This window comes from Vicugna pacos, unplaced genomic scaffold (assembly GCF_048564905.1).
Source record: "Vicugna pacos unplaced genomic scaffold, VicPac4 scaffold_111, whole genome shotgun sequence".
In the NCBI taxonomy this organism is placed as follows: domain Eukaryota; kingdom Metazoa; phylum Chordata; class Mammalia; order Artiodactyla; family Camelidae; genus Vicugna; species Vicugna pacos.
Genome location: NW_027328791.1, coordinates 492,671 through 636,849, shown reverse-complemented (window position 1 = coordinate 636,849; position 144,179 = coordinate 492,671). Strand labels below are relative to the sequence as shown.

The following is a 144,179-nucleotide window of genomic DNA, read 5'->3' as shown; positions in this document are numbered from 1 at the left end:
AATTAGTATATGTAAAACAGACAAACGACAAGGATTCACTGTAGAACAGAGGGAAAAATATTCAGTATCTTGCAACCTATAATGGAAAAGAACCTGAAAAAGAATAGACTATGTATATGTACAACTGAATCACTATGCTGTATACCTGAAACTAACAAAACAGCTGTATATCTGAAACTAACAAAACATTGTAAATCAACCACATTTCAATTTAAAAAAATTGATAAGCTCTAAATACCTTTATTCAAAGAAAATCTTGAAGTCTTCCCTCTTACAAAACTTAAAATGTGTAGCTTGAGCAGGACCAAATTATACTGGATGGGCAGTTACATTACACCAGCACGTCGCCCATGCTACACACACATCGTTTTCCTACAGGTAAGAACAGCCCTGAGTGCACAGGGAGCGAGTCCTTCTGGGACAAGATCTGTGGCAGTGGCCTCCTTGTCATCGCTCCATCTCACCAGGAGGCCAGGATTTTCAGAGGTGAGGGGACATAGAGTTCATACACTTCAAATTGATTTCCCGAAAAAACTATGGAAAAACCAAATTCACCTGCAGTGTGGGAAATATGAGCAAGGCCCCTAAGCAGACTGACAAGCCCAAAGTAAGATGGCCCGATGTTCAGATCGTAACCAGAACAACGACCATCTGGCCCCAGTTAAAAGACCACCACCTCACCTGCAATGAACTGCTCGTACTCAATGGCAGGGATGTTTCTGTTGAGACTTGGGAGGTCAAAGGAGTCGGACCAGGGAATCCAGACCTGGTTGATGTTGGGGCTCTGCCAGTGGTAGAGGTGGCCCCAGTACCGGCTCCTCCATCTTCAGCAGGGTCTTCAGGAGGAAGGCAATGTGGATGCAGATGTTCCTACGGAGGCTGAAGCCCTCTGGAAGGTTGAAGTCAAACAGAAGGTACCTGGCAGGGAGCAAAGGAGAGCGGGTCTTCAGGGCCAGGCCTCTTCACAGGAATCCCGGCTTAGATAGAACAGATACAATGGGAATCCCTGCACAGCCCATGGCCTAGACTCCAGACACATTCAGCAGCTTCTGGTTTGTAAAGTGGAGGCACTGCCCGCCCATATCCATGTGGCCAATTACTTCAAGTCCAGGAGCAGTTGCGGAAGACATCTTGGCGCCCGTCTAACACCACTAAGCACCTGACTATCACCTGAACACCCGTTCTCCAGGGGCTCACAAACTTCTTGTTCTACAGAACCCTATACACTCTTAACAATTACTGAGAACCCCAAAAGGCTGCTATTTATGTGAGTTAAATCTATCAATATTTCCTGTGTTAGAAGTTGAATAAGAAGTTAGAAAAAGTGCATCAATTCACTTAAAAATATTAACAATCTGCTGTATGTTACCATTAATACTCTTAAACAAAATATAATTCTATTTTTCAAAACAAAAATCATTAGTGAGAAAAATAGCAGTGATTTTAATTTCTGCAAATCTCTTTTGGACTGGTGAGAGCTGAATTCTCCTATCTGCCTCTGCATTCCCTGTTTTTTGATATCACAGGCCAAGTTTTCCCTGGAAAACCCCACAGGGACTCGGGAGAGTAAGAGTGTGCAAAAGGCAGGTGACATCCCGGCGTTTCTATAAAAATGGTCCTGCACCTCAGGGGCCTTGGATACACTTTGATAACTGCTGCCCTATCCTAGGTGAGACTCTTCTACACTAGAGCCAGGCAAGGGTCCTGGATTCTGTAATGAGTTACCGCCACCACACCCCTCCCTTCTCTGTGTGCTTCTCACAATCTCCATTACTGCACATGAGGATGTAATCCTCAGCCAGGGCCTCTAATCCCATAAGACTGCTAACTTCAAGAGAGAGGGTCCCATCTACCATCCCTACACCCCGCATAGTTTATTTTGAGTTAAGCCCTAGATAACTGCTTATCGGCACTGACCCTTATGTCTTATTCCTGAAGTTGACTGAAGGAACCAACATCTGGAATGAACTGAAATTTCCCTGCAGATAAACAAGGCTGATAAACCACCCCATTCCAACATCTGATTCTGGGGCTCTTCAAAACCCGGGTAAGGCCCCGCTTCATCTAAGATGGGTTCTCCGCCTGCCCTTCCCGGGGGGTTCTGGGAGGACGCAGCCACCAAGGGAGACCCAGACTCGCGGCCCCAGCCCCAGGGCCTAAGGGGGAGGAAAGCTTGAGGCTGTGCCCAAGCCCTGCCCCACCCCGCCCCAAAACGCTCCCCGGCACCATAGCCCTCCCCGGCCACCACCCCAACCCCGATCCCACCACGGTTCATGTCCACCGGACCCGCCGACGGCGCGGACGTACGTTTACCTTCTGTGGGACGCAGCCCCAGACAGGATGTCGGCCGCCTACTGACCAGGTCAGAACTAGTCGCCCGGCCAAGCAAGCCGCCAACCCCAGCAGCAAGCACCGCCATGGTCCCTGGCAGCTACACACTTCCGGAGCCCGCTCCCCGCCCCAGAAGCTCACTGTGGCCCGTGCGGAGCGCGGCGCCTGTAACCATGGCAACGCCGCGGGGCCCTCCCCTAGCGCTTGCGTCGTGCGTCCTCCCGAGTCTAGATGTGCGAGGGCAGACCTTGTGGAGCCAATGGGAGCCAGGGCACGGCCAGCACGGGGGTGGGGGGAGGCTTATGGGACAGCTGGGCGGGGCCGGGGTGGGCGGGGCCGCGCGGACATCCTCACCTGCAGGTGGCGCCGGCCGGAGGCTGGGGCGGTGCAGCCACCAGTGGGCGGGGCAAGGGGCAGCGGGGCAGCGGGGCAGCCGGGCAGCCGGGCAGCTGGGCAGCGGGGCGGGGGCACCCTCACCTGTCTGTGTGTGGGGATTAGCCTGGGCTCCGCGGCCTCCCCTTGCACCGGACATGGACCTAGGCTGCCGGTGGGCAAGATAGAGGACTGAGCCCAAGCACGCACGGCTGGCCAGGTAGGGCACCTGAAATGCAGATCCGCCAGGCCCGCTGCCGGCCTTGAATACGCTCTGCTAGGCAGTTTCCATGAAGACGGGATCTGTCATAAGAGGGGAGGTAGGGCTGGGGTGCCAGATGCCGGGTTGGGTGCAGTCTCAGAGGAGAGACACGGTGAGAGAGCGCAGAGCGGCCCCTGTGTTGGCTGGGCTAAGAGTTTGGGGTATAGGTTGGGGGTGGTGTGTGCCTTGCTCTGTGGTCTCCCCAAGAACCCTCACTCCAGAGCAAGGGGCTCTGCTCCCCCCACACGTCACTGCGCTCCCTGCCTTCCCCAGCACCACCTGGGGTGTGGTCATATCAGGGCAGGGAAGGCCCAGGGAAGGGGCTCAATCAGGGGGAGGGGCCACTCTGTAGGGATGCTGGACCTGACAGCGATGTGGTGCTTTGGAACTCCCCTGGGATGGGTTTCTAACCAGTGGAATGGAAGGGCCTCTCCTTCCTGGGGTGCAGTTGGGGAAGCTAGATCCATCATGTATGTCAGTCCTGAAAATGGAGGCTGCACTACATCCATTCCTGGAACGAAAAATCAGGCCCCTCCGGCCAAGGTGACTCAGAAAGTCATTCAGCAATGTTCGGGGTCCCCAATTTAGGCTTTGAATTAGAGCTGAGCGGCTCAGGAGGCCAGAACCCTGTCCGTGGCTCCAGGAGTAGGCTTTCTGCTGGGGGACAGGATCCGCAAAAACACCTGTGTCTTTGTGGGTCACTCCCCTCTGACAAGCTTGGAGGCAGGGTGCAGTTGTGGGAAATCGTGTTTCCATGAGGAGAGGGCCACCAAGTGGTGGGGGCACAGGAGACAGTGAGAAAGAGTCCCACAGCCTTTCTGGAATCAAAAACCTAGCAAATGTGGAAAAGTGCATAATTTGTTTTATTGAACAGGCTGCTTATGTACGTTTGGAGGGCCAGGTTCAAGGACTCTGCATCCCTCCAGGACAATAGCCTCAAGAGTAGAACAGACAGAGTATGAGGAGATGTGGGGTTTCTCCCAGGAATGAGGCATAACAGGGATTTCTGCAGATTTGCAAGGAGACCCCGACCACTGAGCATGGGGTTACAACCCCACGTGACCCTTGTCGTGTTTGGGCTCTGGGTCTGGCCTGATCATGTATTATTCCAGGTGAGTTCCAGAAACTCAGAGCGTAGAGCTAGAGGGGCTGAGCTTGGAACCCGATGTGGAGACGGAGGGTCCATTATCCTGAGTCCCCTCAGCCAAATCACTGTAGCTGAGTTCCAACACCACCCAGGCCCCCAGGGTGGCCGTGGAGGAAGAGCAAGCCTGGCAGGTGATCCAGGGGTCCCACTGCTCTTCCCCTCCCTTCTCTTTGTTCCCTTTCTCCCCGGAAGTTGTGATTGTCTCATGTCATGGTGACAAGCCATCTCTCTTCTCTGTCAGGTGGGGTCCCCACCCCCGCTCAGCCTTCTCTCTGCATGGATGCTGAAGGACCAGGCTCACTTGAAGTTCTGAGCTTGAGCAGTAAGTTGGAAACAAAGAAACCAATGGAAACAAAGAAACAAGTCATTGTGGAAAATCTCCCCACCACAGAGAAGCTGCCCTGAGTGGAAGGGAGGGTGTGGGCATGCCCATTTGTTTCCTGTCTCCCAGTGCTCTTCATTTTCTTATTGCAGACCTGCATGGTTACAACAAAATGATCTGCAAAACTGAAAATATTTACTCTCTGAGTTTTACAGAATAGGCTGACCAGCCTCTGCTTCCCATACCGGTCAAGTGATTGGAGTACCTTTCCTGTTTGCAAACATCTGGGCAGACCCAGGTTTACAAAATTCTTTAAGAGTAGTTACGGAGTTTTGCTGCTAAACATTTTTTACTGCTGTATACTTCTGAGCTGAGGTTGTGCTGTGTAATTCTTAGCCGGGATTTTCTTAAACTGTTTCTCATTTCTTATACAAAGACACCTCTAAATTCCAAGGGGAATGGGATGTTAAGGAAGCCATGGAGTTTAGGAAAAAGTTACAGATTTAATTTCCACATAAGCATTGATGTATCTCCATCCTAGGCAGTATCGGTTCTGCGGTATTGATAGGGGAACTAAATAGCAACCAAATTTATAGAAAATAGTGGGTCATTGGGTACACATGTTCTTCTTTTCAACATTTTTGTAATGTTTACAGTTTAAGATGACCATTCCTGAGAAACAGGCAGCCTCTTAGAATGAAATAGCATTTTCCCTGAACCATATTCAATTTTTATTTTGTAGACAGCAGGAAGGGCAATCACACATCCAACACTTGGGGACCTCAAAGATAAAATGTAACTTTCTGAGAGCACACTCCCCCCCGTCTCCCCCTGCTCTTTTCACTGTCCCATTGTCCCTGAAGGCTCTTTCGTAACTCATGCTCCGGACTCTAGTAGCTCTTCCTCCTCGTTCCTCAGCTGGTAAGTTTACTTTTCTACTTTGACCAAGCAAACTGAAGCCAACAGAAGAGAACTTTCACCAGCAACTCCCAGCACATCCTCTCGCCTTCTGATGTCTGTGACCTCACTCTCGCTGCCCCACCTCTTATTACAGGTGACATCAAAAGCCAGATCATCCAAAAGTCGCCATGGGGGCCATCCGTCCAATCTTCTCCAGGCTGTCACTCCCACATCCATCCTCTCTGTCACTACCTCATCTATTTTGTTCTCCTGCTAGTTGTCTCCTATCAGTATATAAAAGTCCATCCTCTTAAAAGAAAGGAACAGCACTCCTTGACCCTAATTCGCCCCCACCAATTGCCACACCATGTCTTTGCAGCAAATCTTTAATGAGTAGTTTAAACTCAATGTCTGCATATTCTCTTGAGCCATCCCATTTTGCACCCACTCTGGCTGTTCCCCTGATCCCTTGCTCTATGGAAACTGCTCTGTCAAGGCCATCAGTGACCCCACGTTGCTAAATATAGTGGTCAGTTTTTAGTCTTCATCATGCGTGGCCCTTTGGCAGCATTTGACCCAGCTCTTCCATCATCCTCCCCCGTGTTCCTGCTTGACTTGGCCTCCAGCCCATCGCTCTGCTTTCGATCCACTGGCTGGTCTTTTGCCAAAGTCTCCTCTTTTTTCCAAACATTTAATGCGAATGTGTCCCGGAGTTGGGTCCTGCGATACCTTTGGTGGAAGCAACCAGAATTGGAAATTGACATGCCCTCAATGTCTCGATATGTCCAAATCTCCCTGATTGGCCTTTTCCATTTGGAACTCTCTCCCTGATACTCATATTCTTTTTCTTTCATTCATCTTGCTTTCACATTCATACATGTGTTCTACTGTGTAAATTACTTTTCCAAATTTTGAATCAGTCCATACATATCATGTAAAATGCTCAGATCTCTATTATTTCCACTAAGATGCTCATTCTACCTTAGAACCTTTCTGCATTTCTGTATTTATATTAATAAAGTGAATAGTATTTCTACAAGCCCCATAGTTAAACAGTGTGTTTGTTTGGGGCTATTATGTAACATGAAATAATGATACATCAACATAGTCCTTTTTCATTTTATTTTATGTAGCACCAAGATGAGGTTTTTGCATTGAAAACTGTTTTTATTGAAATTTTACCTATGTTATGGACAGTCAGTTTATGTGAAAGCCCTCATTTCTCCCCTTTTCTGATATATTTTCCATTTGGCTATTATAACATATAACTTGGCATGAAATAAAATTCCAAATTCATTCACATAATAAAATTAATACATTTAAATTATATTTTTTAATGGTAAAAAGAAAGAAAAAAAAAACCCAGACTCCTCTACCTATTAGGAATTTTGGTAGCAATATCTTATAGGCTCCTTAACCATGACATTGAAGAACTGAGCTGATTCTAGCCCCTTTCCACCTGCTCAACCCCATCTTGTCCTATCCCCTGTGGATGGAGAGGACATCCATCCCATTTTCCAGGTCCAGATGTTGGAACCATGTTCTTTCTCTCTCTTTCTCTTAAACACACACACACAGCAAATCCATCTTGTTAGAAAATTCTGGCTATTCTGTCTTCATTAACCACCTACTCCCTGTTCCCCACCCTCCTAGGAGCCACCTTCAGCCACTTCTTGGACACCAAATAGCCTCCTTCTTCCATCTTTGCTTTTCTACAATCTCATCCACACAGAGTCAGAGGGAGCCTATAAAAGCATACATTGAGGGGGTGGGTGTAGCTCAGTGATAGAGCCCATGCTTAGCATGAATGAGATCCTGGGTTCAAACCACAGCACCTTCACGAAAATAAATAAATTACCCCCCCAAAAAAACCAAAACAAAAGCATAAATTGGACATCTCCCATCCCATCAAAACTCACTACAAGGGTCACCATTTCATTAGGATCCAAAGTAGTCCCAAAGTCTTCCAGGACCCGGCGTGCTCTGCCTCTCCGCTCACACTTCCCCCCTCAGTCTGGGGGCCTCTGGCTCCGGCTCTTCCTTCTTCCTCCGGATCTATGCTGCTTCAAGTTCATTACTCCGTGAGATCTGCCAGGATTGCCTTGTTCCCTCCTGTCTGCCTCGCACCCCACCGCCATCACCTGAGTTTGCTCATATCACTCGTATTTTTCCCCAAGCTCTTGCTACCCCCAACATGCTGCCTGTTTCCTCTGCTAAAACTCTGAGCCCCCAGTGATGGGGAGTCGTGTCTATTTTGTTGAATAATAAAGCCCAAGAGCCTTGGGAACGGGTCTAGTTACTAGATTCCCATATGTAGTAGGAGCTTACACAGATTTGCTGAATGAATGCAGAGGTCCTGGTCCAATCCGATGGAGCACTTCTGTATCCTGCTCAAAGAATAACTCTCCTTTCCCCCTGAGAGGGGGTGACCACTTCCTTGGTGATCAAAGGCAAGGTCTATTTTCTTTATGCTGTTAACCTTAGGCGGGGAGACTGGGGGATCTTCATTTATATTTTAAAATTTGATTCACTCTGTACTTTGTCTTCTGTCTGTGTATTCTTTTGAGAAACCATTTATGAGTGATCATTCTTCCATCAGATTGAACAGGATCCAGGGGGAATTACCAAGCCTGTTCCATCGGACATCCTATGTGTCATGTCCTGTGACCCAGTGGATGCTCAGCACATAAGTGAACCGACAGGAGTGAGTGAAGAGATGGGAGCATCTCATTATTGTGTTGGCTGCACTCTGTCCGATGCCTTGAGATTTGGGGGTTTACAAGTGCGGAGCGTAGAGGTCAGGTCCTCTGTGATCTTCCTGAGTGCCCTGGCCTTACCCATTCCCCCAGCCCCCTCTGGGCAGCCAAGGCCAGGAGCTGGGTTACCGGCGATTGTGCTGATCATTAATCTACCTCACCCAAAGTCCGGGGGTAGGAGCGGCCAGCACAACTGGTTATAGACCCTGGAGTCAGGTCCTTGGAGGAATTCCTCACTGAATGATGTTTTGGACCTTTTATTTTTCTCTATAGCCTTCAGCTGAAGAAACAGATTGCCTTAGATACATGAAAGTTGAGGACACCTACTATCCCCATCGAGCCCTGGTGGGGCTGGGAGTGTGCTGTTTGTACAGCCAGTGGGCTCGTGTTGCTTTGGGCATCCCTGTGCCTGAATTCCTGCAGTACACTCGGTGGTAAGGATGGGGGTGCCTGGCAGGGAGGGAAGCGGGTCGGGAGACTGCACAGCTGGGGTGATGTTAACCTGGGGTGAGCGGGAACCTGCTGATGCATGGCATCTCGGTGTAGGGAACTCTCCACACTCAGAGGGGTTCCCACTCACGCCGGGGCCCTTTGATCAGGGTGCTGGGCTGTCAGCACAGCAGGGTCCCTGTGAGGATCATGGTGCCTTCAGGCAGTGGGAAGTGAGGGGTCAGTGGCACCTAATGTGTCTCCTAATCTGCAAAACTGGAATGATGTTAACCATCCCGCAGGTTCGTTGATGGGCTGGGACACACTAGACAACCAGGAGCTAGAATTCCTCTGTCCGGATTGTTTTCCTTCCTTCCCACTATTTGCTCTCACAAGCTCAATCTCCCTGTCTCTCTCTCTGTCACTTGTAACTTTCTCTCCTGCTCTGGTATCATTTGATTACCACCCTCCTCCCAATCCCCAGATGAGTGAAATTAATTTCTGTGTGTCAGTTCCAAATTCCCGGGAAAGATGCTCTGTCCCATCTGGATTTGTTGTCCAACCCATCAGTTGCAGCCAGAGGAGAGAGTCCCTCTGTGACCAGTGCAGGGGCTCTGCCCAGCCACCCAGCCACCACTGTGGGAGCACATAGCTCTCCGAGGAGGAGGTACTGGCTGTGACTTGGTGTCACTAAGTGTGAATTTATGTCTCCACTTGCCCCACCTTCATCCTCCTAAACAAAGATGAAAATTAAACATTCCCGAGATTTGTGTCATGGAATACACAGGGTGGGGGCTAAGAGGGCTGGATTCCCTGCTGAGGGTAAGGGGCTGCAGTGACTCCCCAACGGGAGCTTGTGAAGGGAACAGCACCAGCCCCACCGGACACTTAGGGCGCTGAGTCTGCGTGACATTGGGTCAGGCTTCTGACCACAGCTCAGGGGTCTGTTCCGACTGGTTAGTCTCTGAAACCAACCAGCTTTGGATTCCTCAATCCCTCCATGAGGTTTTACCTGAAGCACCAACTTCTGTATCTCTGAAGACAGATGATGAGGACCCTTCACGTAAGGCATTTGCACAGCCCTGTGCGGGAATTTGTGCTGCACGGTCTGCCCGGTGAGCTGACCGAAGTTGGTATTTTACTGATCTTAGAAATAGTCTGGTTTCCTGATGCACTGTTTCACTTAACAAGCAACAGAAGCAACCTCTGTCTGATAAAAGCAAAAAGGGACTTAATGAAAAGATACTGGGAGGTTGCATGGAGTTGCCCAGACCAGAGCCGACCCGGGGGCCGTAGGAGATGTTGGGGAGCCCTAGGCACCAGGCTGGGCAGGGTGTCACCGGGCCCCCTGCTGCCCCAACAGGGACCCCCCTCCTCCTGACCCTCCACCTCAATGCAGGTTCGTGTCCCGGCAGGGCCAGGTCACACTGAAGCCACCAGCACACACCTCAGTAGGGGAGTTGGCCCCGTCTCAGCTAAGGGCGTGCCTGGTGTGGGGAGAGGCCCAGTTAGAGGAAGGCGGTTCCCCTACTGTTCCGAGTTAAGGTGCAAGTCAGTGCCGGTCACTCAGGGGAGCCAGGGTGGTCTGACCTCATTATGGTGACTATGACGTCTGAGTTCACTTATTACTTTTTAGGTTGGAAGGCCCAAGAGGGAGAAAAATTGGAGGTTCTAGTACTTATTTTATATTTCCCATGTACCAGGTATAGTAAGCAAGCCACTTGGGACAAGGCCCAGAGCAACCACGTTAATAGGCCACGGAGCAAGTCGTGCAGTCAGGCCCCTGCAGCCCCGAAACCCATGTCCTCACCAGCTCCATAGTTACCAGTGGATGTTGTAGGGATTTATGGGACTGTGTGCTCCTGCAGGGGCTGGGATGTGTGTGTTTAAATCCACATCTTCAGAAATTCGGCTAGAACCACAGCCACTGATTGTGTGCATGGAGGCAGAGGAGGGGAGGCTTGCAGACTCTAGTCCAGCTTGTGAGGAGCTCAGAAGTTGCTCCTTCTCTCCTTAAAATACCAGAGCTGAGGGAGCTGAAAACCCACTGCTCTTCTTAGATCCACAGGAAAACTGAGGGGGAAAGCTGCTCCCAACCCAGAGAGGCAGCCGGGCAGGCTTAGAAAGTCACAGCTCCCAGGGCAGAACCGTATTTTGTAAGAACCCCGGGGACAGGCAGATTTAACAGGTCCCTGAGGCCAGCGGGAGGCTCAGCGTGGGGAAATCTGAGTGTGACAACTCCAGGGGGCCAGTCAGATGGGCCCCCTGCTCTTTTCCATGCATTTTACCTCCAAGAACGTGTCCTGTTCTCAGAATGAAGGTCAGAGGAAAATTCCTCATGCTTCCTGCCTGGAAAGGAGAAAATAACTCTATTGAAATACACCCAGAACATTCTGTTTCATTGGGTGTAGTTGTTTTTTGTTTGTTTTTTTAATGAAAAATTATTTTACCAGAGCCTAACCAACCTGGGAGAAGGGAAATCCCTTCTGTCTCACCCAAATTGGGGTGGGGGGAAAGAGACACACTTGTGGAGGTCACAGCTCAGGGCACAGGCTCAATGAGAACTAATCACAGGACTGCAGATGCCCTGCTCTGTCCCACTCCCCCAACACCTTACCTCCATGACAGTAGGGCCCCTGTGTAATAACAGGAATAAAACTAAAAGAAGTAAATGTCTCAGGAGTGTCTAGGGAAAGCCCAAAGACAGCGGGGAGATGAAAACAAGGACACGCAGGCTGTTTTAGCCTCTCACACCAATAGCTGTAGCAAACTACACACAGCCCAGCCCCGGTAGATAAACAGACAACCTCACAGAAGAAATTATTTATTTTGGTTCTCTTACCCAGTGCATTCCATGGTGCATTCTCACCTAGAATTGAGTGGAAGCAAGTCCATCTCAGAAGGGACATAACTGAAGAGGGATGGCTTCCCAGACTCTGATGGGCAGAGAGAGCACCAGCCTGGGTGAGCGCAAGGTGAGGGGTGGGGTAGGGGGTGGGCTGCCTTTTTCCCCAAATAAGGAACCTTCCTGAGCCAGCACAGTAGGCGGGAGGGCCATGGGGTGGAAGCAGACAGACTTCTTCCTGAGAACTGATGGGATGCCTCAAAGGGACCATTCAGGTGCCCAAACTGGGCCCTGAGGGTGGGAGCCAGTCGGTCTGACTCAGAGCCCAGGACTGAGGTGGGCGCACAGCAGGCCGGTCTTACTTGGCCGGATCCATTTCACTTCTCCGAAGCCCTGTGTAAAACATGAAATGTGGACGGCCTGATGAGCACAGCTCTGCCCTCAAGAACTGTTTCAACTCCTCTCTTCCCGGAAAACAGCACCTCTAAGCCCGTCCTTGGTGACCTCACAGAGATCACCCAAGTGGCCCAGGCTAGTGACCGGGAACATGTACCTTCCTGCAGGCAACCCCTGACGTCCACTGATGCATCATATACTGGCAAAGAGTGAGTCCCTGTGCATTGGTCTAACAGCTGCTAAAGGCCCAAGAGGTGGTGTGTGGGACATGCAGGGGTGCAGGAGTGTAGGCAGTGCAAAAGTAACTGATGACAGGCGTGCAGGGGCTGTGGAGGGTGCAGGCAGTTTAGGGGTTGCGGGAGTGGAGGGATGCAGAATTGCAGAGAGTAGCAGGGGTGCAAATGTGCAGGGAATGTAGGGATGCAGGGAGGTGCTCAGGAACGTGGCCAGGATTAGAAGGCAAGTGCACATCCTTGCAGTCAGCCTGACCCCGGGAGGCTAGTACAATGCTTTTGGGCGGCGGCGGCGGCGGTGGCGGTTGGGAGGCTGCCCGGGCAAGCCGGTAGATTTCTTCTCTTCCCTGCAGCCTGGCCTGGGGTGGGGCTTGGCCACCAGAGATTCGCCAGATTTTGGGCTCCAGGTAAGCTTGCTCCTGGGAGGTGGGGCGGTCAGGTTAGGGGCGGCGGCAGCGACAGAGGGGCGGAGCGGGGCTGCCCCTGGCGAACTGGTGGAATAGCTGCCTTGTCCCGGCTGCCGGGCCTGGGAGCGGCCTCTGCTTCCCCAGGTCGCCGGACACGCCTGCCCCCTCAGCTTGCTGAGTGGGGAGCGGAGGCGGTGTCGTTAAGCTGCGGGGCCCACGGGGGGAGGGGGGCTGCCGCGGGGGAGCCGGTCAATTCGCTCCGCTCTCCCCGGCGGCGGAGACAGGGGCGGCTTCTTCTGCCCTAGAGGCGGGACGCGGGTCTCCAGGTGAGCTTGCTCCTGGGAGGCGGGGGCGGCGGCCGCAGGGGGAGGGGATGTGTTCCAGGGAGCTGCTCCATTTCTTCTCTCCTCCGCGGCCTGGCCTGGGGGCGACCTCTGCCGCCGGAGATTTGCCTGAGATCCGACTCCAGGTGAGCTTGCTACTGGGAGATGGGTGCGGTGCGGTCAGGGGGCCGGTAAGGTGGTGGCTGAGGGCATAGGGAGGCTGCCCTGGAGGAGTTTGTGGATTAGCTCCATGTCTGCACCGCGTGGCCTGAAGGCGGCCTCTGCTGCTCCAGGTCCCGGGACACCCCTGTCCCACTTTGCCTGCTGGGGGCGGGAGGCAGGGTAGTCAGGGCGCAGGGGTGGCGGTGGTCGGCGGCCTGCAGCGGGGGAGCGGCCCATTTGCTCCCATCTTCCCCGCGGCTTGTCCTGGGGGCGGTCGCTGTTGCCCTGGGTTACGAGACACGTGTATCCTAGTCGGCCTGACCCCGGGAGTTGGACTTGGTACGTTGGGGGTGGTGGCAGCAGCGGCAGGTTTTCCCATGGAGCTTGTCCATTTGCTCCCACTTCCCCCCATGGTTTGCCCTGGGGTCAGTCCCTGTTGTCCCAAGTTCGCCGGACGTCCATCTCCAGGTCAGCCTGCTCCCTAGAGGAGGCCACTTTGAAGTCAGGGGCAAGAGTGGTGGCTGCTGCGGGGGTAGGGGCTGCCTTGGGGAGCTGGTGGATTGGCTCCCGTCTCCCTGATGGCCTGGTGTGGGAGTGGCCTCTCCTGCCCCAGATCACCAGACACACCTGTCCCACTCAGCCTGCTGGGGGAGGGGCGCCCTGGGCGGTGCGTTTAAGGTGCGTGGGTGGCGACTTCGGGGGTAGAAGACATGCAGCGCGGAGCCTATCAATTTGCTCTCCTCTTCCCCGCGGCCAATCCTGGGGGCGTCCTCTGCTGCCCAAGAAGCCGGATGCCCGTCTCCAGGTCAACTTGCTCCTGGGAGACGGGCTCGATGCGGTCGAGGGGCAGAGGCAGCTGTGACGTCCGGCTGCCCCGCCTAATGGGGCCACTTCTCCTCTACCCTGACCTGGCCTGGGGACGGCCTCTCCAGCGCAAGATTCGCCTGACACCCCACACCCGTTCTGGTTGCTCCTGGGAGGTGGGCGCGGTGAGATCAGGGGGTGGAGAGGACAGGAGGCTGCCCCTGGCGTGCTGGAGGATAAGCTCCCATCTCTCTGGAGGCCTGACGTGGGGGCGGCCTCTGCTACCCCCATTCCCAGGTCACACTTCTCCGGGTCATATTTCCCCGGGGTTGCAGTAGGGTGCGGGGGCGTCGGTGTGTTGGCGGTGGTATGGAGCCTGCCGCTTGGGAGCTGGTGGTTTAGCTCCCATCTCTTCCGCAGCTTGGCCTGAGGGCAGCCTCTGTTGCCCCAGGTCGCAAAGCAGTTTCCCTGACAGCTTAGCCACTGGAGGTGGGCAGGATGGGCTGATGGGGTTGAGGCAGCCCCCAAGGCAGCGACGGAGGGGGCTGTTCCTGGCCAGCTGGTCAATTTGTTCCCATCTCAAACTTTGCTACCCCAGTTTCACAGAACTCCCTTCTCCAGTTTATTCTTCTCCTGGGAGGTGGGCGCAGTGCATGCAGCCCAAGGTCTGGGCTTTCCCCTGGGGAGGGGCAGAACTCTCTTTTTCTCCTTTGTCTTTATTCTTCAGCGAAGTGGTTACTGGATGCAATTCTTAATTCTGAGAATGTGTAGCCTGTGTTACGGAAGAGCTGCTGGACAGTGAGTTTTCTGGGTGGATTTTCACATCTGCTGATGCCCCAGGCAGGCAGGAAAGCTATTACTCAGAGCTTCTTAGTGTGGAGTTGGGGGATGGCCCTGCTGTCCTCACCATACTTTTTAAAAATATGTTACTTCCCTCTTTTTCCTAGGTGACATTTTTGGTTATTGGGTCACAGATTGCTGGCACACCCATCCCTGTTCTCAAACATCTTTTAAACTTGGGTGAAGTGATAAGTAGGGGAAGAAGATGATTTACTGAAAGGTAAGAATACGTAAATTTGCATTAAAGCTACATTCTGTCAATCTTTCTCAGATGATTTTTGTCGGATTCAAAATCAACGACCTAGTGAATGTTGTACTCTTGTTTAAATCATTGATCTTTACATCACATTTGTTGAGTGGTCAACGAGATTTGTTTAGTAGATTATTCCTGAAAGGAAAAGCTCAGGCTTTTGATAATTCCTTGTCTGATGTTACCCAGGCAGTCACAGTAGAAGACACAGCTGATATAAAAATCCCTCACCTGCCTGAACTGCAAAGCTTCTGGGGTTACCGATCCCTGAAATGCAGGTGACTCTTGATGATAATCTGGGGGATGGTTTATATGATCAGATTCTTCCAGTCCTGTAAATGGGTTCCGTGGCCCCAGCCCCGGGAGAACTGTTCATAAGGGCCATATTGTGAGGGGTGGGATGGGAAGGCAAGGTGTAAGTGCTGGAATCACTGAGATTCAACACTCGCTAAACACAGACTCCAGAGCCTAATTGTTGTCAGGTTCTGTTCTGGATTTGAGAGTGTGTTCAGACATGATTCTTGCCCTTCAGGAGTCACTGCCTGGGTGGAAGTAACCTTTACATAAATCTGAGGAGGATGGAAATTAAGTTGATGGGCTGTTACGGTTCTCAGTGTGCCTAGGCTCACTCTTCCAGGCACTCATTGGACTAACGAGAGTCATGTTATTCACTCATTCACTGATTTATTACCCTTGAACTGAATCATTTGTCCCACAGTAAGTGAAACATGGGATCAGGAACCTGAGCTTTGTCGCCTGTCCTATCACTGATTGTATCTGTCAGTCGGGCGCCCTGCGTATGCATTGTGAAATGGTGGTATTTCTTGCCCAATTGGGCTGCACTGTCAGTTCTGAGAATCAGGGGAGACACGTGGGTAGGAAAGCACCCTGACACACATGGCCCCCCCACCCCGTGAGACAGCATTGTCGATGCTCTGGTGACCCCATGTAGACCGCGGTGCTAAACCTGAGCATGGTTAGTGATCTTGGTGGCTATGAAAATACAGACTACCGGTCCCTAACTCTGGAGACTCTGAGGGTGTGTACCCCAGAATTCTGCATTTTAAGAAGGACTTTAGCTAATTCTGGTGAAGATGATCTGAGTGTCCCACTGAGAAACACTGGTGTTCGAGGCACCAATATTGAGGATTCTCAGGGAGCGATGCCTTTTCAGGATGGTCCTAGGGCCCTCACTTGAGACTTTTGCCTTGGTTTAATTGTATGTGTTCAGAAGTGATGTCTCTCACTTCCAGTGCTTGTAAGCGTGCTCTGTGCAGGGATTTGCACTCAGTAGATGGCAAAAACTATAATTCTTCAGGTCACCGAGCTAGAGTGTGAGCGATCTTTTATTTTGGTGTTCTTTATAGCAATGCAGAGTCTCCCGAGAAGAGATTCAGACTGAAAAGCTTTGTGTCAGACTTTGGAAGACCGCTGGTGCCCAAGGTGTTCTCTGGCAGGGCAATGACGAATCTAGGCCCCTCTTTCACTGCTACATCAATGAAGTGGACCACTTGGACAAGGCCAAAGCTGGTATCTCAACCATTGCCCTTGACAGTGATATTCGGCTCCAGGAAGCCTTCAGATGCAGCAGGTGGCCAGAGGAGGAGCTGAACAGGCTCATGAAATGTGACATCCCCAACTTCATCAATACGGACCAGAACTCTTCCTTTAGGGAAGATGATCTCCTGATTTTGGAACCACCGATTGTTCTAGAAAATAAGCCATTTGCTCAGACCTCACACAAGGACTTGAATTGAGAAACGTGCTTTGTCAAGTGTCTTTCTGAAGATGTGAAGTCTGTCTTTGTATGGCAGGAATTGCCCTTTCACAAAATTGTATGTGTTTGTGTCTGAGAGAGGGAAATGGAGACAGACAGAAAGACGGAGACAGAAGAGAGCCCCCTCAGAAGAGAGCTAGTTAAGGTGAGTTTTTGTGCCTTTAAAAAAAATTTGTGGTTTTTGGGGAACAAAGTATTTACACTGTCTCATTCTCCTACTTGGAAACCTGGCCCCATCCTCAGTGTCAGTGGCCTTGAATGGGGTTGGCACGGTGCGTTTCATCTGGCGCTGTCACTACCACGCTGTGCCTTTAGCACGTTGCTTTGCCTGTCAGGGCTGCCACCCTTTTAACCTTAAGGCTAGGAGTGTGGGGTAGATGATCCATCTCAGCTCTGCTGTTTTGAAAATTCCTGATGGCAGCATAAACCAGGCCCTACCTCCTGTCTCTTGCTGGGGCACCCCTCAGGTCTGTGCCTTCTACTCAACCATTTACTGAGCCCAGTTTTATCAGGAGCCCAAGTGCTTACCGGGATGGAAGGAGACTTGTCTCTCGTGGTCACGGTGGACGACATTTCCATTGGTTGTGCTGAAACAGCTCTTCTGAGATCCCCCGGCCACCCTTGCTCAAACCTGAGGACAACACTGTCGTTTCTTTCCTAGGAGGAGGATCAATGCATGGTGCATTTTATGACAATCCTGTCCCCAGGAATGCACGGAAGTTTTTCAGCTGAGTGAGGGGAGGTGCCTTTGTGTCCCTGTGTCCCTGTATATCTGTCTGCTCACACTACCCTGCCACCGGCTACTGAGCAAGAAAAGTGCTATTCACCATGCTGTGTGTTTTGCAGATGTGTAGGTGTTGGTCGTCTGGCTCGTGTGTGTGGGCTTGGAGCTGGGATGTTGAAAGGCTTATAAATACCTCATCAACATGTATTCAAGGTGGCCTGGTGCCACACAGACTTGGTTCATGAAGGCAGCAAGCCTGCACACTGGTTTGGAAACAACTTGGTTTTGATCAGTCACACTGCATGCATGACTCGCTGCTAATCTCTGGGTGGTTTTTTCATTTTAGATTTATTCACCCAGTGTCTTGCTTAAGCTGAAAAATACTTTTATTTCACCATAATATTCTCTGATTCTTTGTTTTCACACATCCAGTTTTTTAATTCCTTTAAAAATTGTTCTGTGTTTATAATGCCTCCTGATTTCTATCATTTCTAGTTTCTCTGTGGCCTGAGCCATGCACCAGATTTTATGTAGGAACTGTTCCACCAAAAGGAATTCCCTCGCTATAATATCTTTTCAGGAAAATATTATTCTTTAAGACCCTAACACTAAATCGTAGAACAAAGCATGGAACATTTCTTGTAGTTAATACATGTTCATGCAAAAAGAAACTTGATATTTTCATTGAAGAATGTTGATTTTAATAACTTTTACTAATGTGAATATTATTATTCATAATTTAAGTAACCAAATAAAACCACAGTTATTTATTATTAAGATTGAAAACTATTTACATGGTCTCTCAATTAGAAGACTGAAGTGTATTTAAAAGATGGAAAAATACCCATGATGACACCATCTTTTTTATTAACTAAATATCAAGAACTGTGCAGGGTTAAGATTTGACCACCTGCAAGCTGCCAAGTTAGCATGAGGTAGTTTGTGGATGCTGCCAGAAGACAGGAGACTCCCCCAGGTTCAGAGACAAAGAACTTCCTGCCAGCACAGCAGACAGCCAGTGGTTCATGTTGGTTCCTGAGTTCCTTTCCTATTGCTGTTGTAACAAAGGACCACAGACTCAGTGGTTTAAAGCAATACACATTCATCTTCTCACTGTTCTAGGGTGCAGAAGTGCAAAGTCAATGTCAGTGGGCTAAAACCAACGTGTGGCCAAGGCTATGTTCCACACCGAGGCTCTTGGGAGGGATTCATCTTCCTACCTTTCCCAGCTTGCATAGGTGCTCATACTCCTTGGCCCAGGGCCCTGTGTCACTGTGACTTCTGCTGCCACTTCACATCTCTGTCTCTGACCAATCTGCCTCTCTCCTCTAAGGACCTCCGTGATGACGTTTGCTTTCCCACAGTGATCTGCCATCCCAAGGTCCTTGACAGTCACACCTGCAGAGTCCCTTTTGCCATGCACAGTGACATATTCCCAGGTTCTAGGGATCAGACCGTGGACATATTGGGGGCCATTATTCTACAAAGTTCTTCCCTTTGGCTCCACTGGTTCTTGTCCATCCCACATGCAAAATGCATCCACCTCATCCCAACACCCTCCAGAGTCTCATTTACTACACCATCAACTCAAAGTCCAACATGCAGTCTAAGTATTATCAGCTCAAAAGCCTAAATATTTTCTTCCTCATCGCCTAAGTCAGGCATGAGTGAGACCCTGGGTGTGATCTTCTCTGCTCAAAATCCTGCAATGGCTTCTCATTTCACACAGTGAAGAAGCGAGAGTCCTTATGGTGACCTTACAGGTTTCCTCCCCCTCCCCAAGCTGAGCTCATCTCCGGTTTTCTCCCTGGCTCACTCTGCTCCAGCAACACTGGCCTCCCTGCTGGCCCTTGGGGACATCAGACTTGCACCCACAGGCCTGTTGCCCTGGCCGGTCTCTGTCAAACTCATATGCTGAAGTCCTAACCTCCAGGACTACAGAACATGACCCCATTTGGTAATAGGGTTGTTGCAGAGGTCATTGGTTAAGAAGAGGTCATTAGGGTGGGCCTTAATCCAGTATGACTTGTGTCCTGATAAAAAGGGGGCAATGTGGACACAGAGACACGTGTACATGGGAGATGACATGATGAAATGTGGAGAGAAGTCGGTCGTCTCCAAGCCAAGGAGAGAGACCTGGACCAGCCTCTCCCTCCCAGCCCTCAGGAGGAGCCAGCCCTGCTGACACCCTGCCTGCAGACTCCCCGCCCCCAGGGCTGTGAGACAGTGAGCCTCTGTAGTTCCCGTCACCCAGTGTGCGGTGCTGTGTTAGAGGAAGCTCAGCAACTAGCACCCCCTTCTCAAGGTCCTCAGTGAGGCCAGCTCTGGCCATCTCATTTTAAACTGGAAACTGCCTTCCCCTTGTCTCTGCCCCAGAAACCCCCTCTCCCTGATCATATTATTTCTATCACCTTCTAGAATACCATATGTTTCACATGACTGTCACGACTGTAATTTATGTTCTGCTCCTCCTCAGTCCTATAGGGACAAGGATCCTTATTTGTTCACTGATGGACCTCAGGTGGCTTGACCAGTACCCGTGGCACAGCAGTCAATACAAATTGGCCTGATGGAAGGAGGGATCGTTCCTTACATTCACAGGTGAGTGAACGAAGATTCCGGGGGATTGAGTGTTTCGCTCAGAGCTGGTAAGTGTCAGGCCAAGGTGGGTTTCAGGTACCTATGAACCCGAGGGGGGCTTGAGTGATTCCCTTTCCATTGATTAGTATTTCTCAGGTGTCTCATTTTCTGGCTCTAACTTTTGACTTCTTTCTGTTATTCTTCTAAGCTTTCAACCAGTTTTAAGTTTTAATTCTGCTTTGTCTCAGGTAAACAAATGAAATTTGTAAATCTTTTAACTAATTATTTCATCTAAATACAGTGTGATTAGTGATGATGTTGTATTTCTGGCATCTTGTTTTGTGATATCTATTTGCTTTGCTCTGCTTTTCTCCTGCCTGTTATACACCTTGCAGTCATGGTTAAGGGCATGGTGTCTAGAGACAGCATATCCAGGCTTGGTTCCCTCCCTTGCTAACCATGTAACCAGGATATGTAAACCCTTTGAGACTCACTTTCTTCATATACAAAAAGTAGTACTATCCACCTCAAAGACTGTGAGCATTAAGTGATAAAATGGATGGAGAACTTAGAATAGTGACCGGCCTATTATGCATTCTTCATTTTGGCTTCTTTATTTTTATTCTCTTTTTAAACAATTATTTTAGAGATTACTCTTGAATTTTAATGAACACCCTAGATATTGAAGATTAAAATGTTACTTAACCCATACATTGAATTTTATATACTAAATGATATCTGTATTTTGTTTCCATAAGTTCTGTTTAGTTCTATAAAAAAATTGATCTGCTTTGTTTTACATGATGTCCTGATTGTTCATTATGTTACATAAGATCCATTTTATCTTTTAATGATTCAGTCATACTTATTTTATGCTCTCTCTTAGATTGTTTCATAATTTTAGGCTCTGGAATATTAATCATCCTGTGTTTTACGGTGAGCTCTTTCTTCCCTGTGGCATTTATTTCCTTCTGTTTATAGTTGTGTGTCTGTGTGTGTGTAGAGTTGTGGGAGTTTCTCTATAGTGAGTACAATTTTTTTCCTATGATTGTCCCTTACATCCTGGTTTATAAAATTTCCCTAGAGAACAATTTTGTGTTGCTTATCCTAACGCTCCAGGTGATATGATCAACCTTGAATTATATTTTTCAGTTTGGGAATTCCGGAATCTTAAGTGGAGTATCAATTTGGATTCCACATTCATATAAAGCAGGGGCGTGGAGATTAGATTTTTTTAAGGGAGATTTTTTTTTCCCTAGACAACCGGCTGTTTCACCCCTTTCCTGCATGCACAGGTGGAGAACATTGAGTCTTCCTTTCAGTGAAGAGGCAAGTCATCCAATACGTTTTATGCAGAGGTTTCTATAAAGGAAGACTCTTCTACGTCTGATATGGACACTTTTTCCTAAATGGACATTGTATCCCTATTTATGTGCAGATGTAAACCCCTTCCCTCCAGGGTGCTGTGGCATCAGCTCACAAGATTACCATTTTGGCGTTAAGTGTCCTCTTTTTATTGCCACCTGGGATCTTCTCTCTCCATAGTTATCTCTGTGTTACTTTTGTTGTTGTATTTTATCCGGCATTACTGAAAGGTTTACTTAAAAGGGATCCTAATTAGCTCTGTTTACCTGTTTCCAGAGCTGAAAGCTTCAGTTCTAGAGTATCTGTTTGATTTTTCTTAAAAATACATTCCAGTATATTTCTCTGGTGAAAGTCTTGACCCTTTTATCTGTTCTCCCATCATTTCCTTATTTTCTTGAATATATTAAAAGTGTTTTATAGCCTTTATTGGTAACTCTGATGCCTACATCACCTGGGGGTTTGCATCCTTTGTCTAATATTTCTTATTCTCATTTTATCCATCATATAGTCTTGACATGTTGCATGTCTAGAAATTCTTTATTACATGGCAGACATTGCAAATGAAAAATCCATATCTTATCTTCCGTAAGAGGTTTTTTACCTTCCCGTTAGGCAGACAGGGTGAGGGACTGATCATCTCACTCCAATAAGGCCCTGAGTTGCGTCGACAAAAGTGCCTTTTTTCTTAAGACAGCTTTGAGGTATACTTGGCAAAATAATTTTCACACGTTTAAAGTGTACAACTTAATGCGTTTTGACATAAGTATATCCCCAAGGAACCATGACCACATTCAAGACAGTGAACATACCCATCACCCACAAAACTCTTCTCCTGCATTTTGTTGTCCCTCCCTCCCTCCCCGTCTATTCCCCTGGAAACCATTGATCTGCTTTCTATCACAACATACTGGTTTGCATTTTCAAGACCGTTGTGTGAATGGATTCATGCAGTATCTACTCTATGTTGTCTAACTTCTTTCATTCAGTGTAATTATTTTGAGAATCATCTGTGTTTCTGTATTAATAGCTTATTTTTCTCATAGCAGAGTATTGCTTAATGCTGAGTTTTTCCTGAATAGTTTATTGTGAACAGTGTTTGGTTAGACCATCCTTTGTTTCTCCATTTACTTCTTGATGGATGCGTGGGTTATTTCCAACTTGAACTATTATAAACAATATTGCAGTGGATATTTGGTTACAAGTCTTTTTATGGACATACACTTTTATTTTCTAAAGCATCAGATGAGAAATATCTGGGTTATATGGTAGATAGGTGTTTACCTTTTTAAAAGAAACTGTTAAACAGTTTTCCAAAATGGTTGTGTTATTGTAAATTCCTCGTGGTGTGTATCAGTTCTGGTTGCTCTACTTCCTTGCCAGCACTTTGTAAGGTCGGTCTTTCTAATCGTATACATTCTAGTATATATGTGAACTAGTATCTCACTGTGTTTTTAAAAGCATTTCTATAATGACTAATGGCATCTTTAATCAGCATCTTTTCATATGCTTATTATCCATCTGTATATCTTTACTGAAGTGTGTTTTCTGGCCTCATTCATTCATTCAGGTGTTTGCATTATTATTGTGTTTTGAAATGTTTTTATTCTGGATCAGACACAAAGAGAGACCTTTACCAGATATATGATCTGCAAATAGCTTCTGTCTATGGCTTGTCTTTTCATTTGCTTAGCAGTGTTTAGAAGAGCTTTGAAGAGTCTTCATTTTTGTAAAGTTCACTCTATCAGTTACTTTTTAAAATAGATGATACTTTTGGTGTCATAGCAAAGAAATATTTGCCAAACCCAAGGCCATAAAGCTTAAGCCTATGCTTTTTCTCCTAGCTGTTTTATAGTTTTAGATTTCCTATTAAGATCTATGATCCAGTTTGAGTTAATTTTTGTATATTTTGTGAGGTGTGGATCAAAGTTCTTTTTTTTTTTTTTGCGTATCACTGTCTAACAATTCCAGCACTACTTGTTGAAAAGATCCTTTTCTCCACTGCATCCTTTTTGAGAATCAATTGTCTATATAAGTATTGGTTTAGTTCTGAACTTTCTATTCTGTTCCATTATTCTATTTTCCTGTTTTACACCAACAGCATACTTTCTGATTACTGTAGCTTTATAAAAAAATTCTGAAAATTAGATAGTGTAAGTCTTCCAACTTTGTTTTTCTTGTTCAAAGTTGTTTTGGATATTTGGGATCTTTTGCATTTTTATATGAATTTTACAATCAGTTTCTAAATTCCTTACATCCTGTTCTACCAAAATTCCACCCATGTCTTTGGCCATCTCCAAAGCCGCATTTTCAGAAGAAGTCTCTCTAGATCCCAGGTGAAAGGAATTTCTCTTTCTTCTGTGCTCCATTCACATTTCATATTATTTGATTACATTTATTCATATTTGGCTGTATGTACTTGTCTGATCTTTCCAGCCAAATGGTAAACCTCTCAAAATTAGGAATCTTGACTTGGTTCCCTATATCTGCTGAGAAAACTAGTTCTATGCTTTGCAGCAGTGAGCCCTGCAGTAAGAGGTATCTGCAGCACACATCTAGCTCATTGCTTGCATATTGTCAAGAAATCCTGCAGATTTAGAATTGTTTATTGATTGTTGTCTCCAAGACGTCTCAGTCTTTTTTATTTCTATTGCTACTGCTGCAGTTTCAAAGAACAATGGCTAATTATTTTCCAAATATCAAAACATACTGTAATTGAGTTGTGATGTAAATTATGTGCTGCTGTGTCTTAAAAACCTGCTTAGTGTTCACAGGCTCCTTCACTCATGGAAATTTTGGGAGAATGACATATCCTTAGAGATAGCACTGCTGACTTTGGCAACCTGAGCAGCAGTATCTGAACTCACTCCTGCTGTTTTTCTAGTGTCCCATCTAGCCCTCCTCCAGCCCTCCATGGGGGGACATGCAGTTCTGCCCTTGAAAAGCCTGTTGCTTCTCAAGAAGACTTCCCTATGAAGCATAATCATGTCCTTCTTGTGGGGACATTCAGTCCAGTGACCTGACAGCAGGGGAAAGTGTTTAGTCTGCTCTTGGTAGAGCCTAAACTCTTCCATACGTATTAGAAGCAAATCCAATGAGGAAATTGTGTTGGCATCTAACAAATCAGCATAAATGTCTGATGAGGAAGATCAGCTTCCCCATCCCACTCAGGTGTCATGTTGATGTGACACTCACCTTGGCTAACATTTTCTCCTGTGTGCAACGTAAGTTTCAAGACATTATGAATGGCTTTTTGTTTTTCTTCCCTGGTCTTTCCACATTCACTATGTCTGGTGAGATTATATGAATCCTGCTTATTTTCAGCCCAGCAATTACCCTTTTTAAAGGATCACGTGTTTAAAAGTCTAGTGGACAATTTGTTAGAAGATAGAATTCCTTAGATTTTGGTCCTGGAGTTGAATCTTGGTTAGGGGTGAATGAAAATTCCCATTAAATTTTTAAATTCAGTGTTACAAAGTTTTAAAAATAGTTAAATATTAGTCAATTTCATTAAACACTTTAGCAGTTATTTACTTTTAAGCCTGTTTCTGGGGCAATTTTTTAATGATTCCCTCTCTTTATTGATTCCCTCTTTATCAGAATCTTTGAGAGGCCCTTGTCATCACTGTCAGTATCATCATCATCATCATCATGGAACTGATTCCTCTGGACGATTCTAGGAAAATAAAGAGATCAGTGGAGTTATGTGTAGGTCAGTGTGTGCATATACAATAAGAACAGTTATCAGACATTAGATGCAAGATATCCACTTTATTTAGAGAAGAATGTGGTCATGAAATCCTGATGTGGTGAATGAAGGTAGCAATGGGAACAGAATAGTCAGTGGAAAGGAGGAGGAAGTGAGCCAAACAGGGAGCATAGATCCTTGGTTAGCCGATCATCAAATTGGTGAGAATGAGGGGAGTGTGTTGGCAGAATCATGTCCCTCCCCCGCCACAGGTTAGCCAACTGTGACATGTTTCTGTACATGGTAAAAGGGATGACAGATTATATTAGGAGAAAAATCTTAGAGGATTTCTGTCTTCTAAATTGTCTATTAGCCTTTTAAACCCATGATACATTATTAAAGATTAGTGGAGGGCCACAAATTAAAAGGATTCATATAATCTCACCACACATACTGAATGTAGAAAGACTAAGGAAGAAAAACAAAAAGTCATTCATAAGTGCCTTGAACCTTAAATTGCTCATGAGAGGAAATGTCACACAAGGTGAATGTCACAGCCACATACATAATGCCTGAATGGGAGGGGAGAAGGGGATCCTGAGATGAGACAATAGGATGAGTAGCCTGGATTGTCCAGGTGGGCCCAATGTAATCACAGGGGTCCTTAAAATGGAGGACATAGCCCAGCTGAGTTTAAACTCAGAGGGAGGTGTAGCCATGGAGCAGTGTTCAGAAAGGCTGCTGGCCATGAAAATGGAGGAAGTCGTGGGGCACAAGCTAAGGAAGTTGGGTGACCTCTGGAAGCTAGAAAAAAAACCAAAAACAAGGAAACATTCTCTTCTAGATCCTCTAGAAGGAAGGAACCCTGCTGTTAAGTTGAATTTAGCTCAATGAGAACTGTGTTGGATCTCTGACCTCCACAGCCATAAGGTGATAAATCTGTGCTGGTTTAAGTTGTTTAGCTTATGGAAATTTGTTACAGTGGTAATAGAAAAATAAGATAGTGGGCGGTAATGTAAGGGATTAAAGGTCTAGGCTGGGGTGTGGAGAGGATTCTGACATTTATACTGAAAAACAACCAGGTGCAGTGGGAAGGTGTCTTAAGGAAGACCTACCTGGCAGGGCTGTTAAGACGACTATTTGGAGTGAGGAGAGCATTGGATTAGAGGAATCAATTAAATCTCTACCAGAAAAATAAGGAATAAAATAACAGGGCTTCAGTGTTAGTGGTTGCAGGAATGGAAATGTGCAGAGGGATATAAACATTACTTTGATATTAGCTACAGGTTTGATGACTGCATGTTGGGGAGAGTTAGCCGATGTGAGGGCTGAATGTTTGCATCCCCTCAAAATCCATATGTCGAAACCCCATCTCCCAGGGTGATGGTATGGGAGGCGGGGCCTTTGGGAGGTGATTACTAGGATAAAGTGAAGTCATGAGAGTAGAGCCCTCATGAATGGGATTAGTGCCGTTATAAAGGGTCCCAGATTGCTTGCTTCTCTCTGCTCTCTGGCCCATGAAGATAGAGGGAAGACAGCCATTTTCGAGCCATGAAGGCTATTCTCTCCCAGATACATTGACCTCAGCCTCCAAAACTTAAGGAAGATGCTGGTTGTTTAAGCCACCCGACCCACGGTAATTTGTTACAGCATCCCAGACTGACGAAGACAGAGGAGAATGCCTCTGAGATTGACTCTGATTGCCTGCAGAATGCTGAAACCCAGGGAAGTGGGCAGCACAGACGTTTACTCATTTAATCCTGGCAACGCGGTAAGAGATAGAGTCTACATATTTCTCGCTATTTAAAAGGGAAGGAAAAAGAGGCACAAATAACAATAACAACAACAACAACAACAACAATAATTTTTCCAAGATTCACACAGAACCCCCTGGAGGCAGAGTGAGAATTTATGCTCAGGCAGGCTGACCCCAGAGCCCCTGCTCATAACTACTAAGTCAGATCACCTTGCTTATGTGGATCAATTTTTTTCAAGTGTGATATGAGGGTACTGTGTCCAGTAACTTATAATTTCAAAATACCTCACTGTAAGGGAATCATTAGTCACAGGCTTTGCAAACCACAGAAAGCTAGACATACAAAAATAACTCGTTAGGGCAAGATAACCAATAATGTTTTTAAATATTATACTTGCTGAACTTTTGCAATAAAATGTGTATTTATAATTCTGTCTGGCTACAGAATAACTTCATAATCCTGAATGTGGCTGGTGGCTCCCATGGTGGGCAGCACGGGCCTAGAGAATTTAAGTGACTTGTGCAGCCTCGCCCAGGAAGCTTGTGGTGGGATCAGAGCTATAGGCTGGGACTTTTCCTTCCTATCCAACAAGTCCCTTATGGAGGCTTAGAAGCTTCTCCTTTGGTGCTCAGCTGTCTATCCGTACATATGACATCTTGTCAGGTGTCCCAGCCTGCTCCTGAACATCAGCCAGAACCCACTTCTGCTCTTTTCTGGCCAGGTAATACATTCTAGCAACTTCCATTGACTTCTTGGCATCAGTTCTTACCTGGAAGGGTAGTGGCTAGAGATGTAAATGTGTCCACATGGCAGGGTTTTCATACACATAGCAGGAGTTGTCAAGAGAATAAAACGTCAGGAAGACGAGTGGAAGCAGGTCATTTAAAATACCAAATGGGTACTTTCAATGTATGTTTGTCTTTCCAAGTCCATACTTGTTCTGCTTGTGCATTACAGGCCAGTAAATCGGGAGAGCAGGTTTTGCGGCAAGAAATAGCAACTTTAATTTGGAAAGCCAGATGAGAAGATGGAAGTCAAATGTCCTGGAAAACCATCTCCCAAAGTCAGAATTCAGGATCTTTTTATATTAAAAAGGGGAAGCAGGAATGCTTGGTTGTTGCAAACTTCTTTTATGAATTCTTTGTTGTTAGAATCTTTTGTTCTTGCAGCTCTTCACCTGGGTCAGATCCGTGTAAACCTCCAACAAACAAATGTTATTTCTATTTTGTAACTTGTTATCTTTATACGAATGGAAAAGTGTTAATTTCCTTTAAAGTCAGAGCCTTGAGGATAGGGTCTCCTGTATATTTCAGGCTTTAGGCAACATTGTTTTACAAAAGGTGCAGAACGAACAAGACTAAACCTAGGAAAAAGGGCACAGGTTTAAAGTCAAACGAACAGATCTAATATGGAGTAAGATTTGTTCTTTTCTATTTCAGTAGTGCCATGGAGAAGGCACTTTGGGCAGCTTTTTGTAGGGTCCTGGAGGCTTTCTCTCTCAGCCTCTGGGCTCCTCTATGGTAAACCCTTCACAGCTGTCTGGCCTGCTGGAAAACCACTCTGACTGTTTTGCCCGGAAGATGTGTTCGGTTTATAACTCAAATCTACTCCTTGGAAAACAACACAAGAAAAACTCAGTTGGTTTTCCACCAGCCCTTGGCAAGGTTGAGGGATAGCATGTTATTATTTTATAAAATAAATTAAAAATAAAAATAAAAATAATAATAATAAAAGAAGTCTTAAAAAAGCACTGGGCACATAGGAGAGAGTCAATAAATGTTTCCTGGCTTAAATTAACAGTGATGGCTCAGTGAATCCATGGCTGCTGTATTTGCTGTGCTAGTTACTCCTTTGCTCCATTTCAATTTTTTTTAACTGAAAACGAAATACATGCATATGGTTAAAAAAATTCAAACAGAGCACAAAAATACACAAGTGAAAGAAGTTTTCCCTCATCCTCTGTTCTTTCAACCCTCCCTGGAGATGCCACTGTTTACTATTCTTTTTGTGCTTTTCCAGATATGCTTTGCATATTCCCACCTATGTATGCAAATTCCTTTAAACGTTTACTTATTTTTAACTTATAGGGGTTTAAATCCTTAAGTGCCTTCTGCCCGGGTAATAGAAAAGAACAAATCTGACTCCATACTAGAACTTTTCCTTTGACTTTAACCCTGTACTCTGTCTCCTAGGCTTCATCTTGCTTGTGAAACAATGTTGCCTAGAGCCTGAAATATACAGGAGAGCCTATTCTGAAGGCTCTGACCTTTAAGGATATTTAACACTTTTTCATTCATAAAAAGATAACAAGTTGCAGAATAGAAAATAACGTTTGTTTTGCTGGAGGTTTACAGAGATTTGACTCAGGCGGATAGCTGCAAGAACAAAGGATTTTAAAAAAAAGAATTCCTACACCAAGAATTTGCTGCAACCAAGCACGTAGGAAAGAAGCCTGAATTCTGACTTGGGGAGATGGTTTTCCAGGACATTACTTTGCCATCAAGGTCTACAGAAACTTGGTATTCCATGCCCCAACACCTGGTCTCCCAACTTACTGGCCTGTCCTGCACTGAGGAGAATGAATTTGGACTCAGTAACACTCCTATCTACCCAGCAAGCTGGGCACTGGAAATGAGGACAGCTCTCCCACACCCAGGGACCTACTGTGAGCCCTTGATGGTTCCCCTAGGGTGGGGTGTGGTTTAATCAGGCGGGATGGGGACTATGCACCAACACTCAGGCAGTATGCTCCCTCTGGGGCTCTGATTTTATACCTCCCGCTCCCCGCCAGCTCAAAACCTGGGATAGTAGAGCTAAGGCAGAGATCTTGCCTGCCTGTTTCCCAGCGTGTAAAAGGGGAATATGTACTCTTCCCAGGGTAGTTCTGAGCGACAACACCCTCGGGTGCTTGGTTCCCAGAGCAACAGGAAACACTTCTCCGCGTGGGGGCAACGGACGTGATCCCATAGGGGTTCTGCAGAGGCCTCGACTGAAGGGCTGGACCAGGGAGATAAAATTTGAGCTGCGGGCCTTGAAGTGTTAGAGAAGGGTGCAGAGGCAGGACTGCTGCCTGTTTCGGGGTGCCGCCGGAGGTAAAGCTTATTCTCTCCATCTCTGCTACTCCCCTCCACTCTCCAGATCCCTCCGTTCTCTCTGCACCTCCTGTCCATCTACCTCCCTCCACTTTTCCCCTCCTCCCTTCCTCCTCCCATTTTCTCCCTCCCTCACTTCCCCAGCTTCTCTCGCAGAAACCAGAGGGTCGCTGGCACGACTGCGCATGCGTAGTCGGTGCCAGCTGGACCGCGGGTTGGAAGCTCCAGCTCAGAGCCGGATCGGCCCCAAAGGCTTCTCAGTTCTGTCGCCCGTTAGGCCTTTGGCTTCTGCCCGGGGCCGGGACCTCCGGCAGTGGAAGTGCAAGGTAGGGGCTCCCGGGAAATGTTCAGGCTGCTGGGGGAGGGTGGTCCCCGTGTCAGAGCCCGCGAGGGCGCGAATCAACGTGTGTTCAGCTGAATTGCTCGGGCCAGGCCCCTCTGCCCCAGCGCCTCGGTCACACCTGTCCAGGGCCAGGTGTGCACCTGCCGCCTCTCGCCCCAGCCGGGCTCCCCTCAGTCCGCGGCTGGCGTCCCCTTCCCCTCTCCCGCCTGCGAGAACTCTCCTCCCGGGCTTCCTCTCCTCGGCCGCCGACCCGTCCCCACACCTGTGCGGGCTGTGTCCCGCGCGGGCGGGGTCTGCGGACCCGGACGGGGGCGGGCGGCTGGGGCTGGCCTCCGAGCGGGGCTGCCGCACGCGTCCCCCACCCAGCTCTCCCTGCCCCACGACCCCGGGGCTGCCCTCCTCTCCCTTTCCCGCTCCCTGCGGACCAGGTCAGTGGCGTGGGCGCTGCTCCCTGGGCTGAGAGCCTCAGGTTGTAAATAACAGCCTCTCCTGGTGGAGTTGGCAAAAGGGAGCGTCAGTGCTAAGGGAGCTTCCGTCTCCTCCCTCAGTGTTTCTGCCCCAGGTAATTTCCTTGAACAATTTCAGGTGTTATGATGGCGGTGCTTGATGATGTCACGTGTTTTTATAGTGCGAGGGATTATAGTGGTGAAAGCAGGGCTTGGTTCAGCTAAAAATGAGCTGAAGGCATGAGGCTGTGACATCCTCCTTCCTTCCCTCTCCCAGGGTGAAACGTGTGACCGTAGATTTTAGAAAGATAGTTACAGTCCCTAACTAGCCCAGCCCAGCTAGTGTGTGTTAACAGGAACAGCACCACCAGAGGCCTTGGAGACCCAGGGACATTGCAGTCCTAAAGAGCTCCTGGCACAGTTTGGTTTGTTTTGGCTTTTTGTTTTTCTTAAATTGTTTGGCACACTAGTTGTATAGAGGGGAAAATAATTGTCAAGAAATATTTTTTTTCATATAACAGCTTTATTGTGATTTTGTTCACACACCATGAAGTCCATCCATTTAAATGGTACAATTCAGCAGCTTTCAGCATATTCACAGTGCTGCAACCATTATTATTCCAGAACGTTTTTTATCACTTCAGAAAGAACAGTTGAAATCAATGACCTATCCACCCTTCCCCAGTGGTGTTTCTAAAGAAGTTTCTTGGCTGTTCCTGACCATAAATTAACTCGTTACATTCCATGAAAAATCTGGTAGGAATTCTAATAAGAATTACATTGAATCTGTCTATAAAAACAGGAATAATTAATGTCTTTATGGCATAAACTTCTTCTACCGATGAATATATCTGAGACCCTAAATTTTCATCTGTCCAGAGCCTGGCCCATGGGAAGTCCTCACAAATTGTTGGGCTTGTGAATGATGAGATTCTATACATTCTTAGTTGCAACTGTAGCTTTTCACAGAAGAGAAAAGTAACCTCAGTGAAGCCAAGTGACACTCTGTTGGTCAGAAAGGGTGACAGTCAGTGCTGGAGTGATCCAGTGGACTTGGTGCTTGCCACCAGAATTCTCCACCACCTACAGCTAAGGGGATTACAGTGTTCTTTTATTTTTTTAATGACTTGCTTTTATTTTTCTAATTATTTTTTATTGAAGTGTAGTTAACTTACAATGTTAGTTTCAGGTGTACAGGAGAGATTCAGTTATAAACAGATGCATATGTATATACATAAGTTTTAGATTGTTTTTAGTACAACTCATTACAAGAACTTGAATATAGTTCCCTGTGCTATATAGCAGGTCCTTGTCATTTATTTTATATTTATTAATGTGTATCTGTTAATCCCCCCTTTCCTGCCTGCTAAACACAGTTTGTTTCTATGTCCATGAGTCCATTTCTAGCAGCATCGTTTTTCCTAGTTAATATATGCTGCTTGGCAGCTTTCAGTTTCAGTAATTCCATCTTATCTGTGGGCGTTTTACTTCTGGTGGGCCTGTATGTGGTTTTCACACGTGGTAACAGAGATCTGTATTTGGGAGAACTCCAGGCCTCGTGTAGTCCCTGGTACAGCTCACCCACTGAGCTGATGCTTGAACTGGGAAAAAAACACAGTAAATGTTAGAATTTCCACTATGATTGAGACTTCAAAGTTTCTATAACCTCTCTAGCCCACCTTAATTTTGGCTGCACCCATACTGGGTAAGTTGATGGAACTCCATGTTATGGTGATGTAGAGACAGGGCCTTGTATTCTTCTTCTCTTTCCTTTTTCTAACACTCATTCTCCTGGGCCTCCCAGATCTTCCCACAGTGGTGCCCAGGGCTGGCTTGGTGCTGCACTCAGGCAATATTTGTTAATAAGGCCCTTTCCTCATCTCTTCTCAGCGTCCTTTTCCTTCTCTGCACAATGAGACCATAGACTAGGTAAGTGCTTTTCAGTTTCTTTTAAAGCCATGTTTCCTCTGAGAAACAGAAAATGCAAATCTCTCCTCCCATCCCAACTGTTTAGATTTTGATACGTCCTCCAAGGAGTGACAAAGTTCTTTGTGGAAAACTGATGTGATTGTGATTCCAGGTGGCACAGAAAAGACTCTTCAGAGATTTATTGCAGGGAAAGGGCAGGAAAGGGGCTGTATGTCACACTTTCTAGTGTGAGCAGTGGAGAAGGGGATTAGGTTTAAATACGGTGTCTGATGTGGCCTCTCTAATCTTGCACAATGTGATAAACTTCTCTCCCTCAGTTTCTTCATGTGTCAAGTTGGGGTGATAGTATGTTAGGGTTTTTGTGAAACATTATACACATAATCCATTTGTGTCTCTTTAGAAACAAGAGCTGCTAGGGCGTCAGTGATTTCTTTGAAAAAAAAAAATCTTGTCCATAGCACTCTGTCTGTGTGTATTTTGAAGTTCCTGGAGGGTGAGTGTTGAAACTAAAGTCCATCGTCGGACAGGTGGCCCTTGGTTCTCTGTGCCCCAGATTGCCCCCTTCTCCCCAGTCCTCTTCCTCTCAGTCCAGGATGAAGTTCCCTTGTAGATTTACACAGAGGTCTTGTGGAAATGGCTTTTCATTTTATTGTTTCACAAAGGAGGGCTGCCATCATGATCTCTGTGGTCAGGTTTTGGTGAACTGAAGGCTATGCAATTGGGGGTTTCTATTTAATAAAAAGAAAAATAAATTACAAATACAAACTTAGACCTAGGTTGGTGAGAAGGGCTCTTGGAAGTGGGGACCACTAGATTTGTTAGCTTCAGTTGCAGTGGCCTCTGGCCATGAGGACCCATCCTCGTGCTCTGAATTTGGAGGGACAAGTGGATTCAGTGGGAAATTTAACTGAGTGTATCTCATGGTCTAGGGATTGTTCTATTTGTGCTGTGTGTTCCTTATTTGAGACAGTGAGCTCATTTAACCTCAGTATCCTCTTTAAAATATTAGACTTTTAATTTTGTGATGTAATGTAGATTCCCATGTAGTTGTAAGAGATAATATGGAGAGGGCCTATGAACTCTTTGCCCAGTTTTCCTTAATGGTTCGATCTTGCAAAATTCGGGTACAATTCATTACTGACTCACTAACCCTTTGAAGTTTGTGTTATTGCCTTCATTTCTATTCACGATTAAACTGGGACTTAGAGAAGCACACAGGCCTGCCCAGGTCACCCACATGGTTAGTGCAGAGTCGGGTGAACTTGGGCTTGGGATTTCTAGGCAGTACCACTATGATGGTCTATAGCAGGGAGCAGCATTCACTTTGCTTGTTTATTCATTCATTCAACAAACATTTATTGAGTAACCTCTGTGGGTCAGATGCTTTCATAGGGTTATCTGATTCCTCAGCAGTAATGAGAATCAGGTTAAGTTTTCTTTTTTTTTAATCTGAGAAAATTAGATGTGAGAAGTTATAACCCCCACCAAAGGTAATATAGCTCATAAAGGAGCGATAGTGAATTTCTACAGTCCCCCCTTTTTATGCAGGTGGTACCCTAGGCATTTTAATTTGCAAACTTGCGTAATCCAGATATATTCTTGTAAGGCAAGGATTTTTTTTTAATTGAAGTATAGTCAAGTTTACAATGTTGTGTCAATTGCAAGATGTTTTTTGAAATTTGAATTAAAAATATTTTTTGAGGAGGGTAAGTATGATTGTTTATTTGTTTCATTTTTGAAAATGAGGTACTGGGGTTTGAACCCAGGACCTCGTACATGGTAAGCACGTGCTCTACCACTGAACTGTACCCTCCTCCCCAAGGCAAGTTTTCTTACCCATTATTCTGCAGCTTAGGAGTTCAAACAAATTGGAATTGAAATCCTGATGTTTAGATCCCACTGTGGTTCTTTTCTCTATATTCTACTTAAAGGGGTTTGGAAAGCTGTTCCTTTGTTCATTTCTTTATTCAGCAGTTTTGAGCACTGACTTTGCATCAGGGTCTGGCTAGGTACTTGGAAACAGAAAACAAGAAATGACTGCTGTGCAGGCACAGCAAGCCTAGACCAAAAGCTGGGTAATGTGATCCGAGCTACACTAGCCATGTACAGACGCTGAGGACAAACTGTACCCCCAGCTTTGCTTGGGCTTCCCTTGCCTTCTGGCTGGTACACACGAGGTCACCGCAACCCAGAGGGGCGCACAGCCCACAGCAGAGTATGTATCTCGATCTCCTATCCCCTCTCTGCAGGGGCTGCAACATGAGCATCCCTCACTACGTGCAGTGCGCTGAGAACGACCAGAATCTCCCCGTGATGGTAAAAGCCGTTGGAATTATCTCAGAGGAGAATTTTTTTTGCATCTATAAGCGAATCTCCTTGGTGAGCCAGATCAGCCCGTGCGGCTCCCAGTGGGCACTCTGTATCCACTATAGGCACCACTATGCACCCGAGAATGAGTGGAGAAACTTCCAGACCCATTGCAAGGTCGTGGGCCTTGTCACCATTACCGACTGCCTCTTGGCCAAGGCCTTCGAGAAGCTCCACGTGCAGAGGAGCTGTATGGCACCTCGTTAATGACTCTCAGCTCTTTGTCTTTGTGCTGTATGGGGAGGTGGCCGAGCAGACACGCACCTACGTGGCTTTCAATCTACGAGGCCTGCAGGCTGGTGGAGAAGAGGATCGAGGACTTCACTGGGTCACTCTTCATCATTCTGAAGTCCAAGTGGCTGAATAGGGCCCCCAACAAGTCTGGAGACAAGATCCCCCTCCTCTGCACCTTGTTTGAGAAGGAGGACTTCATGGGACTGGACACAGAGAGCAGGTAAGTCTACCTGTAGGACCGGCCACCCTGGCTGTGTGCCGGATTGCTTCCCTACATCCAGGAAGGGATCAGCAAGGAAGAACGCTGTCTTGTAGCCAAGGGTGGAGGAAGGTGCAGCCCGCCAGTTTACAGACATTTCAAAGTGAATCCCCCTTTGTTTCAGAGAGGTCCTTTTAGGGTTAGTGTGGACACTTCCTCCCGCTTTTCAGCCAGGACCACTGGTGGGACCCCTGGAGTTTCTGTCCAATAGAGTAGCCACAGCCACTGATGCTAGGAGCGCTGAGGAGGAGGCTGGTCTGAGCTGACATGTACTGTAGGTCAAATGCACATCAGACGCTGAGGCTTGTCTAGAAAAAGGAATGTATTCTATCTTGTTACTTTCTATATTGATTACATGTCAAAATGATAGTATTTTACATACAGTAGAATAAGTAAGATCAGTTCTTAAAATCATTTTCTAATATTTGTTTTTTTGTTTGTTTGTTTAATTTTTAAATGTGGCAACTGGGAAACTTTCTTTACATGGATCTCATCTCATTTCTGTTGGGCAGCCTGTCCTGGGACAGTCTCATCCCTTTGCTTATAGATGAGATGCTGAATCCCGAGACGCAGAACGAGGCTCTGGTTGAGCTGCAGCTGGAGCCGGTGTCTGCTGCCTCCCAGGCCCAGCACCTGCATGGCTCAGGCCCTCTCTCCCTGCCCGACAGCCACCATGCCAGGTTAGGACATCAGAAACACCGCCAGGGACTTCCGAATGAACTCCTTATGCAGGGAATGTTGTGTCACGGAGTATGGGACAGAGCAGGGAAAGGTTCCTCCTCACTTTGCCCCTGTGATTAGGTCAAAGGCCTCACTTTGCCTCGGAAGTGCAGACGAGCTCTTCTGGGCAGCCTACCCCCTCACCCTCTGCTCTGTTTCCCCATGTGTCTATCTTGCTGTCCCTCGGGCAGTAAAGGTTGAGATGCCTTTGCCGAGAGGTGCTTCCACTTTACTGAGGAGAGTGAGGCAAGTTGTGTACCCCCGGCCTACGGCCTCGGGCTTTGAGTCTGGAGAGCGCTCATGGCGGTCTCAAAGGTGACGGTTGGAGGACCTGGCACGTGCTGCCGGGCCCGCTGTGGAGGCGGTGCTCTGTGATTCTTGAACATACCTAAGATCAGATCCTACTTTCTGGTTGTTGGTCAGTTGGAGGAGAAGATGCCAGAGAATTGATAAAAAGAATGTCCAGTCCAGCCCTGTGAGTGAGAGACACAGGGGACCCGAGTCCCACCAGCGTGTGGTGCCTGGCGAACTCTGGATGAATTTTCAGTTCCTCCCCGGACATGCCTCTGTGGCTTAAGGAAGGGGCAAGGCATGTCGTGTCCATGATCTGTACTTGTCCTCACAGGGCCCTGTGATCTACATGTCCGCACTCCCCTTCTGCTCCTTGGAGATTAGGTGGCAGGTTTAGGAGCCTGGGCACTGCTGAAGGCACAGCTGCCAGCACTGGGCTTCTCCCAGACTGACTCCGTTCACCTCACCTGTCACCTCCTGCTGAGCCCCCAGGCGTTAGTCAAGGTAGGTACATCGGTATAACATAAGCAGGGACCACCTTATCCCCCTGCACATACTGGTGGGTGAGCAGTGGAAGCCTGGAGCCCTGCCCCAGCCCCCTGGACAGTGCTTCCTCTTTTGTCATAAGAGGCACTGGTGACATTTTTGCTCAGCAACTGCTTGGCTCTGAGTCTGTAGACCCACCAGAGAATGCCAGCTTGTTTTTGCATTTTGAAGTCTGCCCTTGGGATTTGGCGGAGTAGCTGGATGTGTGCTTAGCACATAGTGTTTGACACTGTCCCCATTGTTTACCCAGAACGTCGTGTACCAGGCATGGCTCTCGGCATCAAAATAGAGCAGCGCATTAAACCTCCCTCCAGGTGGGTCTGTCTGTTTTGGTACAATAAGCGCCCAGCTAGCATCTGAACGTCAGTGAGTTAACGCGGCCAGTGAGCTCGGGTCAAGCACGTTCTTCTCCAGTCACTTTTACTCCATTGTAGCTTTTACTATTCCACAGTCATTAATTTTTTAAACAATGCTTTGGTGCAGGATCAGAGCCTAATTCTCTCCTGCTACTCTTGGTGGCAGTGAGTAAAACTGTCCAGCCTGAATTGCGACAAAATTTTGTAGCTCAAAAGCTATCTAGATGCATGTAGGTGGAGTTTTGGTTAGGGGAGCTGATCACGTTGGTGTCCCCGGCAGCGCCGCTCCCCACAGTCTCCTGCCTTCCCTGGAGCAGGAGGTTAGTGTGGGTCTCACCATCCCGCGTCCCTGGCCTCACACACTCAACTAAGCTCTTGTACAGGCTGTCAAAGTCATTTTTGTTCTTCTGTGTTTCTAATTTTCGCTTATTCCTCTTTTCCTTTTTCTTTTTTTCCTTTTTCTCTTGTACTGCCCAGTGAGGATGTTGTTGCGTCTGAAAAGGTGAGATGTGCACACCCTGCATTTGAAATAGCCAGATCGCCCTCCGTACTGTCTCCATTGCTTTAAAAAGCAAAAACTTAACAGCTCACTTGATTCATGTATTATCCTAGTCATCTATTTATTTTGTAATTTTTTGGAATATTTGCTTTCTTAGCACATTACCCACTGGTGTTTGATACCTGTTAAAATCCTTGCTTTGAGGAACCTGTTTGGTCCTCCTTATATTTGGTGACAAATGCGCCCTTATTAAATTTGTTTGTTTTCAAGAAGTGAGATGCGAATTGATTTAGGCGGCTGCTGAGGGATTCTTTTCATGGAGTATTTAAATTGGAAAGTCAAAGTCTGCAGCATCTTGCTTGATTCGGGCTTTTACACAAACGTGCTCGGCATGTGGTTCCTGGCTGTCGCTCTGTGACGTGCGTGACGGCGTTTCCAGCCCGGCGGTCACTGGTGAGGAAGTGGCCGGCTCGAGGGTGAGCAGCTGCAGGGGACGCTGTTTGAGGAAGCAGTCACTTTTTTTTTTTTGCATTCAACTTCCCCGTGCCATTTAGTTTACTTTGCCTTCATAAAGGAGCAGTATCGTGTCTAAAATCCATGCCACTCTTTTGTTCCCTTTACGAGGCTGGTTTCTCTGAGTATCAGGAATACATGGCCTTCTCCGAAGAGGCTGGCTCACCTGTATCTGGTGGACAAATGGACCACTAAAGGGGACCGTAGGTTCCACTCTGTTTCAGCCAGTGGGCATTCATAGCCGGGTCTGTGGTTTGCCTCAGCAGCCGTGCTGGCCTCCCTGCACCGGCGTTTATTTTAACCCATGTTGGCAGTAAATAGCTGACTCCGTGTCTGTTGCAGCTGACGTCCACCACTGACGGCCGTGTCGTTAGTTTGTGGTAGTGAGACACCAACACCCCAGTCAGCCATGAAGGAAGATGCTTTGGCCGACCTAGGACGTTGCATTCTCACCCCCACCATGATTCATCTCACCTGGGGGAAGGGTTTGGCCACCACCATCATGCTGACCATGAGGCCTTGTTTCTTCTTTCATGCTCTGGTCCAAATGTCGACTCTGCGTTTTTCACTGACTTGGTCTCGTTTGAGACAGACCAGAATTTCTGAATGAGTCCATCACATTCTGGGTGGGGAACAGAACAGAAGTAATTGTCGCAAGTTGAATGAGTTTAGGCTGTCTGGGTTGGCAAATGCAGGGTGGGATCTGTGATGACTGGGCTGTGCCCTGGACACAGGCCTTTCCTGTGGCTCCTGAGAGCCCAGGGGTCGGAGTGAGAACATCCTTGCTTGGGCTCCTCCATCCTCTTTTGCTCACTGGCAGGTGTGTCTGCTCACTAGGAGCTCCCCAAGACCTCGGGCCCTTCAAAGCTCAGACCACGGACAAACCTTGAGTCCCTTCTCCTGGGCCTCCTTTGTGAGAATCCAGTGCCTTCTGAGGTGACCCGTGCCAGGAGATGCCTCCCCCTCCAGGGAGCACCCTTCAGAGGACTGTGACTCACTGCATACTGCTGTGAGCTTGTGGGGTTCTGGCTGTGGTCCCTGCAGAACCAGACTTGAGATGGGCTTAGCGACGGAAATAACAAGACTGATTCCAGGGCAGGGCCGGGGGGATGGAACAGGGGAAATTTAATGTGACCTCAAACACCTAGATGTGTGCTGGGGCTGTTACTAAAATGGGAAGCCTGGGAGGTACCTGCCAGGAATCGAATTCCAGAGTAAATGGTGGACATGAGGCATTTTTTAGATGCCATTTGTCTTCCAAGTTAGGACTTCAAAGAGGCACTCGGGTCTATGAGCCTGGGGATAAGGTGAAGGTGAAGGAATAGAGATACACGTTGGGATTCGTCCTTCTTAGCTGGTGTTCACAGCCTTACATGTGGGTTAGCACTTCTCCAGAGGTGCAGATTGAGGGTGAGGGAGGGCAGGGCTGTGCCTGGTTTCGAGGAAAGCCCAGACCATGCAGCTTTGGTGTGTCAGTCAGTCAGTGGCGTTTGCCATTTTCAGAGCAATGCCATTTATCCTTAAGGGGCCGGGTGGTGGGCAGGGCCAGCCAGGAAGAAATCTGAAGGGAGGTTCGTGGCCACGTGTGTGTCTTGGGACGTTGCAGAGTCTGCAGGGTCCGGGAGGGTAGACTACTCAGAAGCTGGACTTGGAGTGGGGAGTGGGGAGAAGGTAGTCACACTTACTTTTGAGGGAGGGAGGGAGGCCTAGTGAGTCCCCACCCTACCGGACTCGATTTCCCATGAGCAGAAGGCAATCATACAGGATCGGAGATGAAAAGGGATGGGTGCTGGGAGGGGAGCCAACGTGGAGAATGGTGCTTGGACTGTTCTAGAATAGTCTCCCTGTATAATAGAGTTAAAACAACCCAGACTCTAAAGAATATTGATAGTAACTGGGGAGGAGGCAGTTTTTCTGGCCTCCTAAGGGTAAGTCATGTATCCGGGGATACACAGAAGAATCGGGCAGTCTCTTGCGGGGGCTTGATCCTTACCAGAGGCAACAAGTTTAAAGGGAGATAAGGGCAGCGGAGGGAAACTAGCCAGGCCCCGTGTCAGGTACCAGGCGGCCGCCCTACTTTCGTGTTGCATTCACATCCATGCCTCCCAGGTGTGCGGTGGCAGCCCCGTTTTGCAGATTGGGAAGCCTTCTCAGAGGGTTTAAGGAATTGGTCCATTTAGCGGCTAGTAAATGCTGTAGCAGGATTCAAGCAGGGCCTTGTCAGACTTCAAGGGCATGTTCTCTCTACTAAGTCCTGTTGTACCTGGAATGGTGAAGTGAGTCAGTTTCGGAGCCTTTCAGAAAAACTACGATTTAAGTGCCTCAGGAGTGTTTCACAAAGCTCAGCGTTCTTTGATGGTTTGGAAGCACCGCAGTGCTTTACACCCTACAGATGTAAGGTTTTACTCCTTTGACGATGACGTGGTTGCAAATGACGTACAGGGGCAAAACCAGACTTAGCAGCTTCTGAAGGGAAACTCTCCAGTTCTCCCTTGATAGGCTGTCTTCCGCGGGATGTAACTCTGCTGCAGCTTAGGCCTGAGGTTTTCGTATGGAGTGAGGGTTTGATAGCAAATGTTAACGTAAAATGATCAGATGGAGAAAATCGACGTTGGCAATTTATTTTTGGGTTTCATTAGAAAAGATGCATTGTTGGTTAATAGCCCATATAACGTATGAAATTGAGTACAGAACATTGCATTTCTTACTTTCTACTTAGAAATGTGTTCTATTGTAAGGTTGTCTGCTTTGAAAATTCAGCTCAGACACTAGGGCCCCTGTCAGTGTGTTGGTGTGATTGCATTTACACAGTGCATGTAATCTGGGCTTCCTCAGCCCCAAACACTGCAGTGCAGAGTCATGGGCTGTAGCAATCACTTAGTTACACAAATACTTCTGAAACTATATGATTCCAAAGAAAAAAAAAAAACGGAGAGAGAGATTGCCTTTATCAAAGTTCCTTTGGAATTTAACAGCATACTGTTGTTGAGCAGCTCTGGCTTGCTTTATATAAGAATATATACATTTCTTTGCATGTAACTTGGTTCTTGGACTAAAACACCAAGCTCTTGCTTTCCATGAGCCACAAAAATCGTAGCCAAATGACACATGCATGAAACATTTTATTCTTTTTTTCTGAGAAAGGATCCTTAAATTTGGGACTTGGGCTCTGATTTTGCTTTTTGCTCTTCCCACCCCTCTTGTCATCTCACTCCTTTTTCCCACGTGGCCTCCAAGATGTCATGGTCTCAAAGGAGTGGGTGGACAAACACCAGTTGGTTGCCATGCAGTGCTGCTGTAGAAGAAGCCCAGCCAAGAGCTAAAGGGTATTATCAGAGAGGACTTCCTGGAAGAAATGGGCTCTACATTCAGTTCTGAGGACAGACTAAGAGTCAGCCAGGAGAAGGAGTCAAGAAGGTGGCTCATGTGGCAAGTGCAGCCCAGGCAGAGGCCTGGAGGCTTGTGGTTGGGGACTCGTGGAGACTGCCCTCTGTGGTCCAGGGTGGAGGGTGCCCTGCTGGGGAGGACACTGGAAAGGGTCTGGGAGGAGGGCTTTGGAGGAGCTTGGGTTTTACTAAAACTGACACAGGAGACAGTGAAGGCTGTCAGCAGGAAGTGACCCTCAGGAAAGGTACTTCTGGTTTTGCTTCTGATATTCTACAGAAAGAAGGGCCGGGACGGGCGAAAGCATGTATGTCTCTCCCTTTGAGACCCACCCCGTCATTCATTTATTTATAACACGTGCACTTCTGAGTGTCTAGTGTAGAGAGGGTGGACCCACATTAGTAAGCAAAATGCATTAGCTTCTTGGGAGCTTAGCAGTGTCAGAAGTTGACTTAGCCTAGAATGTTCTAGGAACAGAAGAACAAAGTGGGGAGGTTGGAGGGAGGGAAGGCTTCCTTGAGAAACAGTCAAAATGAGCCTGGAGGCAAGTGGGACTTAGGAGCAGGTTAGGGGGCCCCTGAGGTCACTGGGGACCTGGGTACTGAGGTGAGGCTGGGCAAGCAGGGTCAGGGGTGGGGCTAGAACTCTACCAGGGAGCCTCTGAAGGGTTTGAAGTGGGTTGATGTAATCAATTTTGTGCTTGGGGAAGGCTGCCCTGGCTCTGTGTGTGTGTGTGTGTATGTGTAGCGGGGAAGAGGAGGAGGGTGCCACCAACTGGCGGGGTCATTAGAAGACCATTCTCAGGCTGGGAGGCGACCAGTGGGAGAGGTGTGTCTGGGCTGCTTGGGGACGGCAGGGGCAGTGTGTATGCCGGATTTCCTTATGGGGCGGGCTTGTTAGCGGGGCCGCTCTAGCTATACCTTGTGGCTGGAAGAAAACAGATGGAGGCCGCCAGGTGGACTTTCTTCTCTCCTTCCCTGCCTTGTGTGATGATCTTAGCTCAGCCAACATATGGAACAGAAGAGCTAAGTTCCAGGGTAGCCCAGGATTTTGTTGCACTCGTTCGAGTGAGATCAGATAGGACATAAGTTTGTGTTCAGATCTGCATGTTCACTTAGCTAGAAACGTCCCGTGTTTTGGATTTCCATAGGGGTTTTTATTCTTGATAAAAATTGCTTTCTTGGTGAGAGGAAATCTAATACAGCTGTGGTTTTTCTCAAAAAGAAATCATATCTTTTAAGAAATATAATATTCAAAAGAATCGGAATATTTAAAAATGATAAAGTAAGGTTTTGGTGTAGTTTCTTTGGTTTCTGAGTTAATGTGGAGTTAGAGCCTTTGCATTACTTAATAGCACATACTTGTCAGTATTTAAAGAGCTGTTAGTGGGCGCACCAGGCCCCACCTCTCAAAGAATCGCTAAAGTTTTCTCTGAAATAGTGAAGTCATAAAGCTATTATTTGCAGAAGCGAAACAGTTGGTTTATAATCTGCAGCATAGCTCCCTTTATAATATAATAATAGGATCAACATTAAGAAAGTGGAAGATAATTGATTTTCTTTTAAAGCTGAAACATAAACTTTCTTGTGCTAATGTTGCAACTGGAAATTTTGAAAAGAAAAATCCTACTCTAATAACATCTACGTGGAATACATATATGCCTTTCACGTTTGTAAAGTAACTGCGCAGTGGTTTTTGAAGTCAGGACCATTACACCACAGATACTGGCAGTGACGGTTGCTGGTTTTCAATGGAAGAACCTAAATTTGCCTTCTTCGCTTTTTTTATTTTTTGAGGTGAGTGGGTTGAGTAGTGCTTTGTCAGTATGATTTTGGGGCAATTTGGGGGCAGAAGTCATGCACCAGCAGTGAGATATTTCCATGCATTTTACTTTCTGGACATCAACAGGGCACATCTGGGGTTTGTACCTGCAGGCTGGGATGCTGCAGGACTCCCTGATCCATCACCGTTATGTCCTGGAGCTGCTGCGGTCAGTGAATTGTTTTCTGTGTCTTGGAGGTAATGTGGTCTGATGCAGATGATCAGATGTGTACTTAAAGTACTATTACTTGAAATAAGAGAAACCTAGAAAAATGGCTCTAACAATACAGGATAAGGGAGAATTGTCTGAGCTGCTTGCAGTGGGGAGTCTTCTCAGGTGACTCCCTCACAGTGATCCCTTCCAATATCCGCCCCAGCCCTGCACGGTAGACCTGCTGAAGCAAGCAAGCACTTTGCTCAGAAACGCAGTGAATTTCCTTGTGCCTCTATTGGTTGGCTTTTTTTTTTAAAGCACATCTTTCCCTTTGTTTAAGTGCCATCCCTGCCAGTCACCTCTTACACTCATTCTTCTGGACCTGGAACATACATAGCTGCTGAATGGATGAACAGAATGTAGTATCTCCATGTAGTGGAACATTATTCAGACGTAAGAGTGAATTAAAAAAAATAATAAAAGCGAAGATGAAAAAGGCCTCCTGCTCTGGGAAGTCCACCCTGACTGTTCAACCCGCCCTTTTCCCTTTGAAACATAATCCCTTATACTCCACTCTACTCTTTTTGATAGTACTTACCACCTTCAAATAAACTTTAACGTTTTCAAAAAAAAAAAAAAAAAAAGACAGAGATGCTGATACCACTTCAACATGGACAAGTCTTGATAACAGCATATTAAGTGAAAGGAACCAGACACAAACGGCCACATATTGTTGATTTCAGTGATCTGAAATGCCCAGAAATGGCACGTGCAGAGGCAGAGAGCAGGTGATGGTTGCAAGGGGCTGGGTGGAGTGATGTTAGGGAGTGACTGTTAGTGACAGGTGGTTTCTTCTGGGGTGATGAAGTGTTCTGGAAATAGATGGTGGAGAGGGCTGCACAACCGTGAGTGCGCAGAAGGCAGCTGAGCGCTGTCTCTGGGAGTGCCTGTTGTTGGGGCGGCTTTATTTTGTTCTCATCCTGCAATGTGAAGGGTCATCTTCTGCTGTGGCCGTTCTACTCCTGTGAGTGGTGAGGCTCAGAGACTTTGCAGAGTCATGTTTCTTTTTTCCCCCTTGCTGAGTGTAGGCAAAAAAAGTTTAAGCCTGAGAAAGTGCTCCATCTGCAGATATGTCTTTCGGGCTTGTATGGTGTAAAAATCTTGAGAGCTTTTTAATCTTTGAGGACAGTCTGTGGGGGGAAACAGCCCGTGAAGCCTGGGTGAGACCTTGAAAATCTGTGCTTCCCTCCCTGACACGGGTGGGGATTTCACCCCCGTTCATGCAGTGAAGGTCCCAGACTGGTGAGCGGAGTTAACAGTCGTGAATATTTATGTGTATCCGCTGCTTCATTTTGGATATTAATTTCAAGCTGAGTCAGTTTGTGGTGGCAGCCTCATCCTACATCAGGAATTTAAAGTATCTGCTCTTTGAGGTGAAGACCAGACAGACTTGATTATTTAACAGTCTCGAATTGATATCTCAGATACCTTTGTCAAAAGCAAAACAGCAGAAATACAGACATCCTTTAATAACAATGTGACGTGGAACGGGTTTAGTCTCTATGCCTCAGTGGCCTTATCTGCGGGTGGAGAAGATGATAAAAGTGCTTCCCTCAGATGGTGAGGGGGGAGTGAGAAGCACAATGGAGGCCTAACACGAGATGCCCATGAATGACCGAATTTAGTGCTCTCAGCCTGGTGAGGCCTCAGGGGCAGAGATGTCAGAACAGAGCAGTCCTACCCGGAGCTCGATCCACGTTGGCACCTGTTATGATCAGTATCACCACTGTGGATTATCAGGTAGTTTTAAGACTTGGTAATATGAATTCATGAATAATGTTAGAAGACTAGACATCTCAGATCCAGTTTACATAGTTCTTAAGATTTCCTCTGAGAAATGGATGGTTTCTTCCTCATCTTAAATCTGAGATGAGTCTCTAAAAAAATCTGTATTCCTCCATCTTTTTGCTTTAATTCTCCATTTCTTAAAAACAAAGTTTTTAAATGGAGTTAATGGGGACTGAACTGAGGGCCTCATTCTTGCTAAGCACATATTCTCCCAAATGAGGTATAATCTCCAACCTGATTTTTTTAAAAATTTACTTTCTTCATATTCAGAGGTCAGAGGCCTCTAATTCTTTATCTGGAGACTTGTCCATGAACCAGTAAATCTATAATTAATGGACAAAGCTTAGTTTATTAAAAAAATCCATAGAATATTCTGCAATCCACCCAAAAGGAAATGCTAACTGACTTAAAATGTTTCTCCTTTATGGGGATTTCTACTTTTTGGTCTAGCTTAATTTATTAACAGCCATCCTCATCATCATAATGACCAAACTCACTCTGAGTAGACACCTACCTAAGGCTAAAATGATTTCCTCATGTTTTCCTTCATAGCAGGTGTTTGAGGGTAGGTATAAGTGTCTCCTTTTTTGCAGCTGAAGGATTGAGAGATGGGCCAGCTTGTCCCAAATCACACGCAGCTGGCGGTGGCTAGCTCGGTGCTGGAATCCAGGCTGCACAGGATGCATTCTCAATTTCTCCTCTAATCAGCCTCCCGTTGAGTGGTTACCCGAACTCCTGTGAGTCCATAAATGACCGATTTTAGCGATCTCAGCCTGATGAGGCATTCAAAGGAGAGACACCAGTGAGAATGTGAGATAGAGTGGCATAAATTAAAATTGTGCATTTCACAAATGTTTTGTTCTCAGGTAATGACTTAAAAAGGTAATTTTTTTTATTTTAGTGCTTTGTAAGCACTAGAAACAAAACCTTTAAAATAATTATTGTGCAAAGGAGAAGTTGGCTTTGAAAGTCGAACCTTTGCTAATGATGTTACTTGTCTTTCTCTAGTGGTACTTATTGACTGAAAAATTTACAAAGACTGAAATGGTTTTATGTAGTCTTAATATGGAAGGAAAGATTGTCAGTGAGTATTGTAAATAAAATCCTTACTCTTTTCTTTCCTGATGATGAATATGTTAGTTGTTTTCATGGCTTAAGTACATTTCGTCTTTTGTGAAATTTGAGTAATATCGTTTACTTTGACTGTGAGAGTTAGACGCCTTGAATACAAAGCACCGTAAAGGTGCTTAATAAAAATGTGCTGTCACAATGACCGATACTTTAGAAGGATCAACTCTGAATACTAAAAAGATTGGCTTGTTTCTGATGCATATTCAATATGTATATATATGATATATGTGAATATGGCTTAAAGCATCAAGGATACAGTTTTTTTTTTTAGTGCAGTATGAAGTTTTAATGAAATCTGTATCATTCTAGTGAGACAGGGACTAGTTAAATTGCCTTAAGCAGACAACTTTGAAGATTATTTACACAGAATGTGTATTGTTACAACTCCGAATTCATGTTGTCGTGTAACCATCCACTCAGACTTTTAAATTCGTGGGATTCTGACCAGAACCATTAAGTTTAGAAAAATCCACATTGATCATTTTCAGAGAATAAGCTTCTCTATTTAGTGATTAAAGAAAACTTTGATTTTTTTTCTGCACTCTTAACAGGTTTTAAAATATAAAATTTTTATTTGACATGTCACTTTTTTAATAGAGAGAATAAAGCTCATGCTGTTTTAATATGTAAATAAATGTTTTTGTATTTCAACAAACGTGTTATTTCCTGGCTCTTTGAGAAATATTTTGCAAGATACTTAGATTACCTACTGTTGGAAAAATACAGACGTGACTTTTATGAATATAGGCGTAGAACAGATCTGTTGGTATTTTCTACAGTGCAAGACATGAGGCCTAGGAGAGCTTTGCTGCTGATTACCAGGAGGAAAGATCCAAGATCTCAGTCTCCCCTCCTGTTAAATTAAGTAGATGGACTGAATTCTTTTCTCTTCTAAGATGAGTTTCCATGAGCCTATGTCATTTGTTTATATTCAGGAGTATTAGCAATATCATATTAAATACTGAATACCCCTCCCTTCCCCCAAAGCAAAGTCTATTGTGTGCTAAATAAGCTTTTAGTTATCTGATTCTCGTTTCTCACCCTACAGGCAATTTTTGTGTTGCACCTTTACAGGCAACCTGGAAGGTCTTTTTAGCGATAGGTGGCGCTATTGCACCTTTTTACTGTCTTAATTTTCCTGTTTGTAAAAGAAGGCTTAAACAACGTTATTTTATTTTGATTTCTTTCCTTAATGCTTCAGAATAGCCCAATACCCATTATGTCTGTCTACCTGGAAAAATTATTCTGCTTATATCTTAGTTTTATTCTGTCACCTCGCTGTGAACACTTTAGACTTGCTGTGCAAAGAATGGCAAAATCGGACTTTTCTTCCAGTGTTAGAAACTAGTGAGCCGGGATTTTATAAAACAGCTAGAAGCGGCCTCTGGAGCAACTTAAAGGTAAAAAGTGTGTTGAGTTCACTGAGTATTGACCCTGCCGCTGTGTGTTAATTGGTGGTAGGGGATTTGGTACATATACAAAGGGGTGAAGTGCTTTGACTTGGGTTTGCGTGCACGCGCTGCCACTGAGCCACGTGAGCCTGAGTCAGTTTCTTCTGAGTTTTTCCCTCGCCTGTGATTTGAGGGTGCTCGTATCTGCTTTGTAGAATTGTGAGAATTAGTAATTATGTAAAGTGTTTACCACAGTGCGTTTGTCAAGAGGGCTCTTAAACTTTAGCTGCTGTTTTGTGTGAAGCCATCATTTGAGAGTGTTTGGCAACTACTAAGAAACAGGAAAATAAGAAAAGCTGGTTTTATGATGAAAGATATTTGAGGAGGTTCCATAATTCCTATACCTATAATTTAGCATCACCAGAGTCAGAACTGTTACACAGTCGCCATGAACCAACGTTAAGCCACAGAATTTTTTGTTACTTTATATATGTTGGGGCCTCAGGGGATCCAAAAGTTATACACATGTTGTCTCCAGCAGCCAACTGGGAGATGACACAAAAGACAAGGCAGGAGATAAATGTCTTCTTTGTTACTGATGAAGCCACATTCTCCATGAACTTCAGGGCTGTGGGAAAATGCGTGTCATGATACTGTGTAGCAGAATTAGAGACTCACCCTGTCCCAGCTATCTCTAGGCCACAGCGAGCCTTCCCTTGAGAGGACCTGCCCCTTCATACACAGGGCTGTCCTGCCATGGAGCTGAGCATCCCGGGTGCTTCCAAAAGGTGGTCAACACTGGAGGGAAAGGAAGGGTTTCACATGCCCTGCTTGTCTCCCCGGACTCACACATCACTCTGTTAGAGTGACGAGGTCTAGCTGTGGGCCAGAGGTCAGGGGTGTGAAGGGAGAAATACTCTCTATGGCCCAGAGGAGTGGGAAGAGGCATCCCCTCCTTCAGTTTAAACAGGTGGTGGGATGGAACATAAGGGTGCACCCTAAGTGTTTATAAAAGGAGAAATAAGGATTTCCTTTGGGAATTAGTCTAGCCAGGAAATACAAGACGATTAGAAAGGAGACTTGTAAACCACTGTATTTTTAAGTTGACATTTGTTGAGAACCAAAAATGTGCTACATTCTTTTCTGAGGGTTTAACAGAAATGAATCGTTCAATCTTCTCAACAAGCGAGTAAGGAAGGTTTGATTGTTATCCCAGGTTTACAGTGTGGAAATTGATGCACTCAGAGGGTAAGTAGGCCAAGGTCACAGAGTTAGTAAGTGGCAGAGCTGGTATTTAAACCCTGGCTGTCTGGTTTTGAGGCTCCCAGAGATGGGCTTTGGGTTTTTAGATGTATCTGCATCCCTGGATTTCTGTACGTCTGTGCATCAGTTAGCCCAGAAAAGACAGAGAAGGGAGAGTTACACAGGTGCTCATAGTCGTGTCTCAGCCACTGTCCACGTGAGTGCACTGTGATTGGCGTTAGTTGTTTTCCAGGCAGTAGATCTGTTTGTATAACAGAAATTTAGTCCATTGAGTTAATCTAGAAACCCTTCCTGCTCTGCTTCTGTCCACGCTTGCCATGTGACTGCCTGGGATTTGGCCGTTGAGGAGAAACTGTACTCATGGTTGAACTCTGATATCGCAGTCTGGTTCATAGTTTCACGTCTTCTGTTACATTAAGTTAAGTTTCTGGTTTTCTTGCATCAATGTCTCATGAGTTTGGTTAATGTGAAACCAGTCCATGGGAGCCCAGGAGTAATGACGGTATAATTTCTTAGCACGTTGTGGCACTTCTAGCCGTGCAGACCTGACTGGAGGATGTCCGCCTTCCTCACTGATTTCCCGCAAGAACACGGTCGTCTCCAACCCCCGGATATGAGGCTGGGAGCTCTCTGAGTAGGCCAGTCAGAGTCCAAGTCCAGCAATCAGAAAATGATGAAGTACCTGGAAAACCAGTACCTATTTGAGCTGGTTTTTCACTGAACAATTTTTAGTGTTTTCTGGGACTCCCCAGTTCCCCAAGGTTCCATGCAGCTGGGTGCCCCTAAGTGCAGCTCTGTCAGTGCTTGCCCTGGGGTGACGTGGTGTCACGGGGAGCAGGGCTGTCAGCGTCCCCGGCTCCTCCGAGCTCCGTCTCCTCATCCGCAGTTCCGGGTTTCTCATCCGTGTCTTCTTAGTAGGGTGGCTGATAAACACACGTGATGGTGGTCAGGTGTGATTTGTGGTTGTCTCTGTGATTGGCATATAGTCAATATTTGATAGAAACACTTGTTTTTTTATTGTAATTACGGCTCCTCGATTGCAGTGGTTTTTAGTCTATTTTTTTATAACTATATTCTTATTTTTAAATATGACCTTATATCTATTTTTTTTTGGAGGTACTGGGGACTGAAGCCAGGACATTGTGCATGCTAAGCAGGTGGTCTACAAGTGAGTAACACCCACCCTCCTTGTCTGCACTTAAAAATAAATATTGCAATACACAAAATAGCTCTTAAACACCATCATGGGACCTAGTCTCTGTATAGGCAATTGAACACGTATACTATTTCAATAAGAATATATGTTGTTTGGACATACATTTCTGAATCTGTTAATGTGCTTAAAGATGATCATAGCTAGTAATAAACACGAGACTTGGATCCAGTACTTCTTAGGGTCTGTTTTGCCATCAAGGGAAATTATATTCTACAGAGAAGGCTAATTGGGTCTCTTTGATATTTGGATGGTTTAGCAGATGATCAAGGCTTTCAAAAGCTGACAGTTTTGTATTTTAAACAAACTACAAAGTTATCTTCTAGAAGTTGTAAGTCCTAAGCTTGTGAAGTGCCCAGTAATCCAGGGGGAATATGTCTGTGTCTGTGTGAATGACTGTGTGTGTGATTTCAGGAAGGTAGAAATAAGTTCCATATAGACTTCTGATATATTTCTCCTCTAGTTTAAGCTGTAGGCTTATATTTACACAAAATACTTGATATTCTTTAGTCATTTGGCATATTGGTGGAAATAAGTCGTTCTCATACTTGTTTCAGAAGGGTTGGGAACCATGAACTAAGAAAACGGGAGGAGAAAGAGGCAGGGAGGCTCTTCACACTTCATGCACAATATGAGAGACAGTAACTTTTCTCTTTTCTTCTAAAGCAAACTGGCACTGAATTGTAACCTGCTATTACTCAGAATTGCTTTTATGATCAGATACAATTGCCTCAGATTTTTCAAGGCAACATGAATGATGAAATGTGTTTTAGCAGTTATCTTTAAAAGTAGTTTTATTTTTCAAGTAAAAGGCTATAGCCTGTTCTTTCTTCCAGCGGTACACGAAGTTCTCATTGATCCAGGTACATGATTTATGTGCTTAGTTTCTTTGGGTTTTTTGTTTTTTTTTTCAGTGCTTGTTTCATTGTGGTGTGAATGAATGTTTAAAATTTCTGGATTTTGATCTTTAGAACATGCTGATTTATCAGAACTGTTAAAAACCTGATTGTTCTTTCGTCCTTGTTTGGTGGGGCACCCTATTGGTTACTGTTGTCTGTTAAAGAGGGAAATTCTTCCTCTAGCCTGCAGATCATTAAGTGAATGGTTGGCAGTGTGCCTTTAAATTTCATTGAATGCGTTGAACATGATTGTCCAGTGAATTTTGAATTGACTCACAGTAATGACTTTGTTTCTGTGGCTTTTGCTCCTCTCCACAAGAGTTTTAATTCTCTGTTGCATTTTGTATACGTGTTCTTCACAGGGGAAGAAATTTTGCATTTTTTAGAGAGGTGGGTTTTCCTAACCCCTCTGATTGCATTCTGTAATTGATACAACAATAATCTGTTATTGCAGTGCTTAATTATTTCATAAACTAGTTTTTGGCTTAATCAGAAACAATGACAAAGTGATAATAAAAAATAGGAAAACCTTCCTTCCTTTGTAGAATAAAAATCAGGTGGTCAGGCTTACCCATGCTTTGTGCGGGACACACTTACTCTTATGTCATTGTGTATCATGATTCGGAGATGGAGTTGCTTCAGGTTTATAGATTTTTCTTTAAACATTTGTGTTGAATTCTTTCTCGAGGCTGATGTATTCTGTTGGGTTTGTTGAAAGTTTAGAAGGGAAACAAATGCGTTTTTTTGGTTTCTGGAGGCCTGAGTTGCTCATGATAAAAAGCTGAGGGTGGGCTGAGAAACAAAGTGACACTCACTCTCCTCCCAGAAGAAATTGATGAAAAATGAAATCAATTAAGTGTATCGGTATTTGACCAATAGAAGTTAGCGAGACCAAACTGGCTAGTTATGCCCAAAGAAAGTACTGAATTCACCTGCAGAATTAAGTGTTTACCAAGAAGCAGCAGCTTAGAGCAATCAGAAAAATCAGTCATATGATGAGATATAAAATGAATATAATACCTTTTATTTCTGAAACGTTTCTACGTTAAGTTGTGTAGAGCTAAAATTAAGTTTCAAGCACCAGGAGTTAAGAATGTGGGTGGTTCTATATGATCGTTATTCAGGGATGTGGCTAGACCCTGCTAGAGTGGCTGAAGCTGGCAGGAAAAGGCCTAGAGCCAGGATTTGTCACCCTAGGGTGTCCTCCAAAATGGTTCCATGTGGGAGCCCATGATTGGGTTAAAAAATTTTAACAGACACCAGCCTCCTGTCAACTTTAAGATGAAAAAATTATGCTTAGTAACTGCTTTGCAAACAAGCGCCTGTGCATCCTCACTGCTGTCTCCTTGCCTTAAAAAGCAGAGACAATGCTTTGCTTGCAAAGTTGAGGTTTTAGATAGCACTCAGCTCATTGCAAAGCAATGACCTAGGCCCTCAGCTATAAACGCTGGGCTTGTGTGCAGTTAGATAGTCTATTATCCCCAAAACAAGGACCTAGCTGGTCTGGTGGTCTGCTGTGTAATTCACATATCTAAAGAATATATCTTACTCTCCTCACCCCATGACTTCCCTAAAGATACACTAAGCCTTTGTACTCATGTTGGATTCTACAATCTCTGTCTGATCCCTTCTTTCCCCAGGTTCCTGTTTACTATCAACACTGTAGCTGTTAATGATTTTTTCTTTTGATTATACACAGTAAATATGGGAGCATTTGAGAGGCTCGTGGAGTTGGCTCCCTACTCCCTCTCTATTTCTTGACTTTTTCCACAGAGTCTTGAGTAATCATTACATGTCGGTAAGACTTCTGCCAGCCAGAACCCACAGTTCCAGGTGAGAACGATGCAGGCTTTATCTCTCCTACCCAAGGGAGAGAGAGAAGAGAATTGAGATATTCTCCCCTCGTGGTCCCTTCCTGCCCCAGGTCCACTCCAGTTCACCTGCAGCCTTCTGGCCTCTGCTCAGAGGGCCTCTGTCCCAGGACTGACCGCAGCCTTTTCTTCCCTTGTCAACATTTCCTGTGACTTTCGGAAGTTGGTCTCTTCTCTGTAATTCAACCCTGGCAGATGTGATGGTGGTCAGCGTGCTTGTGGGCAGTCACTTGGGGACTCCTAGGAGCCATGCTGTTTCCTCAGTCTCTCATTCGGGGTTACAGAACAGTCGAGCCCCGAAGGAAGCCCATTCAGGTGAGGTCAACAGAGTATTTCATCAGTTTCATTTTATTTTTAAATTTTCAGTGGAGAAATAATTTGTAGCAAACTGTTCCAGATATTCGGCCGCCTGCTTTCCTCACCACCTTTTCCTTGTTGCCTCTGGTGCTTGTTTTAAGAACAAGGTTTCTTCTCTGGTCATTTCTAGCAGCTGGGCTTGCTAAATCCTTGATCTGCATTTGAAGCAGAAGGCTTCTTGGTGATGTCAAACTGATTTTCCTATTTCTGAATATTTCGTGAACACTCAGCAACAGTTTCAAGTGAATTTCTCTTGTCTAATTTCAGTTAACTCACATTTGCTGATCTCCTGCTTTCATGCTGAGGGCAGTTTCTTCCTCCTGTATTAAAAGTTAGCAGTTTGCATTTACTATTTGAAGGTACTGGCCCTAGGTTCTTTTTCCTTAACAGTTTTAATACAATTCACCCATTAACATGTGCAGCACTTTTTACTCTATGCCCAGAATTATGCATCTAAGTCAATCTCAGAACATTTTCATCCCCCAACAGGAAGCCCCATATGCACAAGCAGTCATTCCCATTTTCCCCATCCTCCCCCAGCCCCAGGGAGCCACTCTTCTCTCTCTCTGGATTTACCTGTGCTGAGCATTTAATGTAAATCGAGTCACTTCATGTAAGTGGAATCGTCTATTGTGAATGACTTCTTTCACACTGAGTAACGTGTTCAAAGTTTGTCCACGTTGTGGCCTGGGTCAGTACTCTATGCTTTGCTATTGCTGAATTATATTCTACTGTATAGCTGGGCCGCACTGTTTACCCATTCATCAGGTGATAGTTATTTGTGTTGTTTCTGATTTTTGGCTGTGATGAGTAATGGCGCCGTGAATATTCCTGTAGGAGTTTTTATGTGGACATTTGTTTTCAGTTCTCTTTTAGATACATTATGTTTACATAGCAGAGTAACTTATCAACTAGATTTGACAAGAGGAGTGTATTATTGATTATTTGCTTTAGTTGAAATATTCTAACTTTCATAAAGTAATCAGTGCCCATAAATGAACAAATATGTTTGTATTATTTTGCAACATATGAGCAGACTTCATATGTTTCTATATAATATATATGACTGTGTGTTTTAATCTGTCAGTGTTTTCATAGTTTTTCAGCAATGTTGTAACTTTAGAATTCTTCTGAGAAAATCACCCGCGATTCTAGTGCAGTTTGTACAGTGCATCCTGTCTTTTGCATGGGATTCCACTGTCCCCTCAGTGAGGACTTTCCTCTCCTATTGAGTTAGTAGTAGAGTTAAAGGAACTGTGATTTCTAGGCCTTCGCTTGGCTGTCAATCACGATTTTCCCTTTCTTGAGTTTTCATTGTTCCATTAGAATTTTTGAAAATAACTATTATTATGTTGCATCGATCTCCCTAGAAACTTGATGTGTTTGTGCTTTTCAGTTTTTAATTTATGAAACATGTAAATGCACTCTTGTTTTTAAGTAGTACTTTTTCACTAGATATTTGTTTATCTCTTTATAGTTAAAATATTTTTTCCCAATGAATGAATCGGTGTGCATGTTTTAAAAGATACCTTACTTTTTATTGTTCTTATTGTAACAGTTATATTCATTGTAGAGAATTTAGAAAATAAGGATAAACACAATAATAACTTAAAAATGGCCTCTAACCTCACCTGGAGATACTGTTGTAAGGTTTGAAATTGAGAATTACAAGTCCTCTCAACTTGTTCTTCTTTTTCAAGTATATTTTGGTTACTGAAACCCTCGAATTACCATATGAATTGTAGCAGAAGCTAGACAGTTTCTGCAGTGGAGCCTGCTGGGATTGTGATAGAAACCACGTTTTATGTATGAATCGCTCTGGGGAGAATTGCCATCCCAAGAGCGCTGTCTTCTGATCCATGAATGTGCGTGGTGTCTCTGTCCAGGTATTTAGGTCTTCTTTAATTTTTTTCAACAATGTTTTGAGTTTACAGAGCATTATTTTACTTTATTTTTCTTTGCCTTTATACTGAGGACAAGTGTGCAAGGTACCGGGATCAGAAGTGTATTTCAGCCCCGCGACTTGCTGCCACGATGAACGCTGCACTCTTGCTTGGCCTTCTGTAAAATCTTGCACAAAATAGGACGTCAGTAACTCTCTCGAATGAATGATAATATGATTGTTGATTGATGTTTGAGGGTCCTTGTGATGATGTCTTTTTCCCAGCCTTTCCCCTCTTCTTAACTATGCACTTTATCTTCCTTTCCTCCAGCCTGGTTTTCAGCCTGCCTGTGGCATTGATTTTCCCTGCCTGTAGATTCTTCCTTTCACTAGTTCAGGATAATGTTACATATGGGCTGTAGAAACATGCTAGATGACAAGAAAGAGCAAGTCCATTGCATGCTAGTATTTTTAGATTGTGTTATTCTTTTTTCGATTGAAATTAAATCAGGCTAACCCCCTGAGCCCTGCCATGAGCTCTTTCCGCCTTCCTACAAGTGATACTGCTCTTGTTGCTGCATGTTCCCTGCCCCCAGCCTTGGTTTTGGAGTTGAGTAAGTCACCATCAGTGAAGCCCTCTCTTTAAAAGTTGAAGAGAATATTTGCTCCTTCTCTCTCATTGGGGACTTGGATGAAATGAGTTACCAGATAAAGAATGGAGCCCCACCTCATTCTGAACCCCACTCTTTCCGTTCTTTTCTCCAGGGGAAAGAGTACAATTCAACAATATAAAGATTGATTGTGAGCTAATGAGATAGACAAGACAACCGATCATTTATTAAATATCCTTTCATGCTAGAAACAAATGTATTATACACACAAACAGCACACAAATCACGGTAGTACCGTGGTTACAAACGTGGGTCCGAGTTCGAGTCCTGCTCTGGAGTGACCAGTCATGTGAGATGGAGAAATGGTAGGTCGGCTTAGCCTCTCCAGAACTGGTTTTCTGTCCTGCAGAGACTGGGCTCCCTAGGCGTCCCCCACCCGTAGAGGTGCTGTGGGGTGTAAATGATGCGCCTGGGCAGCCCGAGCACAGCTGCTCATTCCTCGTAAGTGCAGGATCGCATAGCTTTTGCGGTGACGGCTTTATGACCACCCCGTGTAGACTCTCAGTGCTCCGAAGGGATGTCTTGTGGTTTGGAGATGGGATTCTCACTTCTGTAAATACCCAAGGATAGTGTTATTGGGCCCTGCTGATTTGAATCTCTTCTTTAGAAAGTACATAATGTAGATATATTTTTCAAGCATGCGTGCTTTTTTTCTTTTACTATTTAAAATTCTACCCTCTCATCTCTTGGTGTGACATTTCATGGAATCCAGGAAACAGTCCTAAGCTACCTGCCTCTTCACACTTCTCCGTGGTGGTTTCCTTCCCTGACTAGAAGAGGGTTTTGCATAGGAAATTTTCTTTGTTCCCCTTTTCTTGGAGTCTCTCTGTCTGTCTGCCCATCTCTCACCTCTCAATCTGTCCATTTATCGACCCACTGATTCTTCTGACATGTTCCAAAACACATTTCAGGCAGCTTACAGAAGAACAGATACCAAATAAACAGGTGAGAAAATGAGACCAAGTTCATACAGTGAAGCTAGGAGGCGAGTCTTTATGACGGTTGTAGGCGTGAGACACACGCCTCTTCCCTGTGACTTACATGATGGACAGCAAGAGTGTGCCTCAGGCTCCCAGCAGACACAGGGAAACAGGGTTTGTGGGAGATGCTCACTGGCCGTGAAATAAAGAAGTGGCTGAGCTACTTAGGCTTAGAAGAATATTTTGAATGTCTTCCAAAATCAGAGTATTGCATCTTTTCTTTTGTGAGAGTTCTACGTATAGTTGGCTACATTCTATACCTGGAAGTTTCCCCAAAACTGCTTCCCACGTGAGTCCCATGGCTCGGGAAAGGGGTGGTTCTGCTCATTGATGGGGGTTGGCCAGAAACAGAAAATGAGAGCCTCAAAGGTGCCTGGGATTTGTCAGTTATGTTTTGTCACTGCTGTAGCGTTGAAAAAATGCTTTCACAGTTTCTCTCCATCTGAGGCGGCAGCGTGCTCTCTTACCAGTATCAGGAGCTCAGGGCCACGGGATGGTGCTGGCTGAATGCACTGCCGTCAAGACAGCTGAGCTAGTCACTGCAGGTGTGATTCTTTTACATACTTCATTTCATGTTCTTTACTAGAATGTTTCAACAGGGAGTTAATTAACTGAGTTAATTAACATTAAATAAATATGATCTTTGTTGAAAAGACATTTATAGGCAGAATATAAGCTGTGTAGACTTTAAAAACGGTTTCATTACTGAAATTTCATTTGGGAAGATACACAGTTTATCTTATATATGCCTCTCTTTTAAAGTAACAAAGAAACCAGACAGGAAAGGCATAGGATGGTTTCTGTTCTTCCTCTCGGCTTGCAGGTGCCCTCATGCCCAGTAGCATCTATCCAGACACCAGCACTGACACTGGCCGTGCTCCGAACTGCCTCAGCTCTGAAGACACTGCTGACAAATAGAAGGGGGCCGCGCCCTGTTACAGCAGGTGCTCTCACTTTGTGGGTCCTTATGTAACTGCGTGGTGTTAATCAGGATCGCCCGTCCTACATTGTGTGACGCTGCTGTCTTGTCTCCTACTTACTTGTTTCTCTAAGTATTCATGTATTATTCTCCAATGCGTGGTACTACACAACTGAAAATGCTTTTTTCAGATGAAAAAGAATGTGCATTTAAAATAATAAGTCTGAAAAAGGGGGCAAAGTTGCTCTCCTGGTCCCGCTATTCAAAGATAATAATTAACACGTTAACATCTATTTTCTGTTCTTTTCTTCAGTGTGTATCACCTCTGTCATAAAAAACCAGACAGCACTCTGTGCCTGTTTACTGTGTGGACACCTCCATTTTCCATTCGGCTTTTTGTATGTTTTTCTACAATATTCTATCTCCTCTGGCATGATTTTTGATGACCAGTATAGCATTCTGTCTTGTGGAGGCATCGTCCATTTTACTTCAGACTTAAATAAACTTTTAAATTCCAAGTATACTTAACTGAAATACAGAAAAGAGAACTGTGGTGGTACATGAAGGCCCCTAACTCCCTTCCCCTTACTTCCTGAGAGTAAAAGCTGTTGAAAATTTGGTATATATATATCATGACCTTTATGCTATGACATACATATATACACACATATGAGAATTCCATGTATACGTGTGTGTTTATATGCTTTATTTAAAAATGAGACCATACTATATGTTTTTCTGCTGCTCTCTTTATTCACTCAGGGGTATATCATAGACGTCCCACCACTCCAGACTCACCCGGTCCTTTCAGAAAGAGTGGAGGGGTCTCCTGATGTGCGGCTGTGGTCTCTTGTCCACGGACACCTTTGGTGAGAGAATGCTGTGGACAAGGGCCTGGACCACGGTGAAACGCCGGCTCCCTCAGTGCTCGCAGGTCGCCGTGATTTACCGCATCATTGTCTTGATGGTGGACATTTAAGTTTTCTCCATTTTCCACTGTCAGAAAGGATGTTTGACTGGCATCCTTCTTGTACAGACATTCCTGTGATCTTGTATGTGTATTCCTTTAGTTAAGACTTCTGGAAATTTAGTCCCTGGATGTGACATTTACATTCATCACAGACTCCTTTCAAGTGACTCTAGAAATTCCTTCTCCAGTGGGGAATGAAAAGATGTACAATTATTTATGTAACCAATTCTCTATTGCTGGATATGATTTCACTTCAGTTTTTCTTCCCACCATTGTAAACAGTGCTGTGTAAATGCCCTGATTGATACATCTTTTGGACTGAATTTTTATTTTTCCTAAAGGAAACGATTCCTAGAAGTGGTGTTGAGTCAGTGTGTACGTACGTTTTTCAGAGTTTACATATCCATTGACATGTCGTCCTCTGAAAATGTCACTCATGGTTTCTTCTACCACAGATGGACACTAGCTAGAATATCTATTAAAAATATTTGCCAATATGATGAGCAAAAGTGCTTTTTCATTGTTTTAGTTTGCATTTGATGACCAATGAGGTATTGAGCATTTTTTACTCATTAGCCATTTGACTTTTTTAAAATTAATGATACCTTTTTTTCCTTTGCACACAGTTAAGTGAGAGAGCTTCTTGTTGCTTTGTGACAGCTCTTTGTATGTTATGAACATTAACCCCTTGTCTTCATCAACATGTATCACAGAGCTTTTCCTTGTCATTTCTTGCCTTTCATTTTGTTCAGGAGGTTTTATATTTTGGTTGTGTCTCAAAATATTCTTATGATAGTAAATGTCTTCCTTATGGGTTTTATCTTTGACATTATTCTTAGAAATAGTTTCTTATAATGGAATAAATTTCTTCTGTAGGTTTTTTTAACCTCTAACATGGAGATGATAATAGTACTTGTTAATGTAAGGGTAAGTTGAGTTAATAAGAGCAAAGTGTTGTATTTGCTGTTATTAGTACTTTTTAATATTTACATCACTGTCTGTAATTTATCTTCTGCTCCTTATGACAGGAATAGGATTTATTCTTTCCAGGTGATTCTCTGGTTGTCCCAGGACAATTATTGAAGTCATACTTTTCTCTTTGATTTGAAATCCCACCTGTACAAAATACTTATGTACACTAGAGTCTCTTTTTGAGCTCATGGTTCCTTTCTGTCAATCTGCCTTTCTTACTCCAGCACCATAAGTTACATATTGTAAAAATTTATTTAATAATTGGCAGTCTGAATTTTTTTTGATTATTTTCTTCCATCTTAAATTTTCTTGTCTAGTATTATGACTTTATTATTCCTGATGGATTCCAAAATATTTTGTTCAAGTTAAAAAAAAATCAGATTGGCTTTTTCATGGGAATTTTTAGTAAGATTTGAATTATTCTAATGAGAACTTACATTTTTACAAAACTGCCTTCCTCCATGCAATTTGTTGATGTGTCTACATTCACACCTCTTACTTTACCCCTCAGTAGAATCCTGAATTTTCTCCATTTAGAACATGGCCATTATTTTTGAATTTATTCCAGATTATTGTTTATGTTTTTGTCAATTTTGTAAGTGAGAATTTTTTGCTATTATATTTTTAAATGCTTAAAACTGACATTTAGAAAGGAAGATTAGGTTTGTAAATACTCACTTTGTAACTTGTCATTTAAAATTGTAAGTATTAAGTACTTGTTCCACAATCTTTTCTTTTTTGCTTTTAAAAATTTGTATCCAAGATTCTCAAAATGGACATAGCTAAGTAGTATAGGTGGGGAGACAAATGGAGAGAGGTAGTGAGGCTCATGTACAAACTGTGAGGAGTTTCATGGCTACCTTTAGGCTGGAGAAGCCACAGAAGAGACCAGGTTAGACCAGGGATGGCTTTGTATGCACTTGAAAGCCAGCTTTCCTGCCTGTATGGTGAAGACTGGTGGGCGTGGCAGGTAGATGATCAAGTTCTGATCAAGGTCATTGGCTGCACAGAGCGCTGTGTCTGTGAGAACTGGTGACCATTGCCATGGGAAATGCTTGGTGCCAGGAACACTGCAGAGGAGCTGGGGAGCCTGTGTGTTAAGGATTTTCGAAACATGGGAGTGCGAAGATCAGACTCTGCATTCAGATCTGAGTTTGAATTCATCCTCTTTAGTTTACTGGTCCTCTGACTTTTGTCAAGTTATACATCCTGTTTGAACTGTCTCTCAAAACAGGAGAATTACGGCCTGCTGTTAGAGTGTTTGATCAGGGTAAATGATTTGTGTCTATAAGATGCCACGTACAGTCACAAGCTCAGTGAGAAATGGGCTGTCACCTCTTCTTCTACAACTCAGTGCTCAGTAATTCATCAGGGGAAAGCGAGTCCCTAATTTATATGTGGTGCAAGGAAGAGCAAAACTAACGTCTTGCCTTTCCCTGGCAGTATTCTTACTTCTTTGCTTCATGTACCTCTTTCCTCCTTTACTCTTCTCTTTCACCTCCTCCACCAAGTGCCTGAGACTCTCTCAGAACACCAGATTCAAATTACTTTAAATGTTGGCTCATCCCCATGAAATGACAGTGACATTAAAAAAACTGTACACATCCCAGACTTGATTGTATTTGATTTACACACACACACGTGCACAAACACACACACACACATCAGGCTACCTCCCATTTGCTGAAGGAGAAGGACCACTTTTTCTGAGTTTTCATTTACTGAGCATGAGAGCAAAGTCTCTTGAGCAGAATTTCGCCTGGCTTCGTGCATGGTTTTTTAAATTGGACTTCTGCTTTGTGTCCATAGAAATATTCTCCTATTAGATGAGAGGAAGTGGAGACATAGATATTCTGCTGAGATATTTGTGTCATGATATTTGAGTTTTAAAGGACTTAAGACAGCATAGAGTTGTAATTTTTATGGGTGAGAATCCATGATGGTGTAACTTGGACAACAACCTGGGTCTCCTGCCATCGTGTCCATGTGGGTGAAGAGGCAACTGGGTGGTGGATGGCAGGGATCCTTCTTGCTTGAGTTCCAGGGTCTTGTTAGTTTTCATGGCTCAGCTGCCTTTAGTTTATGTTCATGTGGCCTCTCATGGGAGGGTCACTCTGTCCTGATAGACTGAGTTTCTAATCAGCAAAAAGCTCTGGACCCACTCATATTTTCCAGAGTTTTTCTTCTGACCTGCTGACACTTTATATAAATGAGACCTAACAAACTACTGGATATAAAATCCTTATTGTTATTGTTTTCCCTCAAGTTCCATAGGAATGGGGTGCTGTCTCAGGCTGTCTAAGGCTAGATCTGAACAAATATAGGGTGATAGGCTGTGCTGCTGGACCCTCCCCAGTTGAATGGGATTTCCACTTTAGTTTTTAGAATCAGGTAGATGAGTTCAAATCTTGTCTTTACCAGTTATTAGCTTTATGACCTTGGGGAAGTAACTTTACTTTTTTGGGTTCCAATTTTCTTTATCTGTAAATAAGTTCAGTCTATATTTTAGGGTTTTTGTTTTAGAATTGAATGAGCTAATTCCCTCATTTATACCTAAAGTACTTATCGCGTGGTTGTATGATGGTGCCTTGGTAGTTGATTACTAAGGCACTCGGCAGTGAGAAAGGGGGTGGGGCCCCCTGGATCAAAGAGCTTATATTCCAGGATATGCTTGTAAAAGACTGGATTGCATTGGATTTTTAGTTAATGTCCATTCCTTTCCTAATCCCCATTGACTGTATATATATCTTTATACTAATATATGAACAATTTGTTTTTGCAATTTAAATCTTTGTAGTATTTAAGGAATGTAGCTATAACAAAAATACGTGAAATAAAATGATTTGACTTTTATTTTCCTTTCAATAGGCAAAACAAAATAAAATAGAAAAGAAAAGAAAAAGTATTGAAGGAGTAGAAATAATTTTATTTCTGTGGAATTAACTCCCTATGTTAGGTTTTTCCGTTGTGTTGTTAAACAGCATATAAAATTGACAGGTTGTGACTTCAGTGTTGATAGCTAGGTGAGTATACTTTCTTTTTGTGGTTGTCTTTGATGAATTATTTGAACTAGATCATAAATGATGTGCATGTTACATATTGGAAACAAGGAAACAGTGGATAAATACTACCTCCAATGCAGTCATTTTGTTACCGAGTCCAAACTCGTTCTGCTTGCCACATGACAGGCCAATAAACTGGGAGATGAGGTGTTGGAGCAAGGAATAGTGACTTTATTTGCAACGCTGGCAGACCCAGAAGATGGCAGACTGATGTCCTGGAGAACCATCTTCCCCAAGTCAGAATTCAATCTCCTTTTATAATAAAAAGGGGCTGGGTTGTGGTTGGTTGTTGCATACTTCTTGCTGCATGAATTGTTTGTCCTCTGAATCCACTGTTCTTGCAGGTGTCCATGTGGATCAAATCATGGTGCCCCTGTAAAACCTCCAAAAAAACAAAGGTTATTCTCTATTTTGCAACTTGCCATCTCTACAGAAGTGCAGATGAGCTAACATTTTTAAAGATCAGGGCCAGGAGAATAGGCTTTCCTGTAGATTTCAGGCTAAAGGCAACTTTCTTTTACAAATGGTGCAGATCTACCAAGTCTGAGCCTAGAAAACAGGGCATAGGTTTAAAGCCAAAGGAATAGATCAAACATAGGGTCAAAATTGTTCTTTTTTATTACAATTCCCTTTTCAGCTTCATAGATACTTTTAGTAAGAAACATGAGCAATTTTTTATTTTTGCTTCTTAATAACCAATAAGTGGGCCAACTATATTTTTGTGAGCAGGGATGCTGTGCGGGCCCTGGGGTGACAGCAAACTCTTGTTGGGGTGGCCGACCTTGCAACATGTCTGATGCCCCGTGAGTGTTGGTGAGGGTCCCCCTAGCCAGGGGCTCTCTTCAGGAACCAGCATATGGGCATTGTCCTCTGGAGACCTCTTTTTCGGCTGCAGGAATTTTTTTCAGATACTGTGATTGAAAAAATCACTCCAGCTGGGGATAGTTAGGGGAAAAAGGAAAAGGAAAAGGGTTTGGAGTAGAGTAGAAGAGTAGGACATAAGATCTCGGATCCTGAGTACTTGGCAGCGGGGCCTCGGGAGAGAAGGGAGCACAGGTGGGGAGGGGCCTGGCTCCGGAACCAGCTCCTGTACCTGTCCCCGCGCCCAAGCCATATAGCTTTTAATTGGCCTGGGCCACCTCTCTGGGCTGGATGTCACCCTGGGCAGAACCTTGAGAATCGAAGGTAAGGGGTGGGCAGTACTCACCTAGGGAGTCACTGAGGACTTCGTTCAAGTCCACAGTGCCTTTCTGGTCATGTATCGTCACTTGTCCTTTATCCCAGGATCTGAGGAGGAGGAGCAAGGAACTCAGGGAAGGATCCAGGAAGATATCCAACTGTGTTAAGAGAGGACAGAAAATGTGAAACGGGGAGTGAGGACACTTGCAGCAAAGTAAAATGACTTCACAAATATTGCTTCAGAGCTGCAGGTGTAAGAGAGCCTAAGCCTGTCTCAGAGTGCAGAGGACAAGCGGAAAGGAACTGCAAAATTTCCACTGACAATTGAAATTTTGTTAAATAGCCTGATACTGTTGTTTGCATCACTTGAATGAATGCAGGCATATTTCTTTGGGCAATTACAGGTTCACTCAACCCCACCAGCCCCTCTTGCCCCCATCGGGGATGGGTTTCTCAAGCACAGTGCCCCTCCTGCTTGGGTGGGCCACGCCGCTGGTCCTCGCCTGGGGCCGGGCTGCTGCAGGGCACTGAGTCCCCGAGGCACGGCCTGTGATACACGACTGGAACATCTCTGCTCTTGACTGGGGGCCTCCGTTTCCCCTGCAGTGTAAGAATGCCGGTGACTGAGTTAGAAGCATGCTTCCAAGCTGTCCGTGTCCTCGGCATCCAGAAGCGGAGCCTGGAAGCTTCCGAGTTTCTCCAGGATGCGGTCTACTTTCACCTTCGCAGGTGAGTGCATGTCCTTACACAAGTGGAGGAATTACTGCAGTTTTCCTGGAACTTTCCCACCACTAGTCCATCTGATTTATCTGTGCTAGGATTCAGTATGGCCTGCTAAAAATCTGGAGTGAGATCTTGAATCCCTGATGAAGAGGATTATTTATTTCATTTCTCTATATGATAGTCTTTTACTTTTAAAATTCAGAATGATTCTTTCAGGAATTTTTGGTGGGGTTGGAGAATCAACTTTGCTCTTAACATCTTTGCTACCTGTTGCTTTATGCCTCTCACCTGTCTTCTGTCACTTGTGAGGCGGTTCAATTTGTGATTCTGTCAGGGTTGTTCATGTTATAAAATATAAATTCTATAAAAGTACAGTCTCTTTTACTCCGAAGACATTCCACAAATACTCCTTTAATCTGCGTGTGGTTTTAAGAAGACAGAATCATTAGAACATATAATTGCAAGTTGCTAGTGCAAAATCCCCAAATCAATAGTCTAGCTAAACATCTAAAATCTTTCTAATCTACCTTGGATTTGTATGGATAAGTGAAGCAGTTTGCTAAGAACACAAGACCAGGTTTAGAATACAGGCTGGTGTAGCTCAGCAGGTCCTCCCAAGCTGATGCTCTGCCAGAGAGTGGGGCCGAGGGAAGAGGGCGTGTCCTGCCCTCCCTGAGCTGACAATTTTATAGCAAAGACCTTCAGCAGGTGAAAAAATTGGAGTTTCTTCTAAGAAGAGTGAGTTTGAAAAGAGTCCCAAAAGCGCGGGAGTGGCACAATCACATTTGTCTCAAGTAGGGGAGAGTGGCTGTGGGGCCATTTGGGAGACTCGTGAGTCCAGGTGCGCAGTGTTGGTGGCTTCCACTAGAGCGGTGGGACGGTCACTGGGTAAAAGCGAACAGATTGAAGGCACGTCTAGATGGTAAAAATTAAAGGATGAATGCTGTCTGTGAATGTAGGATGGAGTAAGGCCCAGGTTTCTGTGTGAATTAATGAGGTAAATGATGCTCCTGCGGTGCTCTGAGGAGGAAAGCTGCAGAGGGAGTTCTGGGGGAAAACTGATGAGTTCAGCTGTGGGTAAATTTAAAGGCTGTTAAATGTGTGGTCTGGGAGCTCAGGTGAGAGCCAGTAGTGAGTAGGGGGAGTGGAGAGGGACTTTCAAATAATTTTGTCTTGTGAACATACAAATAAATATGAGTAAAGACTCACTTAACACCTCTATATTCTGGATTTAAAGCCCAGTAACATTTTGCTATTCAGACTGCAGAGGTTCTTAATTTTTTTTAATAGAAATAAATAGAAACAAAATATTGGAGTTAAGGAACATCTTAGAATTGATATGTGTCCTTGTTTGTATTTTTATACCTCATCTGTTTATAACCATAATCTACAAAAAGCTTGCTTAGCGTAAGAGTTTAACAGAGGGCCTTGACACACACTGTTTGGGGTTGAAACTGATCTTCTTGGGCAAATTATGTAGCCTCTCTGTGCCTTAGTTGCATCTTCTGTGACTGCCCCTGGGCCCCTCATCACAGATTTCCTAGACTAGATGTTGGAAGGGAGGCTGCTGAAGGGAATAAGAAGTGGCAACTGCTAGGGATACTGAAGACAGAGACAAAAACAGGTTAAATCCTATATACTGAGTAAAAATACCCTCAAAAGAGAAAGAATCCCGCAGTGTTTTGAGCCCCTTAGCGTCAGAGAAACAAAATCACGTGGACCCAAAGGTCTTGAGCATATGAGTATTGTGGGTGGGAGGGTGTCATCAGAAAAGTGTTGAGAAAAGGCCTCTTTGTTTCCCTTGACGTTTCCAGTTAGGATGGGGAGCAGAAGTGAAAACCCCCTGCTTCACAGTTGAAGGTGCTGTTTTGTGCGAAACTGAACAAAGTTTGGAGACCAGTCATCAGCGGTGGTGGCAAATGAAGAGGCTTGTGGATTGGGTGGGGCACTTGCTGTGACTTCCAGGTGACCTGTTGGCTGGGGGCTGTGAGGAGGGCAGTAGTTTTACAGGGTGGCCCGGGCATACTCCCTGGCTCTGATGCTGCTGGTCTGATTAGCAGACCTGGGCACCCACAGTCCTAATGGGGCAGCTCGGGATGTGGCCTGGGACACCTGCCGTGCTGAGGGCGAGAAGAGGGCTCCCCTGAGGGGGTGTCCCTGTTGAGAGTGTGAACGTCCTCCTGCAGGGAAGGAAGAGCCTCTGAGCAGGGGGCCGGATGCACAGGCAAGACCAGCCTAAGCACTGAGTTTTCTGGGAGCCGGAAGTCATACAGTGGCCCAAACCGCCTTGTTCCTGCGAGACTGGAGGGAAAAGATGCTGAAAAGACAGGCTAGAGTCAGACCCTGTATTGGATTATGAGTGACAGGAAAGGACTGTTCAGGCAGACACGAGAGAACCCTGTGGGCTTCCCAGCTGTGGCATCACGCCAAAGGGAAGAACAGAGATATAGACTTTGCCATTTATTAGCGGTGTGACTTTGAGTAATATCACCCCACCTCTCTCTATATATCTTCATCTGTAAAGTGACAGAGTGACAAGCTCGTGTCGTCAGAAGGCTTAGTTTAGCTCTGATCCTCTTTGTCCAGTCCTCTCAGTGCTGCCCTGCAAGGTTCTGCATCGGCTGCTCTTACCCTGAGAAGGGAGGGCGTAGAGGGACATTGTAGCGCCCGAGGGCAGGAGGGGGGTGCTTTAAAACCAGTCATGTAACCGCCTGCAGCTGCAGACCTGCAGGCAGTTTGGTTGACGGTCCTTGAGAGGACTTTGGAGGCCTTAGTGTCGTCTTAAGTCTTGTTTTCCCTTGGGGTCCGGATTTGCCTTTGCAGATTGATGTTGAAGCTTTGGGCTTCTGGCAAAGCTGTTTTCAGAGATGGATATATACGTAAAATATCGTATAAAATAAAGTGATTTATTTAACTTGTGCGACTTTGCAGCTGTTGGGAAGATCTCTGTTAGCCTGGTCTCCACGGAGTACACCAAGTGTCAGCAGAGCATTCGGGAGGGCAGGTAGCCTGCAGAGCTGCTGCGGGGTTTCTCCCCAGCAAGGCGCTCTGCTGAGTTGACTCTTCTATGAGTTTGGTTGCCAGAGGAGTAGACAGAAAGTTAATGAGTTCTGGAGGGATTGTATAATGACAGGAAGAATGAGGAAACCGTAGTTTTTCGGGACTAAAACACGCTTTTGGTTCCTGATTCAGTGTGTTCCATTACAGAATTGATGAGTTGTGTCTATTCTGGGACTTCATTGAAATAAACGTTCAGCCTAAATGTTAAGGGATTTGGTTTATTTGGCTGGAGGACTCGAGCTGGGATGACAGCCACTCAGATCACTCTGAGGGACTGCTCCCAAGAGGTAGGGGAGGAGCTAGGATATATAGAAGCTAATTGGTAATTGGAACAATAAAAAAATTGCTTGTTATCTAAAGAAAACCAGATATCTCAAGTTCAAGTATTAAGTGCTTTTCTATGTATGGTGGGAAGCAAACATTTGGGTCATTGAATTCATTCCTTTGGCAAGCACCTAGCTATCTAGGGCCAGTATCCTGTACTTTCTACACTGAGTCCGCTCAGAGGGCACCTCTGTGAGTGGCTGAGAGGCCGGGCTTCAGGCCTCTCCTCGCTGGAGTTTGGCAGCAGCCGCTTATGACTTGGTTTCAGCATTCTTTGTTTACTGACATGGTTGCAGTATTTTCATTCACAGTGCTCCCCCTTGGTCCTAAATTCGACCAATATTTTGAGAGACATTTCATGACCAATTTTGTCCCACGGTGCTACGATGGCTCATTCCTAGTTCAGGTGAAGAATCTTCTGAGTTGCCATTCAAGGTGTTAGTTTTTTTATCAGGCCCTGTTGATACTAAAAGTTCTCTGGATCACCTGTCTTACTAGTCTATTATGATCCAGGAAGTGTTTACCCTTCATTGCTCATTCCCATACCTAGAATCACACTATTATATTTATTTTATTCAAAGTTATAAATTCTATCTGTTTCTTCAAGATGTTTAGCAATCATCAATCTTGTAGGCCTAGTTACACATTGGGAAATGTAACAGACAACAATTTTATAAAATAGGATATAAGTAATACAACTAGTAACATTAATAAAGTCACGAGTAAGAATTTAATAGTCGAGAAGTTGTATTTTTGGGTTAAAATTTTGTGTTTCTCATTGAGTTTGATCTTATGAGAAAGTTCATATTTATTGTCAGGCTCACAGCAGGTATTAATTGTCCAGGTGAAGTCTCCCACCTTGTAAGATCAACAGTGGCCTAAGCAGAACCATAATTTCTTTTGAGAATAATGTTTCTGAGGGCTATCTAGTTAGAGCCTTGTAGTAGGGAAACCCACCAAGGTAACACAGAAATACTAGACATAGTTAATTTATCATAAGCTTAACAATTGGAGTAGTTCATAATCAAAGGTTGGAGAAATTATCAAAGTAATTGTTATACAGGCCTGGTCCGGTGCCTTCGGTCAGCTGTCTAGTTCAGATGTCGTCTTCTTCTCATCCTGGCCTGGTAGCTTTTTCTCCAATTGGGCACTGCTTTAACGTGAGCAGTGCTCTATTGGCCAGTGCACTGCAGGGGCTGTTTCTGATAGGAAATGAATCCGAAAGTCTGTTTTCTTCAGCTTTGGTGTGTATGGTCTAGTTAAGAGTGCCTGATAAAGGGCCCTTCCATTCAAGTTGGAGACAGTAATTTAAGTCATCCCTCTTCCAGTATGTATAATTCCCTGGCTGCAGGTCATGGGGCATTGGAACTTTACCCAAGGATAGATTACTGAGCTTCACAAACAAACCTACTGTATCCTTTTCATAATTCAATTAAACTGTACAGCAATGTGACATAACAGCAAGGAATGATCTGGGAAGTGTCTTAGTAAATATGGACCTCAATTAACAAAACTAGAATTAGTATCCACTAAAATATAATCTTTTTTTCTCTCTAAGGTTACCCTTAGTTTTCTCAAATAAAACCAAATGAAGATTAATTTCTTTACAAGTGAAGTCTGATTATTTGATAATATAGGCTATTTTAAATTGGCTGTGTTGGAAGTTTTAATACGGAGTCTCAGGGTAGAATGTTAATAAGGTTTGCTAAGGCCAAGAAAGCCACGTCAAGGCTTTTCATGGGTTTCTGCCTTACAGATTTAGGTAAATTCTTTTCTCTTTAAAATCCTTAAAATACCTTTATAGTCCTATATCTATTAGGAGATGAACTTCCTAATTTGTCTGATAGAGCCACTGGGGACCTAAGTGTTTTTAGTCTCTTGAGGGATCAGATAGAGAGAAAAGATAACTGTTCCAAGTGTGATTACATAGGTATAATTTATCAAATTGCTGTGAACCATAAATAGCTTAAGGAGAAGAGATTCTTTATGTCTGGGAAACAGGTTAAAAGCCAATAGTATTTCAAACAATATCAAAAATTATAATCATATTCACCAGTTTACTCAGTCCCATGTAACTAATTCTTTTAATGAGAGTTTTCATTAGAACTTTGAAATTTCTTACCAAGTTTAGTTCAGTGCTATAGTTTGAAATTTATTAGAAAACAGTAAATCTCCTTGAAGAGAAAGCATTTTGCAAAACCAGCAGAAAAAAACAATTAACTGTCTATAAATGACAAAAGTTTTAAAAGCATGGTTAAACACCGGTACACTATAATCGATAAAGAAACCTGTTCACTATAACCATAATTATCACTGGTAACATTTCAGATATACCAGAATTTTAGGGAGTCCATATAATTTCTATAATATCTATATTAATAATATTTTCTCATTCAGTATAACCTTAAAAGTTTTATGATTCATTTGAAAATACCATGTTATTTAACATGCCAAATGAATCTTACTATTTTAAAATCTCTCTTTGGGATGTTTCAGGGGCCCTCTGTAGCATCCCAAACTTAACAGGAGATTAAAAGAACTTTAATTAGAATTTGATATTTGTAGAGCTTGTTAAAAGATTTCAGAACACTTGCTCAGATAAGCATATAGAACACTGTAAAGTAGTACTAATTCATTAACAAGAAAATACATCAAAAGTAAAGGCAGAACAGATCAGCTAAGTGGTATAAGAAGTTTTACAATCTGTTACTGAATGTGGATTAACATTTTAAGAAAATTTTTTCCTCTTAACAGAGAGAAAACCAAATCTATTCTTGTACCAGCTTACTTCTAAGATTCACATACGTTGCCCAATTTGATTCTAAACTTAGCCAACTCTGACCACGTACAAAACACTTTCCTCAGGTTTCCTTTTCCACAAGACTTCCACAGATTTCTATACTCATATTAGTGTGTCCCTTATTTTCTCTTCCATTCAGAAGTAACCAGCTTCAGGAGAAAGTCACTATTTTTCATTAACAAAATATAATTCCATTCTTATATCTTCCTTTACACATTTATATTACTTTCCTTGGATACTGAGATCATTCCCTTAATAATAGAGATTTTTTCGGTGTGGCACCAACCATTTATTAATATTTCTAAACACCTTTAGTTTCACTGTAAGAGGAAGTTAAATATTAAGTAATTCATATTTCAATCTTATTTTATCTCAAAATGGCATAGCTATTTAATAAATCCCATCATTTAACTTAATTTTGCACAACTCTAGAATTTAAAGATACCAAACGTTTAGAGATTATCTTAAGCATACATTTTAAAAATATATATTAAATATTTACCCAAAGCTCTCATCTCATTTGCATTTAATTTACTTAAAATTTTACCACACCACATTAATACTGTCTTTTTTTTGACAAATCTGCAACAGATATAACAGGATTTTATTTGACATTCATTAAACCTAGGTACATTAAAGTTATTATACTTAATATTGATGACTTTGAAGATGTCTATATTAATTAGAACATACTTAAACTAAACAATATCATATATTATCTTAATATTGAATATTTTCCATTTCACGCGATGCTGAAAGTCAATTTGTTCAGTTTTTATCTTAATACTTAATTTTTAAGTTCTTATTTTTTTATGTCAATTAAGCAGAGCTCTTTCACTTTGACTTTTTTTTTTTTAGCAGTAGAAATATCTCACCACTATAATGTGTACGCTGGCTTATAATCAGACAAAAGCTAGAGATCTCATAGCTTCACTTTAAAACTTACTTATAAGATAGGTATAATAAAAGTTGCAGTAAGCTGAATTTGCTTGCTCAAATCACTAAGGCATACTATTTATGAAACAGACAGTTAAGATTTCTTCACAACCTCTGAAGGGCCCGTCAGAGTTCTGAGTTCTAAAATGCCAAAAATTTCTTGGCCTTAAGTTCTATTTCGTTGAGGGAATTAGGCTCAGTCTAAGGTCACTGTTTGTTGTATTTATATTTCTGATCTGCAAGACAAAGACACTCTCTTCCAGGTCCCCAGAGAACTGCTCTGTCAACCAGACCCAATTTTATCTCCTTAATTGACATTTTTGTGTCAGTGAGAAAAGCTGTAAACAAAGAATTCCATGTTTTAAAACTTTAAGGTTTACTGTATCATGTCTTCCAAAGCTTGCATAAGGCATTTAGTAAGGTCTCTTTTCCTTGAGTTATAAGTTAAACCCAGGGTAAAACTCTAATTATATTTTTTTATTAGCCACTCAATATTAGTTTTTAGATTTACGTTATATTGGACTGCTTATGTAACTCTACTGGTTTCCTTTACTTTGTTCAATTAATATTTTCAGAGGGACAGATATGTGCCCAGCCTTATAATACCAAGAAGGGGAAGCGTTTTTCCACTGAAACATATCTATCCCACAACATAAGCAAAAGGATTGTATAAAGACCATTTAAATATACCAATTTCACAATCTTTTATCTCAATTTTATTAAATGTTATACCTTTAATTTTTATATTTATTAGGTTTAATCAATAATTCTTATTTCTAGAAGGAGTGCTAGAAGCATTATTTTTTTTGTGCATTGTATATAATTTTATAGAAGTCTCTAGGATGCCCAAGTTTCAGCCAAAGAGCTTAGGCCCTTCTCAGTTTTTAATTTCATTAATTGGTCTGTTATCGCAATCATTGATCAAGTATTTCAGTCTATATATACATATATTTTAAACTGTGGTAAATAAAACTGACTTGTTTGAACTTTAATGTTGGGGGGGAGTAGGTGATTTCTTTGGTCCTTTTTTTTTAACTTTACGTAGCGTAGTATCAAAACCTTGTATGTAAATCCAAAAATGTCCATTTTATTTATCTCATTCAAAATAACCATATAAAAATATTTATCCATTTGGGATAAGCTACTTATCGTTTTTTTTTTTTTCGACATTTTTACAATCTTTTTTCCAGTTATTCAATTTAATTAACATTAATTATTCTAAGTTTTTATTAGCATCTCTAGAACCATTTATTGGGAAGGAAAAACACAAATGTAGATTTTCAAACCAGTTTTATTTTTTTAACTAAGTTTTTAGGTTAACCATTAGATATATTTTTCTACATTTAAACTTGATTTTAATATGTACCAATAAAACAGCTGTTTATAATGAGATCTCTTAAAACTTTCACCAATTTAAAAGTTTTTCCAAATTAAAAGATCCATCATATGGCCATCAATTTATATATATATAAATATATATATAAATTATATATATATATAGTGATTTTAAACCAATAAGATGAAGCGGCTCTTCCACATGATTGTCGGGGTGTTGCCTAAATAAAATTCAAATGTTTTCTCTCCAAAAGCTAAAGGCCATTGTGGTCCAGGCTGATGCAGCAAAGTTTAAGATGGCAAAATATCTGAAAATTGGTACAATCAAAGAATTGCTTAGAATCCCAATTTATTTGCGTGGCCACCATATGTACACAATTGTTGAACCTTTTGTATGACAGAGTCCAAGGTTTCCTTTAAAAAATAAAGTAAATATAAATATACATACATACACACACTTAATACACCCAGAGAAAGATAAAAAATTTACATTTCAAGGACACAGGAAGAGAAATCCAACTTCCCCCTAAAGGGGATTTTGTTTTCATAAGTTCAGAATTCCAAAAAATGTTTTTATCAGGCCTATGAATTACTTTCAGAGTGAGTTTTTTTTTTCTTACTCCCAATTAATGTTGTAAGTTTTGTATGTACATAAACCTGGCTGGGGTAATAGTTGGAGACAGGCAATCTGTCATTTCTTTTTCTTTTCTTTCCTTTTCTTTTCTTTTTTTTTTTTTGAATGTTCTATTCCCCATTGTAAGGTCGGGTTCCCAGAATAAATTTGTTGGTAAGATTTCCCACAGGGACAACTTGGTGGCATGAAGTCTTTGTCACTACCACTGCTGGAAGATTCTCTGTCACTCGAGAAAGCTGTTACGAGCCAGGAGGATGGTCCGAATTCTCGAGTTGAAAGGTTCCTCATAAGAGTTTTACTTTTATCCTGGAAAATTCAATGGTTGTAACCAAATTGATGAAAATATTAGACCAGCCTCTTACCTAACCACTCAGTCCTGAACCCAGTGTTTTTCAACTTGGACCCACTCGGGATGTCTCCCCTGGATGAGTATTTTCCTCATATATTTCCACCAGCCCCACTTTGGACATCTCCTCAAGGTGGGTATTTCCTGTTAACTTTCAACCAGGCCCCACCCAGTATGTCTCCACTGGGTGGGTAATTAACCCCAATTTCTTTCAACTAGAGGGCCACGTACCTGGATACACCGCCAGATAAAACTCAGGATCATCAACCAATATGTGAGATCCGAGAACCAGGAGAGACTCACCCAAATTCATCTGGACTCCCCGAGGAGGCGGATGGCACAAAGGGCCACTGCTGGTACCAAGGCTCCGGTTACTCGGAGAGTCCAGGTGGAGAGAAGTATGCCGTGGGTCCCTTCAAGGTGTCCAAAACTGTTGAGTGAAATACATGTGCAGCCTAAAAGTTAAGAGTTATGTTTTATTTGGCGGGAGGGCTCGAGCCGGGAAGACAGCCTGCCAGATCTCTCTGAGGGACTACTCCAAAGAGGTTGCGGAGGAGCTAGGATATATAGGAGCTTTACAACAAAGACCAGATTGTTGGAACAATAAAAGATTGCTTGTTATCTAAAGAAAGCCAGGTATCTCAAGTTCAAGACTTTAGTGCTTTTCTATGTATGGTAGGAAGCAAGTATTTTGGACTCACTGAATTCAATTTTTAGACAAGCACCTAGCTATCTAGGACCAGTAAGTAGCCTGTCTTTTCTTATTCTGATTCTGCTCAGAGGACACCATTGTGAGTTGCTGTAGCGGCTGGGCTGCAGGCTTGTCCTAGCTGGGGGGTGGTGGCAGCCTTTAAGGACTTGGTTTCAGTATTCTTTGTTTACTGTCATGGTTGCAGTATTCTCATTCACATTGTACTATGTTCGTTCACAGACTGATTATGTATAATCTGCAAACTTGGAAAGCAACCGAGATGGAATTACTGCAGGTACCTTCTACATTAGTAAGCCGTGTGCAAACATATACATGGAGGAAGCATACACTTGGATTTGGTGGTGCAGGAAAGGGTTTCTGCACATTACAGGACAACACAGTGCAGAATTCCTTAAGTCCACTTTTCTTTACTGTAGTGGTTTCTGAGAACTGTTTATGGTAATTAACCAACACTGACAAACAGTGGCACACATTGCGTTTAAGAGATGGCCGGCTGCAGACTTGTGTATTGGACCGGTGGAATTCATAAGCAAGTGGTCAGGTGGATGGGATAGAGATGGAGCCAAGGCCTGGGCCCAGATTTCAGTTTAAATTGCCATTTTTTCACCATAGGGCCTTGGACTAGAATGTAAACTCTCTTAAACTGTTGGAGAATCTGTGAAATGGGCATGATAATATTCGTTTCTTCCTGGGATTGTTGTAAGTTTTAAAGAGTATTATAGCACACATGAAGCACTTAACACACTGGCACTTAGTAGTGTTCACTGTGTGGCGCCGCCCCGCTAAGCGTGTGTCAGAGCCGTAAAGGCAGCATTTGTCTGTTGAGGATGCACTGGTAGCCCCTTGGCTAGGTTGTAAATTTGGTGATTTCCTTTAATCCTTGTAACTCTGTGTGCCATGGGCAGTTATTTTCATGGACAGATGAGGAATCTCATGATAAAGAAGACTGTGTAATTTGCCCAAAGTCAGACCATAATTTTGGGTGCAGGGGCCTCTGTTCAGCATGGGCCCCTGAGCCTTGTGCCCTCTCTTTTCAGCACCAGAGCCAGATGTGGGGTAGGCTGTTTCCCTGCCCAGAATATCCGGCAGGCCACAAGACACAACTGGCCCTGTGCTGCTTGATCAAAAACTCCGAAGGAGAGGCAGTTACAAAAGGGATAAACATAAAAAGAGACGACAGCAAACTGTGATCAGCTCTGAGAAGGAAAGGAACACGTCTCGTCGTGCAGAGCTGGGAGCTTTCCCGTCTGGGCTGCTCTGGGGGCGTTCATCTCAGCTATACAAGCTCTGCTGCTGCACCAAGGCAGGAAGGCAGGGCGCGAGTGGCCAGGTAGACAGGGCCTCATTGATCATACTCATTCCCCTTTAAGCGGCAGCTGTCACGGGCACTTACCTAGTAAACAGATGTCGGCCATAATCATCACGCACTTTGCTTGGTAGTTTTATTGGCCCCACCTTTGAGATGAGGTCATTGAAACTGAGGAGTTTGCTGCATGCCCGTGATTACCTTGGAAATACCCCCACTTGTCTTTCAACTTAGACTGGTGTGGCTGTCATGCCCCAGTCCTGTGAATGGCATCGTGTAGCTTCTCCCAAGTGGCCCAAATTACTGACATTGATATGCTTAATTCGAAGGAAATTGTATGTGACAATAAGAGTAAAAGGTAGTAAGAAATTGTTTGGAAAACTAGAAAAAAACGTATTCTTCCCCAGCTGGGGGAGTGTACCCTTTATCACTCACCCCACTCACTGCCTGTCACATCCTCCCTGCAGACTCCGTGTTCAGAAGCCACTCTGAGCCTTTGAGGAACATTTTGCCTCATGACACTTTTGACTAGGACCTGCGAATTCTCTGTCCTGGTTAACTCTCACTTCAATGCCATTTAAATTTCTTGCAGGTTCCTCCGCTCAGATGTAAGAATAGCCTCTTTAAATTTCTTGATGCAGCTCCTTAATGAAGATCTTGGGAAGGAAACCTAGCCAAACCTGGGAGGTATGGACATAGTGACTTCAACCTCAGCATTTTGTGAAGTTCAGAATCAGAGGGGTGGGTGACTCAGGAAAGGCTTTTTTAAGGTAACAAGGGGAAAGTGAAAGGACGCAGGCTGTGTGAGAAAGAAACGTCTCAGTCCAAGCCAGCAAGGCACCTGGGTTCAGGATGGAGTCTGGCGAGTGCAGAGTTCTCACAAAGAAAGAAGTGGTGTGATGGGAGGGAGGACAGTTGGGTACTTTATTGGGGAGGAAAAAAGTGGGCAGAACATTTCCTGGTTGAACAAGAGGATTGTGACATGATGTGCTTGTATTTTGGAGAGAAGGGTTTTGTGGGGACAGGCCTAGGATTACGCTGTCTGGCTGGGGAGTCAGCACAACAGAGAAACACAGAGAACCGGGCAGACGCCAAGGCCCATGCTGGGGGAGAGGCTGCCCGCCAATTGGAGCCCTGGAGGCTGCTTCTGTTCCTTAGCTGGGGCTTCAGACTTCCCTTCACAGCCCAGTCCTGTTGATACAAGAATAAAACACGTTGGGCATGAGAAGGGCTGTGTCCCAGGCTTTGGTTGAGCCCCTGGGATGTGCCCCACCAGATTTTGTTCCTTGGCTTCATGCAGTAAAGTATTCAAGAGCAAACCAGTGTTGATTAAAGGTAGATTTATTCAGAGAGATACATTGAAATGCAAGAGAAACTTCACGAGGTGTGGGGGTTTGATGCTCAGTTTAAAAGTAGGTGCACACTCCACAGACAGAGTGTGGGTCTTCTCCGAAGAGGGTGAGAGAGTGGTGACCGCGAGGTGGCGCTGTGTTGCTTGTTTTCTTGGGCTTGGTGGTTTCATATGCTAATAAGTAGAAGGACCAGCCTTAGGGCAAGGGGCTGGGATTCCCAGGGAGTTGGCCATTTCCCACAATGTGACATTTGGTAGCTAACATTGGGACTGCCATGGTGCCTGGGGCATGTTATTCACCATGTTACTATTACAATGGGTGTTTACTGAAGCTTAAGACCTGCTAGAAGTTAAATCTCTTCATCCTGAGACTCAAGGCCTATTGGGATTTGAATCCTTCACCATTTTGATGTTAATTGATGTGGCCTTCCTAGAATGGCTGTGCTCTGCCCCCTTCCATCCTATCTCACTGTGATGACACAGAGACAGCAAAGGCTGGGCCCTGCCTGTGCTCCTGCATTTAATGGCGGGAGTGGTGGGGTGGGCTTATAATGACTCTGAGTGGTGAGAAGGATGTTTCAGATTTTCCCACGTGAGACATGGGGACCTGACAGCAGTCACCGCAGATTTATTTCACGGGCATCATCGCTTTTGTTGTTACAGAAACAACAGGCCAGCCAAGAAACAAGAATCACTCAGAGGGTTGGAGTACTGAGATTTATTATGCTGGCGGGCTCAGAGGGGCTTCTGTTCCGAAGCTCTGAGCACCTCCAAGACCTGCACATGAGGTTTTATAGGGTTAATTACAAGTATGGGACTATTAGCCAATAAGGCTCAAACAACAAATAGCAAGGAATCAGTGCACTGAAGCTTATCAATTTGGAAAGATCACGTTACTGACAATTGTTGACCTTAGATTTACGATTTAGCTTATTAACCCAGTAAACTGACGCTAAACTTCAGATTTACCAGGGAGCCCAGCAAAACTTAGATCAGTAAACCGACACTTATCACACTTAGATTTGTGACTTAGCTTGTTAGCCCAGCTGGGCTTTTCCTTCACAGTGTCACTTATCTTCTCTATTTTTCTTTTTTTCTTTTTTTTATGTATTTAATCTAAATTTAATATCAGGGTTTTTTGGGAAAGAAATATCTCTTTTTCTTTCTTTGGAACTCTTTTGGGGGGTGAGGTAATTAGATGTATTTATCTGTTAGTGGAGGCCCTGGGGCTTACTTTCAGGACCCCGTGCACCCTAAGCACACACTCTACCACCCGCCCCATCATCTTTTTCTTTTTGCTTTAGCTGCCAAGAATCTTACAGCTTAATTCCTAGTCAGCCTTTAACACTTGCCCTGACTTCATGGAATCCATTTTTATGAGTTTATCTCCCCCTGGTTTCATTTAAGTATTGAATCTCCATTTTCTCTTCATTCTCAGTTTTGCCTTTTTTTTATTATGGTTGTTAAGCTGTGTTTAATAGAATTGTTTAAATTCTCTGTAAGCAAGAGTCTGAATGTAAATAAATATGTAAATCAACAGCACAATTAAATGCTTTTATATATTCTAAGCTGTTTAGTAGTTACTTAAAAACCGAATTGAATATTAAAGTGATAACATTTTAAAATTATTTTTTAATTTTTTATAAAGATATAGCTGAGTTAAAATATGATATTAGTTTCAGGTGTACAATAGATGCTTCATTTATATTTACTGTAAAACATTGTCTGTATTCCCTGTGTTGTAAGATACGTCCCTCAAGCATGTTTACATTACACATGTTGCAGTTTGTATAAGAAAGTCGGGTAATGCAGAGTCTGGGTCGTGGCTGGGTCTTACCCAGGTTCACGCTCACCCTGCCTGTCAGATCTCAGGCCCTCACTTCTGTCTGCAGGGGATCGAGTGGAGGCAGCTCTCATCAGCGCTGGCACCACCCTCTGAGTGGTAGTGACAGCAGTGATTGTGTGTGGACGTGCAAAGTGTTGTTCCAAGCACTTAACATGCGTTTCAGCATTTAATAATTAAAGCCCTCCTGTGAAGAAGCGTTTTAAGTTTTTAATGTATAATACATTTTATTTTGATATTGATAGATTTCAAACCTCCGGAAAATTTACAGGAGTAGAACAATAAACGCTTAGATACAGCTCACCTTAAATGTCACTATTTGGCTTTTTGTGTCTGGCTTATTTTAGCATAAAGTTTCAAGGTTCTTCCATATTGTAACCTGAATCAGTACTTTGTAGTCTTTGTTTGATAATATCCTTTTTCTTTGTTTTCGTTTTTGGTCTATTTAAATATATTTTCATTGAAGTCTAGTCAGTTTATAATGTTGTGTTAGTTTCTTGTGTACAGCACAACACTTCAGTTAAATAGGAACATACATGTATTCATTTTCATACTCTTTTTAAACATATGTTACAATAAGATATTAAATATATTCTCCTGTGCTATACAGAATAAACTTGCTGTTTATTCTTTACATACTCAGTATCTGCAAATCTTGAACTCCCAAACTATTGCTTCCCACACCCTTTCCCCTCTGGTAACCATAGTTTGATTTCTATGACTCTGTGTCTGTTTCTGTTCTGTAGATAAGTTTATCTTTTTGTTTCTTTGTTTTATTTTTTTCTTTTTAGATTCCACATGTGAGCGATCTCACATGGTTTTTTCCTTTCCCTTTCTGGCTTACTTCACTTAGAATGACATTCCCCAGGTCCATTGATGTTGCTACAAATGGCATTATTTTATTATTTTATGTCTGAATAGTAGTCTATTGGATAAATATGCTACAACCTCTTTATCCAGTCATCTGTCAGTGGACATTTAGGTTGTTTCCATGTCTTGCTATTGTAAATAGTGCTGCTGTGAATATTGGGGTGTAGGTGTCTTTTTGAATTAGGGTTCCTTCTAGATATATGCCCAGGAGTGGGATTGCTGGTTCATATGGGAGGTCAATTTTTTTCTTTAGAGGAACATCTATGCAGTTTTCCACATTGGCTCCACCAAACTACATTCCCACCACAGTGTAGGAGTGTTCCCAATTCTCCGCAGCCTCTCCAGTATTTATTGTCTGTGAACTTCTGAATGATGGCTATTCTGACTGGTTAGAGGTGATACTTGATTGCAGTTTTGATTTGCATTTCTCTGAGAATGATATTGAACATTTTTTCATGTGCCTACTGGCCATTTGTACGTCTTCATTGGAGAAATGTTTCTTTAGGACTTCTGCCCATTTTTGAATTCAATTGTTTGTTTTTCTTTCTTATTAAGTGTAAAAGCTGTTTACATATTCTGGGAATTAAGCCCCTATCAGTTTCATTTATTGCAAATATTTTCTCCCATTCCATAGGTAGGTTGTGTTTTTGTTTTGCTTACTCTTTCCTTAGCTATGAAAAAGTTTGTAATTTTAATTTGATCCCACTTGTATATTTTTGTTTGTTTTTCAATTGCTTGAGTAGACTGCTCTTGGAGAACATTGTTTAGATGTGTCAGATGTTTTACCTATGGTTGCTCCTAAGAGATTTATAGTGTCTTGTCTACATGTTTAAGTATTTAACACATTTTGAATTCATATTTGTGTATGCTGTGAGGGAGTAGTCTAACTTCAATGATTTACATGCAGCTGTTCAGTTTTCCCTACACCATTTGCTGAAGAGGCTGCCTTTACTCCATTGTATGTTCTCACCTCCTTTGGCAAAGATTCAATTACCAAAAGTTTGTCGGACTATTCTTGGTAATTTTGTTTATCCGTTCATTGATGGATGGATAATGTTAGTAACTTTTGGCTACTCTGAATGAAACTGCTATGAATATTGATGTGAAATTTTTTATGAGATTATATTTTCATTCTGTTGGCTGTACAGTTGGCCCGCCATATCTGTATTTTCCACTACATGGATTCAGATGGCTGATTACAAAGGGACTCGAACATCCTTGGATTATGGTATCCAGGGTGTGGGGTTCCTGAAGCCAACCCCCCGAGAATTCTGAGGGATGACTCTATATGTAGGTGTGGAATTGCTGAGCCATATAACTATAAGCACTTGAGGAAATACCAGACTTCTCCAAAGAAGCTGCACCATTGTGCCTTTCCACTGGCCTCATATGAGGTTTCTCTGCCTCCTGAACGACATTTGTCATTGTCCATGTTTTGGTTATAAGCATCCTAGTGGGTGTAAAATGAGATCTCATTTTGATTTTGATTTGACTAGTGATGTTGAGCATCATTTCATATGCTTATTGGCCATTTGTATATCTATTTAAATTCGTGGTAAATTTAAAATTTGGGTCTATTTTCTTGTATTGCTCAGTTGTAAGCATTTGTTATATATCCTGGATGCTACTCTCTTATTAGATACATGCTTTGCAAAATTTTTCTTCTACTCTGCACATTGTCCTTTCACTATATTTTTTTAAACATTAAAACAATTTCTTTACAGGGGAGGTAATTAGATATTTTGATTTATTTTATTTTTCTTGCTAAGCACACACTCTGTCACTTGAGATACCCATTTCCACTGTCATTTCACTTTCTTGATGATGTCCTTTGTAAGAAAAAGGTTTTAATTTTGATAAAGTCCAGTTTATCTGCTTTTTTCTTCTATCACTTATGCTCTTGGTATTGTATCTAGGAAACCAAAGCCTATCCTAAGAACACAAAGATTTATACTGTGTCTTCTTTTAGAAAGTTTATAGGTTTAATTTTTACATTTCAGTCTGTGATCTATTTTGAATTAATTTTTATTTGTTATATAAAATATGAGTGTTCAGATTCCAGATTGATTCTTTTGCCTGCAGATACCCAGCTGTCCCTGTAGCATTTGTTGAATAGACTATTCTTTCAATGGAGTGTTGTTGTCCCCCTTGTGGAAAACTGTCTGTAAATGTAAGTTTTTTCCCCTTGGTTTTTATTGTGTCTCATAGATTTATTTATCCAACCTTATGCCAGTACCATGGTGACTTAGTACTATAGCATTTTAGTACACTTTAAAGTGAGTCCTCCTACTTTACTCTTCTTTTTCAAGGTTGTTTTGACTGTCCTGGGCCCCTTGCTCGTCCATATGAATTTTGGGATCAGTTTTTCAATTTTCGCAAAGAAGTCAGCTGGAATTTTTATAGGGATTCCACTGAATATGTAGATCACTTTGAGGAGTCTTAACGTATTTAATAATATTTTCTATCATTCCTTGAAAATGGGATATCTTCCATATATGTAGATCTTTTAAAATTTATTTTAGTGATACTTCAAAAATTTCAATGTACAAATCTTGTAAATTTTTGTTAAATGTATCTCTCATTTTATTTTTAATGCTGTTGTAAATGGAAAGGCTGAGTTTCTTATGGGTCGGAATATATATCCATCTTCTTATTTCTAGAATTCCTTCACAGAAGATACCCTAGGTTTATATTTGCTACATAAATCTATCCACAACTATTCCCCACCCCGTGTTATAAGAAACCAAGACCCAAGTTAAGCTGCCTGAACACCTATGTGGAAGTGAGAAATGAGACCCTTGGGTGGGGCTTTGTGCAGATGATACTGAGAGCTTATTCAGGATGGCTTCTTCATAATTTCTTTTAAACAACCCTTTCAGTGTATTTAGTCAGATACATTGAGAACATGCCCTTTGGATGTGCGGAGTAGCTAAGAGTATGATTTTCAAATAAATTCTAGTGAGAGTTTTGTACTTGAAACCTAATTTGCATCAATCTTTGAAGATTTATGTTTCAGGAGCTTTGACTAAAGAACACCTGTCTTTATTCAATAATGACAACTAAATGCTCAAGCAACATGTAAGATTTTGAGCAAACTGCCCCCGCCCCGTAGTGCTGGGTGGCTGCAGCTGTAACTGGAGTCAGCGCTTACCTCTCCCAGTACGCTTGTGCTGATCTGCTCAAAGGGGTTCGTCTAAAATTTTGTCAGTAGTCGGTTGGACAAAGTCATAAAACATTGATTGAAAGTTGCTGGAATGCAATATACCCTTATTAATATTAAGTAAGCACATATTGAGTGCTTACTGTATGATGGAATTGTCCCTCAGCCTCACATGAATATTATTTCTCTTAAAACTTCTCATATTTCCTTGTTATTCTCACTTTACAGATAAGGAGACTGAGAATTAGGTCTTCTCTATTTTGGAGGGAGATCATTATCAATGATGGGAAGTTGTAAGGAAAAAGATATCGATTCATCCTAAGAAAACATTTTCCTAAGTGTCAGCAATGAAGAAGATGAACACTGAAGAAGGTGATGATTGTTCGAGTGAGACAAGCCCCGGGTTGTACGGTGTCAACATCCCTGTCCTGGACACGGCACGTGTAGAACTGCGTGGTGGATGAGGCGGCACGGCTGCTCAGGGAACGCGGATACCGAGCCATTGGGCTGTGCTCAGGCACGGTGGGGCTTTCTCCAAAGGGCAGTGGACCGTCATTGACAGATTTTAACTAGGGGAGTGGGGTGCTCTCGTAGATCACTTCTGTCTTACAGAATGCTTGGAAACATTTAGAAGGCTCGGCAGGAGGTGATGTGATGAGTCAGTAGGGTGGCTGCGACGTGTATCAGTGTTCAATTTTCAAGTTGTTTTCAGTCCCAGGCTTGTGGCTCAGAAGCCGTGTCACTTTGGATCACGCATTCAAGGAAGAGAAACAATTTATCTAATCAATTGAAGCAATGATGCACCGACCTCCCAGGACTGCTATGGAGATCCAGTGAGGTAACGTGTGCACAGTGTGCAGCGTGGTCCCCAGCACACAGTCACTGCTGAGGGAGTGCCAGTGAGTACCTGGTAGGTCAGGTGAGGGTGGTGGGACTCGGTGACTGAGGATATCTGGGCCCTGAAGGAGGGGTCCATTCACATCTGTGAGTGATGGGCCTGAGCTGGGAGATGCAGGGAGACCTTACCCCCCGACCAGAGGCCCTGGGCAGGACGACTATGGGAGGAGCACCGTGAAGATAGCTCTTTGCAGGTGAAGTTGAAGGTGCCCTTGAGACATCTAAGTGCAGTGTCACGAGCTCATAGTGGAGATCTGGGCCCGGGCTGTGCATTTTCCTATAATCTCAATCCCTGAGGACCCCGAAGTATTGATCACTTAACGTGAAGACATACTTTACAGGACAAATGAATAGTAGTATCATGTCTGTCATCCAAGCTTAGGTCTCTTTATTCATCAGTCACTTTGCTAAATGGGTGCGTACTGACCTCACTTCACCGTCCTCCCCTGGGCTCAAGCTCCACAGAAAAGAGCTGGTGAGTCTCCCTCTTTTCCAGAAGCAGACACATTTAGCTGGTAGCCTTCTGTACCTCGTCAGACTTAGGATATTAGTTTGTTGTTTTAATTCTATTTTCTTATGGCCATCTCCTGACAGGAGAGACGTTTTATCTCATGATCATGTTTCAATTAGCTGTTACTGAGAATTGCTGATCTGATACATAGTGCATGTATTATATTAACATTGTAGAGTAGTTATCATTTTTCTGTCTTTGCCCTTTAATTTTGTTTGCCCCTTCAATGTTCTATCTTATTTGGGGCCTTATTTTTTTAATTAAAAAATATCATTTAACAGTTAAGAAAAGCAAAGAAAAAATGCACATGAGTGCTAAATTTAGAAAATGTATAGTGTGTTTTCTGTCTCGGCAATGGAGGTTTCTTGAAACTCATGAAAACCTTCATTACACAAGTTCCTTAAAATGCTGATTAAGAAATAAAACCTTCCTTCCTCATCTTTCAAACTGCACAACTAATTGTCAAGAAAGAGAGGGGGAATCCTCAGAAGCCAAGACAAACGAGAAAGCAGGGATTCTGGGAGATACACGAGCCTTAGAAACCCTGGGATGCCGGTTGGCTCCCGAACTGATTTTCAGTTGCCTTGGCAGGAGTGCAGGAGGTGAGCCTGAGGCCCCTCACACTGGGAGTTGGATGGCTGATCATATTATCGACCAAGCCCATCCCAAGAATCTTGGTTAACTAAAGGGTGAAATTGGAAAAAAAAATTCCTCAAGGCAAGAAAGTAAGGAAAGTCAATTTTGTTGGAAGAGGGGAAAAATAACAAATCCAAACTAAGGATATATTTTAAAGCTCTTCTGGCATGAGAGTGACCACAAACTCCTGGCAGAAAAGCACAGCTACTCCTTGATTAAGAAGATGTGTTTTGAATGAATCAGTGAAAATCCATTCCGAAAAAGGCCTCCAGATTCTTGTGGATCAAGATACTGGACCACAAACACCTCTCTTCCAAGGTCTCATTCAAATAACCAGAAAGGTTTTAAAGGAAAGTAGCAATAATCATAGTTCTATTTATTGACATTACTATATGCTAGGAATTCAGAGGTGACTATGCAGTTGTCTCCTCTTTTATGGACCTTACTTTCTCTTTGGGGAGACTAAATGACATAGTTGGGTAGCTTGGTGGAGGGAGGTGTTCGTGTGTTACAATTAGCCAGGAGAGCAGATTAAGAAAGCAGTGAAGGGTGGGTGAACTTTTTAGCTGAGGACGGTCTTGTTCTGCTGGCTTTTAATTGCAGACTCAACGAGCTGTCAATGTAGGGAATATAAATTACGGAGGATGGACTTAGCTCAGGCCCCTTTAGAATGGACAAGTGAACCTGGAGAAAGACAGTCAAATCTGTGCAGACATTAAAGTTCACCTGAACGTGCTCCATCCCTGAGCCAAAGATAGGACAAATATGCAGGACTTCTTGAGGAGAGAGGAGTGGTTTTTAAGGTTCTCCAAGAATAAATCCCAGGGAAACGGGAAGGCCAGGTGTCAAACTGTGACTTTCCCCTTTGGACGGTATATCCACAAAGTTTATTGGCCTTTTATAGGTTTTCATTTCTCTTTATTACATGTCAGGTGATGGGCACGTGGGCACAGGTGTTTGACAACTTGTTGAGTCGGCTTTGAATACCTGCCTAGCACGGGCACAGTTGCGGCTGTGTCATACATCTTGCAGCCCATCCCGTTCCCCGGCTCCGTGATCACGGCAGAGTGGTTCCTTGTTGACATGTCCGTCTCCTCTGTGACATCATAACCCATGAAAAGACCGGAACGTATTAACTTGGCTTTGTTAAAGTCAAAGGAACAGATCAAATATGGAGTCAGATTTGTTCTTTCCTATTTCAGTAGTGCCATGGAGTAGGCAGTTTGGGCAGCTTTCTGTAGGATCCTGGTGGCTTTCCCTCTCAGCCTCTGGGCGCCTCTATTGAAAACCCTTCATAGCTGTCTGGCCAGCTGGAAAAACACTCTGCCTATTATGCCCTGAATATGTTTTCAGTTTATAACTCATATCTACTCCTTGGAAAACAACTCAAAAAACTCAGTTGGTTTTCCACCAGCCATGGGCAGGGGTGAGGGGTACCTTCTTATTATTTCATAAAATAATAATAATAATAAATAGTAATAGTAATAGTAGTAGTAGTAGTAGTAGTAGTAGTAGTAGTAATAATAATAATTATAAAAGAAGTCTTAAAACAGCACTGGGCACATTGGAGAGAGTCAATCAAAGCTTCGTGGCTTAAATCAAAAGTGATGACTCAGTGATTCCATGGCTGCTGTATTTGCTGAGCTAGTTATTCCTTTGCTCCATTACACATATTTTTTTAACTGAAAAAGAAATACAAGCAAATGGTTCAAAAAATTCAAACAGAGCACAAATATACACAAGTGAAAGAAGTTTTCCCTCATTCTCTGTTCTGTCTCCCCTCCCTGGTAATGCCACTGTTTACTATCCTTTGGGTGATTTTCCATATATGCTATGCACATTCCCAACTATGTATGTAAATTCCATTAAGGTTTTAGTTATTTTTAACTTAAAGGGATTTAAATCCTCAAGTGGCTTCTACCCGGGTAATAGAACAGAACAAGTGTGACTCCATATTAGATCTGATCCTTTGAATTTAAGTTTATGCTCTGTCTCCTAGGCTTCATCTTGCTTGTAAAACAATGTTGCTTAGAGCCTGAAATATACAGGAGAGCCTTTTCTGGAGGCTCTGACCTTTAAGGATATTTAACACTTTTCATTCATAAAAAGATAACAAATTGTAGAATAGAAAATAATGTTTGCTTTGTTGGTCGTTTACAAAGATTTGACCCAGGCAGATAGCTGCAAGGACAAAGGATTCTAACAAGAAGGAATTCCTACACCAAGAAGATTGCAACAACCAAGCATGTAGGAAAGGAGCCTGAATTGTGATTTGGGGAGATGGTTTTTCAAGACATTATTTTGCCATTTAGGTCTACAGAAACTTGCTATTCCATGACCGAACAGCTGGTCTCCCAACTTATTGGCCTGTCCTGCACTGAGAATGAATTTGGACTCGGTAACACTCCTATCTACCTAGCAAGCTGGGCACTGGAACTGAGAGTTACGGAAATAACAGGCCAGCCAAGAAACAAGCACAAATCGGAGTGTTGGAGTACTCAGATTTATTATGCCGGCGGGCTTAGAGGGGCTTCTGCTCCGAAGTTCTGAGCAGTTCCAAGACGTGCACATGAGGTTTTAAAGGGTTAATTACAAATAAGGGGGTATTAGCCAATAAGGCTCAAACAACAAAAAGCAAGGAATCAGTACACTGGAGCTTATCAACTTGTAATAGTTCACGTTCCTGACACATGTTGAGCTTGGATTTACGAGTTAGCTTGTTAGCCAGGTAAACTGACACTAAACTTAAGATTTAGCCTGGCAAAACTTAGAGCAGTAAACCGACACTTATCACACTTAGATTTGTGACTTATCTTGTTAGCCTAGCTGGGCTTTTCCTTCACATGAGGACACCTCTCCTACACCCAGGGACCTACTGTTAGCCCTTGATGGTTCTACAAGTGTGGGGTGTGGTTTACCTAGGAGGGATGGGGACTATGCACCAACACTCAGGCAGTCTGCTCTGTCTGGGGCGCTGATCTTGTACCACCCCGCTCCCCTCCAGCCCGACAGCTGGGACAGTGGGACTAAGGCAGAAATCGTGCCTGCTTGTTTCCCAGCGTGTAAAAGGGGAATATGTACTCTTCCCAAGTTAGTTCTGAGCGACAACACCTGCGGGTGCTTGGTTCCCAGAGCAACAGAAAACCAAGCTCCGCATGGGGGCATCGGGTGGAGGGCTGGACCAGCGAGGTAAAACTTCAGCTGCGGGTCTTGAAGGGTTACAGAAGGGTACAGAGGCAGTATTGCTGCCTCCTTTGGGGTGCCCCCAGAGGTAAAGCTTTTTCTCCTCGCTAAGACCCTCCCCTATCCAGATCCCTCTCTTCCCTCCGCTCTTCCTGTCCATCTGTCTCCCTCCACTTTTCCCCTCCTCTCCTCCCCCTCCCATCTTCTTTCTTCCTCGCTGCCCCACCTTCTCTAGCAGAACACAGAGAGGATCTCTGGCATTCCTGCGCATGCGCAGTGGGTGCCAGCTGGACCGCGCTTTGGAAGTTCCAGCTCCGAGCCGGGGATCGGCCCCAAAGTCTCCTCAGCTCTGTAGCCCGGTAAGCCTTTGACTCCTGCCTGGGGCCGGGGCCTCTGGCTGTGGAAGTGCAAGGTGGGGAGCCCCCGGGAAAGTGGTCAGGCGGCTGCAGGAGGGCGGTCCGCGTGTCACAGCCCTCAGGGAGCCAGTCAGCCTGTGTCCAGCTGAATTGCTCGGGCCAGAGCCCTCTGCCCACGCCACCTGCCCCGGCGCCCCAGGCACACCTGTCCAGGGCGAGGTGTGCACCTGCCGCCTCTTACCCAGCCGGGCTCCCCTCAGTCCGCGGCTGGTGTGCCCTTCACCTCTCCCGCCCGAGAGTCCTCTCCTCCCGGGCTTCCTCTCCTGGGCCGTCGGCCCGTCCCCACCCCTGGGCGGGCTGTGTCCCGGGCGGGCAGGGTCTGCGGACATGGACGGGGTAGCTGGGGCTAGGACTGGCATCCGAGCGGGGCTGCAGACCGCGTTTCCAACCCCGCCCCACTTTCCCTGCCCCGCGACCCCCGGGCTGCCTTCCTCTCCCTTTCCTGCTCCCTGAGGACCAGCTCAGTGGCGTGGGCGCTGCTCTCTGGGCTGACAGCCACCGGCTGTGACGCCCAGCTTCTCCTGGTGGAGTCGGGAAAAGGGAGCGTAAGTGCTGAGTGAGCTTCTGTCTCCTCCCTCAGTGTTTCTGCCCCAGGTAAGTACCTTGAACACTTTCAGGTGTTATGATGGCGGTGCTTGTTGATGTCACGTGTTTTTATAGTGAGAGGGATTACAGTGGTGAAAGCAGGGCTTGGTTCTATTAAAAATGAGCTGAAGGCATAAGGCTGTGACATCCTCCTTCCTTCCCTCTCCCAGGGTGAAACGTGTGACCATCGATCTTAAAAAGATAATTACAGTCCCTAACTAGCCCAGCCCAGCTAGTGTGTGTTAACAGGAACAGCACCACCAGAGGCCTTGGAGACCCAGGGACATTGCAGTCCTAAAAAGCTCCTGGCACAGTTTGGTTGGTTTTGACTTTTTGTTTTTCTTAAATTGTGTGGCACACTAGTAGTAAAGAGGGAAAAATAATTGTCAAGAAATATTTTTTCATATACCAGCTTTGTTGTGATTTTGTTCACACACCATGAAGTCCATTCATTTAAATGGTACAATTCAGCAGCTTTTAGCATATTCACATTTGTGCAACCATTATTATTCCAGAACGTTTTCATCACTTCAGAAAGAATAGTGGAAATTAATGACCCAACCACCCCTCCCCAGTGGTGTTTCTAAAGAACTTTCTTGGCTATTCCTGACCAAAAATTAACTTGTTACATTCCATGAAAAATCTGGTAGGAATTCTAATCAGAATTGAAATGAAACTGTCTATCAAAACAGGAAGAATTAATGTCTTTATGGCATAAACTTCTTCTACCCATGAATATATCTGGGACCCTATATTTTCATCTCTCCAGAGCCTGGCCCATGGGAAGTCCTCACTATTTGTTGGGCTTGTCAATGATGAGATTCTATATCATTAGTTGCAACTGTAGCCTTTCACAGAAAAGAAAATTAACCTCATTGAAGCCAAGTGACTCTCTGATTGTCAGAAAGAGTGACAGACAGTGCTGGAGTGATCCAGTGGACTCGGTGCTTGCAACCAGAATTTTCCACCACCTACAGCTAAGGGGATTAGAGTGTTCTTTTATTTTTTCTTAATGACGTTGCTTTTATTTTTACTTATTTTTTAAAATTATTTTTTATTGAAGTGTAGTCAATTTACAATGTTAGTTTCAGATGTACAGCAGAGATTCAGTTATAAACATATGCATATATATATATTTGTTTTAGATTGTTTTTAGTAGAACTCATTACAAGTAATTGAATATAGTTCCCTGTGCTATATAGTAGATGCTTGTCATTTATTTTATATTTATTAATGTGTATCTGTTAATCCCCCCTTTCCTGCCTGCTTACCACAGTTTGCTTTCTATGTCCATGAGTCCATTTCTAGGAGCAACATGTTTCCTAGTATTATATGCTCCTTGGCTGCTATCAGTTTCAGTAATTCCATCTTATCTGTGGGCGCTATTCTTCTGGTGGCGTTTATGTGGTTTCTCACGTCGTAAAAAAAGATCTGTATTTGGGAGAACTCCAGGCCTCGTGTAGTCCCTGGTACAGAGCGCCCACTGAGCTGATGCTTGAACTGGGGAACAAACATAGTAAACGTTGGAATTTCCACTATGGTTGAGGCTTCCAGGTTTCCATAACCTGTTTAGCCCACCTTAATGTTGGCTGCACCCATACTGGGTAATTTGGTGGAACTTCATGGTATGGTGGTGTAGAGACAGGACCTTGTATGCTTCTTCTCTTTCCGTTTTCTAACAGTCATTCTCCTGGGCCTCCCATGTACTCCCCCAGAAGGGCCCAGGGCTGGCTTGGTGCTGCTCTGAGGCAATATTTATTAATAAGGCCCTTTCTTCATCTGTTCTGAGCCTCCGTTTCTTCCTCTGCACAATAAGGGCTTGGACTAGATAAGTGCTTTTCAGTTTGTTTTAAAGCCATGTTTCCTTTGAGAAACAGAAAATGCAAATCTCTCCTCCCATCGCAACCCTTTAGATTTTGACACATCCTCCAAAGAGTGACATAGCTCTTTGTGGAAAACTGAAGTGATTGTGATTCCAGGTGGCACAGAAAAGACTCTTCAGAGATTTATTGCAGGGAGAGAGCAGGAAAGGGGCAGTATGTCACACTTTCTAGTGTGAGCACTGGAGCAGGGGCATGGATTTAAGTACAGAGTCTGACGTGGCCTCTCTCTAATCTTGTACAATGTGATAAATTTCTCTACCTCAGTTTCTTGATGTGTCAAGTTGGGGTGATAATATTTTAGGGCTTTCGTGAAATATTATACACATAATTCATTTGTGTCTCGGTAGAAACAAGATCTGCTAGGGATTCAGGGATTTGTTTAAAAAAGAAAAACCTTGTCCATAGCAGTCTGTCGGTGTGTATTTTGAATTTCCTGGAAGGTGAGGGCTGAGTCTGAATTCCATCGTGGGGCAGGTGGCCCATAGTTCTCTGTGCCCCAGATTGCCCCCTCCTCCCCAGTCCTCTTCCTCAGTCCAGGATGAATTTCCCTAGTAAATTTACACAGAAGTCTTGTGGAAATGGCTTTTCATTTCATTATTTCACCTAGAAGGGCTGCCTTAATGACCTGTGTTGTCAGGTATTGAAGAACTGCCATCATGATGTCTGGTCAGGTTAAGGCTATGCAATTGGGAGTTTCTATTTAATAAAAAAAAATTACAAATAGAAAATTAGAACAAGGGTGGTGACAGGGGCTCTTGGAAGTGGGCACCATTAACTTTCTTAGCTTCAGGTGCGGTGGCCTCCTGCCACGACAACCCATCTTCTTGCTCTGAAGTTTGAGGGACCAGTGGGTTCAGTGGGAATGTTAACTGAGAGTATCTCATGGGCTGGGCATTGTCCTATTTGTACTGTGTGTTCCTTATTTGAGACAGTGAGCTCACTTAACCTCAATAAGCTCATTAAAAAATTAGACTTTTTATTTTGAGATATAATGTAGATTCCCATGTAGTTAGTTGTAAGAGACAGTATGGAGACGGCCTATGGACTCTTTGCCCAGTTTTCCTAAATGGTTCCATCTTGCAAAGTTGGGGTACAATTCATACTGACTCACTAACAATTTTAAGTTTGTGTTATTGCCCTCATTTCTATTCACGATTAAACTGGGGCTTAGAGAATCACACAGGCCTGCCCATGTCACCCACATGGTTAGTGTAGAGACGGGTGGAACGTGGGCTTGGGATTTCCAGGCAGTACCAATATGATGGTCTGTGGCAGGGAGCAGCATTCACTTTGCTTGTTTATACATTCATTCAACAGACATTTATTGAGTAACCTCTGTGGGTCAGATGCTTTCATAGGGTTATCTGATTCTTCAGCATTATGGCGAATCAGGTAATGTTTTCTTTTTTTTAATCTTAGAAAATTTGCTCTGAGACGTTATAAACCCCCCAAAGGAAATATAGCTCATAAAGGAGCAATAGTAAATTTATACATTCCCCCCTTTTTATGCAGGGGGTACCCTAGGCATTTTACATTTGCAAACATCAGTAATCCAGATATATTCTTGTAAGGCAAGGATTTTGTTTTTAATTAGAGTATAGTCAAGTGTACAATGTTGTGTCAATTGCAAGGTGTTTTTTGAATTTTGAATTAAAAATATTTTTTGAGGAGGGTAATTAAGTTTATTTATTTGTTTCATTTTTTAAAATGAGGTACTGGGGTTTGACCCCAGGACCTCGTACATGATAAGCTCGTGCTCTACCACTGAACTGTACCGTCCTCCCCAAGGCAAGTTTCCTTATCCATTATTCTGCAGCTTAGGAGTTCAAATAAATTGGATAGAAATCCAAATCTTTTGATCCTACTGTGGTCCTTTACTTTATATTCTGCTGAGGGGGGTTGGGGAAAGCAGTGCCTTTGTTCATTTCTTTTTTTTTTTTTTTACAGGTACACATCTATGTTTATTGTTAAAATAAGAAAATTGCAGATATTTGATGACATTTGCCAACATCAATTTTTTTATTTTTATTTTATTTTTTTTTTTACTTTTTTTATTGATTCATAATCATTTTACAGTGTTGTGTCAATTTCCAGTGTTCAGCACAATTTTTCAGTCATTCCCTTTGTTCATTTCTTTATTCAGCATTTTTGAGCAGTGACTTCGCATCAGGGCCTTGCTAGGTGCTTGGAAACAGAATGACCCTTCTCTGCAGGGGCAGGAAGCCTAGACCAAAAGCTGGGTAATGTGATCCGAGCTATGTGCAGACACTGAGGACAAACTGTACCCCCGGATTTGCTTTGCCTTCCCTTGCCTTCTGGCTGGTACACACCAGATCACTGCAACCCAAATGCGCCCGCAGCCCACAGCACAGTATGTACCTCGATCTCCTCTCCCCTCTCCGCAGGGCCTGCAACATGAGCATCCCTGACTACGTGCAGTGTGCTGAGGTCTATGAGACTCTTACCGTTGTGGTCCAACCCGTGGGGATCATCTCAGAGGAGAATTTCTTTTGCATCTATAAGCGAACCTCCTCGGTGAGCCAGATCATCCCATGCGGCTCCCAGTGGGCACTCTGTATCCACTACAGGCACCACTATGCGCCCGAGAGTGGGTGGAGCGACTTCCAGACCCACCGCAAGGTCGTGGGCCCTGTCACCATTACCGACTGCCTCTCTGCCAAGGCATTCTAGAAGCTCCATGTGCAGAGGAGCTGTATGGCAGCACGCTTAATGACTCTCAGCTCTTTGTCTTTGTGCTGCATGGGGAGGTAGCCGAGCAGCCGCACAGCGACGTGTCCTTCAATCTACGAGGACTGCAGGGTGGTGGAGAAGAGGATCGAGGACTTCACTGAGTCATTCTTCATCTTGCCCAAGTCCAAGTGGCTGGATGCAGCCCCCAACAAGTCTGGGGACAAGATCGCCCTCCGCTGCATCCCGTTTGAGAAGGAGGACATCATGGGACTGGACACAGACAGCAGGTAAGTTTCCCTGGAGGCCAGTCCACCCAGGCTGTGTTCCGGGTTTCTTCCCTACATCCAGAAAGGGATCAGCAAGGAAGAGGACTGTGTTGTAGCCAAGGTGGAGGGAGGTGAAGCCCACCGGTTTACAGACATTTAAAAGTGAATCTGCCTCTGTTTCAGAGAGATCCTTTTAGGGTTAATGTGGACACTTCCTCCCGCTTTTCAGCCAGGACCATGGTGGGACCCCTTGAGTAGCTGTCCAATAGAGTAGCCACAGCCACTGATGCTAGGAGCACTGGGGAGGAGGCTGGTCTGTGCTGAGATGTGCTGTAGGTCAAATGCACATTAGACGCTGAGGTTTGTCTAATAAAAGAATATAAACTATCTTGTTACTTCCTATATTGTTTACATGTCAAAATGATAGTATTTTACATGCAGTAGATTAAGTAAGATCTGTTCTTAAAATTAGTTTCTAGTATTTGTTTTTTTTTTTTTTTTTTGGTTTGTTTCTTTGTTTTCTGTTTTAAATGTGGCAACTGGGAAACTTTTTTACATGGCTCTCATTTCATTTCTGTTGGGCAGCCTGTCCTGAGACAGTCTCATCCCTTTGTTTATAGATGAGATGCTGAATCCCGAGAGGCAGAAAGAGGCGCTGGTTTAGCTGGGGCTGGAGCCGGTGTCTCCTGCCTTCCAGGCCCAGCACCTATTTGGCTCAGGCCCTCTCTTCCTGCCCGACAGCCAGCATGACATGTTAGGACATCAGAAACACCGCCAGGGACTTCCGAATGAACTCCTTATGCTGGGAAAAGCATATCACAGAGTATGGGTAAGAGCAGGGAAATGTTCATTCTCACATTGTCCCTGTGATTAAGTCAACGGCCCCACTTTGCCTCAAAAGTGCTGACGAGCTCTTCTGGGCTGCCTACCCCCCCACCTTCTGGTCTGTTTCCCCATGTATCTATCGTGCTCTCCCTCGTGCAGAAGATTCTGAGATGCCTTTGCCGAGAGGTGGTCCCTGTTTGCTGGGGAGAGTGAGGGAAGCTGTGTCACCCTGGCCTATGGACTTGGGCCATGAGTCTGGAGAGCGCTCATGGTGGTCCCACAGGTGACGGTCGGAGGACCTGGCACGTGCTGCCGGGCCTGCTGTGGGGGCGGTGATTTGTGATTCTTGAACTTAACTAATCTCAGATTCTACTTTCTGGTTGTTGGTAAGTTGGAGGAGAAGATGCCAGAGAATTGATAAAAAGAATGTCCAGACCAGCCCTGTGAGTTATAGGAACAGGGGACCCGAGTCCCACCTGTGTGAGGTGCCTAGCGGGCTCTGGATGAATTTTCTGTTCCTCCCGAAAATACCTCTATGGCTTAAGGAAGGGGCAAGTCATATCGTGGCCATAAACTGTACTTGTTCCCACAGGGACCTGTGATCTACATGCCCTCACTCCCCTTCAGCTCCTTGGAGATGAAGTGTCAGGTTTAGGAGCCTGTACACTGTTGAGGGCATAGCTGCCAGCACTGTGCTACACCTAGGCTGGCTCCGTTCACCACACATGTCACCTCCTGCTGAGCCCCCAGGCGTCAGTCAAGTAGGTGCATCGGTGCAACGTAAGCAGGGACCACCTTCTCACCCTGGACAGACTGGGGGTGAGCAGTGGAAGCCTGGAGCCCTGCCCCAGCCCCCAGGCTAGTGCCTCTTTTGTCATAGGAGGCACTGGTGACACTTTTCTCAGCAATTGCTTGGCTCTGAGTCTGCAGAGCCACCAGAGAATGCCAGCTTGTTTTTACCTTTTGAAGTCTGCCCTTGGGATTTGGTGGAGTAGCTGGATGTGTGCTTAGCCCATAATGGAAGACACTGTCACCACTGTTTACCCAGAACCTCGTGTACCAGCCATGGCTCTCGGCATGAAAATACAGCAGCGCATTAAACCTCCCTCCTGGTGGGTCTGTCGATTCTGGTACCATAAGGGCTCAGCAAGCATCTGAACGTCAGTGAGATATCACGGCCAGTGAGGTAGGGTCAAGCACATTCTCTTCCAGTCACTTTTGCTCCATTGTTGCTTTTACTATTCCACAGTCATTAATTTTTTAAACAATGCTTTGGTGCAGGAGCAGAGCCTAATTCTCTCCTGCTACTCTTGTTAGAAGTGAGTAAAATTGTCCAGCCTGAAATGCGATCACAGTTTATAGCTCAAATCTTCCTAGACGCTTGTAGGTGGAGTTTTGGTTAGGGGCGCTGACCACATTGGGGTCCCCTGGCAGCGTCGCTCCCCTCAGGCCCCTGTCTTCCCTGGATCAGGAGGTGAGGGTGGGTCTCTCCGTTCCCACATCCCTGGCCTCACATACTCACGTAAATTCTTGTACAAGCTTTCAAAATCATTTTTGTTCTTGTGTGTTTCTAATTTTCTCTTGTTCCTCTTTTCCTTTTTCTTTATTCCTTTTTCTCTTGTACTGCCACGTTAGCATCTTGTTGGGTCTGAAAATGTGGGCTGCGCACACCCTGAATTTGAAATAGCCAGATCGCCCTCCGTGCTGTCTCCATTGCTTTAAAAACCAAAAAATTAACAGCTGCCTTGATCCCTGTATTATCCTAGTCATCTTTTTTATTTCTAATTTTTTGAAATATTTGCTTTGTTACCACATCACCCACTGGTGTTTGATACCTGTTAAAATCTTGCTTTGAGGAACCTGTTTGGTCCTTCTAATATTTGGTGACAAATGTGCCTTTATTAAATTTGTTTGATTGTTTTGAAAAAGTAAGATGCAAATTGATTTGGGCTGCTGCTGAGGGATACTTTTCATGGAGTATTTAACCTTGTAAAGTCAAATTCTGCAGGATCTTTCTCGATTCCTGCTTTTACACAAACGTTCTCAGTACGCCATTCTTGGCTGTCGCTGTGTGACATGCGTGACGGCGCTTCCTGGCCGGCAGTCACTGGTGAGAAAGTGGCCTGCTCTGGGGTGAGCAGCTGCAGGGGACGGTGTTGGAGGAAACATTCACCGTTTTGTTTTGTTTTGTTTTGTTTTGTTTTGCATTCAAATTCCCCGTGCCATTTGCTTTGCTTTCATAAAGGGGCAGAAGTGGGTCTAAAATCCATGCCACTCTTTTGTTCCCTTTCCGAGGCTGGTTCTTCTGAGTATCAGGACAACATGGCCTTCTCCTCAGTAACTGGCTCACCTGGATCTCGTGGACACAGGGACCGCTAAAGGGGACCGTAACTTCCTGTCTGCTTCAGCCAGTGGGCATTCAGAGCTGGGTCTGTGGTTTGCCTCAGCAGCCGTGCAGGCCTCCCTGCACCGGCATTTACTTTTACCCCTTTTTGGCAGTAAATAGCTGTCTCCGTGCCTGTTGCAGCTGACGTCCACCACTGTCGGCCTTGTCATTAGTTTGCGGTAGTGAGTCTCCAACACCCCAGTCAACCGTGAAGGAAGATGGTTTGGCCGACCTAGGACCTTGGATTCTCACCCCTACCCTGGTTCATCTCACCCGGTGGAAGGGTTTGGCTACCACCATCATGCTGACCATGAGGCCATGTTTGTCCTTTCATGCTCTGGTCCAAATGTGGACACTACATTTTTCACTGAATTTGTCTCGATTGAAACAGGCCAGAATATCTGAATGAGTCCATCACATTCTGGGTGGGGAACAGAACTGAAATAAGTGTCACAAGTAGGAGTCTAGGCTGTCCGGGTTGGCAAATGCAAGCTGGGATTTGTGATGGCCGGGCTGTGCCCTGGACAAAGGCCTTTCCCGTGGCTCCCGAGAGCCCAGATGTCGGAGTGAGAACAGCCTTGCCTGGGATCCTCCATCTTCATCTGCTCACTGGCAAGTGTGTCTGCTAATTAGGAGCTCCCCGAGACCTCGGGCCCTTCAAAGTTCAGACCACGGGAGTAATTTGAGTCCCTTCTCCTGGTCCTCCATTGTGAGAATCCAGTGCCTTCTGAGGTGACCCGTGCCAGAAGATGCCTCCCCCTCCAGGGAGCACCCTACGGAGGACTGTGACTCAGTTCACCATACTGTGAGCTTGTGGGGTTCCGGCCATGGTGCCTGCAGAACCAGACTTGAGATGGGCTTAGCGACGGAAATAATAGGACTGATTCCGGGGCAGGGATTGTGGCAGGGAACAGGGGAAATTGAATGTGACCTCAAACACATAGGTGGGTGCTGGGGCTGTTACTAAAATGGGGAGCCTGGAAGGTACCTGCCAGGAATCGAATTCCAGAGTAAATAATGGACATGAGGCATTTTTAAGATGCCATTTGTCATCCAAGTTAGGACTTCAAAGAGGCACTCGGGTATGTGACCCTGGGGCTCACCTGAAGAAGCCGGACTATAGATACACGTTAGGAGTCGTCATCCTTAGCTGGTGTTCACAGCCTTGCATGTGAATTAGATCATCTCGAGAGGTGCAGACATTGGCTAGGGGGGGCATGGCTGTGCCTGGTTTGGAGGAAAGCCCAGGCCATGCCAGCTTTGGTGTGTCAGTCAGCGGCGTTTGCGATTTTTCGACTAATGCCGTTTATCCTTAAGGGGCCGGGCGGTGGGCAGGGCCAGCCAGGAAGAAATCTGAAGGGAGGGTCCTAGCCACGTGTGTGTCTTGGGAAGATGCAGAGTCTGCAGGGTGCCGGAGGGTAGAATTCTTTGAAGCTGGAGTTGGAGTGGGAGTGGGGAGAAGGTAGTCACACTCACCTGTGAGGGAGGGAGGGAGGCCTGGGGAGTCCCCAACCTACCGGACTCACTTTCCCATGAACAGAAGGCAATCATACAGAGTATCTGAGGTGAGAAAGGATGGGCGCTGGGAGGGGAGCCAACCTGGAGAATGGTGTTTGGACAGTTCTGGAATAGTCTCCCTGCAAAATAGAGTTAAAAATACCCAGACTCTTAAGAACATTGATAGTGACTTGGGAGGAGGCAGTTGTTTTTCTGGCCTCCTAAGGGTAAGGCATGTATCCGTGGATACACAGATGATATGGGCAGTCTGTTCCGGGGGCTTGATCCTTACTGGGGGAACAGTGCAAGTTTAAAGGGGGAGAAGGACAGCGGAGGGAAACTAGCCAGGCCCCGTCTCAGGTACCAGTCGGCCGCCCTACTTGCATGTTGCATTCACACCCATGCCTCCCAGGTGGGCGGTGGCAGCCCCCTTTTGCAGATTGGGAAGCCTTCTCAGAGGGGTTAAGGAATTGGTTCCTTTAGCGGCTAGTAAATGCTGTAGCAGGATTCAAGCAGGGCCTTGTCAGACTTCAAGGGCATGTTCTCTCTACTGTTTCCAGTACTTCCCTGTTATACCTGGAATGGTGAAGTGGGTCAGTTTTGGAGCCTTTCAGAAAAAGTATGATTTAAGTGCCTCAGGACTGTTTCACAAAACTCAGCGTTCTTTGATGGTTCTGAAGCACCGCATTGTTTTTTGCCCCACAGTTGTTAGATCTTACTCCTTTGTTGATTACATGGTTACAAATGACGTGCAGGTGCAAAACCACACTTAGCAGCTTCTGAAGGGAAACTCTCCAGTTCTCCCTTGATCGGCTGTCTTCCACGGGATGTAACTGTGCTGCAGCGTAGGCCTGAGGTTTACTTATGGAGTGAGGGTTTGATATTCAAAGTTAGCATAAAATGGTGAGATGAAGAAAATCGACGTTGACAATTTATTTTTGGGTTTCATTAGTCAAGATATACTATCAGTCAATGGCCCATATAACAAATGAAATTGGGTACAGAACATTGCATTTCTTACTTTCTATTTAGAGTTCTCTTACAGAATAAGATTGCCTGCTTTGTAACATCAGCTCCACCACCACGGCACCTATCAGTGTGTAGGTGTGATTGCATGTACACCATGAATATAATCTGGGCTTCCTCAGCCTCAAACACTACAGTGCATAATCACGGGCTGTAGCCATCGCTTAGTCACGCAAATACTTCTAAAATTATAGGATGCCAGAAAAGAAAGAAGAGAGAGAGAGAGTTTGCCTTTATCAAAATTCCTTTCAATTCTAACTGCAAACTGTTTTTGAGCAGCTCTGGTTTCCTTTGGGTATGAATATATACATTTTTTTGCATGTAATCTGGGCTTTGTACTAGAACAGCAAGCTCTTGCTGTCCACAAGCCACAAAAATAGTAGCCAAATTGCACACATGTGAAATGGTTTATACTTTTTTCTGAGAAAGTATCCTTGAATTTGGGACTTGGACTGTGATTTTTGCTTTTTGCTCCCCCCACCCCTCTTGTAATCTGTCACTTTTTCCCACGTGGCCCCCAAGATTTCGTGGTCTCAAAGGAGTGGGCAAACAACCAGTTGGTCACCATGTACTGCTGCTATAGATGGAGCCCAGCGGAGACCTAAAGGACATTATCTGAGAGGACTTCCTGGAAGAAATGGGCCCTACATTCAGTTGTGAGGACAGAGTAAGAATCAGCCAGGAGAAGTGTCAAGAATATGGCTCAGGTGGCAGGTGCAGCCCGGGCAGAGGCCTGGAGGCTTTTTGTGTGGGGACCCGTGGAGAGTGCCCTGTGTGATCCAGGGTGGAGGGTGCCCCTGCTGGGGAGGACACTGGAGAGTATGGAGTGGAGGGCTTTGGAAGAGGTTGGGATTTACTAGAACTGACACAGTAGGTAGTGAAGGGTGTCATCAGAAAGTGACCGTCAAGAAAGGTACTTCTGGTTTTGCTTCTGATATTCTACAGACAGAAGGGTCGGGACGAGAGAGAGCAGGTATGTCTGTCCCTTTGAGACCCATCCCATTATTCATTTATTCATAACACACGCACTTCTGAGTGTCAAGGGGAGAAAAGTTTCAGCCACATTAGTAAGAAAAATGTATTTTGTTCTTGTGAGCTTAGCATTGTCAAAAGTTGAATTACCCTAGAATGTTCTAGGAACAGAGGAAAAAATTTGGGAGGTTTGAGGGAGGGAAGGCTTCCTTGGGAAACAGTCAAAATGATCCTGGAGGCAAGTGGGAAGTAGGAGCAGGTCAGGGGGCCCTTTGGTCACTGGGAACCTGGGTACTGAGGTGAGGCTGGGCAAGCAGGGTCTGGGGTGGGGATAGAATTCCACCAGGGAGCCTCTGAAGGGTTTGAAGGGGGGTGATGTAATCAAATTTGTGATTTGGGAAGGCTGCCTTGGCTCTGTGTGTGTGTGTGTGTGTGTAGCGGGGAAGAGGGGGAGGATGCCACCAACTGGGGGTCATTAGAAGACCATTCACAGGCTGGGAGTGGGGTGTCGGGACTGCTTGAGGACTGCAGGGGCAGTCTGGATGCCGGATTTCCTTATGGGGAGGGCTTGTTAGTGGGGTTGCTCTAGCGGCACCTTGTGGCTGGAAGAAAACAGATGGAGGCCGCCAGGTGGACTTTCCTCTTCTCTCCTTCCCTGCCTTGTGTGATGATCCTAGCTCAGCTAACTTTGGAACAGAAGAGCTAAGTTCCAGGGTAGACCAGGAGTTAGTTGAGCTCCTTCAAGTGAGATCTGATAGGATTTAAGCTTGTGTTGAGATCTGCATGTTCACTTAGCAAGAAACATCCCGTCATTTTGATTTCCATAGGGGTTTTTATCCTTCATAAAGATTGCTTTATTGGTGAGAGGAAATTTAATACAGCTGTTGTCTTTCTCAAAATAAATCATATCTTTTAAGAGCTTTAATATTCAAAAGAATAGGAATGTATAAAAATGTTAAAGTAAGTCTTTGGTGTAGTTTCTTTGCTTTCTGAGCTAATGTGGATTTAGAGTCTTTGCATTACTTAATAGCACATACTTGTCAGTATTTAAAGAGCTGTTAGTGAGTGCCCCAGGCCCCACCTCTCAAAACATCATTAAAGTTTGCTCTGAAATAGTGAGGTCATAAAGGTCTTTTTTGCAGAAATCAAAAAGTTGGTTTATAATAAGCAGCATAGCTACATTTATAAAATAATAATAGGTTCAAAATTAAGAAAGTGGAGGATAATTAATTTTTTTTAAATGTGAAACATAAGTTTCTTGTGCTAATGTTGCAACTGGAAATTTTGAAAAGGAAAATCCTACTGTAATATCATCTATCTGGAATACATATATGACTTCCAGGTTTGAAAAGTAACTGTGTAGTGGTTTTTTGAAGTCAGGAGCATTCCTGAGCATACTGGCAGTGGTGGTTGCTGGTTTTCAATGGAAGAGCCTAAATTTGCCTTCTTAGCTTTTTTGTTTTTTTGTAGTGAGAGGGTTAAGTAGTGCTTTGCCAGCATGATTTTGGGGCAATTTGAGGGCAGATGTGTACCAGCAGTGAGATATTTCCATGCATTGTATTTTTTGAACATCACCAGGGCACGTGTGGGTTTGTGCCTGCAGGCTGGGATGCTGCAGGGCTCCCTGATCCATCACCGTTTTGTCTTGGTGCTGCTACAGTCAGTGAATGATTTTCTGTGGCTTGGAGGTAAGGTGGTCTGATGCAGATGATCAGATGTGCAGTTAAAGTGCTATTACTTGAAATAAGAGTAACCTAGAAACATGGCTCTAACAATACAGGATGAGGGAGGAGAACTGGCTGAGCTGCTTGCAGTGGGGAGTCTTCTCAGGTGACTCCCTAACCGTGATTCCTGCTAATATCCACCCCATCCCTGCACGGCAGTCTTAATATGGAAGAAAAGATTGTCAGTGAGCAATCTAAGTAAAATCTTTACTCTTTTCTTTCCTGATGATGAATATGTAAGTTGTTTTCATGGGCTAAGTACATTTCCTCATTTGTGAAATTTGAGTAATATCGTTTACTTTGTCTGACTGTCAGAGTTAGACGCCTTGTATACAAAGAACTGAAGAGGTGCTTAATAAAAATGTACTGTCACAATGACAGATATTTTAGAATGATCAACTCTGAATACTAAAGAGTGTCGCTTATTTCTGATGCATATTCAATATGTATATATATGATATATTTGAATATGGTATAAAGTAACAAGGATTTATTACTTTTTAGGGCAGTATGAAATTTTAATGAAATCTGTGTAATTCTAGTGAGACAGGGACTAGGTAAATTGCCTTAAGCAGACGACCTTGAAGATTATTTACACAGAATATGTATTGTTACAACTCAGAATTCATGTTGCCGTGTAACCATCCACTCAGACATTTAAATTCATGGGGTTTTGACCAGATCCATTAAGTTTGGTAAAATCCACATTGATCATTTTCAGAGAATAAGCTTCTCTCTTTGTGATTAAAGAAAATTTTGATTTTTTTTCTGCACTCTTAACAGGTTTAAAACATCAAAACATTGATTTGACATGTCACTTTTTTAATAGAGAGAATAAAGCTCATGTTGTTTTATTATGTAAATAAATGTTTTTGTATTTCAACAAGGTTGTACGATTTCCTGGCTCTTTGAGAAGTATTTTGCAATATACTTAGATAACCTACTGTTGGAAAAATACAAACGTGACTTTTATGAATATAAGCCTAGTACAGATCTGTTGGTTTTTGCTACAGTGCAAGACATGAGGCGTAGGAGAGCTTTGCTGCCGATTGCCAGGGGGACAGATCCCATGTCTCAGTTTCCACTCTTGTAAAATGAAGTGACTGGACCGGATTCTTTCCTCTTCTAAGATGAGTTTCCATGAGCTTATGTCTTCTGTTTATATTCAGGAGTACTATCAATATCAGATTAAATACTGAATACCCCTCCCTTCCCCCGAAGTAAAGTACAGTATGTGCTACATATGCATTTATCTGATTTTCGTTTCTGATCCTACAGGCAATTTTTGTGTTGCATGATTCCCGGCAACCTGGAAGGTCTTTTTACCCATAGGTGGCGCTGTTGCACCTTCTTACAGTCTTAACATTCCTGTTTGTAAAGGAAGGCTTAAACAACGTTATTTTAATTTCTTTGCTTAATGCTTCAGAATAGCACAATGTCCATTATGTCTGTCTACCTGGAAAAATTATTCTGCTTATATCTTAGTTTTATTCTATCATCTCGCTGTGAACATTTCAGACTTGCTGTGCAAACAGTGACAAAATCGGACTTTTCTTCCAGTGTTAGAAACCAGTGAGCCGGGATTTTATAAAACAGCTAGAAGCGGCCTCTGGAGCACCTTGAACTGAAAAGTGTGTTGAGTTCCCTGAGTATTGACTCCACTGCTGTGTGTTAATTGGTGGTAGGGGATTTGGTACATATACGAAGGGGTGTAGTGATTTGACTTGGGTTTGCGTGCACGCGCTGCCACTGAGCCACGTGAACCTGAGTCAGTTCGTTTTGAGTTTTTCCCTCGTCTATGAGATGGGGACATTCGTATCTGCTTTGTAGAATTGTGAGAATTAGAAATTATGTAAAATGTTTACCACAGTTGGTATGTCAAGAGGGCTCAAAAACTTTAGCTGCTGTTTTGTGTGAAGCCATCATTTGAGAGTCTTTGGCAATTACTAAGAAACAGGAAAATAAGAAAAGATGGTTTTATGATGAGAGATATTTGAGGAGGTTCCATAGTTCCTAAACCCATAATTAAACATCAGCAGAGTAAGAACTGTTACACAGTCGCCCTGAACCAACTTTAAGCCACAGAATTATTTGTTACTTCATATATGTTGGGGCTTAAGGGGATGCAATACTTATACACATGTTGTCTCCAGCAGCCAACTGAGAGATGACACAAAAGAGTAGGCAGGCGATAAATGTCTTCTTTGTTACTGATGAAGCCACGTTCTCCATGAACTTCAGGGCTGTGGAAAAATGCGTGTCATGATATTGTGTCCCAGAAGTGGTGACTCACACTGTCCCATGTAGCTCTGGGCCACAGCGAGCCTTCCCTTGAGGGGACCTGCCCCTTCATGCACAGGGCTGACCTGCCATGGGGCTGAGCATCCCAGGTGCTTCCCAATGGTGATCAACACTGGAGTGAAAGGAAGGGTTTCAAATGCCTTACTTGTCTCCCCGGACTCACACCTCACTCTGTTCGTGTGATGAGGTCTATCTGTGGGCCAGGGGCCAGGGATGTGAAGGGAGAAGCACTCTCCACGGCCCAGAGGAGTGATTAGGGGGCATCCCCTCCCTCGGTTTAACCAGGTGGTGGGATGGAAGAGAAGTGTACTCCCCAAGAGTTTATAAAAGGAGAAATAAGGATTTTCTTAAGGACTTAGACTAGCCAGTAAACACATAAGATGATTAGAAGAGAGACTTGTAAATCACTTTCCTATTAAGTTGACATTTGTTGAACACCCAAAATGTGCTACATTCTTTTCTGAGCATTTTACAGAAATGAATCCTTCAATCTTCTCAACAAGCGAGTAAGGAAGGTTTGACTGTTATCCCAGTTTTACAGTGTGGAAATTGAGGCACACAGAGGGTAAGTAAGTTGGCAAAATCACAGAACTAGTAAGTGGCAGAGCTGGTATTTAAACCCTGGTTGTCTTGTTTTGAGGCTCCCAGAGATGGGCTTTGGGTGTTTAGTGTTATTGGCATCCCTGAATCTAAGTACCACTCTGCATCAGTTAGCCCAGAAAGGACAGGGAAAGGAGAGTTACACAGATGCTTATAGTCGTGTCTCGGCGACTGTCCACGGAGAGTGCACAGTGATTGGCATTCTTTGTCTTCTGGGCAGTAGATATGTTCGTATAACAGAAATTTTGTCCATTGAGTTAACCTAGAAACCCTTCCTGCTCTGTTTCTATCCATGCTTGCCATGTGACTGCTTGCCCGTGATTGGGAGGTGGAGGAGAAAATGTACTTATGATTAAACTCTAATATTTCAGTCTGGTTCATAGATTCACGTCTTCTGTTACATTAATAAGTTAAGTTTCTGGTTTTCTTGCATCAGTGTGTCATAAGTTTGGTTAATGTGAAACCACTCCATCGGAGCCCAGGGGTGCTGACGATATAATTTCTGAGCACGTTGTGGCACTTCTAGCCGTGCAGACCTGACTGGAGGATGTCCGCCTTCCTCACTGATTTCCCCCAACAGCAGGACCCGCTCCCACCCTCGGATGTGAAGTTGGGAGCTCTCTGAGTAGGCCAGTCAGAGGCCGAGTCCACAAATCAGAAAATGATGAAGTACCTGGAAGTAGGTTTAATAGAAGAAAAGGACTTCCAGGTAGTCAGATGGGCTGTTCTAACCCATTTGGTGAAAAACTGTCCAGTGTCTGTGGTTGAGCTGCTTCTTTGCTGTTGAAAAGTCTGGATTAGATGAAGGGATTTTAAAAAGCAGAAAGCAGTGATTTCAGGTGGTACGTCCACACCGGTGAGAAGTGATGGTTGACCGCCCGTGTGAGGAATAGACAGAGTCTTACAAACTTCATAAAAACTTCTGTGGCTTTTGCTCCTCTCCACAAGAGTCTGAATTCTCTGTTGCATTTTGTATATGTATTCTTCACAGGGGAGGAAATTTTGCATTTTTTACAGAGGTGGGTTTTCCTAACCCCTCTGAATGCCTTCTGTCATTGATACAACAAAAATCTTTTGTTGCAGTGCTTAATTATTTCATAAACTAGTTTTTGGCTTAATCAGAAACAATGACAGAGTGATAAAAAAATAGGATAACCTTCCTTTGAAAAATAGAAATGAGGTGGTCAGGCTCACGCATGCGTTGTGCCTGACACACTTACTCTCATGTCATTGTGTATCATGATTCGGAGATGGAGTTGATTCAGGTTTATAGATTTTTGTTTTAACATTTGTGTTGAAGTCTTTCTCCAGGCTGATGTATCCTGTTGGGTTTTTTGAAAGTGTAGAAGGGAAACAAATGCTTTTTTTCTGTTTTCCGGAGGCCTGAGTTGCTGATGATAAAGAGTTGAGGGTTGGCTGAGGAACAAAGTGATACTCCCTCTACTCCCAGCTGAAATTGATGAACAATGATATCAATTAAGTGTATCGGTATTTGACCAATAGAAGTTAGCGAGACCAAACTGGCTAGTTATGCCTAAAGGAAAGTACTGAATTCACCTGCAGAATTAGGTGCATTACCAAGAAGCAGCAGCTTAGAAGAATCAGAGAAATCAGTCCTATGATGAGATATAAAGTGAATATAGTATCTTTTTCTTATGAAACTTTTCTACTTTAAGTTGTGTAGAGCTAAAATTAAGTTTCAAGCACCAGGAGTTAAGAGTGCGTGTGGTTCTGTAGGATCGTTATTCAGGGATGTGCCTAGACCCTGCTAGAGTGGCTGAGGCTGGCCGGAAAAGGCCTAGAGCCAGGATTTGTCACCCTAGGTTGTCCTCCATAATGGTTCCATGTGGGAGCCCATGATTATGTTAACAAATTTTAACAGACCCCAGTCGACTGTCAACTTTAAGAAAAAAAATATATGCTTAGTATCTGCTTTGCAGGCAAGCGCCTGTGCATTCTCACTCCTGTCTCCTTGCCTTAAAAAGCAGAGAAAATGCTTTGCTTTCGTAATTGAGGTTTTATATAGCACTCTGCTCATTGAAAAGCAATGACCCTGGCCCTCAGCTATAAACGCTGGGTTTGTGTGCAGTTAGATAATCTATTATCCCCCAAACAAGGACCTAGCTGGTCTGGTGGTCTGCTTTGTAATTCACATATCTAAAAAATGTATCTTATTCCCCTCACCCCATTACTTCCCTAAAGATACACTAAGCCTTTGTACTCATGGTGGATTCTACAATCTCTGTCTCATCCCTTCTTTCCCCAAGTTCCTGATTACTATAACACAGCTGTTAATGAATTTTTCCTTTGATTATACACAATAAATATGGGAGCAATTGAGAGGCTCGTGGAGTTGGCTCCCTAATCCCTCTCGCTTTCTCGAATTTTCCCAGAGTTTTGAGTAATCATTCCCTGTAGGTAAGACTCTTGCCCGCCGGAACCCACAGTTCCATGTGAGAAGGATGCAGATTTTATCTCTCCTACACGAGGGAGTGAGAGTAGAGGATTAAGATATGCTCCTCCCTGGTCCTTTCCTGCCCCAGGGCCACTCCAGTTCACCTGCAGCCTTCTGGCCTCTGCTCTCAGGGCCTCTGTCCCAGGACTGACCGCAGTCTTTTCTTCCCTTGTCAACATTTCCTGGGCTTTTTAGAAGTTGGTCTCTTCTCTACAATACAACACTGGCAGATGTGATGGTGGTCAGCGTGCTGGTGGGCAGTCACTTGGGGACTCCCAGGAGCCATGCTGATTCTCCTGAGTCTCGCATTCGGGGTTACAGAACTGTCGAGCACCGGAGGAAGACCATTCACGTGAGGCCAGCACAGAATTGCATCACTTTCATTTTTTTTTTTTTGAATTTTCAGTGGAGTAATTATTTGTAGAAAACTGTTCCAGATATCTGGCCGCCTGCTTTCCTCACCACCATCTCATTGTTGGCTCTGGTGCTTGTTTTTAAAACCAGGTTTCTTCTCTGGTCATTTGTATCAGCTGGGCTTGCCCAATACTTGATCTGCATTTGAAGCAGAATGCTTCTTCTTGATGTCAAGCTGATTTTCCTATTTCTGAATATTTCGTGTACACTCAGCAACTGTTTCAAATGAAATGCTCTTGTCCAATTTCAGTTAACCCCCATTTGCTGATCTCCTGCTTTCATACTGAGGGCAGTTTCTTCTTCCTCTAATAAAAGTTAGCAATTTGCATTTACTATTTGAAGCTACTGGCCCGAGGTGCTTTTGTCCTTAACAGTTTTAATACAATTCACCCATTAAAGTGTACAGCGGTTTTTACTCTATGCCCAGAATTGTGCATCCCAGTCAATCTTAGAACATTTTCATCCCCCATCAGGAAGCCCAAGTATGCACAAGCAGTCATTCCCAACTTCCCCATCTTCCCCCAGCCCCAGGCAGCCACTCTTCTCTCTCTGTGGGTTTGCCTGTGCTGGACATTTCATGTAAAATGAGTCATTTCATGTAAATGGAACCGTATATTGTGACTGAATTCTTTCACACTGAGTAACGTTTTCAATGTTTGTCCACGTTGTGGCCTGGGTCAGTACTCTATGCTTTGCTATTGCTGAATTATATTCTACTGTATAGCTGGGCCGCACTGTTTACCCATTCATCAGGTGATAGTCATTTTTGTTGTTTCTGCTTTTTGGCTGTGATGAGTAATGGCGCCGTGAATATTCCTTTAGGAGTTTTTATGTGGACATTTGTTTTCAGTTCTCTTACGTGTGTGACCAGAGAGCAGAAATGCTGGGTCTTTCATAAACCAAATGTTCAAATCTCTGAGGACGTGCCAGGCTGCTTTCCAAAGTGGCCACGCTGTGTTACATCCTCACCAGCAAGGGCTGTGCGCTCTGCTTCCTCTGTGTCCTCATTAGTGCTTGTTGCACTTTTTTTTGATTATAACCTACTGTAGTGAGTGTGAAGCGGTTTCTCCTAGTGGTTTTGACTTGATTTCCCTTACAGCTAATGATATTGAACATCGTTTCATGTGCTTATTGGCCATTTGTATATTTTCCTAGAAAAATACCTTTCAGATCCTTTATCCTTCTTTTAATTGAGTTGCCTTTTTATTGTTGAGTTGTAGGTTTGTTTTTTTTTTTTAATTTGGGGATACAAATTCTTCATCAGATAAATGACTTGAAAAAATTTTCTCCTGTGTGTTGTTTTTTCACTTTCTGGATGGTGCCCTTTGAAGCAAAGTTTTACATTTTGATGAACTCCAATTTATCTCTGTTTTCTTTGTTCCTTGTGCTTTTGGGGTATTATTTAAAATCTGAGTTATTTTATTTAATCTTGTATATATAAAATAACATAATTCGTAGGAACGTTCTAGGAGATGGGTGCGGTTTTTCTCCCCAGTCTATGGATAGGAGACTGAGATGCAGAAAATTTCACTGAAATATCAGTGTCACAGCTACCCAGTGCTGTGGGAGCTCAGACCCTCATGTTTGTCCCCAGCATCTGTGCTCTTCACCACCATGCTCCACTACTGCCTGGAATCATTAATGAAAATGTCTTTCTTTTTTGATTTCTTGTTAGTTTGTTTTCTCATTGGGGACCTCATCTCCTCATTTTCCTTTCAGATATCAGTGTAGATTTATTTTAGGTCTCATGTAGGCAGAAGCATTGCTGTCAGTTAACTTCTTTATTACTCTCTCTCCAGTGATGATTGTTGCTAGTTGACCTAATGAAGTCATGCTTAAGTCTTTCCTGCTCATGACACTAAAAACAGTCATGACATACAGAACGCTCAAAGAAGAAAGTACTTGATTGATTTTATTTTTCTACCCAATCAAACCAATCAAATATAAACCCCTGTGTTGGCACATAACATAAGCCCTCCAGAATAGGGTCACTGTCTTCCTTGTGTTTCATTTGTTTGGTCACAGTGTCTGGATCGTGCCTTGCTGTCTAGCAGTTTTGTGAGGATACGGTGCTCATGAATCATTGTAGGACAGAATTTTGACCACAGACTGTGTTGTTCATTTCCCAAGGGATAAGATAATATAGAAATACTGCTCAGATCTATTTTAAAATTAAGCTTGGAATTTTGAGAAGAATTCAAATACCATACAAAGATCTTTTTTCACTGATTTTAGATATATCTTAGACACATTATGGTTACATAGTAAAGTAACTTATCAAGTAGATTTGACAAGACGAATGTAATATTGATTATTTGTTTTAGTTGAAATATTCTACCTGGGATAAATTAATCAGTGCCCATTATTGAACAAATATGATTGTATTCCTATGCAACATGGGAGCAGACTTCATATGTTTCTATATAATATATATGACTGTGTGTTTTAATCTGTCTGTCTGTGTTTATATAGATTTTCGGCAATGTTGTAACTTTAGAATTCTTCTAAGAAAATCACCCCCGTATCTTGTGCCGTTTGTACTGTGTATCCTGTCTTATGCAAGGGATTCCACTGTCCCCTCAGTGAGGAATCTCCTCTCCTTTTGAGTTAGTAGCAGATTTAAAGGAACTGTGATTTCTAGGCCTTTGCTATCCACGTGTTTGCAGTTGGCTGTCAATCAGGATTTTCCCTTTGAGTTTTCATTGTTCAATTAGAATTTTTGAAAGTAACTGTTAATGTATTTCACCGGTCTCCCTAGAAACTTGGTGTATTTGTGCTTTTCAGTTTTCAATTTATGAAAATTGTAAATGCACACTTGTTTTTAAGTTGTCCTTTTTCACTAGATATTTGTTTACCTCTTTATAGTTAAAATAATTTTCTTCCCAATGGATGAATCGGTGTGCATGTTTTAAAAGATAACTTACTTTTTATTTTTCTTATTCTAACAGGTATATTCATTGTACAGAATTTAGAAAATAAGGATAAACACAGTAATAACTTAGAAATGGCCCCAATCTCACCTGGAGATACAGTTGTAAGGTTTGAAATTGAGAATTACAAGTCCTCTCACTTTGTTCTTCTTTTTCAAGTACGTTTTGATTACTGAGACCCTCGAATTCCCATATGAATTGTAGCAGCAGCTAGTCAGTTACTGCAGAGGACCCCGCTGGGATTGTGATCGAGACCACGTTGAGTATACGGATCGCTCTGGGGAGCACTGCCATCCCAAGAGCGCTGTCATCTGATCCAGGAATCTGCGTGGTATGTCTGTCCAGGTATTTAGGTCTTATTTATTTTTTTTCAAGATTGCGTAGAGTTTACATAGTATTATTTTACTTTATTTTTTTTGCATTTATACTAAGGACAAGTGTGCAAGGTACCGGGATTCGAATTGTATTATAGCCCCGCCACTTGCTGTCACCATGGATGCTGCAGTTTCTTTGCCCTCTGTAAAATCTTGCACAAAATAGGACCTAAATAACTCTGTCTTGAATGAATGATTATATGATTCTTGGATGATGCTTGAGAGTCCTTGTGATGATTTCTTTTTCCCAGACTTTCCCCTCTTCTTAACTATGCCCTTTATCTTCCTTTCCTCCAGCCTGGGTTTCAGCCTGCCTGTGGCATTGATTTTCCTTGTCTGTGGACTCTACCTTTCACTATTTCACGATAATGTTACATGTGGGCTGTGGAAACTTGCTAGATATCAAGAAAGAGCAAATCCATTGCATGCTAGTATTTTTAGATTGTGTTATTGTTTTATCGATTGAAATTAAATTAGGCTGAACCCTGAGCCATCCCCTGAGCTCTTTTCGCCTTCCTACAGGTGATACTGCTCGTTGCTGCATGTGCCCTTCCCCCAGACTTGGTTTTGGAGTTGAGTAAGTCACCATCAGTGGAGCTCTCTCTTTAAAAGATGAAGAGAACATTTGCTCCTTCTCCCTGGTTGGGGACTTGGATGAGATGAGGTAACAGATAAAGAATGGAGCCCCACCTCATTCTGACCACCGCTCTTTCCGTTCCTTTCTCCAGGGGAAAAGAGTACAATTCAACAGTATAAACATTTTGTGCTAATGAGATAGACAAGACAGCCGATCATTTATTAAATACACTTTCATGCCAGAAACAAATGTATTATACACATAAAAAGCACATAAAGCTCGGTAGTACTGTGGTTAAAAACGTGGGTCCGAGTTCAAGTCCTGCTCTGGAGTGACCAGTCATGTGAGATGGAGAACTGGTAGGTCGGCTTAGCCTCTCCAGGACTGGTTTTCTGTCCTGCAGAGACGGGGCTCGCTAGGCTTCCCCCCCCGTAGAGGTGCTGTGGGGTGTAAATGATGCGCGTGGGCAGCCCGAGCACAGCTGCTCGTTCCTCCTATTTGCAGGATCGCATAGCTTTTGCGGTGACGGCTTTATGACCGCCCCGTGTAGACTCTCAGTGCTCCAAAGGGCTGCCTTGTGGTTTGGAGATGGGGTTCTCACTTCTGTAAATACCCAAGGATTGTGTTATTGGGCCATGCTGATTTGAATCTATTCTTTAGAAAGTACATAGTGTAGATATATTTTTCAAGCATGCATGCTTTTTTTCTTTTATTATTTATAGTTCTACCCTCTCATCCCTTGGTGTGACTTTTCATGGAATCCAGGAAACAGTCCTAAGCTACCTGCCTCTTCACAATTCTCCATGGTGGTTTTCTTCCCTGACTAGAAGAGGGTTTTGCATAGGAAATTTTCTTTGTTCCCCTTTTCTTGGAGTCTCTCTGTCTTCCAATCTCTCACTTGTCCATCTGTCCATTTATCTACCCACTCATTCTTCTGACTTGTTCCAAATAGCATTTCAGGCAGCTTACAGAAGAACAGATACCAAATAAACAGGTGAGAAAATGGGGTCAAGTTCAGACAGTGAGGTTAGGAGGTGAGCCTGTGTGAGGGTTGCAGGAGTGAGACACACGCCTCTGCCTTGTGACTTATAAGATCGACAGCAGCAGTGTGCCTGAGGCTCCCAGCAGACACAGTGAGGCAGGATTTGTGGGAGATGCTCACTGGCTGTGAAATAAATAAGTGGCTTAGGAGAAGCCCAGCCTTTCCATCTACTAATGTTTAGGAGAATATTTTGAGTGTCTTCCAAAATCAGAGTATTGGATCTTTTCTTTTTCAGAGTTCTATGTATAGTTGGTTACATTCTATTCCTGGAAATTTCTCCAAAACTGCTTCCCACGTGAGTCCCATGGCTCGGGAATAGGGTGATTCTGCTCATTGAAGGGTGTTGGCCAGAAACAGAAAATGATAGCGTCAAAGGAACCTGGGATTTGTCAGTCATGCTTTATCAGTGCTGTAGATTTCAGAAAATGCTTTCACCTTTTCTCTCCATCTGAGGCGGTAGCGTGATCTCTTTCCAGCATCAGGAGCTCAGGGCCATGGGATGATGGGGGCTGACTGCACTGCCCTCAAGACAAATAAGGTAGTCACCACAGGCGTGGTAGTTTTACATAGTGCATTTCATGTTCTTTAATAGGTTTCAACAGGTAGTTAATTAACTGAGTTAATTAACATTTAATAAATATGATGCTTTGTTGAAAAGACAGTTATAGGCAGAATATAATTTGTGAACACTTTAAAAACGGTTTCATTACTGAAATTTCAGTAGGGAAGATTCAGTTTATCTTATTTACGCTTCTCTTTAAAAGTAACAAAGAAACAAGACAGAAAAAGCAGAGGATGATTTCTGTTCTTCCTCTCGGCTTGCAGGTGCCCTCACCTCCAGTGGCATCCATCCAGACACCAGCACTGACACTGGCCGTGCTCAGAACTGCCTCAGCCCTGAGGACATTGCTGACAAATAGAAGGGGGCCGTGTCCTGTTACAGCAGGTGCTCTCACTTTGTGGGTCCTTATGTAACTGTGTGGTGTTATTCAGGATCGCCCGTTCTACAATGTGTGACGCTGCTACTGTGTCTCCTAGTTATTTGTTTCTGTAAGTACTCGTGTATTTTTTTCTATGTGTGGTACTAGACGTCTAAAAATGCTTTTTTCAGATGAAAAATAATGTGTATTTAATACAAAAGTCTGAAAAAAGGGTCAAAAGTGTCTATCCTAGTTCCACTAATCAGAGATTATAATTAACACTTTAATATCTTTTTTCTGTTCTTTTCATCAGTGTGTATTACCTCTGTCATAAAAACCAGCAAGCACTCTGTGCCTGTTAACTGTGTGGAGACCTCCATTTTCCATTCGGCTTATTACACGTTTTTCTACAATATTCTGTCTCCCATGGCATGATTTTTAATGACCAGTATAGCATTCTGTCTTGTGGAGGCATCGTCCATTTTACTTCGGACTAAATAAACTTTTAAATTCCAAGTATACTTAACTGAAATACTGAAAACAGAACTGTGGTGGTACCGAAAGGCCCCAGCATCCCTTCCCCTTTTTTCCTGAGAGTAAAAACTGCTGACAATGTGGTGAATATATTTCATGACCTTTATGACAATGTCATATATATATACACATACATACATACACGTATATGAGAAATCTATGTATATGTGTGTGTATATATGCTTTATTGAAAAATAAGACCATACTGTATGTTTTCTGCAGCTCGCTTTATTCACTCAGGGGTATTTCATAGACGTCCTCCCCCTCCAGACTCACCCGGTCCTTTCAGACAGAGTGGAGGGGTCTCCTGATGTGCAAGTTTGGTCTCTTGTGCAAGGACACCTTTCGTGGGAGAGTACTGTGGACAAGGCCTTGGACCACACCGAAACACCGGAACTTTAGTGCCCAAAACTCGCCGTGATTTACCGCATCATTGTCTTGATGGTGGACACTTAAGTTTTCTCCATCTTCCACTGTCAGAAATGGTGTTTGACTGGTATCGTTCTTGTACAAACATTCTTATGATCTTGTGTAAGTATTCCTTTAGTTAAAGTTTCTGGAAATTTAGTCCCTGGATGTGACAATTACATGCATCACAGGCCCTTTCAATTGAGTCTAGGAATTCCTTCTCCAGTGGGGAATGAAAAGATGTAGAATAACTTATGTAACCAATTCTCTATCGCTGGATATGATTTCACATCAGCTTTTCTTCCCACCATTGTAAACAGTGCTGTGTAAATGCTCTGATGAGTACATCTTTTTGAACTGATTTTTTTCTAAATGAAACAATTCCTAAAAGTGTAGTTCAGTCTGTGTGTACAAACGTTTTTCAGAGTTTACATATCCATTGACATGCCGTCCTCCAAAAAGATCGCTCACAGTTTGTTGTCTCAAAGATGGACACTAGCTAGAATATCTTTTAAAAATATTTGCCAATATGATGAGCAAAAGTGCTTTTTCATTGTTTTAGTTTGCACTTGATGACCAGTGATGTATTGAGCATTTTTCACTCATTAGCCATTTGACTTTTAAAAAGTGAATGATCCCTTTTGACCTTTGCACACATTTAAGTGGGGAAGCTTCTTGTTGCTTTGTGTCAGCTCTTTGTATGTTATGAACATTAACCCCATGTCTTCATCAACATGTATCACAGAGCTTTTTCTTGTCATTTCTTGCCTTTCATTTTGTTCCGTAGATTTATTTTTGTTGTGGCCCAAAATAATCTTAAGATTGTAATTGTCTTCTTTTTGGGTTTTATCCTTGATATTATTCTTAGAAATACTTTCTTATAATGGTATAAAGCTCTTCTGTAGGTTTTTTTAATCTCTAAGATGGAGATGATAATAGTACTTGTTATACTGAGGAGAAGTTGAATTAATATGAACAAAGGGTTGTATTTGCTGTTATTGATACTTTCTAACATTTACATCACTATCTGGAATTTTTCTTGTGGTCAATATGACAGGAATAGAATTTGTTTTTTTTTCCAGGGGATTCTCTGATTGTCCAAAGACAATTATTGAATTCATACTTTGCTCTTTGATTTGAAATCCCACCTGTAAAAAATACTTATGTACACTAGAGTCTCTTATTGAGATCACAGTTAATTTCTGTCAATCTTACGTTCTTACTCCAGCACCATATCTTACATATTGTAAAAACTTATTTAATATCTGACAGCCCAATTTTTTTTATTTTTTTTCCATCCCTAATTTTCTTGGCTAGTATTATGACTTTATTATTCCTGAAGAATTCTAAACTACTTTTTTCTAGTTAAAAAAAAAACAGATAAGCGTTGTCATGGGATTATTTAGTAAGTTTTGAATTATCTTTAGGAGAACGTACATCTTTACAAAACTGCTTTCCTCCATACAATATGTTGATGTCTCTACATTCACACCTCTTACTTTACCCCGCAGTACAGTCCTGTACTTTCTGCATGTACAACATGGGCATTGTTTTTGAGTTTATTCCAGATTATTGTTGATGTTTTTGTTAATTTTGTAAGTGCGAATTTTTTGCTCTTATGTTTTTTAACTGTTAAAACTGACACCTAGGAAGGCAGATTCGGTTTGTGAATACTCACTTTGTAACTTCTCATTTAAAATTGTAAGTATTAAGTACTCGTTACAAAATCCTTTCTTTTCTGTTTTTAAAAATTTGTAAGATTCTCAAAATGGTCATAGCTAAGTAGTATAGGTGGTGAGACAAATGGAGAGAGGTAGTGTGGCTCATGTACAAACTGTGAGCACTTTCATGGCTGTCTTTACGCTGGAAAAGCCGCTGAAGAGCCCAGGTCAGACCAGGGATGGCTTTGGATGCACTTGAAAGCCAGCTTTCCTGCCTGTATGGTGAAGACTGGTGGGCGTGGCAGGTAGATTATCAAGGTCGATTGGAGGTTATTGACTGCACAGAACGCTGTGTCTGTGTGAACTGGAGACCATCGCCATGGGAAATGCTTGGTACCAGGATCAATGCAGAGGAGCTGGGGAGCCTGTGTGTTAAGGATTTTCGAGCCCTGGGAGTGGGAAGATCAGACTCTGCATTCAGATCTGAGTTTGAATTCATCCTCTTTAGTTTACTGGTGCTCTGACTTTTGTCAAGTTATATACCCTCTTTCAATTCTTGTTTTCCTGTCTCTCAAAATAGGAGAATTACGGCCTGCTGCTAGAGTGTTTGATCAGGGTAAATAATTTGTGTCTATAAGATGCCACGTACAGTCACAAGCTCAGTGAGAAATGGGCTGTCGCCTCTTCTTCTACAACTCAGTGCTTGACAAGACATGGGGGAAAGCTGGTCCCTAATTTGTGTGTGATGCAAGTAGGAACAAAATTAATGTCTTGCCTTTCCTTAGCAGTATTCTTACTCCTTTGCTTCATTTACTTCTTTCCTCCTTTACTTTCCCCTTTCCCCTCCTCCACCAAAACAGCCTGAGACTCTCTCAGAACACTAGATTCAAATTCCTTTAAAGGTTGTCTCATCCTCATGAAATGAGAGTAACATAAAAAAATCTGTACACATCCCAGAATACATTGTATTTGATTTACACACACACATGCGCGTGCGCACACACACACACAATCAGACTACCTCCCACTTGCAGAGGGAGAAGGACCACTTTTTCTGAGTTTTCATTTACTGAGCGTGAGGACAAAGTCTGTTACGCAGACTTTCACCAGGCTTCGTGCATGGTGCTTTTAATTGGATTTCTGCTTTTTGGCCATAGATATAGTCTCCTAATAAAGAGAGAAAGTGGAGACATAGACATCCTGCTGAGACATTGGTGTCATCATATTTGAGTTGGAAAAGGCTTAAGGCAGCATAGAGTCGTAACATTTTATGGGTGAGAATCCATGATGGTGTAACTTGGACAAGAACCTGGGTCTTCTGCCATCTTGTCCACAAGGGTGAGGAGGCAACTGGGAAGGGGATGGCAGGGATCCTTCTTGCTTGAGTTCCATGGTCTTGCTACTTTTCATTGCTCAGCTGCGTTTAGTTTATGTTCATGAGGCCTCTCATGGGAAGGTCACTCTGTCCTGATAGACTGAGTTTCTTATCAGCAAAAACTCTGGACCCACTCATATTTCCCAGAGTTTTCTGCTGACCTGCTGACACTTTATATAAATGAGACCTAAGTAACTACTGAATATAAAATCCTTTTTGTTATCGTTTGCCCTCGGGTTCCATAGGAATGGTGTGCTGTCTCGGGTTGTCTAAAGCTAGATCTGAAGAAAGATAGGGTGATAGGCTGTGCTGCTGGACCCTCCACAGTCGAATGGGATTTCCACCTTAGTTTTTAGAATCAGACAGATGAGTTCAAATCTTGCCTTTACTAGTTATTATGTTTGTGACTTGGGGGAGAAACTGTACTTCTTTGTGTCCAATTTTCTTTATCTGTAAATAAGTTCAGTATTTATTTTAAGGTTTCTGTTCTAGAATTGAATGAGCTAATTCCCTCATTTATACCTAAAATAGTGATCGCGTGGTTCTATGCTTATGCCTTGGTAGTTGATTACTAAGGGACTCGGCAGTGAGAATGGGGGTGGGGGGCCCATGAATAACAGAGCTTATATTCCAGAATATGCTTGTAAAAGACTGGATGTGCAGTGGATATTTAGTAAATATCCTCTCCTTTCCTAATCTGCATTGATTGTGTATATATCTTTATACTAATATAAGAACAATTTTTATTGCAATTTAAATATCTTTGTAGTATTTACAATATGTAGCTATAAAAATACGTGAAATACATGATTTGACTTTTCTTTTCAATAAGCAAAACAAAATAAAATAGAAAAGAAAAAAGTTTTGAAGGAGTAGAAATAATTTTATTTCTGTGGAATCAATTCCGTATAATAGGTATTTTGGTTGTGTTGTTAAACAGCATATAAAATTGATAGGCTGTGACATACTGGAAATGTGGAAACAGTGGAGACATACTACCTCTAATGCAGTCATTTTGTTACCAAGTCCAAACTCGTTCTGCTTGCTGCATGACAGGCCAATAAATCGGGAGATGAGATGTTGGAGTAAGGAATAGTGACTTTATTTGAAAAGCTGGCTGACCCAGAAATGGCATACTGATATCCAGGAGAACTCTCTTTCCCAAGTCAGAATTCAGTCTCCTTTTATACTAAAAAGTGCTGGGGATGTGGTTGGTTGTTGCAAACCTCTTGCTATACGAATTGTTTCTCCTTGGAATCCTTTGTACTTGCAGCTGTCCATGTTGGTCAAATTATGGTGCCCCCGTAAACCCTGCAAAAAAAAAAAACAAAGGTTATTCTCTATTTTGCAACTTGCCATCTCTACATAAATGTAGAAGATCTAACATCCTTAAAGATCAGAGCCCGGACAATAGGCTATCCTGGATATTTCAAGCTAAAGGCAACTTTCTTTTACAAAAGATGCAGAGATATCAAGTCTGAGCCTAGAAAACAGGGTACAGGTTTAAAGCTAAATGAACACACCTAACATGGAGTCAAATTTGTTCTTTTGTATTGCAATCTCTTTTTCTACCTCATAAATAATTTTAGTAAGAAACATGAGCAAATTTTTTTTATTTTTGCTTCTTAATAACGGATGAGTGTGTCAACTACACCTTTGTGACAGGGATGCTGTGCGTTCCTTGGTGTCACAGCAAACTCTTGTTGGGGGTGGCCGACCCTGCAACATGTCTGATGCCCCTGACTGTTGGTGAGAGTCCCCCTAAACAGGGGATATCTTCAGGAACCAGCATACGTTCATTGACCTCTTCAGACCTCTTTTTCAGCTGCAGAAAATTTTTTCAGATACTGTGATGGAAAAATCACTCCAGCTGGGGATAATCAGGGAAAAAATGAAGAGGAAAAGGGCTGGGAGTAGAGTAGAAGAGAAGGACAGAAATTCACGGAGCCTGTGGGCTTGGCAGCGGGGCCTCGGGTAAGAGAGGAGCAGAGGTGGGGAGGGGCCCGGCTCCGGAACCAGCTCCTGCACTTTTTCCCGCACCCAAGCCACACAGCTTTTAAATGGGCCCAAGACTCTCTCCTGTCTGGATGTCACCCTGGGCAGAACCTTGAGAATCGAAGGTAAGGGGTGGGCAGCACTCACCTAGGGGTTCACTGAGGACTTTGGTCAAGTCCACAGTGCCTTTTCTAGCCATGTGCCTTCACCTGTTCTTTATCTCAGGATCTGAGAAGCAGGAGGAAGGAACTCAGGGAGAGATCCAGGAAGACACCTGACTGTGTTAAGAGACGACAGTCACAGCGACACGGGGAGCAAAGACACTTGCAGCAAAGTAAAATGATTTCACAACTATTGCATCAGAGCTGCAGGTGTGAGAGAGCATAAGCCTGTCTCAGAGTGCAGGGGGCAAGAGGAAAGGAATGGTAACATTGAAACTGACAATTGAAATTTTGTTAAATAGCCTGCTACCCTTAATTTTATCACTTGAATATATGCAGGTGTATTTCTATGAGAATTTATAGGTTCACACAACCCCACCAGCCACTCTTGCTCCCATCTGGGGTGGGCTTTCTCAAGCACAGTGCCCCTCCTGCTTGGGTGGGCCACGCTGCGGGTCCTTGCCTGGGGCCGGAGGGATACAGGACACTGAGTCCCCGAGGCATGGCCTGGGAGACATGACAGGAAAATCTCTGCTCTTGACTGAGGGCCTCCTTTTCCCCCTGCAGTGTAAGAATGCCAGTGACTCAGTTAGAAGCATGCATCCAAGCTGTCCTTCCGTGTCATCACCATCTAGAAACAGTGCCTGAATCTTCTGAATTTCTTCAGCATGTGGTTTACAATCACCTTCAATAAGTGAGTGTGTGTCCTCTTAAAAGTGGAGGAATTGCTGCCATTTTCCTGGAACTTACTCACCACTAGTCCATCAGATTTTTCTGTGCCAGGATTCAGTATGGCCTGCTGAAAAGTCTGCAGTCAGATCTTAACACCCTGATGAAGAGGATTATTTATTTTATTTCTTTATATGATAGTATTTTACTTTCAAAATTCAGAGTTTTCTGTTCTTGGAGGAAATTTTTCGGGGGTTGGAGAAACAACTTTACTCTTACCATCTTTGTGACCTGTTGCTATATGCCTCTCTCCTGTCTTCTGTCACTTGTGAGGTGGTTCCATTTGTGACCCTGTCCGGGTTGTTCATGTTATAAAACAGAAAGTCTGTAAAAGTACAGTCCCTTTTACTCTGAAGACATTCCACAAATACTACTTAAATCTGGGTGTTGTTGTAAGAAGACAGAATCATTAGAACATGTCCTTGCAGGTTGCAAGTGCAAAATCCCCAAATCAATAGTCTTGCTCAACAACTAAAATCTTTCTAATCTACCTTGGATTTGTATGAATAAGTGAAGCAATTTGCTAAGAACTCAAGACCAGGTTTAGAACACAGGCTGGTGTAGCTCAGCAGGTCCTCCCATGCTGATGCTCTGCCAGAGGGTGGGGCCGAGGGGAGACGGCGGGTACTGCCCTCCCTGAGCTGACAGTTTGATTGCAAAGACCTTCACCAAGTGAAGAAGTTGGAGTTTCTTCTAAGAACAGTGGGTTTGAAAAGTGTCCAAAAAGGGTGTTAGTGACACAATCCCATTTGTCTCAAGTAGGGGAGAGCAGCTGAGGGGCTACTTGGGAGACTCGTGAGTCCAGGTGGGCAGTGTTGGTGGCTTCCTCTTGAGCGGTGGGACGGTCACTGGGTAAAAGCGAACAGATTGAAGGCATGTTTTGATGGTAAAAAGGAAAGGATGAATGCTGTCTGTGAAGGTAGGATGTAGTAAGGCCCAGGTTTCTGTGTGAATTAATGAGGTAAATGATGGTCCTGCTGTGCTCTGAGGAGGGAAAGCTGCAGCGGGAGCTCTGGGCTAAATCTGATTAGTTCAGCTGTGGGTAAAGTGAAAGGCTGTTAGTTGTCTGGTCTTGGAGCTCAGGTGAGAGCCCGTAGTGAGTCAGGGGGGAGAGAGACTTTCAAATCTTTTTGTCTTGTGAACATACAAATAAGGATGAGTAATGACACACTTAACCCATCTATATTCTGGATTTAAAACCCAGTAACAATTTGCTATATTGACTGCAGGGGTTCTTAATTTTTTAATAGAAACAAAATAGTGGAGTTAGTGAACATCTTAGAGTTGATGTGTGTCATTGTATGTATTTTCATACTTCATCTGTTTATAAACATAATCTACAAAACGTTAACTTTCTTAGCATAAGAGTTAAACAGAGACGTGACACAAACTATTGGGGGTTGAAGCTGATTTCTTCGGCAAATTATGTAGCCTCTCTGTCTTAGTTGCATCTTCTGTGACTGCCCCCGAGCCCCTCATCACAGCTGATTTCCTAGACTAGATGTTGGGAGGGAGGCTGCTGAAGGGAGTAAGAGGTGGCAACTGCTAGGGATACTGAAGACAGAGACAAAAACAGATTAAAGGCGAGAAACTGAGTACAAATACCCTCAAAAGAGAAAGAATCCCGCAGTGTTTTGAGCCACTTAGCGTAAGGGAAACAAAATCACGTGGATCCAAAGCTCTTGAGCATGAGAGTATTGTGGGTGGGAGGGTGTCATCAGAAAAGTGTTGAGAAAAAGGCCTTTTGGTTTCCCATAACATTTCCAGTAAGGATGGTGCGCAGAAGCGAAAACCACCCGCTTCACAGTAGATGGTGCTGTTTTGTGCGAAACTGACTAAAGTCTGGAAACCAGTCATCAGCGATGCTGGCAAATGAAGAGGCTTCTGGATTGGGTGGGGCACCTCCTGTGACTTCCAGGTGACCTGCTGGCTGGGGGTGTGAGGCGGGCAGTGGTTTGCAGGGTGACCCGGGCATAATCCCTGGGTCTGAGTCTGCTGGTCTGACTAGCAGACCTGGGCACCCGCAGTCCTAATGGGGCAGGTCGGGATGTGGCCTGGGACACCTTCCGTGCTGATGGCGAGAAGAGGGCTCCCCTGAAGGTGTGTCCCTGCAGAGAGTAGAAACGTCCTCCTGCAGGGGGGAAGAGCCTCTGAGCAGGAGGCCGGATGCACAGGCAAGACCAGCCTGAGAACGGAGGTTTCGGGGAGACGGAAGTCATACAGTGGCCCGAGCAGCCTTGTTTCTAAGAGACTGGAGGGAAAAGATGCTGAAAAGGCAGGCTAGGGACAGACCCTGTGGTGAGTCATGAGTGACAATAAAGGACTGTTCAGGCAGGCACGAGAGAACTCTGTGGGCGTCCCAGCTGGGGTGTTAAGCCGGAGGGAGGAGCAGAGTTATAGACTTTGTCACTTATTATCTGTGTGACTTTGAGCAAGATCACCCCACCTCTCTATATATATATCTTCATCTCTAAAGATGACACAGTGACAAGCTCGTGTCATCAGAAGGCTTAGTTTAACTCTGATCCTCTGTGTCCTGCCCTGCAAGGTTTTGCAGCGGCTGCTCTTACCCTGAGATGGGAGGGCATAGAAGGAAACTGTAGCACCCGAGGGCAGGAAGGAGTTGCTTTAAAAACAGACATGTAGCCGCCTGCAGCTGCACACCTACAGGCAGTTTGGTTGATGGTCCTTGAGAGGACTTTGGAGGCCTTAGCATCGTCTTAAGACTTGTTTTCCCTTGGGGACCGGAATTGCCTTTGCAGATTAATGTTGAAGATTTGGGCTTCTGGCAAAGCTGTTTTCAGAGATGGGTATATACGTAACACAGCGTATAAAATAAAATGTTTTTATTTAATATGTGAGGCTTTGCAGCTGTTGGGAACAGCTCTGTTGGCCTGGTCCCCTCGGTGGACACTAGGGGTCAGCAGAGCGTGAGGGAGGGCAGGCAGCCTGCCCTGCTTCTGCGGGGGGTTCTCCCCAGCAGGGCACTCTGCAGCTTTGACTCTTCTCTGAGTTTTTTTCCCAGATGGGCAGACAGCAAAATAATGAGTTCTGATGGGATTGTATAATGACAGGAAGAAAGAGGGAGTCTTAGATTTTCCTGACTAATACACGCTTTTGATTCCTGATCCAGTGTGTCCCTTTACAGAATTGACGATTTGTGTCTATTCTGGGACTTGATTGAAATAAACATGCAGCCTAAAATTTAAGAGTTATGTTTTATTTGTCGGGAGGACTCGAGCCAGGATGACCGCCTCTCAGATCACTCTGAGGGACTGCTCCCAAGAGTAGGGGAGAAGCTAGGATTACATAGGAGCTTTACAACAAAGACCAGGTAGTTGGAACAATAAAAGATTGCTTGTTATCTAAAGAAAGCCAGGTATCTCAAGTTCAAGTGTTTAGTGCTTATCCATGTATGGGATAAAGCAATCATTTGGGTCTTTGAATCCACACATTTGACAAGCACCTAGCTGTCTAGGGCCAGTATCCTGTTGTTTCTTATTTGAGTCCGCTCAGAGGGCACCACTGTGAGTGGCTGAGAGGCTAGGCTGCAATCCTGTCCTCGTTGGGGGTGGCAGCAGCCGCTGATGACTTGGTTTCAGCATTCTTTGTTTACAGACATGGTTGCAGTATTTTCATTCACACTGAAGTATTTTCATTCACAGTGCTCCCCCATGGTCCTAAATTCGACCAATATTTTGAGAGACATTTCATGACCAATTTTGTCCCACGGTGCTAGGATGTCTCATTCCTAGTTCAGGTGAAGAATCTTCGGAGCTGCCATTCAAGGTGTTTGGTTTTTTTTTCAGGCCCTGTTGATACTGAAAGTTCTCTGGATCGCCTGTCTTACTAGTCTATTTTGATCCAGGAAATGTTTGCCCTTCGTTGCTCATTCCCATACCTAGAATCACACTATTATATTTCTTTTATGCAGGGTTCTAAGTTTAATCTATTTCTTCAAGATGCTTAGCCATCATCAATCTTGTAGGCCTAGTTACGCATTGGGAAATGTAAGAGACAACAATTTTATAAAATAGAGAGTATATAAGTAATACAGCTAGTAACGTTAATAATGTCACGAGTAAGAATTTAATATTCGAGAAGTTATACTTTGGGTTAAAATTTTGCTTGTGTTTCTGATTGAGTCTGAGTGATCTTACGAGGAAGTTCATATTTATGATCAGGCTCAGGGAAGTTATTAATTGGCCAGGTGATGTCTCCCACCATGTAAGATGAACATTGTCCTAAATAGAACTATAATTTCTTTTTAGAATAACATTTCTCAGGGCTATCTAGTTAGATACCTGGAGTAGGGAAACCCACCAAGGTAACACAGAAGTAATAGAGATAGTTAATTTACCATAAACTTAACAATTGGTGTAGTTCATAATCAAAGGTTGGAGAAATTGTCAAAGTAATTAGTATACAGGCCTGGTCCAATGTCTTGGGTTAGCTGTCTACCTCAGATGTCATCTTCTCATCCTGACATGGTAGCTTTTTCTCCAATTGGGCATTGTTTTAAGGTGAGCAGTGCTCTATAAGTCATTGCACTGCAGGGAATGTTTCTTATAGGAAATGAATCTGAAAGTCCGTTTCCTTCAGCTTTGGTGTGTATGGTCTAGTTAAGCATACCTGATAAAGGGTCCTTCCATTCAGGTTGGAGACAGTTCTTTAAGTCATGCCTGTTCCAGGATGTATAATCCCCTGGCTGTAGGTCATGGGGCATTGGAACTTTACCCAAAGTTAGATTACTGAGGTTCAGAACCAAAGCTAGGGTATCCTTTTAATAATTCAATTAAACTTTTCAGCAATGTCACATAACAGAAAGGAATGATCTGGGAAGTGTCTTAATAAATAAAGACTTCAATTAACAAAACTAGAATTTAATATCCACTAAAATATAAACTTTTTTCTCTATAAAGTTACCCTCATTTTTCTCAAATATAGCCAAATAAAAATTTATTTGTTTACAAGTTAATTCTGATTATTTGATCATATAGGCTTTTTTAAATTGGCTGTGTTGGAACTTTAAATAAGGAGTCTCAGGGTAGAATGTTAATAAAGTTTTCTAAGGCCAGGAAAGCCACTTCAAGGGCTTGACATGGATTTCTGCCGTACAGATTTAGGTAAATTATTTTCTCGTTAAAATCCTTAAAATACATTGAGATTCCTATATCTGTTAGGAGATGATCTTCCTAATTTGTCTGATAGAGCCACTGGGGACCTAAGAGTTTTTAGTCTCTTGAGGGATCAGATAGAAAATATAACTGTTCCAAGGCTGCTTACATAGATATAATTTATCAAATTGCTGTGAATCATAACTAGCTTAAGGAGTAGAGATTCTTTATGTCTGGGAAACAGGTTTAAAGCGAGTAGTATTTCAGACAAAATCAAAAATTATAACCATATTCATCAGTTTACTCAGTCCCATGTAACTAATTCTTTTAATCAGAGTTTTCTTTAGACCTATAAAATTTCTTCCCCAGTTTAGTTCAGTGCTATAGTTTGAAATTTATTAGAAACCAGTAAATCTTCTTGAAGAACAAGCATTTTGCAAAATCATCAGAAGAAAACAATTAACTGTCTATAAATGACAAAAGATTTAAAAGCATGGTTAAACACCATTACACTATAATTGGTATTGTAACCTGGTCACAATAACCAGAATTATGAATGGTAACATTTCAGATATACCAGAATTTTAGGGAGTCCATAAAATTTCTGTAATATCTATATTAATATTTTCTCATACAATATAACCTAGGAAGATTTATTATTCATTTGACAATACCATGTTATTTAACATGCCAAATGAAACTTACTAGTTTAAAATCTCTCTTTGGGATGTTTCAGGGGCCCTCTGTAGCATCCCAAACTTAACTGGAGATTAAAAGAACTTTAATTAAAAATTGACATTTGGGGAGCTTTTTGAAAGATTTCAAACACTTGGTCAGATAAACATATAGATCACTGTAAAGTAGTACTTATTCATTAACAAGATAATTCGTCAAAGGTAAAAGCAGAACAGATCAGTTAAGTGGTATAAGAAGTTTTACAATTTGTTACTGAAGGTGGATTATCATTTTAAGAAAATTTCGTCCTCTTAACAGCAAGAAAACCAATTCTATTCTTGTACCAGCTTACCTCTAAGATTCATTTACATTGCCCAAGTTGATTCTAAACTTAGCCAATTTCGACCACGTACAAAACCCTTTCCTCAGGTTTCCTCTTCCACAAGCCTTCCACAGCTTTCTATACTCATATAAGTGTGTCCCTTATTTTCTCTTCCATTCAGAAGTAACCAGCTTCAGTACAAAGTCACTGTTTTTCATTAACAAAATATAATTCCATTCCTTGTATCTTCCCTTACACATTTATCTTACTTTCCTAGGACAATGAGATCTTTCCCTTAATAATAGAGACTATTTCAGTGTGGCACCAACCATTTATTAATATTTCTAAACACCTTTAGTTTCTCTGTAAGAGGAAGTTAAATGTTATGTAATTCATATTTCAATCTTATTTTATCTGAAAATGGCATAGCTATTTAATAAAATCCTATTGTTTAACTTAATTTAGCACAACTCTAGAATTTAAAGATACCAAACATTTAGAGATTATCTTAAGCATACATTTAAAAAATGTATTTGAAAGAATTTACCCAAAGTTCTCATCTCATTTGCATTAAATTTACTTAAAATTTTACCACACCACATTAATATATTTTTTTTTGACAAATCTGCAATGGATGTAACAGGATCTTATTTGACTTTCATTAAATCTAGGTACAGTAAAGGTATTATACTTAATATTGATGACTTTAAAGATGTCTATATTAATTAGAACATACTTAAACAAAACTTAATATCAAATATTATCTTAATATTGAATATTTTCCAGTTCACGTGAACCTGAAGGTAAATTTGGTCAGTTTTTATTTTAAAAATACTTAAATTGTAACCTCTTAGTTTTTACATCAATTAAGCAGAGCTCTTTGACTTTGTTTTTGGTTTTTTGTTTTTGTTTTTTTTTTAGCTATAGAAATATCTCACATATATAATGTGTACGCCGGCTTATAATGAGACAAAAGCTAGAGATCTCATACCTTCACTTTAAAACTTACCTATGAGATAGGGATAATAACAGTTGGAGTAAACTGAATTTGTTTGCTCAGATCACTAAGGCTTATTATTAATGAAACAGACATTAAAGATTTCTTGACAACGTCTGAAGGACCCGTCAGAGTTCTCAGTTTTAAAATGCGAAAACTTTCTTTGGCCTAAAGTTTTATCTCGTTGAGCTAATTAAGCTCACCCCTAGGTCACTGCTGTATTTACATTTCTGATCTGCAAGACAAAGACACACGCGTCCAGTTCTCCAGAGAACTGTTCTGTCACCCAGTCCCAATTGCATCTCCTTAATTTGCTTTTTTGTATCAGTGTGAAGAGCTGTAAACAAAGAATTCCATGTATTAAAACTTTAAAGTTTACTTTATCTTGTCTTCCAAAGCTTGCATAAGGCATTAAGAAAGGTCTATTTCCCTTGAGTTATAAGTTAAACTCAGGGTAAACCTCTTATTATATTTTTTATTAGCCACTGAATACTAGTTTTAAGTTTTACGTTATATTGGACGGCTCATGTAACTCTATTGGTTTCCTTTACTTTGTTCAGTCAATATTTTCTGAGGGACAGATATATGCCCAGCCTTATAACACCAAAAAGGGGAAGCGTTTTTCCATTGAAACATATCTATCCCACAACATAATTAAGTAAAAGGTTTATATAAATCAGATTTAAATATACCAATTTTAGAAAATTTTATCTCAAATTTATTAAATCTTATACCTTCAATTTTAATATTTATTAGGTTTAATCAATAATTTTTATTTCTAGAAGGAGTGCCAGAAGCCTTTCTTTTGTTTGTTTTTGTGCATTGTATCTAATTTTATAGAAAAGTCTCTGGGATCCCCAAGTTTGAGCCAAAGAGCTTACACCCTTCTCAGTTTTTAATTTGATTAATTGGTCTGTTGTCCCAATCATTGATGAAGTATCTCAGTATATAAATATATATATGTATATTTTACCCCTATACATACATACATATTAAACTCTGGTAAATAAAACGGACTTGTTTGAACTTTAATGTTGGGGGGCAGTAGGTGATCTCTTTGGCCTTTTTTTAACTTTACGTAGTGTAGTATCAAAATCTTGCACCTAAATCCAAAATTGTCCATTTTATTTATCTCATTCAAAATAACAATATAAAAATATTTATCCATTTGGGAAAAGCCCCTTACCTTTTTTTTTTTTTAATTAAGAAAAAATCGAAATTTTTACAATCTATTTTCCAGTTATTCAACCTAATTAACATTAATTGTTCAAAGTTTTTATTAGCATCTCTAAAACCATTGACGGGAAAGGAAAAACACAAATGTAGCTTTTCAAATCAGTTTTTTTTTAAACTAAGTTCTTAGGTTAACCATTAGATATATTTTTCTACCTTTAAACTTGATTTTAATAGGTACCAAGAAAACAGCTGTTTATATTGAGAGCTCTTTCAACTTTCACCAATTTAAAAGTTTTTCCAAATTAAAGGACACATCATATGGCCATCAATTTATATATATATATATATCTAAACCAAAAAGATGAGGAGGATTTTCCACATGAGGGTGGGGGTGTTGCCAAAATAAAATTCAAAAGTTTACTCTGCAAAAGCTAAAGGCCTTTGTGGTCCAGGCTGATACATAAAAGGTTAAGATGGCAAAATGTCTGAAAAATGGTACAATCAAAGGATTGTTGAGAATCCCAATTTATTTGCATGGCCACCATATGTGCACAATACTTGTACCTTTTGCATGGCAGAGTCCAACATTTCCTTTAAAAAAAAGGAAACACATTTATACATATATACACACACATAAAATACCCAGAGAAATATAAAACGTTTATATTACAAGGACACAGGAAGAGAAATCCAAGTTCCCCCTAAAGGGGATTTTGTTTTTATGAGTTCAGAATTCCAAAAAATCTTTTTATCAGGCCTGGTTAGTTACTTTCAGAGTGAGATTTTTTTCTAGTTCCCAGTTAAAGTTATAAGTTTTCTACATATATAAACCTGGCTGTGATATTAGTTGGAGGCTGGCAATCTGTCATTTCTTTTTCTTTTCATTACTTTTCTTTTTTTTTTTTTGAAAGTTCTATGCCCCATTCTAAGGCCAGGTTGTCAGAATAAAATTGCTAGTAAGATTTCCCACAGGGACAACTCTGTGGCATGAAGTCTTTGCCTCTACCACTCCTTCAAGTCTCTCTCTCACCCGAGAAAGCTGTTATCAGCCAGGAAGAGGGTCTCATTTTTGGAGTTGAAAGGTTCTTCATAAGACTTTTACTTTTATCCCGAAAAATTCAATGCAGGTAACCAAATTGAGGAAAGCATTAGACCAACCTCTTACCTAAACACTCAGTCCTGACCCCAGTGTCTTTCAACTTGGGCCCACTTAGGACGTCTCCACTGGGTGAGCATTTTCCAGGTATCTTTCCACCAGCCCCAACTCGGGCGTCTCTTCAAGGTGGGTATTTCCTGTTACCTTTCAACAAGGCCCCACCCAGCATGTCTCCACTGGGTGGGTAATTCCCCCCACTCTCAACTGGAGGGCCAGGTACCTGGATACACTGCCAAATAAAACTCAGGACCATCAATCAATATCAGAGATCCGAGAACCAGGAAAGACTCACCCAAATTCATCTGGACTCCCCGAGGAGGCGGATGGGCACAAAGGGCCACTGATGGTACCAAGGCTCCGGTTACTCGGAGAGTCCAGGTGGAGAGAAGTCTGCTCTGGGTCCCTTCATGGTGGTCAAAACTGTTGACTGAAATACATGTTCAGCCTAAAAGTTTAGAGTTATGTTTTATTTGGCGGGAGGACTCTAGCCGGGATGACAGCCACACAGATCACTCTGACGGACTGCTCAGAAGAGGTTGAGAAGAGCTAGGATATATAGGAGCTTTACAACAGAGACCAGGTAGTTGGAACAATAAAACATTGCTTGTTATCTAAAGAAAGCCAGTTATCTCAAGTTCAAGAATTTAGTGCTTTTCAATATATGGGAGGAAGCAATCATTTGGGCTCACTGAATATATTCTTTAGACAAGCACCTAGCTATATAAGGGCAGTAATCTGTCCTTTCTTATTCTGAGTCTGCTCAGAGGGCACCGTTGTGAGTGGCTGCAGGCCTGTCTTCACTGTGGGGTGGCGGCAGCGCTGATGACTTGGTTTCAGAATTCTTTGTTTAGTGACATGGTTGCAGTATTTTCATTCACATTGTAGTATTTTTGTTCACAGGAAATTATGATATTACACTGATTATGGATAATCTGGAACCTTGGAAAGGAACCGAGATGGAATTACTACAGGTACCTTTTACTTTAATAAGACGTGTGCAAATGTAAACACGGAGGAAGCATACAAAAGGATTCGGTGGTGAATGGGAAGGGTTTCTGCACATTACAGGAGAAGGCAAGGCAGAATTCCTCTTCTTTGTGGGCAGGGACGTGAGTCCAACTTTTCTTTCTGAAGTGCTTTCTGAGAAGTGTTTATGGTTATTAACCAACAATGACAAACAGTGGCGCACATTGCATTTAAGAGCTGGCCGGCTTCAAACTTCGGTATTGGACAGAAGGAATTCATAGGCAAGTGGTCAGGTGGATGGGAGAGAGATGGAGCCAAGGCCTGGGCCCAGATTCCGGTTTAAATCGCCATTTCCTCACCATTGGGCCTTGGACTAGAATGTAAACTCTCTTAACCTGTTGGAGAATCTGTGAAATGGGCATGATAATATTCGTTTCTTCCTGGGAATTTTGAATGTTCTAAAGAGTATTATAGCACACATGAAGCACTTAACACACCGGCACTTAGTAGTGTACAATTTGTGCGGCCACCATGCTTGGCTTGTGTCAGAGTAAAGGCAGTATTTGTCTGTTGAGGATGCACTGGTAGCCCCTTGTCTAGGTTGTGAATTTGGTGATTTCCTTTAATCCTTGTAACTCTGTGTGCCATGGACAGTTATTTTCATGGACAGATGAGGAATCTCAGGGTAAAGAAGACTGTGTAATTTGTCCAAAGTCAGACCAGAATTTTGGATGCAGGGGTCTCGGTTCAACATGGGCCCCTGGGACTTCTGCCCTCTCCGTTCAGCACCAGAGCCAGATGTGGGCTCGGCTGTTTCCCAGCCCAGAATATCCAGCAGGCCGCAAGACACACCTGGCCCTGTGCTGCTTGAGCAAAAACTCCGGAGGAGAGGCAGATACAAAAGGGATAAACATAAAAAGAGACGACAGCAAACTGTGATCAGCTCTGAGATAGGAAGTAACAGGCCTCGCCGTGCAGAGCTGGGAGCTTTCCCGTCGGGGCTGCTCTGGGGGCGTTCATCTCAGCTAAACAAGCTCTGCTGCTGCACCAAAGCAGGAAGGCAGGGCGCGTGTGGCCAGGTAGACAGGGCCTCAATGTTCGTACTCATTCCTCATTAAGCGGCAGCTGTCTCGGGCAATTACCTAGTAAACAGATGTCGACCATAATCACCACGCACTTTGCTTGGTAGTTTTATTGGCCCCACCTTTGAGATGAGGTCATTGAAGCTGCGAAGTTTGCTGCATGCCCTTTTATACCATGGAAATACCCCCACTGGTCTTTCAACCTAGACTGGTGTGGCTGTCATGCCCCAGCCTTGTGAATGGCATCGTGTAGCTTCTCCCAAGTGGCCCAAATAACTGACATTGATATGCTTAATTCGTAGGAAATAGCATGTGACAATAAGAGAAAAACGTAATAAGAAATTGTATGGAAAACTAGAAAAAAACCTATTCTTCCCCAACTGGGGGAGTGTACCCTGTATCACTCACCGAACTCACTGCCTGTCACATCCTCCCTGCAGACTCCGTGTCCAGAAGCCACTCTGAGCCTTTGAGGAACATTTTGCCTCATGACACTTTTGACTAGGACCTGCGACTTCTCTGTCCCTGTTTAACTCTCTCTTCAAAGCCATTTAATTTTTTGCAGGCTCCTCCGCTCAGATGTATGAATAACCTCTTTAAACTTCTTGATGCAGCTCCTTAATGAAGATGTTGCGAAGGAAACCTAGCCAAACCCTGGGAGGTATGCACACAGTGACTGCAAACTCAGCACTTTGTGAAGTTCAGAATCAGAGGAGTGGGTGACTCAGGAAAGGCTTTTTTAAGGTAACAAGGGGAAAGTGAAAGGACGCAGGCTGTGTGAGAAAGAAACATCTCGGTCCCAGCCAGCAAGGCACCTGCGTTCAGGATGGAGTTTGGCGAGTGCAGAGTTCTCACAAAGAAAGAAGTGGTGAGATGGGAGGGAGGACAGTTGGGTACTTTATTGGGGAGGAAAAAATTGGGCTGAACATTTCCTGGTTGAACAAGAGGATTGTGACATGTTATGCTTGCATTTTGGAGAGAAGGGTTTTGTGGGGACAGGCCTAGGAGTACGCTGTCAGGCTGGGGAGTCAGCAAAACAGGGAAACACAGAAAACCTGGCAGTCGCCAAGCCCATGTTGGGGGAGAGGCTGCCCGCCAATTGGAGCCCTGGAGGCTGCTTCTGTCCCTTAGCTGGGGCTTCAGACTTCCCTTCACAGCCCAGTCCTGTTGATAGAACAATAAAAAAACGTTGGGCATGAGAAGGGCTGTGTCCCAGGCTTTGGTTGAGCCCCTGGGATGTGCCCCACCAGATTTTGTTCCTTGGCTACGTGCAGTAAAACATTCAAGAGCAAGCCAGTGTTGAGTAAAGGTAGATTTATTCAGAGAGATACATTGAAATGCAAGAGAAACGTCACGAGGTGTGGGGGTTGGATGCTCAGATTAAAAGTAGGTACACACTCCACAGACAGAGTGTGGGTCTTCTCCGAAGAGGGTGAGAGAGTGGTGACCGCGAGGTGGCGCTGTGTTGCTTGTTTTCTTGGGCTTGATGGTTTCATATGCTAATAAGTAGAAGGACCAGCCTTAGGGCAAGGGGCTGGGTTTTCCAGGGAGTTGGCCATTTCCCACACTGTGATACTTTGTGGCTAGCCTTGGGACTGCCATTTTGCCTGGGGCATGTTATTCACAATGTTACTATTACAATGGGTGTTTACTGAAGCTCAAGCTCTGCTAGAAGTTAAATCTCTTCATCCTGAGCCTCAAGGCCTATTGGGGGTTGAATTCTTCACCATTTTGATATTAATTACTGTGGGCTTACTTTAATGGCTGTGCTCTGCCCCCTTCCATCCTGTCTCACTGTGATGATACAGAGACAGCAAAGGCCTGGCCCTGCCTGTGCTCCTGCATTTAACAGCGGGATGGGTGTGGTGGGCTTATGCTGACTCTGAGTGGTGAGAAGGATGTTTCAGATTTTCCCACGTGAGACATGGGCACCTTCCAGCAGCCACCGCATATTTATCTCAGGGGCAATATCGCTTGTGTTGTTATGGAAACAACAGGCCAGCCAAGAAACAGGCACCACTTAGAGTGTGGGATTACTGAGATTTATTACGCTGGCGGGCTCAGAGGGGCTTCTGTTCTGAAGCTCTGAGCACCTCTAAGACCTGCACATGAGGTTTTATAGGGTTAATTACAAGTATGGGGCTATTAGCCAGTAAGGCTCAAACAACAAAAAGCAAGGAATCAGTACACTGAAGCTTATCATCTTGGAACAGATCAAGTTATTGACAATTGTTGACCTTGGATTTACGAGTTGGCTTATTAACCCAGTAAACTGACACTAAACTTCAGGTTTCCCAGGTAGCCCAGCAAAACTTAGATCAGTAAACCGACACTTATCACACTTAGATTTGTGACTTAGCTTGTTAACCCAGCTGGGCTTTTCCTTCACAGTGTCACTTATCTTTTCTATTTTTCTTTTTTACTTTTTTTAAGTATTTAATCCAAATTTAATATCAGGGTTTTTTGGGAAAGAAATTTCTCTTTTTCTTTTCTTTGGGGCTGTTTTGGCGAGGAGTTAATTAGATGTATTTATCTGTTAGTGGAAGCCCCGGGGCTTAAATCCAGCACCACTTGCACGCTAAGCACACACTCTACCACCCGCCCCATCATCTTTTTCTTTTTACTTTAGCTGCCAAGAATCTTACAGCTGAATTTCTAGTCGGCCTTTAACACTTGCCCTGACTTCATGGAATCCATTTTTATGAGTTTATCTCCCCGTGGTTTCATTCAAGTATTGAATCCCCATTTTCTCTTCACTCTCAGTTTTGCCTTTTTGTTGTTTTGGTTGTTAATCTGTGTGTAAAAAAATTGTTTAAATTCTCTTTAGTCAAGAGTCTGAATGTAAATAATTATGTAAACAAACAGCACAATTAATTGATTTCATATATTCTAAGCTGTTTAGTAGTTACTTAAAAACCGAATTGAATATTAAAGTGAGAACATTTTAAATTTTTTTATAAATTTTTATAAAGATATAGCTGAGTTAAAATATAATATTAGTTTCAGGTGTACAATAGATTCTCCATTTATATTTACTGTAAAACATTGTATTCCCTGTTTTGTAAGATACATCCCTCTAGCATGTTTTCATTACATGTTGCAGTTTGTATAAGAAAGTTGGGTAAAGCAGAGTCTGGGATGTGACTGTGTCTGACACAGGTTCACGCTCACCCTGCCTGTCAGAGCTCAGGCTTTCACTACTGTCTGCAGGGCAGCAAGTGGAGGCAGCTCTCATCAGCGCTGGCACCACCCTCTGAGTGGCAGTGACAGCAGTGATTGTGTAAGGACGTGTAAAGTGTTGTTCCAAGAGCTTTACGTGCGTTTCTGCATTTAATAATTAAAGCCCTCCTGTGAGGAAGCGTTTTAAGTTTTTAATGTATAATATATTTTATTTTGATATTGATAGATTTCAAACCTCCGGAAAATTTACAGGAGTAGTAAAATAAACGCTTAGATACAGTTCTCCTTAAAGGTCATTATTTGGCTTTTTGTGTCTGGGTAATTTTAGCATAAAGTTTCAAGGTTCTTCCATATTGTAGCCTGAATCAGTACTTTATTCTTTTTTTTGATAGTATCCTTTTTCTTTGTTTTCGTTTTTGTTCTATTTAAATATATTTTCATTGAAGTCTAGTCAGTTTATAATGTTGTGTCAGTTTCTTGTGTACAGCACAACACTTCAGTTAAATTGGAACATACCTGTATTCATTTCATAGCCTTTTTAATCATACGTTACTATAAGATATTTAATATATTCTCCTGTGCTATACAGTATAAATTTGCTGTTTATTCTTTACATACTCAGTATCTGCAAATCTTGAACTCCCAATTTATTCCTTCCCACACCCTCTCCCCTCTGGTAACCATTGTTTGGTTTCTATGACTCTGTGTCTGTTTCTGCTCTGTAGATAAGTTTATCTTTTTGTTTCTTTTTTTTTTTTAAGATTCCACATGTGACCGATTTCATATGGTATTTTCCTTTCTCTTTATGACTTTCTTCACTTAGAATGACATACTCCAGGTCCATTGATGTTGCCAAAAATGGCATTATTTTATTATTATTTTATATCTGAATACTAGTCTATTGGACAAATATGCTACAACCTCCTTATCCAGTCATCTGTTAGTGGACATTTAGGTTGTTTCCATGTCTTGATATTGTAAATAGTGCTGCTGTGAATATTGGGGTGTAGGTGTCTTTTTGAATTAGGGTTCCTTCTAGATATATGCCCAGGAGTGGGATTGCTGTTTCATATGGGAGGTCAATTTTTTGTCTTTAGAGGAACCTCTATAAAGTTTTCCACAATGGCTCCACTATACTGCATTCCCACCACAGTGTAGGAGTGTTCCCAATTCTCCGCAGCCTCTCCAGTATTTACTGTCTGTGAACTTCTGAATGATGGCTATTCTGACTGGTGAGAGGTGATACTTGATTGCAGTTTTGATTTGCATTTTTCTGAGAATGATATTGAACATTTTTTCATGTGCCTACTGACCATTTGTACGTCTTCATTGGAGAAATGTTTCTTTAGGACTTCTGTCCATTTTTGAATTGAATTGTTTGTTTTTCTTATTAAGTGTAAAAGCTGTTCTGGGAATTAAGCCCCTATCAGTTTCATTTATTGCAAATATTTTCTCCCATTCCATAGGTAGTTTGTCTTTTTGTTTTGCTTACTGTTTCCTTAGCTGTGAAAAAGTTTGTAAGTTTAATTAGATCCCACTTGTATATTTTTGGTTGTTTTTCTATTGCTTGAGTAGACTGCTCTAGGAGAACATTGCTTAGATGTATGTCAGATGTTTTGTCTATGGTTGCTTCTAAGAGGTTTATAGTGTCTTGTCTACATGTTTAAGTATTTAACACATTTTGAATTCATATTTGTGTATGCTGTGAGGGAGTAGTCTTACTTCAATGATTTACATGCAGCTGTTCAGTTTTCCCTACACCATTTGCTGAAGAGGCTGCCTTTACTCCATTGTATGTTCTCACCTCCTTTGTCAAAGTTTCAATAACCAAAAGTTTGTGGGCCTATTCTTGGTAATTTTGTTTACCCTTTCATTGATGGATGGATATTGTTAGTAACTTTTGGCTACTCTGAATGATACTGCTATGAATATAGATGAGAAATTTTTTATGAGAATGTTTTCATTCTGTTGGCTGTACATTTGGCCCGCCATACCTGTAGTTTCCACTACATGGATCCAGATGGCTGATTGTAAAGGGACTCGAACATCCTTGGATTATGGTATCCAGGGTGTGGGGTTCCTGAAACCAACCCCCCGAGGATACTGATGGATGACTATATGTAGGAGTGGAATTGCTGAGCCATATAACTCTAAGCTTTTGAGGAAATACCAGACTTCTCCAAAGAAGCTGCACCATTGTCCCTTTCCTCTGGCCGGATATGAGGTTTCTCTGCCTCCTGAACGACATTTGTTACTGTCTGTGATTTGGTTATAACCATCCTAGTGGGTGTAAAATGAGATCTCATTTTAATTTTGATTTGGCTAGTGATGCTGAGCATCATTTCATATGCTTATTGGCCATTTTTATATCTATTTAAATTCGTGGTAAATTTAAAATTTGGGTCTATTTTCTTGTATTGTTCTGTTATAAGCATTTGTTATATATCCTGGATGCTACTCTCTTATTAGATACATGCTTTGCAAAATTTTTCTTCTATTCTGCACATTGTCCTTTCACTATATTTTTTTTAAACTTTAAAACAATTTCTTTACAGGGGAGATAATTAGATGTATTGATTTATTTTATTTTTCTTGCTAAGCACGCACTCTATCACTTGAGATACCCATTTCCCCTGTCATTTCACTTTCTTGATGATGTCCTTTATAAGAAAAGGGTTTTAATTTTGATGAAGTCCAGTTTATCTGCTTTTTTCTTCTATCACTTGTGCTCTTGGTATTGTATCTAGGAAACCAAAGCCTATCCTAGGACCACAAAGATTTATGCTGTGTCTTCTTTCAGAAAGTTTATAGGTTTAATTTTTACATTTCTGTCTGTGATCTATTTTGAATTAATTTTTTTGTTATATAAAATATGAGTGTTCAGATTCCAGATTGATTCTTTTGCCTGCAGATACCAGCTGTCCCTGCACCATTTGTTGAATAGACTATTCTTTCAATGGAGTGTTGTTGGCCCCCTTGTGGAAAACTGTCTGTTAATGTAAGTTTTTTCCCCTTGGGTTTTTATTGTGTCTCATAGATTTATTTATCCAACCTTATGCCAGTACCATGGTGACTTAGTACTATAGCATTTTAGTACACTTTAAAGTGAGTCCTCCTACTTTACTCTTCTTTTTCAAGGTTGTTTTGACTGTCCTGTGCCCCTTGAACGTCCGTATGAATTTTGGAATCAGTTTTTCAATTTTTGCAAAGAAGTCAGCTGGAATTTTGATAGCGATTCCACTGAATATGTAGATCACTTTGAGGAGTCTTAACATTTTTAATAATATTGTCTATCATTCCATGAAATTGGGATGTCTTCCATATATGTAGATCTTTTAAAATTTATTTTGGTGATACTTCAAAAATTTCAATGTGCATATCTTGTAAATTTTTGTTAAATGTATCTCTCATTTTATTTTTAATGCTGTTGTAAATGGAAAGGCTGAGTTTCTTATGGGTGGGACTATATATCAATCTTCTTATTTCTAGAATTCCTTCACAGCAAATACCCTAGCTATATACTTGCTACATATATCTATCCACAACTATTCCCTGCCCCGTGTTATAAGAAACCAAGACCCAAGTTAAGCTACCTGAACACCTATGTGGAAGTGAGAAATGAGACCCTTGGGTGGGGCTTTTTGCTGATGATACTGAGAGCTTATTCAGGATGGCTTCTTCTTAATTTCTTTTAAATAACCCTTTCGGTGTATTTAGTCAGATACATTAAGAACATTCCCTTTTGAAGTGCAGAGGAGCTAAGACTAAAGTTTTCGAATAATTTCTAGTGATACTGTTGTATTTGAAACCTAAAAATTTGCATCAATCTTTGAAGATTTATGTTTCAGGAGCTTTGACTAAAGAACACCTGTCTTTATTCAATAATGACAACTAAATGCTCAAACAACATGTAAGAGTTTGAGCAAACTGCCCACGCCCTGCAGTGCTGGGTGGCTGCAGCTGTAACTGGAGTCTGCGCTTACCTCTCCCAGTACGCTTGTGCTGATCTGCTCAAAGGAGCTCGTCAAACAGTTTGTCAGTAGTCTATTGGACAAAGTCATAAAACATTGATTGAAGGTTGCTAGAATGCAATATATTCTTATTAATATTAAGTAAGCACATATTGAGTGCTTACTGTATGATGGAATTGACCCTCAGCCTCACATGAATATTATTTCTCTTAAAACCTCACATATTTCCCTGTTATTCTCACTTTACTGATAAGGAGACTGAGAATTAGATCTTCTCTCTTTTGGTGGGAGCTCATTATCAATGATAGGAAGTTGTAAGGGAAAAGATATTGATTCATCCAGAGAAAATATTTTTCTGAGAGTCAGCAATGAAGAAGATGAACACTGAAGAAGGTGTTCATTGTTCGAGTGAGACAAGCCCTGGGTTGTGCCGAGTCAGCATCCCTGTCCTGGACAAGGCACGTGTAGAGCTGCGTGGTGGGTGAGGCGGCGCAGCCGCGCAGGGAATGCGGATGCTGAGCCGTTGGGCTGTGCTCAGGCCCGGTGGGACTTTCTCCTAAGGGCAGTGGACCGTCATTGACAGATTTTAAGTAGGAGAGTGGGCTGCTCTCATAGTTCACTTTTGTCTTGTAGAATGCTTGGAAAAATTTGAAGGCTTGGCAGGAGGTGATGTGATGAGTCAGAGTAGGGTTGCTGCGACGTGTAGCAGTGTTCAATTTTCAAGTGGTTTTCAGGCCCAGGCTTGTGGCTCAGCAGCCGTGTCACTTTGGATGACGCACTCAAGGAAGTGAAACAATTTATCTAATCAATTGAAGCAGTGATGTACCCAATTCCCAGGACTGTTGTGGAGATCCAGTGAGATAACGTGTGCACAGTGTGCAGCATGGTCTCCAGCACAGGGTCAGTGCTGAGTGAGTGCCAGTGAGTACCTGGTAGGTCAGGTGAGGGTGGTGGGACTCTGACTGAGTATGTCTGGGCCCTGAAGGAGGGGTCCATTCACATCTGTGAGTGATGGGCCTGAGTTGGGAGAGGCAGGGAGACCTTACCCCCCGACCAGGTGCCCTGGGCAGGACGGCTATGGGAGGAGCACCGTGAAGTCAGCTCTTTGCAGGTGGAGTTGGAGGTGCCCTTGAGACACCTAAGTGCAGTGTCACGAGCTGAAAGAGGAGGTCTGGGCCCGGGCTGTGCATTTTCCTATAATCTCAACCCCTGAGGACGCTGAATTATTGATCACTTAACTTGAAGTCATACTTAACAGGAGAAATGAATAGTAGTATCGTCTCTCTCATCAAAGCTCACATCTATTTATTCTTCAATCACGTTGCTAATTGGGTAGTTACAGAGCTCACTTCACCGTCCTCCCGTGGGCTCAAGCTCCACAGAAAAGAGCTGATGAGTCTCCCTCTTTTCCAGAAGAAGACACATTTAGCTTGTAGCCTTCTGTACCTCGCCAGACTTAAGATATTAGTTTGTTGGTTTAATTGTATTTTCTGTTGGCCATGCCCTGACAGGAGAGAAATTTTACCTCATGGTCATGTTTCAATTAGCTGTTACTGAGAATTGCTGATCTGATACATCGTGTATGTATTGTATTAACTTTTTAGAGTAGTTATCATTTTTCTGTCTTTGCCCTTTAATTTTGTTTGCCCCTTCAATTTTCTATCCTATTTGGGGCCTTATATTTTTTTTTAATTAAAAAATGTCTGTTAACAGTTAAGAAAACAAGTCTACGGCCATACCACCCTGAACGCGCCCAATCTCGTCTGATCTCGGAAGCTAAGCAGGGTCGGGCCTGGTTAGTACTTGGATGGGAGAAAACAAAAGCAAAGAAAAAATGAACATGAGAGCTAAATTTAGAAAATGTCTAGTGTGTTTTCTGTCTCGGCAATGGAGGATTCTAGAAACTCGTGGAAACCTTCATTACACAAGTTCCTTAAAATGCTGATTAAGAAATAAAACCTTCCTTCCTCATCTTTCAAGCTGCACAACTAATTGTCAAGAAAGTGAGGGGAAATTCTCAGAAGCCAAGACAAAAGATAAAGCAGGGATTCTGGGCGATAAACGAGCCTTAGAAGCCCTGGGGTGCTGGTTGGCTCCTAAACTGATTTTCAGTTGCCTTGACAGGAGGGCAGGAGGTTAGCCCCAGGCCTCTCACACTAGGAGTTGGATGGTTGATCATATTATGGGCCAAGCCCATCCCGAGAATCTTGGTTTACTAAAGGGTGAAATTGGAAAAAAAATTCCTCAAGGCAAGAAAGCAAGGAAAGTCAATTTTGTTGGAAGAGGGGAAAAATAACAATTCCAAAGTAAGGATATAGGTTAAATCTATTCTTGCATGAGAGTGACCACAAACTCCTGGCAGAAAAGCACAGCTACTCCTTGATTGATAAGTTGTATTTTGAATTTATCAGTGAACAGCCATTCCGAAAAAGGCCTCCAGAGTCTTGTGGATCAAGATACTGGACAGCAAACACCTCTTGTCCAAGGTCTCATTCAAATAACCAGAAAGGTTTTAAAGGAAAGTAGCAATAATCATAGTTCTATTTATTGACATTACTTTATGCTAGGAATTCAGAGGTGACTATGCAGTTGTCTCCTCTTTTATGGACCTTACTTTCTCTTTGGGGAGACAAAATCACATTGTTGGTTAGCTTGGTGGAGGGAGGTGTTAGTCTTTTGCAATTAGCCAGGAGAAGAAATTAGGAAAACAGTGAAGGGTGGGCGAAGTTTTTAGCTGAGGACAGTCTTGTTCACTTGGCTTTTAATTGCTGGCTCAATGAGCTGTCACTGGAGGGAATAGATCTTACGGAGGATGGACTTATCTCAGGCCTCTTTGGAATGGACAAGTGAACCCGGAGAAAGACAGTCAAATCTGTGCAGACATTAAAGTTCACTTGAACGTGCTCCATCCCTGAGCCAAAGATAGGACAAATATGCAGCACTTCTTGAGGACAGAGGAGTGGTTTTTAAGGTTCTCCAAGAATAAATCCCAGGGAACCGAGATGGCCAGTTGTCAAACTGAGACTTTGCACTTTGGACGGTGTACCCAGCAAGGGTATTGGCCTTTTATATGTTTCCATTTGTCTTTAATACATGTCTCTTGATGAGGACGTGGGCACAAGTGTTTGACACCTTGTTGAGGCGACTTTGGGTACCTGCCTAGAAGCACGGGCACAGTTGCGGCTGCATCATACATCTTGCAGCCCATCCCTTTCCCCGGCTCCGTGATCACGGCAGAGTGATTCCTTGTTGACCTGTCCATCTCCTCTGTGGCATCATAACCCATGAAAAGACCGGAGCATATTAACTTGGCTTTGTTAAAGTCAAAGGAACAGATCAAATATATAGACAGATTTGTTGTTTCCTAGTTCAGTAGTGCCATGGAGAAGGCAGTTTGGGCAGCTTTTTGTAGTGTCCTGGAGGCTTTCTCTCTCAGCTTCTGGGCGCCTCTGTTGAAAACCCTTCATAGCTGTCTGGCCTGCTGGAAAAGCACTCTGCCTGTTTTGCCCTGAAGATGTGTTCTGTTTAAAACTCATCTCTACTTCTTGGAATACAACTCAATAAAAACTCAGTTGGTTTTCCACCAGCCATGGGCAGGGGTGAGGTATACCATGTTATTAATTCATAAAATAAAAGTAATAATAGTAATAGTAATAATAGTAGTAATAATAATAATAATAATAATAATAATAATAATAATAATAAAAGAAGTCTTAAAACAGGAATGAGCACATTGGAGAGAGTCAATAAATGCTTTCTGGCTTAAATCAAAAGTGATGACTCAGTGATTCCATGGCTACTGTATTTGCTAAGCTAGTTACTCCTTTGCTCCATTACACATTTTTTTTTAACTGAAAAAGAAATACAAGCAAATGGTTAAAAAAAAAAAAACTCAGAGCACAAAAATACACAAGTGAAAGAAGTTTTCTCTCAT

The 144,179-nt window shown here is 43.2% G+C and overlaps 1 protein-coding gene and 3 long non-coding RNA genes across 4 annotated transcripts in view; 3 read left to right on the top strand and 1 right to left on the bottom strand.

Moving 5' to 3' along the window:
- Positions 1 to 2,548, bottom strand: part of LOC140694912 (uncharacterized) — a 6,231-nt gene extending 3,683 nt beyond the window's left edge. Inside the window, exons 1-2 of the long non-coding RNA XR_012070577.1 lie at positions 2,314 to 2,548; positions 682 to 918 (exon numbers count right to left, since the gene is read on the bottom strand). This is a non-coding gene — a long non-coding RNA (uncharacterized lncRNA). The remainder of the gene's footprint in view (positions 1 to 681; positions 919 to 2,313) is intronic.
- Positions 2,549 to 2,769: 221 nt separating this feature from the next.
- Positions 2,770 to 16,418, top strand: LOC140694915 (uncharacterized). Its single transcript, XR_012070579.1, has 9 exons — positions 2,770 to 2,923; positions 4,354 to 4,434; positions 7,934 to 8,038; positions 8,364 to 8,524; positions 11,366 to 11,483; positions 11,844 to 11,969; positions 12,347 to 12,400; positions 14,637 to 14,749; positions 16,147 to 16,418. It is a non-coding gene; the product is annotated as an uncharacterized lncRNA (long non-coding RNA).
- An 18,362-nt stretch (positions 16,419 to 34,780) lies between these two features.
- On the top strand, positions 34,781 to 114,205 carry LOC140694913 (trafficking protein particle complex subunit 9-like). The gene is made up of 7 exons (XM_072957923.1): positions 34,781 to 35,298; positions 94,146 to 94,275; positions 94,513 to 94,718; positions 95,318 to 95,526; positions 111,987 to 112,172; positions 112,724 to 112,865; positions 114,056 to 114,205. The coding sequence occupies exons 1-4, from the start codon at positions 35,051 to 35,053 to the stop codon at positions 95,319 to 95,321; spliced, it is 588 nt and encodes a 195-aa protein (XP_072814024.1). The 5' UTR covers positions 34,781 to 35,050; the 3' UTR covers positions 95,322 to 95,526; positions 111,987 to 112,172; positions 112,724 to 112,865; positions 114,056 to 114,205.
- LOC140694916 (uncharacterized) lies at positions 57,451 to 58,995 on the top strand. Its single transcript, XR_012070580.1, has 3 exons — positions 57,451 to 57,672; positions 57,951 to 58,071; positions 58,809 to 58,995. It is a non-coding gene; the product is annotated as an uncharacterized lncRNA (long non-coding RNA).
- Positions 114,206 to 144,179: the final 29,974 nt, after the last annotated feature.

Excerpts from the sequence above, each read along its gene's own strand:
- LOC140694913 (XM_072957923.1), top strand. The coding sequence starts at position 35,051 with ATGACTCTCAGCTCTTTGTCTTTGTGCTGTATGGGGAGGTGGCCGAGC. Across the intron at positions 35,299-94,145 it reads GGACTGGACACAGAGAGCAG|GGCCTGCAACATGAGCATCC; the intron begins GTAAGTCTACCT and ends CCCTCTCCGCAG. Across the intron at positions 94,276-94,512 it reads TCTATAAGCGAACCTCCTCG|CCGAGCAGCCGCACAGCGAC; the intron begins GTGAGCCAGATC and ends ATGGGGAGGTAG.